Source organism: Caloenas nicobarica, chromosome 23, assembly GCF_036013445.1.
Source record: "Caloenas nicobarica isolate bCalNic1 chromosome 23, bCalNic1.hap1, whole genome shotgun sequence".
Lineage (NCBI taxonomy): Eukaryota > Metazoa > Chordata > Aves > Columbiformes > Columbidae > Caloenas > Caloenas nicobarica.
Genome location: NC_088267.1, coordinates 2,345,233 through 2,487,177, shown reverse-complemented (window position 1 = coordinate 2,487,177; position 141,945 = coordinate 2,345,233). Strand labels below are relative to the sequence as shown.

The following is a 141,945-nucleotide window of genomic DNA, read 5'->3' as shown; positions in this document are numbered from 1 at the left end:
ATTCACTGACACTGTATAATTTTTCAAGCAGAAAACGAACTGTTTGCTTTGAGTTGCAACTTTTTAAATTGTCACTGCCTCTGCTACTTAAAGCAAAGTAATTTGTTTAATTAAACTGAGACCAACAAGGCTCTATTGTGTGACACTTGCAAAGAAGCCTGTGAAACAGAAAATGTCAAAGATCAAACAAACCTCTTTTTAAGCCAGCTAAGGGGAGAAGTGCCACTGTTTATAAAATCAGAGCCGGGAAAAATATAATAATTAGAAAAAAAACAGGTCATATGGAAAAACAATATCCAACTTGACAATCTTTCATGCAGATATGATTTGAAGTTCATTACTCATTGTATTCCTGCACAGAAGGCTTTTTGTTATTCTTTGTGCTAAGTCATTTCTTAATTTAAATGGAGATGGAGATGTGTTCAAAGGATTTTTTTAAACAAATGAACACAGATGCATTTCATGTAGTTTTGATATAAAGGTTGAATGAAGCTGCAGGGAAGGAAAACTGCTTTTTTTTTTTTTTTTTTTTCACAAATAGATCTGTTTCTGACCACTTGCTTTAATATTCATGTGTGGCTGGTGGGCAGAGACTACATGAGGTTATTTCCTTATTTTGAAGCCTAGTTTAATTACATTTGGAAGAACGTAACAGTTAAATTTGAGCTCTAAAACGTAAATATGTATATTAATATAGAAAGCGATGATGGGAGATTATTCACTGGCTGGATTTCATCACATGGACCCAAATGATACTGTAATCCGAGATGCTCATTCAGACATAGGACACATATCATTAAAATGCGCTTTAATTCTCCTCTTTGGCGCTTAGAGCTATTTTCCACCCCAAAAGGTTACGGTGTAAAATATACGAACAGACAGTTTCCCCCTCCCTCCCGTTCCTGAACAAGAGACAACAGCCCAGCACAGAGTTAATGTTTGAATTGCTCTGCTCTGAGAGCCGAGGGCACTCTGAGCTCTGCCCACAGGTGTGAGGCGGCGAGGAAGGGGACGGACGGACAGAGCCGGACTGACGCCCACACTGAGCAATGAGAGGAAGGGGACGGACGGACAGAGCTGGACCGACACCTAGACTGAGCAATGAGAGCGTTCCAGCCCATGAGCCTCATGCTTCAAATTTAAGGAGAGTCGGGATCTTCCTGTCTCGCTCGCGCGTTCTTCTTCGTTCTTTTATTCGGAGCCGGGACAGTTCCGTTCAGGATGTTTAATCAGGCTTTTTGCCATTTTGCAGCAACATCTTGGAAACGAGCTCAGGCCCAAGTCTTATCAACATCTTCCCCCCAATTTGTCCTCTGCTTCCCAATTTGAAAGGTGTCTTCAGAGCCATCCAAATGGGTTAGGATGGAAAGAATACAGTCAAAAAACCCAATGTGTTCCTCACCACGACAGGCTGGTGGTTTGAGATACTCCAGTGGGTCTCCTACCTCTCTGAGGCTGCTCCAAGAACGCAGCGGGGATTGAAAAGGCTCCTCTATCCTTGCCAGGGGCTGTTCTCTTTGCTGCCTCTTAAACCAAAGGCATTCAGTCGTGCCAGCACTTTTGCTCTGTGAGGCTTTACCCTGCTGGAGAGACAGCTGAACATTTTCCGTCAAAATTATTCTCATCCAAAATTGATCTTCATCAACACAGAAAACAGTGTGTATCTCAGGGGAGGGTTGAAATTTCACAATCTCATTAAGAAAATGAGCTTGGGGAAAAAAAAAAAAAAATCTCTTTTTTAGTGTTGATAAAAACCCTGAGAAATTTTGCAGAAAATCTTCAGCAAAAATGTTGGTTGTGAGCCTGTATAAATTGCTCCTGTGAATGCACAGTTGCCCTGAATCCAGCCAGCTCCCCGGCAGGCTGGCCCAGGTGCGCTGCAAGCCCTAATAAACATGTTTCCTTCATTTGTTTGCTTGAAGCGCCCCGGGGCTGTCCTAGAGGCAGATGATACATTGAGATAACATACAGATTCATTAGTGCCCCTGCTCATTAACTGAGACCTCTGTGTCAGTGATGTGGCTCCTCTAATTTGCGTCAGTGGTGCGGGGGGGTGCGGAGCCTGCTCAGCGCCCCCAGACAAAGCCGCACCCCGGGGTGACCCCTGCCCACCTCTGCCCCCCTCACCTGCCCCTCCCAGGGGCTCCGTGTCCCTCTCCGGTCCCCGGCACGACGTGCGCTGGGGCTGCGCTTAATGATGGAGAGATACAGGGGCTCGTGCTCCAGGTCGGATGCTAACGAAGGGGGTTTGGTGCTGGGTTGAGGAAGAAAAGCAAGAGGGCTGAGAATTACATTTGGGACAGTAGTCAGGAGTTCTCTGGGTTTAGGAAACACAGCACCAGCTGTCACTACTCCGGTCCTGCCAGGCAAAGCCCTCAATCTGCACCCCCCTGTCAGAAGAAACAAATCCTCCTAATCAGAGGTGTCTGTTTGCAGGGATTAAGTAGAGATCAGGCCGTCTGAGGACTTTACTCTCTTTCCTGAAGAGGTCCTGGTTATTTAAAGAAGCCTAATTTGCTACCCTCATTACCAGGGGCTGGGTGACACTGCGCAGAGCCCGTGCTGCGCTCCGTGGGCTGGACCTGCTCTGTGTACCTGTCCCCTCCTCCCTCAGCCCAGGGTGACGCATCCAGAGCTGGGACCAACGCTCCCTGTGCCTGCAGCCGTGGGAGGGAAGGGGTTCTTCTGGGCTGGCCGTTGAATTGCTTCCAAAATTTCAGAAAGATCATTCGCCCACAGCAGCCTGCATGCAACCCTGCTGGGCTGCAGGTCAGGTAGCCCTGGACACCTTTTCCCATCACCCTGTTCTGTCCCTGAGCTGGAAAAAAAAAGGAAGAGAAAGGGGCTGTGCTGCTGCCTGTGCTGCAGAGCAACCCCGAACCACTCCACCACGAGTCGCCACCGGCTCCAAAACTCCCTTCTGGGATCTGGGTACACATGGCTGAACAATGATGGTCCTGAGATGCTCCTGGGAAGTCGAGGCTTTCCTGAAATGGCAGCGTGCTGCTGCCTTTTCCCTGGTACCTCTGCGCCAGCTCACGGCAGCCTTGTGTGTCCACAAGGAGAGCGGATGAAGATGTCCCTGCTCGTGGCAGGAGTTGGGCTGGATGAGCTGGGAAGGTCCCTTCAACCCAAACCATCCTGTGATTCTATGATTCTTTGATCCCGTGATTCTATGAGTGCATGCAGAGCTGGTCCCACTCACCAGTGAGACACAAGCAGAAATAGCTCCTGTGGTTTCATTCTTCCAAGACTTCTTTTTTTTCCTGGGTGTAAATGATTAATGAAGGATATTGTGGAAAGCAGATGTACTGTTGCCACAGTAACTGAGACGAGGGGCAGGCAAGGTTTGTGCACATGGTGAATACTGAAGCAATGATCTTTGTGCGTGTTGTAGTTATTTTAGCCTTCATAAGATTCTGGTTAATTATTAACACCATAAGGTCCTAACCTGGGGGAATATTTATAAGTCAGGATAAGTTCATAATGAATCCCTTTCAATTTTCTCCCCCAATCCCCTTCTCTCCCTGGATACTGTTATAATTTTGTCTCCCTAAAATCTCTCATTATCTCACTTTCAACTACAGTAACCTACTACCGTCTTTAATTTTTAAAAAGGATAATAATGCAGAACAAAATGTGAGTGCGGGGATGATTCGCGGTCACTCACCTGCGGTGGCATTTCCTTGCTCCGTTACCTGCAGTTTTCCTCCACTTTCTGGGTTCAGCCCGTGCCTGGCAGCGAGCGAGGGCTCCCAGCCCAGCCAGTCTGTGTCACCAGTCTGTGCCAGCGTCCAGCCTCCTCCGCAGAGCAGCACTGTCACTTTGGGAGACCTGTCACTTCTCAGGGATGGCTGTCACCACCTGAATCCCAGCAAAGGCTCTGGACTTTCAAAGAGACTGTCCCAGGAGAGGGAATCTGGATTTTGCTTTCTGCTCCCTGAAATGACTGAGCTGAGGGAAGGCACAGAAGGGACGGATCTGGCTGACACGGAACTCAAAACAGTGTTATTAAGTATTTGCCAAGACAATCCTTCCGCTGGCTTAAGGGTTTTGCTCCTGATTTATACCATTAGGAGAGGGGAGTTGGGAAGTTATCACAGCAATGGGGAAATGGTATTATGTTGGCTATGCCACATTTTTGCAAAAGCTCCTGGACTTCAGAGCAATCTTCTGTACACACGTTCTTGCTGGACTAACAGCACTGATTCAGCAAGAGAGCTCTTTACAGCTGCTGCCCTTAGTAAAGCAGGGCAAAGCAGTGCCCTTCTCTCTCAGAAGAATACTGCAGAATTAAAGTGCTGAAGGATAACATAGCAACTCTGGGAATTAGAAGAAAGGAAGAAAAGGGATGAAGGAAGGAGTCAGGGAGTTATCAGTATCCCCAGCCTGGCTGGGGAAAGGGCACGAAAGGCTCCAAGACTCCCACGAATGTGCCCTTGGCCCCTTTTCCTGGTGCGTCAGGGCTGGAATTCGAGGCATGCGGTATGTTAGCACTGCAGATACTGGAATGAAAACAGGAAATGTGGAGAGGCTGCAGGCACCCAGCACGCTGGAGATAGCCCCTGCAGAGCTGGGAGAGAAGGAAAAGAGTTGTTTGCGTTGCAAAATGTGCTCTTTTGAAGGGTTTTCTGTCTGCAGTGTGTGTCAGTGCAATGGTCCCCATCTCTGCCAGCTCCCGGAGATGTCTCTCCCCTCCGTGTGAAGGGAGATGCAGGGCTGGGTTTCCTCCAGGCTGGCTGGATCAGGGATACAGCCACAGCCATGGCTCCTTCAGTTCACGGGAAGGTGAGAAAAGGGCAGAAAGCTCCTCCGTGTCATCCAAACCAGGAGCTAGGAGATGTTCTTGGTTTGGGGAGCAGAGAAGCAATGCTGGATCAACGTCCAACACCTCCAGCCTTCTCCAAGGGCAGAGCCTGCTCCAGGTTGGGCTCTCCCGTTCCCTCTGTGGATGGTGCTTCAACCACCACTGGTGCCAGCCATGGTCATTGTCTGGTCACGGGCAGCCAGATGTGCTCATCTGGAAAAGCAGCATGGGAGGAAAGATGTACAGGTCTCAGGGTAACAGCTCAGCTATGAGGACAGGCTGAGAGAGTTGGGGTGTTCAGCCTGGAGAAGAGGAGGCTCAGGGGAGACCTTATTGCGGCCTTTCCGTAATTAAAAGGAACATGTAAGAAAGATGGGGACAAACTTTTTAGCAAGGCCACTGTCCCAAGTGGCATTATAGCACCAGACACTTCCCCTCTTGTGTCTCCAGCAGGGACAAGTCCCCTTTTCACAGCACCAAAGACAGAGTTGTGATGGACCCGGTACAACACAGAGCATGTCCCATCCTGCCCATAAACGGAGCTGGCGGGAGATGGTTTGAGCCAGTATCGTGCAGCCCTCCACCTATCTATGGTCTGATGCTGAATCCGTGGTCTGGAAATACAGAAATACATATGAAGAATCCCAAAGTTTCAGATTAGGCTTTGACATGTGGATTTCAAAATGTAACTGTTGGGAGACATCAGAAGGTTGTATCTCATCCCTTGTCCGTTTCCCGTTGAAAGGTGTGTCGGTGTGACTACCGCAGGGCTAGCACAGCAGCCCGGCAGGGTGGCAATGACATGAATCACTGCAAACCACTGTCTCCCCCTTAATTCCATCTGCAGGTGTGGTCTCTGCATGTGGGGGTTTCTGGGCTGAGATACCTGCAGCATCCAGAGCCACGCACGTGGCCCTGCTGGAGATCCAGCTCCCCATGGCAGGCTGGAGGAGGGAGCTGCTCAACTACCTAAAATTATGTTTTCCACAGAGATCATGGTTTCCAATGATGAGACACCACCTAGTTACTGTCAGGGCATGCAGCCACCAGAGCCCTGGGTGAGCTGAGATGTTCACAAGTGAAACACAGTAATGAGACAACTGTGTACATGGCTCCAAGCGCTCAGCATAAATGGAAAGCGAGCTGTGCAGATAAAAGGTTTGAATGATGTGAATGCTGACCCGAGAGGCTGTGTCATACACAGGATGTTCTGTTTGTCCTGACAGCTTCGTGTCATGGCTAGTCACCTCCCTGCCTTTCTCCTGCTGTAGCAAGAGCTGGTGATGTGTTCATGTGTTCTCCCATGCTTGTTCCTCTGCTCCCATCCTGTGCACTCTGCTCCACAAACACAGCGCTGGGCTTCTGGCAAGGGGAGGAGGATCCTGCCAAAAAGCTGAGGACAAGTGGCAGGAATTGAGAAACTGAGACATTTACCCAAGAGAACACAGAAAAAAGGCAAAACATGAGGCTCCAGAGCCAAAACTCAAGTGGGCGTTTCAAGCATTCCTTGGATTGCACAACCTGTACCACAGCTTCCTATTGCACAGAGCAGCGGGCGCTGAAGCTCTTTGTTGCTTTCTCAACAGGGAAATTGTACGGAGATAAACTCACCAGCATGCAGAGATCTCCAAGAATGTCAAGCAGTTATTAGCATCTGATTCAGGGTTCATTCATCTGGGTGAAAAGAGATGATAGAGGGGTATGTGTCTGCATCACTTTGTGGCACTGAAGCTGTTCTGAATCACTCATGGCCAGGTGGGACAGGGGGACCTGTCACCGTGCGAGCACGATGCCATCCATTGAATGAAACTACAGACAAACGGGTGAGGAAGCACTCATTATGGTTAATGAAATCAAGGCTTTCAATAATTACATCTGTGGAGCTGCAATCAAAATCTGCCAGGCTAAAAGCTATTTCTTGGGTTTCTCTTTAAAAACAAGCCTATCTTTCCAGGTGTGATCCCATGAATGCTGCAGTGGAGGGCTGTGATTACACACTTGTTTACAAGCCAGGATAACTGATTGCCAATGCTGACGCACCATGCTGGCTGACGCTAAGGAGGTGAGATCACGTCATTCCACCTGCAGGTGAAGTTTTTGTAGGATAACTTATCCCTAACTTGCCTGTCTTCATTGACCAAGTTGTGAAAATGACTGTCCTGGTGTGTGCTTCAACTGAAAGCAGTAGGGCTGACCCCTGGAGAAACTGCCTGGATGGTTCACATCATTTTGACTCATAAACACCAGTGCTCTGTTCATAAAGGCTGCTTGAAAAGGAAGCTCTATTATTACTCCTGATAAAAGTTCCTTGGTCCGTCCTTATGACACATCTAGGAACTGTGTGTATTAAGTCATTCCTGATAGCTTTAAACCAAACCACAACAGGGAGACGTGAAGAAGCTCATCACCTGCCTGAAATGTGCCCTGTGTTTTCATGGGAAGTGTTTTGAAGCCACATCCACAATCCGTATTGCTGAGTCCTCCATGGAAAGAGCTTCTCAGTTGCGGCAGATATTTACTCAAAATGGTCTGTGGTGACCTTGGCCTCATTGCCAACAGGTATTACAAAAATCTTCATCACCTTTTTGAGACTCCTGGACTACTGGCTGCTGAAGTAGCTGAGAAGTGACCAAGCAGTACTTACCTCTGAGGAGTACCTGGACACAGGCAAAATCTCCATTTAATTCCTCCACTATTTTCTTTCTTTGTTTAGGACATTGTTACAGTGAACGATTCACCTGCAATCTGCATCGTCACTTTCTGTGACTTCACGCGCCTTGATAACTTTGCATATATTTGCATAATGCTCCTTTCTGCGGAAGTTGTTGCAGAATTCCCTGTTTGCAGGACACTTATTTCAGGGACATTTAGCTTCACATTTATTATAATGCAGCTCTGGCTTGACTTTTTTTTGTGAAACTGTTGCCAGTTTTGCTTGCCTAGTTCTGTGATCTGCTCTGAAGTGCATCCCCAACCACCGCTGCTCTTGGCGCAATCCCTGTCAGATGGGTCGTCGTTTCCTTCTTGGTTTATCTGCCTTTGTTTTGCTATTTAATGGCTCCTGCATTTCCACACAGATCTGCAGCTGAACGTGATGTTCAGACTCAGTCTCCTTTAACTTCTGGAGGACATCATTACCTCGAAGCTGAACATTTCATCCCAAATCTACTTTTTTTCCTCTGATCTATTTTTTGCCATTTTTAAGCTCAGCTCCTCTCACCTGCTTGTCCCAGCTGGGTTTAGTCCTCCTGCCCATCGCCTCCCAGAGCTCATTGGTGCCATCACTGGTGTCAGCAGAGCAGGGATATCACTGAAGGGCTTGTGCTGTTCATCAGCAGCAGCTCCTGGGATTTCCACCCACCCAAGGTCACAGCTCTCCTCCTCTGACACTACGTGGAAGGCCAGCCATGCAAAACCCGTCTGCATTTGAAGCACGTGTGACCTTACCAAGCAGCACAGCCACCACAAGAGGGAAGCAATTTACTAAACCACTGCTGCGCACCGGTCCCTGCAGAAACCTGCCTGGCACCGCGGTATGGTTTTTCAGCATCGGGGTGACAGCTGCGTCCTGATGCTCCACCCGGGACTGCGCCACAGATCATCAGCGCCAGGGGCTGACACAAAGCACTCAGTGAGGGGGGAAAGAGGCTCATCTCGGTTAACACTTACTCATCAAGACATCAGGGTACCACTGCCTGCTGCCGGCAGAGGGGAAAGCAAGAGGACAAGGGCTGGGGCAAGATGGGCAGCGCTGCCGGTGCTGTCCTGCAGCCACGCTGCATCTTGTATCTCCTGGCGCAGCTGCTGGGACTTGGTTTTGTTCAGTAAAAGGTCAGAACTGTAAGTCTCCTGCTCACCACAGGGAGTTAATCACGACCATTTCCAGCAGATGCTGAAAGGTATTTTATGTTGCTGTGCCAGGCTCTAAAAATTAAAGGACACTTATCTGAAATTTTGGGGGTTTTTTGCCCTGAAGACAAGGACACTCGTTAAAATAAGCAGCCTTACCTCCTCCAGTCTCTGGTTTTGCTGCTTGAATGGACACTATATGCAGTGAACACAGCGGTGCAGCTCATCGTGGGGGAACAGGCAGCTCTGCCCATCACGGCTGCCACCCCGCGAGCTGACAGAGCCCCCTGCCCTCGATTTTGGGGCAAAACAGGTCAGAATTGGTTCGGTTTGGGGCGGGAATTTGACGTCACAGACAGGATCTATGGGGTGGGATCTGTGGGGTGGGATCTATGGGGCTGGCTGAGCCCCGATGTGCTGGGCTGGGGGAGCTGCTGGGACCATCTGTTTTTCTCTGATACCTGACAAATAGCTGAAGAAATTATTTCAGCCATCTAATTACCATCTGACTAAAAAATCCAACAGTTTGACTTTCACTGCCCTCAGTTCAGCACCGAACATCCCTGCTCCGTGAGCTGGCCATGCAGCCCCCGGCATAGGTACAGCCCATGTAACATGGGAAAAAACCACCATTTCCTCAGGTCTTCTCTATTTTCTAATGATTGTACTCCCCACAACCTTCCTCCAAACCATGAAAGATGGCTGCTTGATTGCTGGTCTCTTCGAAAAGCTGAAGGGTGTTGGACCTGGCTGGTGTTTGCTCCCCAGCCTGTGTCTGCAGGGATGCTCGCTTTGCTGAGCTGGGTGATGCTGGTGAACACCTGGCCAAGGCCTCCACCAGCTAATCATGTCCACCTGATTAAGGGAAGAGAGACAATTACCCTTATTTGTCTTGTCAGCACTTGGATGTGATGTGCGGCTGATAGTAACTGGCAGCCGCTTTGCCTCAGGGCTGCCCCGGGTAATAATTTACATAGTGCAGCTAAATCTGAAAATCCCACTAACATCCTCTTCTAATGATGCTCCAGGTACCTTCCTCAAAGCCCCGGCAAGGCTGTATCCAGGCAACAAAGACAGCTGTCCCTCCAGGAGGAAGCACTTAGATGAACACCTCCAAAGGCAAAGGATGCTGCTAATTAACCCTTGGGGCAACGCTGAACTCTCTGCTCCATAACAAGGTCTTTGCACCTCTCTCAGCCCACTAGAAGGCTCTTCGGGCTTTGTCTCATACCTGCACTCCAGATGCCCCTCGCAGCCCTGGAGCAGGGCTGGCAAGCAGGGCAGCTTTGCTCTTTGAATGGTTATTTGCTAACATGTGACAGGAGTTCACCTGAGCCCTCGCTGCTCCTCGTTGTACTTGCAGCTCCCGAACAGTTCCAGAGTTTGCAGAAATTTCATGTCAAGTTGTCAGTGCAAGTGGCAATGGGAGCAGAATAGAATCATGGATTCACAGAATAGTTTGGGTTGGAAGGGACCTTCAAAAGTCACCCAGTGCCCCCCCTGCCATGAGCAGGGACATCTGCACCAGCTCAGGTTGCTCAGAGCCCCGTCCAGCCTGGCCTGGGATGTCTCCAGGGATGGTTCATCCACCACCTCTCTGGGAACCTGCGCCAGGCTCTCACCACCCTCAAATTCATAACTGCTACTTATAAAATGGACAGAGAGGTGATCCTCTACTCAATCCCCTCACCTCAGTCAATCTGTAGGAGATGTCAGTTTAACGTCTTTCCTGCTTACTTTAGGATGGGGATTTGGAGTTACGACAGCTGTCTCTGGAGGACATGGTTACAGACGCATATTTTGACCTAAGATATTAAAAGTTCTTCCCTGAAATCAGATAACGCCCAGATGAAGCACAGATGGAGGAAGAGTTGATGTTGAGAGTGGTGATGGTGCAATTAGGCTGTACAAGTCTAACTGTAGAAGAAAAAGGGGCAAATGAAGCTTGAACAACTTTTAAGTCAGCATATCTGCATTTTTACCTGCTTGACTTTGCAGCCTTGCTATTCTCATCACAAAGCATTTTTTTATTTCACTCTGAAGTGTAAACATAAGGCACGTAGGTCCCAAGGAAAAATTCAGCGTGTGAAGGCGAGAAATCGTGAAGGTGCCCACAGATCCCAGGAATGATCCTGCCATGGGAGATGTTCCAGTTACTGTGTCCTCAGATTTCTCTTGGCAAGTGCTCCTTGGAAATCCTACCGTTGAAGTTACTTCTGACCTGCAAGGTGACTTATTAAGGGCATCAGCAAACTCCTTACGCAGCCTCGGGGAAAAGCACAAGCAGCAATTCACTTCCTTGCACCTGGAAATCCCTCCAGTGTTCAGCAAACCTGCAGTTCAGCAGGACTGGGTTTGAGGTTGGTTTTGGGAGGGGCAGCCTGGGGGCACCTCTACGTGATGGAAGCTTGTAGCTCGCTCTTTAATTGGAGGTGAATTTAATTTCGGTAATGAGCCTGGCACATTCCAATTCCTGATTAGATTTGCACAGTGATTAACCCAGCAGATATTCACTTGGCAAACTGCCCAGTCCATTCCAGTTGCAGTGGACTGAAACCACTTCTGCTGCCACCCTCACACTGGGAAACAAGGTCACCCGAAGGTCACTGCAGCAAGGGAGATGTACCAGGGCTCAAATGTATGCTGATTTTCTAAAATTCTGCTTGAGAAGGACCTGTCCAGCTCCTCCTGTTGGACCCCGCCTGGACTGAGGAGACTCTGTGGTTCAGTTCACACTGTGCAATTTCTGGTGCTCCATGCGACAGAAGCAGCTTCTAGGAGGAGAAGTTTCCCCCAAATTAGCAGGGTTTGTCCCAGCCCCTGGGGATGCTGAGCATGTCTCAGAAAGTGCTGCCAAGCTCTTCCATCTCCATGTCCCTAAGATATGCAAGAAGCCTCCCGTTGCTGCAGTTGTATTCTTCGCTCAGCTAAGATGTAAAATTCACCGCTGAGTTGGTCTGAGCTACCCAGTGGTTTCCACGTGGCTCCCACATGCTGCCCCAGAGCAGGACAAGCCGATGATCGGTTCCTCTCTGCCATCACCAACCCCTGTGCCTCTCAGCCAGCAGGTCCAGCTCAGTCCCACCTCAGCTGGGGAGGTGGGACCATGTCATAGTGCAAACTGAGAAGCACAAAAAACGTCAAAGGATTTCCTCTGTTGTAATTCCATTTACCAGTTACTGGATGTCTCCATTATGATTATTACTGGGGCAGAGAGTGAAAATGGCCATAAACATGCTCTCAAATCAATTGTGAAAATCCATATTTGGCTCGGGAGAGACACGAGGTGATGCATGCTCACTCCACCCTCCCCTACACATGGCTTATAATTTTCTTATGCTCACAAAAGACATTTTTTTCCTTCCTTCAAGGACTGTCCAAAAGGGAAATAAGACAGGAACAAGAGATTATCATGTGTGGTTCACGTTTGTAATTTGGCACTGCTGGGATATTATAATATGGCCCAGATGCCTGGGAAGGTGTTTAATGTAAGCCAGAATGATTGACATCTCTCCATACAGGATCCGAAGGCTGTCAGATCTCAGGTTATTGAGTGTCCCACTTACTGACAAATATATACGCCAGCTAAGTAGGGCACAGATCTCCAGTTCACCCTGCCTGAGCTCAGATCGTTCTCCTGGAGCTGCTTTCGGATGAGCTCTGAGCTGCTGCTGACACCGGCAGAGGATATTGGAAATTCCTCAAACCAGTAATGGTCCAAAAGCTATAATTTCTTGTTGAGCAAACGAGGTTTGCTGCGGAAAAAGGCACCAGGTCAAGCAAACTTCAGTAACTCCCATTAATCCATGACCTTGGGCTGCAGGAACAGCATGAGGACTTTGCCTCTTATGCGGAGCTTTAGGTACACCGGCCGAGCTCCTTGGGAAGGGACAGCAGGGGTGACAGCAGGCACAGGTCACGCCAGGCTGCCTCCATCTCCCCTGGCCATCAGGCGTGTTGTGCTGGCCGAGGTTTGCTTTCGTCTGAGGTTGCCATTGGAGTTGATCGTCTGTGATTTCTACCATGATGAGCTGCTCCAGGTGGCTCAGGAAAGTGGTGTCACGTGGAGGTGGCACAGCGGGACGGAGGCTGTGGCTCTCACTGACCCGTGAAGTGTGGATGAGAGCATGATGTGCCATCACCACCCTGGGACCAGCCTCACCACCTCGAGCACCCAGCTCCATCAGCATAGTGTAGAACCATAGAGACCAAGCCACGCTCCTACATGAAGTGGCAGCAGCACATCAGGAAGCTCTGGAATCAAAGGCATGCTCTTAAGTGGAAGAGAAGACTTAAGCAGTGTCTTTGCAATAAATCTCTTGGGTTTATAAGAAACATAATAGCGCCCTGTCCTTTGGATTCAATTTAATGGGCTCAGGCAGCATTAACTGGGAATGGCATCTCGAGGATAAAGAACAGGTGTCAGCCCAGACTCAGGGTCTCGTGCCAGGCAAGGATTATATTCTTATTGCTTATTATTGTTAATTACTGGCTGAGGCTCGGTGCTTTAGGGAACCTGTAGTAATGCCTCCATCAGTGCTCCAGATGATCCTGCATACTTGAAAAGGCCTTGTCAGAGCTCATCAGGTCCTGCAGATGACTGGCAACATAGAAGCCAGAGGTGAGTGGAAATATCACAGACACACAGGGAAATCTTCTTGCCGACTAATCCCCATGAATTGTTTTGTTTGCATTCGTGACCTCCTTTATTCATGAGTATTTGGTAGAAAAAACCTTTCCTTTCCAAATAAACACTTGTGAAAAACAAACACGTCCTAATTACTTGTGCAAATATTCTCATCTGAATATTTATGCAAACATATTTACCCACAGGGGCTCATATATCAAACTACTATGAATATGTATTTTCATGAGAAAACACATTAGGTGAAAAAAAACTGCTGAGTGTTTTCTGTTGACTCAATAAGGGAGCACAAAGGGAGCTGTGCATCTCCTTTGACTGTGGCTAAAGCTGGGTTCACAAGCACCGGGTTGAAAACATTCAACCTGCTTGAAAGGGAATTACAAACACATTGGAGCTGAACTCTTCTCAATAGCATTAGGTGAAGTAACTGAGGCAGGAGCCACAGATTCAGGCTTAGGATGGTCATTAGGAAAACTTTCCTCCCCAGGAGGATGGTACAGCCCTGGGTTAACTCATGGGAAGGGCAAGAGGTCTCCATTCTTGGAGGGTTTTTAGGTTTGGCTTGGCAAAGCCATAGCAAACCTGATTTAGTGTTAGGATTGTCCTGCTCCAAGTGGTAGTTTGGACTGGATATCTCCATAGGTCTTCGTCATCAGTGCTGCCCCACTTCGATCCTAGGACCTGGGTAGCTCAGCTCCTGCAAAGGTTTTCCCCACAGCTTCCACAAAATCCCATCCCAATGGGATGGGACACAAAGGCCTGATGGGTGTTGTACTGCTGGTCTGCATGGAATCCTGCTCCTCCACCTGCACTGCTGAGAGCAGAGGAAGAGTTTGATGGAGAACAGCTCTCCTTCCAGCCCCACAGAGAAGGTCAACAGCTAAAGACTTTTCCCTCTGCATGCCAGGCTACCTAACGTATGTTAAAAAGTGGTAGTGGAATTTTCTGTGTGAACGTAACCACTTTTTGTGAGGAGAAAACAAAGGCACACTGAAAAGAAACCCAAACGGAAGATACTGTCCTGCTTTCCTGTGCTTGCCTTCAGTTTTGCTCAAGTGTCCTTTGAAAACCTATTTGAGTTTATTTCATTTTTCATTTGGAGATTATGGGTGTGTTTGTCTAAACATCTGTGGTAGCTGGTTAACAGGATCAGGCCAGCATTAAACTAGTCCAGACGCAGAGAAGATAATCTTTTCCAGCCAAACAATAGCAATAACATTAATGCATAAATGCATAAATCCCGTTCCACTCCATTTATCACCCAGACATGCTACCCTCCCCAAAGTCAGGCGGTTGCACTGTCAATATTGGCTTTCCCTCTGCTGAAAACACGTCCCCACAGCGTGAGCTGCAGAAAGCTTACGATCTCATGTAAAAGAACTATTAAAGTTACTTTCTGTGCCACCGAGGAAATACAAGAGTTCAACACATTGGATGATCTCCTCTTCCAGGCACCGACAAGAATTTCATACATTTTGGACCTTAATTTCTCCATCTAATCTGGTCAATGTTAGGCAAAAGCTTCCAGTGTTACTAAAGGAAAAAAAAGGCAAGAGGCAAAGATACAACTGCACCTCTCAAAGTCATCTCCTTGGGACATCATGGTTATAATTGTTTAACTATGAACATGAACTTGGCAAAATCAAGACAAACCCAGAATACAATTTTTGCTGCCAAGCCTGCGTTTTCTTTGCAAAAGTTTCAGCCCGACGTTTTGCCCAGCTCGGGAATGAGGAGGTGTTGACCTCGCAGCCGGGACCGCGTGTGCAGCATCACACAGATAATTGTGTGTGAGCTCCCGGGGGTCTTTGAGGTGCCAGCCCCAGACCGCAGCCTGCTCAGACCTTCCTGCCCAGCTGAAGTTGCTGATTTTGGCTTTAAAAGGAGGAAACAGGCTGGAATGCTTCAATTTTTCTCCTCTAGACTACAAATCACATTATGCACCAAGTCATTTTTACAATACATCAGACTGGGGGGTATTTTCCAAATCCTATGATGAGAATGGCTTTAAAAAGCAAGCAAATGAAGTCCCCAAAGATTGACTGAAGATAAAGCATGCACAAGAATTCATTCACCACCCCCCAATGATAACACAGCGGCGATCAGAGCTCCCAACAAGGCAGCTGTGGGCAAACAGTGACTCTTTAATGACGAGCATAAATTTAATTTGATTGCTGGGAATAATTGAGTGTTATGGCCCTCTGCTCATTGCAGTGGATTTGAGCAAACATAATTGGAAGGGACATGTGTTTTCTCCTCAGCGCTCCCTCTGCAGTTGCTGATTAACCTCCCAGCTGCAGCATTTGAACCTGGAGCTGCCTCTCGGGGAGGACAGACACACTGACAGACACACTGACCCAGCGATGACGGAGCTCAGCCCAATGGGTTGCCGTGCACAGAGCTCTGGACAGACGTGAGGACGACAGCGACATCCCCTGTGTTTCAGAGAGAGGAAAGGCTATGAATCCGTGCTGAGCCTCACGCACCTGGAGAGAAGGTGTGGATTATTCCTGCCAGCCCGACGCGTTATTTCATTTTGAAGATTTTTATCAGAGGTGTCACTGGCTGCTCTAGCTTCGTTTCCTCCTCTGACAGGTTCTTGCCGATAGACCACGGGGAATTTCCGAGCGCTGCTCCCAACCTGCAGTAACTGCGGCATCGCCATGGTTATATGTCCCCACGCAACCCGATGGATACATGCAGCCTGTAGTAGGTTCTGTAGAAAACCTATGGCCTGCTAGATGAGAGCCACGAGGACAAGAGATGGGGCTGCACGCTGCAGATGGCAGCCTTGAATCCCATTAGTTTCTCTGCTGCTTTTCCCCGATACCCTGAGATCCTTTTCCCTATCGAGACACTTCCTCCTCCTCCTGACATTTGTACCCCAAAGCTATTTCTGTTCAGCTGATGGGTGGAATTCAGGGCTTCCACAGGACAGTGCATGTTGTGGTCTGCACAAACTTTGGGAGAAACATTTCGAAAACCAGCTGGGGGACTGATGCTTGCCTTGCAGCTTCAAAGGTGATGCAGGAGTCTTGGAGCTTACAACTGGGGAGCAACCGTGTCTGGCCGTAAAGGGCCACGGAGCCATGGCAAAGATGGTGTCTTTAAATCACACGTGTATAGAGGAGGAGGAATGTCACTCAAGGCCAGAGAAATCAGACCAGGGAGACTGGGAATAAGTGAGGGAGGACCAAGATCCTCTGGAAGAGCTGGAAGTGTTGAATGAGTCATTGAGCATGATGAGCTCTTCAGCACGACCTCCTCTTGGGGTACCCGCTCCTGCCATTTCTTCCATCGCTTCTGAGCCCAAGAGAAAGATTTTGGCCTATTAACAAAGCATCCTTTGACACCGAGAAAGATCATTAAGGGATGGGATCAGTTTTGTCAGCTGCATGTTGCTGCTTCATCAGAAGTTCCTACAGGTGTTGTGCAGCAGAGACCCCCTCTGCCAGTCACAGAAGTGATGTGGAAATAAACCAGAGTGTTTTCTTGGATAAACCCTGGTGCCAAGCAGGGGCAGAATAGAGCAACTGCAAGGCAGGAACGCCTGGATGTTTCTGTGACGCTGCAGAGGATGGATGGACAAGCAACTCCCCTTGCTGCAGCAGCCCCAGCGTCTTCTCCATGCCTGGAACAGAACCAGCATTCACAAATAATCTTGAGCTCTTTAGAGGTCATATTTTCTCTTCTGGGTCAGGAATGTGTCAGAAGTAAAATATTTGCTCAAAAAAAAAATCATCAATGTATCTTTCAGTATCCCTTGGAAATAAGCACCAATCACAAAGAGGGCAAGTGTGATCTCTTCTCTCTACAAGATATTGCGAAGGAGAAAAAAATCCCTAATGCAGCACGTAGTTTTCCCTCAACTATAAAATGCCCCTGGACTAAAATACAATTAAATTATAACAGGTTTTGATGTATTTCTTTAAATACATCTTATCGTCAGTTTTGTTACATTTCACGACATCTTTATTTTTCAGCTAATTCATAAACCTCCACACTACACGTGGGTTCATGTCTGATTTGTATCTTGGTGTTAGTTGAAGCACCTCCAAGCCGGTCTGCATTCCTGAGGAGGGAGTGTCATTCCCACCACTCATTGAGATAAGGACATGAGAAGTTCCCTATGTAAAAAGAAATGGGAAGACCAAGAGTTTGAAGTGGAACTTACACAAGGAAAACTACGCTGCTCCCTGAAAATGGAACTCCATCATTCTCATCTTTGTTGTCCTTTAAAAAGCAAAATGATGACTGAGCAAGCATCAGTGGATATAATGCAATGCTGTCTAATAATGAGAAACCAATCTAAGAGCCTTTCAACATCAGAGTCTAGAAAAAGCTATCTTCTGCACGCATTTCCCTGTGTTAAAGTTTGAAAAAACATTCCCCACCCTGGAAGCACATGAGAGTGTTTTTAATGATGCAAATAGGCTTTTCGTGACAATGACCTGCCACCAGAGAGATGTGATGCGCAATTCAGCCTCCCACACTACTCCAGTAGTACAACCTGTAGTATTTTCTTGGTTGCCTTTGTGTACTGACATTGCTAAGAATGGGCATAAAATACCACAATGAAGAGAGTCGATGTCCTCACCATTGGATGTGGCCCACAATTCAGAAGTTACAGAAGCAAATATAAAATGAACAGAAATAGAACATGATCTGAAATAAATAAGGTTGGAAGTGGATGTGAGTACATGCAAGCAGATAGAGCGACCTTTGCTTTTCACATCACATGTGATGAGAAGAAATTCTAAGAAGGGTAGAGGCTGGTAGGGGGACCCATTGTTAAGTAATCAAAATAAAAGAAAAAAAGGAAGGGAGAGAACAATGGAAAGTTTTGAAAGACAAGGATACTTCAGTAACAGCAGAAAGGGCACCTTCTTCAAACACTACTACAAGGTAGTTCACTTCTGAAGGGCAAACACAGGTCCCCAGGTCTGATGAGTCTCTGCACCAAAATGCACCATCAGATGAATTCAGAGAGGAACTGCAGGGGTGGCTGGATTAATCTAAGAGCTTCTGCAGTCAAAACACGACAAGAGCATTAAACCCGAGGAGCACCAAGGAGCCTGGAGCAAGCTCAAACATCAGCATTGCTTAAGCCAAGCTCCCTGCTCACCCAATTTGCTCCATCCCCCACGACGCTCTGGCAGCATCTCTCCATTCCTCTCCCCTCACCCCGCTCAGAGGAGCGTGTTCCTGCAGATTGCTTTGTAGTAATTAGCACATTGGTGGGGCTGGGAGTGCAGAGCGGGAAAGCGGAACAGGAGGAGAAGCTAACAAGGTCAGAAGACAGCATGTGGCATCCCCGCGAGGAGAAGGAAGAGGATTCAAAACCTGCTGCAATCAAAGCAGCACCTGCCCGGGATGAATCCCTGGGGCCAGGAGAGCGAAAGGAGAGGGAGAGGGTTTCTTGCTGTAACATAAGGCAGCAAGTCTTTCTCTCCCATTTGTTTCAGAGACTAATTAGGTCAATGTCGCCCTTGTAGATTCAGCCTGGAAACCTGAGGTCTGCCTGAGCTCCAGCTCGCGGGGTCCTGGTGGATGGGGACGGGCTGGACCGCGGGGCTGGGACAGCCGGTGTCCGCGCTCGTACAGGGTGCTCGGTGCTCTCTGCTCTTTGGTGTTTGCCTGACTTAAATGGCTTTCCACCCCCAGCCTCGTGGCAGAACAACGCCAACTGTTCCTCAGCCCCTCACTGGCAAATTGACTGGATGGCAAAACAGACATCACTTTAAGAAAACCCCACATTGCAGCCATTTACATGGAACGTAACCGGGACTGCTTTTCCCACCCCACTGCCAGCGGTGCCCAGAGCTCACAAGGCTGTTTTAAGCCACAGCGTCTTTCACCTGTGATTTTTTCATTGATCGGTGTTTCTTTCATAGCATAGGTATTCTGGGAAAGGTCTTTGGGTTCATTTCCAAAAACTCGAGCTTTTGGGGCATTTTGCTTCTGTGTTTCCTCTCTTCCCATTTCAGCAGATGCTGGCGAAGTGGGTCACCTTGTGGCACCAGAAAGGTTCTCCTGTGTGACAGCTACTCCTGCAGAAACACGTCAGCCCTTCAGCATCTCCCATGCTATGTTTGGGTTGTGCTGTCATTATCTCCTGCTTTATCAGGTCCTCCTCTGTGCTATCTAACCTGGGGACTGATGGAGGTTGATTCCTGCAAGAGGCTCATTCCTTTACCAGGCTTGACGAGTGCTGTCACAGCTTCTCCATGCAAATGACATCCTGGGAAGCTGGCAGCTTCCCTTTGACTTTGCCAGATCAAAGGTGCTTGCTTTGGAAATCAGAAACTGGTTTTCTTCCCAGCCAGCTTGGTTTTGTTGGCTGTTGGTGAGAAACACAGCACAGGTGCTGTCAAAGCTTGTGGGGTCACGGCAGGAACCCTTTGGCTCCCACCCGGCCACGCTGGCTCAGCCCGTGGGCAGGTTGACTGCTGTTTGGGCAGCAGCACATGTCCTTTTGTCATCTCTGCCACCCTGAAGTGGTGGCAGGTGGCACCATAATGCAATGCCTTCTCTGCCACCCTTCTCCTCCAGGACAATTTCACGCACGGTTCTGCTTCTTGCTTTCTGCCACGCTGCACATGGCCCCAGGGCTAAACAGCATCTTACTCCTTCCATAAAAAGGGAGAGGTGAGAGTGGGAAGGCAGGACTTACCCTTCACTGGAGAGCCCTTCACTTCATTTTTTCTCCCTTCCTCTCTGGACTTTCGAATTCTGAATTTCTTCCTCTCCGGGCTGAGAGCGGGGAGCGGTGATGGGGAGGCAGATTCCTCCCTCACCGCCCCGCTGCTCTGCCCCTGCCACAGACAACCTGCGGGAGAGCCCACAGGACTCAGCTCCTGGGCGAGGAGAGTGTGCTGGAGCTTTGCTGCCCTGTCTTGTCCCCATCGCTGGAGGACAGGTCTGGTTCCCTCCTGGTCGGAGCGGGGTGTCCGTGGGAAAGGCTGGCACCTTGGGTGCTCACACTGATGCTCGGTCCCCTCCATGCTCCAGGCAGGACCCACAGATCTCTCTTCCAGCAACACACAGTGAGTCACACCTGCACCCCCTTCCCCTTCTACCTCCCCACTGCAAGAAATCCTCTCCCTACCTTCTCTCCATCCATCCCTCCTCTTTGCTCGTGCCCTGGCATGGTAGGAGCAGGGAAAAGCCAGAAATCCTACAAGAGCCTAACAAGACAGTTGCTGGTCCCTACAGCACTGACCTATCTGGCCTTGGTGTTAACAGCAAGCAGCCCCACTGCATCCCACCAGCCCCGCTTGACCGTGCTGGAAGTGAATCCGCACCTGCCACATCAACGCAGATGAACCTGCACGAGACGGAGAGAGCAACGGCTGCAGCTGCCACCAGCCTCTGCCTTGGGCTACAGGTTGTGACCTGGGTGAGCATCTTTGTTTTGAAAAACAGGCAGACTTAATTTGATGGCAAAGCATCTGCAAAATTGAGGAAAAAAATCATGCCACTGCTTTTGGAGGCTGGATTATGAAAAATAAATCCTACTCTGAAATATATATGCTGTTGCTCTAGTCCGTAGTGCAAAAATGATTTTTATTGTGCCATCGAGATTTCAGTATTCCTAAATCTCCTTGGAAAATTGCATGCCAGCTGCATGGAGAAAACAGATCATAATTATGCTGTTATACAGCTCTTGCTGTGGACAGTTTGGGGCCAAGCCTCCCTACTTTGGTCTGTGAATACTTCTCCCCAGGAATCCCATGGGAAGAAACACAGGCGCGTGTGTCTGCCTCCGAGCAGAGCAGCTGCTGGATGTGCTGACGGAGCGAGGGAACATTGCTAATGGAGCCAGAGCTCCTTATTCTGCTGATTAGTAAGTGTGAGAGCAGTTTAAAACTTCGATTTCATGAAAGTCTTGCTCACATGATACTAGAATGAACAACACAAACTGCGCTGGTGTCTCACCTTTCCAGATATTTTAGCAACAAATCTCACAGAGTCCTGGCCCCAGGCTGTGCCCTCTGTCTTGCTTTCCCTGTGCTCATTCACAGGACGGCACGATGAGTCCATAGGGTCGCCCCGTCTCAACAGTTGTCATGCTTTCTGCGTGGCTCTGTGCCAGATTAACTCCCGTATTGAGCTGTGCCATGGCTGAGGACATGGATGGAAGGAAGCGATTGACCAAGAACCGCAAACATCACCACCTGCAGCTTCCAGCCAAGTCAGATCCGCTCTGTGCTGCTCCCGTGTGTGCTTCACACCTGTACAACGGCTGCCAGGTGGGATTTGTGGGGAGGGTTCCTCTCTCCAGCTAAACACACGCGACAGGGGAAAACCAGACCAGTTATGATGAAGCTATCACAGCTCTCCCTCGAGCACTGCAAGATACAACGACGCAGAGGGAAGAGGAGGTTTTTCCCCATTCCCAGCACATTCAAGCTCCCGTGCCAGCACCGAATCCATCCCATATACACTCTCCCGTCTGTGCCAGGACCAAGGCTGAGCTCCAAGCCTCCCAGCCACCTCCCTCTCCGTTTCAAAAGTCCTAAAACCCCTCCGGGCACAGACTCAGGACTCAAATACAGTTGTTTCAAATCTCATCCACTCACCCATACTGCTTTTCATCTGGTGATGGTTTGTTTAGCCTGTCCCTAGCAAGTGACCCATGAGGATCCTGGCAGTGTTTATGCTACCGCTGATTATCAAACAGCCGTGTGACCCGCTGGGAAAATCTAAGTCAAGTCCTTGTCTAGCTGCTGACCCATGTAAATACTAAGAATTACTCCTCGGGCTGTAGTGATACAGGTCTCAGGTCAGAGGATTAAACTCCAGGGAGTGAGGGTTGCTTTACTTTTCAGTGACAGCATCTGCACAGAGGTTTGATGACTTCCACTCCCAGGCGGTACCCACCCTGCTCTGCCTAGCGCAGCTTTCCCAGCCCGCAGGAGACAAGCCCAGAGCATCCATCCGTTTGATCTGCTCACCTCTTGGGCCTGGGAAACCAGCATAAGGTGCAAAGAAAACAAAAAGAGGTCAGAGAAGAAGCAGAGTGCGAAAATGAATGGAAAGGAATGAGAGGGTCTCTCTGTTCCTGAGTTGGAGCATCACTGCTTTCCATAAACACCACTTTGGAAGTGACCTGAAAGAAGAGGGAAGAGGCATCTCCCACCCCAGCGCTTGTCCTGTAGCAGCTCTGGCCACTGGATCAGGAGTGAGCACGGTGGGATGACTGTGGGCAGAGACGCAGTGAAAAAGCATCACGAGCTGATATGATGAACTTGGTGTGACAATTCCACTTTCCCCGTACAGCCAGGGCCACAAGTGCTAATTCCACTCAGGGTTTCTGCTCAGGTCTCTGGAATTCTCACCTCCACCAAGTTTTCAGCTGTGCCTCTGGCCATATGTCCATCCTTTGCATTATTCTTGGAAGCAATTATTCCAGCAAACTGGCATTTACGGTTATCTGCAGTTGCCTGGGACAACATCAGAGCTGCACAGGTGAACTGATGTCTCTCAAAGGTGACGTGTCTGGGACACAAAAAGAAACCGTTTCTGCTCTTCCTACTTCTGCTCCAGTTATTACACTCAAGAAGCACAGAAGAAAGGAGGGCATCTCCTCTGACGATTGCCAGCAAAGGGGCCAGGGTGACCCAAACTTCATGGATACAGAGCAGGAGGGGAAGGACAGCAGGTAAAGCCCTGGGCCGTGTCCGGACTGATGGCAGAGGTGCGCTCTTCAGGGTCCAAGTGATAGGGTGAGAGGAAACGGCCTCAAGTTGCGCCAGGGGAGGTTGGGGTTGGATCTGGGGAACAATTTCTTCCCCAAAGGGCTGTGGGGCATTGGAACAGGCTGCCCAGGGCAGTGCTGGAGTCACCACCCCTGGAGGGTTGAACTGACGGACATGAGGTTCTCAGGACATGGGGCAGTGCCAGGGGTGGGGGAATGGTTGGACTTGATCTTGAGGGTCTCTTCCAGCCAAAATGATTTTGTGATTTTATGATTCATTGGATCCAGTGAGGCTGTGGGGTTCCAGCTGGTTTCCATCTCTTTGTCCAGAGAGTGATGGTTTCTGGTACCTCTTCCCAGGGACAGTTTTGGTAATGCTGGGCTTTGACACAGAGTGTCGCACAGGAGAAGCGTCAGCTTGGTTTGTACTAATCAGTACCTATGGAGTTACATGAAATGGGAAAGAAGGAAACAAAACATAGGCTTATCAACTGCAATTAATGTTTTCTGAAGAAGTCTCCTCGCTTCCCCATGGCTGCATCTGGAATTGCAGGGCAGCAGGCTGCTGTGGCACAGCTGCTCCTGGCACAGCGCCTCAGACAAAGACAAGGATAGATTTACTGGGACTTGGGTGACATTAATAATAGATAGTTGTCTTGAAATAGCAGTTTTGTCTCTATTTCCAAGCTCCATACAAAGACAGGTCTCATTTCGCAGGGCTGCATGTGTCTGGAATGGCATCCACCGTCCTGCGCACCAGCTCTGGGTCCTGTTCATGGTGGCCCTGCCACACACATGTTGTGCTCCCGGGGGCCTCTCACCTTGTCACTCAAACCTCCAACCCCTTCCCATATCCAGCAGACAATGATACAACCTGTTTTTTTCCTTCATCCCACTCTCATTTGCACTGTAAGCTGATAACCCACAACAAGTGCCTCTTACATAGTGGAAACTCATCCTTCGCCTGCTCCATTGGCCTTATCTGATACCTGCCGCCTTACCTCGGCTCCACGGCAGCAGTAAAGAACGGACCTCTTCATGAAGATGGTTTTCTAGTCTTTGCTGATCTGGGTCACTCATAAATTTAAACATGAGTTAAAAGCTGTCAGCTGTTTTGCCCGGTAATTGCATGCACATGGGACTCGTTTCAGTTCAAGAGAAAGTAGCAATTTCTTTCACTAAAAGTTGTTTGGAAAAACTGTGACTTATAGAAATTAGTCTTGCAACACTCCCAGCTCTGACGGCTCTGAGACCTGCTTTCTGCCTTAGTATCGCATCCCTTTGTTATTCACCTAAGCACTCCATAGTTAATTGCAGAGCTCACACTTTTTCTTGGTTAGCGAGCTTCCTGCTGTTTCATGATTCATTACTTGCAAATGAGTCCCTGCGGTTCCCCGGCAAAGCTGATTCCCAGCTACACAAAAATCCTCAGATCCGTCCTTTGGCTGAGCTTTTGCTGGTAACGTGTATGTCTTTCTACTGGGGAAACCATCGCTGAGTTACAGGTAGAATCCCCTCCCTCCGCCTGCTGCCCACCCTGGGGATGCAGCCCAGGATACGATCGGATACAAGCACACGTCGCCGGGTCATGGCCAATCTTTCACCCACCAGTGCCTGCCAAAAAAATGGGTATCCACAGCTCTGATGGTGAATACCGTGGGAATGGACCATTTAAGCCATCACTTCTCCAGGGCTGAAGGTGGGTGACTCAGCCCTCTGTGCTCACAGCCGTGCCCCATTCCTGGATAGATGTGGACAAACTGCAGTGGGTCCCAGGCAGCAGGCTGGCATGGCAGGAGTCTTCATCTCTGGAACAGCATCCTTCCCCTTTGTAGTCAGATAATGACGATGATTTCATTTATGTTTCACTTTCTTCCTTGTCACCAACATTCCTTTGTCCCTTTCTCCCTTTACAAATGTTAATTTCCGTCTTTGTCTCAGCTGTAGCTGTTTCAGTGTTTTGTCTTTTGCCAACTGAAATGAAATCCCCTTCAATAGGCAGATCTTAGAAAATTAACATCACACTGCAATATGGAACAAGCACAGCTGAAGTAGCTGCTCAGTTGAAGAGAGAGACAAGAACAACAGGACTGTTAGTTTGAAGAGCACCTTCAACCCAGAAGAGCTTTGCAAACTTGGGGTCATCCTCTGCCTATATCCACCAGAGTGGCATTACTTTATCATTCGAGTGGATGTCTTTCAATCCCAACTGACCTGTCAAGAAATTTCTATAGATTTTGTCAAAGATCTCGAGGTCTCAAAGATCCTAACTTCATGTAAATACAAATACCAACAACTGGCTAGAACACAAGCATCCCATCTTGAAGACTTTGCATTCTGCTGGGCAACAGTCAGCAGGTCAACCAACACACGTCTGGTCCATTATCGCACATGTAGCCTTGGGACAGTCCCACTGACGCACTCAGCAGGTCGGTTATGGGAGATGAGGAGTGCTCGTGTGGCCCACACAGCCATGGAGGAAATAGGGTGTTATTTCCATAAAATGTAGTCAGGGTCATAGCAGATGAACCTAGAAGAACTGGGCTTTTCCGTTCCCAGAACCCTGAAAATTCTGATTTGTCTTGAGATGGGGAGACAGAAAAAGCAGAATTGTGATTAGGCTCCAGTGCTCCTTAGGGGTCTCGTGCAATCACAAATTCCCATCACCCAGGGACTGTGCCAGCAGAGCTCGAAGATGCAGAGCTCCAGCTTTGAGACTTGGCGAGAAGTTTGGTCTCGCTCTCAGCAGCTAAAAGCCAAGACCTGTGTCACTCCATTAGAAATCATCAAGGCCAAAACCTGAGCTGAAGCTCACAGTAAGGGCCCACAAATATTCTTTTGAGGTTTTAATTTATCACTTTCTGGGACACAAAATGGTTTTGGATCATTCAAATTCGTATCGCTGGGGATGGTATCTGAACCCATGGCAAGGGCAGCAAGACCTTTGTGCTGCTAGGATGACTACGTAGCTTTAGGTACGAAAATCCTGTTAGCAACTTGAATAATGTGCTATCTACAAGGACATTTTTGTTTTTTTCTTGTTAATTCTAACAAAACACCCATGGTGTCAGCTTGTAGAAATCTTCATCTTAAACAGGCAAGTTACCGTGGCAGAGACCATGCTCCAAGTGCCTCCTCCTTGTTTCAGGTTCCTTAGAGTACACTCTCTATAATTTAGGGATGCAGAAAGAAAAGGAAAGCAAAGATTTAAAAAATGCTTTGAACAAAATTCTGTAGTTGGCTACAAAAGTCTAATAAAGGGAAGAAAGTGCAAACCTGCTTCTGCTCCCTTGTCTCATGATTATCCCGTTACCTTATTCCCATTCACACCAATTTGAGTAAGACCAGAACGAGCCCCTAAAGTTTAGAGATAATCTCTTCAAGTTTTTGGTTTTATATGTTGTAGTTCAGGAACTCAAATTTAATTGAAGTGCAGTTATTACCTTGCAGCTGCATTACATATTACAGCCACAATTTACACAAATGCACTGAATGAAGATAGAAATCTCTCTGGGTATTGTATCATTTTGAGAACAAAAGCTAAACATCTTCCTGGGATGCTAAGACAAACGCCAGAATCAGATCTAATAAACAGCACAATCAGCTGCAGCTGCAGAACTAGTACTCGAATAGAAAAAAGACTTTTCAGCAGTTCTGCTTCCAAAGTGAACTCTCTCCCTGGAGCTGCAGGCAACACAACAGCTCAGCCGTTAGGAAAACGCTGGGGGAGGAACAGAGCACTCAAAGACCTGCAAAAAGGATCCTGATCTCTGAAGTTTCCAGCACCTACCGCTCCAGGGATTTCAGAGGAGATCGATGGCATTTAGTTGTTTACAGAGCTGAGTCCAAACAGACTGGAAAGCTCTGACTCTGGGAAGCTGACTGATTATGCTGTGGTAACCAGCAGAGTGCCTCAATTAATTCCTCAATTAAATCCTCAATTAATTTATCAGATGCAGGACAGGCTGAGCTGGACAAGGCAGCTGATGCCTCAGCAGAATCCTTTGCCAGGCTGGAAGGAATGTGGAAATCATTCAGGATTAAAATTCCTCTGGCCCATCCAGATTGCCCCTCTGCAAACCCAGCGGGGCTGCAGCCCTGCGGCCGGGCAGGACAAAAGCTGCTCTGATCCGCTGCTGCGGCACATCTCCTTCCCGCTGCTGGACCCCAGACCGCGCTCGGCCTTATGCTAGAGAGATCAAGAGAGAGAGATCAAATAAAAACGCCAACCGTTTCACCGTGGGGTGAATACTGCTGAGTTTACACTCCCGGTGCTCCCACCACCTGGGCTGCTCGCTGTTCCCTTTCTCCTGAAACAAAAGTGATGAACGCTCTCGTTTGTGTCTGAAAACAACGCAGGTGTGCTTGCGCAGAGTTTTCCTCTGTTCCTGACTCTATTTCTACTCCTGAACAAAACAAACAAATCTTGTTACCCCCGCATGAGCACATTGCAGGCTGTGCAGCTCGCGGCTGCTCTCGCGGTGTCCGTGCCGCGGTGTGGGCAGCTCAGCTCGCGGGTGTTGCCCATCATTTCACGCCTTCGTTCCCTTTGAGCTCTTTATTCTTTCACGTCTTTCATAACGTTGGTCTCTCCTCAGCAAGGATCCCAGTTTGTAACCCGCTCCTGTTGAACAGCCTGTCTTATTTGCAGGCGCGGAGCGGAGTTTGCAGGAATGTTTAACCAAACGAGCTGGAAGCATTAGCTTGACTGCAGCTCAGCAGGAAAGCGCACCAAACCCCTCTGACTGCACTTGAGGGTTTCTTCAATAATGACTCACTTTGTGCAGGGAAATGTCATAAATATAGGCAGAAATTAGTAGCACAAGTGCGTGAATATTTCTTCGTTGGCAGTTAAGAAAAAACGGTATAAAAATTAGCGGTGAAGTGGCGTTTAAATGAAAAACCCATTACAGCTACACCAGCCTGGTAGAAATAGAGTGCAAATGGGTTTGTTTCAAGAACGCAAATGGTCTTATTTCAGGAGTTTTGATTGAATTAAATAAAAGTCAAAATTATCCTGCAATTAAATTAACTGAAAGTCACTGTATTTCTCACACATTTCATAAAGATGAATAATCCAACCACATAAGGTGTTAAAGAGTATTTACGGCATGTTGCCTGGGGGTAGTAAGTCTCTTTTCCCTATACCATTCTTCTTCTTGAACAGCTCACTACAAAGCCCTTGCACCAGCTTTCCCTGGTCACTACTAGAGGCAACTTACTGGGCCAGGGGACCAGCAGTCCTGTCGCAACACTGCGGATTGTTAGGAAACCGAAATCGCATAGTTCGTGTACAAGGACCAGCCAGCTCTCCTGGGAGCAGACGTAATTAAATTTTGCTCAGTCATGCAGGTAGAGAAGAAACTCTCGATAATCTTGCCTCTTGTCCTTGCACGCCTCCGTAACAGACTGCGCGGCAGCTGGCCTTGGCTCTCCAGAATGCATGAACTGGAAACCCAGAACGCTGGAGGAGCTGAGTACAGCCCTTAGGCTTCAGATGGTCTGTCTGGTTTCTCTCCTCAGAAAGGTGTCCAGCAAAGCTCGCACCAGCACAGCCGCCCTCAGAGAAGGAAACTTCATTTTTTCAAAGGAAAAAGTCTCATTCCGGGTCTGCAACTTCTCCATGCATGAAACCTGCATGAGTCTTGCAGCAAACGCGAGAGCCTGCAGGCTGGCCACAGAGTGACCAGCATCTCCATCAGCATCCGTCACGCCTTGGACAGCAGCTGGGTTTGGCAGATCTCCGTTTGCTTTACGCAGGAGATGCAACTCTAATGGAAATGAGGGAAACGAGACAGCGCAGGCTCAGTCTCTCCTCATCACAAAGATGCTCCAGACCCCTCAGCATCTTCGTGTCCCTCCGCTGGACTCTCTCCAGTAATTCCTTGTCCTTCTTAAACTGGGGAGCCCAGAACTGGACCCAGAACTGCAGATGTGGCCTCCTAGCAGGGGCAAGCTCTGCGGCACCTCAGCGTGTTCACCCCTTGCTTCCTAGGAAGACAACTCTTCATGGAGAAAAAGGAGTAGATAGGAAGAGGCCGGAAGGTGAAGAAGCCCTGCCTGGAAGAATCGAGACCTACCAGGAAGGATCAGAACTCCCCAGTCCCAGCAGGACAAACTACACCTGGTGCGAGGTGGCACCGCAGAGCGTGACCCCAAGTGCCACCGAACCCGCAGCTCTGAGGTCCCCAGGGTGTCACCACCGTCTGGCCGCGTCCCTTTGTTGCTTCAGAAGCTCTTTTGCTGTTCAATTCCACCATCTAGCGGATATTTCTGGAGAAGACCCAGCCCACAAGACTGAGACGACAAGAGCCATCGCAGAACCCGCCGTACACCAGGCACCTTCCTCATGTATAAAAAGCCCTAATTCCTACATTATTTTGCATCGTTTTTTGAGATCTGCCAAAATCCCTTGGTTACTCAGGGTAGCAGGTCTGTTTACTTCTCGTTTTGGTGAAAATCTGATCAAGTTCAGAGCAAAAGTGTAGACTCACTGAAGGATCTGAACACTTTACACAAGCCCCGTATTAATCCAACTTTTCTGTGGAATTTTAAGGCAATCAAAGAAAAAAAATGTAAACCCAACGATGAACAAAGTGAACTTGTTAAGAAAAGCCCTCACTTGAAAAAGAAAAAAAAACTGGAAGTGTCTTTCAGAGAAAATACAAATCCCAATACCTATAATCAAGATTATAGTGCAATAATAAACAGCATATTAATATATCAATATAGCGGTACATTATGCAGTAATTTATTACTATTCTCATAGTCATTAAAATTTTATACATATGGTATCATAATAAGCATTTCCTTGCATCAATAGGCACCTAAACAATAAGGAAGTTCAAGTGAGTTTTTGAGGATTCCAGTGTATTCTTTCCTCACATAATCCCAGTGACACATTAACATTCACCAGAACAATGCCAGCCTGAGCAATGCTTTCCAGTTAATTTGTTCTGCTGTGAATCAAATCCTGTTAAATAAACAGAGTGGATCCATTTCGTCTCATTTCACATCTCTCAAAGGAAAATGTTCACGATGTGTATTTTACCAAGAGCTGAGGACAAGACATTGTAAGGGCGAAGCTTACTAAGGGCGAAACAACACGGTCACTCTTCCCCCGCTTCTCCAAAAAGCTGATGTAATTTTGCATAACTTGAGATACTTGTGATTTGACTTTTCTGGGTCACTGTTATTCCACACCATTTAGTGCCCACAATAGCTCCCACTGAGCGCAGTTATCTCTTAAGCACCACTGGATATCCAGCCCCTGAGGCCTTAATTATGCACTGAGACAATGATGTATGTGTCTAAAAGGAGATGCCCACGTTTAGGTTACATACACCTCTGAAATAAGGACTTGCCAAAGTCGCCACAGGCAGGTATCTTATGGCCCGCTCGTGAAATCGTAGAATCACAGAATCATTTTGGTTGGATGGGACCCTCAATATGACCGAGTCCAACCATAACGTAAATCTCGCACTAGACCGCGTCCCCTCAGCCTCCCCTTCTCCAGGCTGAACAACCCAGGGACTTCAGCCGCTCCTCGCACGGCTTCGTCTCCAAACCCTTCGCCAACTTGGCGTCCTCCTCTGGACACCCTTACACCCTTTTTATACCGCGCTATACATCCTGTGCTTATGCACGGTGCGGACCGCCCGGTGGCTGGGGCGGGCCGGGATGTCGCCCCGCAGAGCGCGGGACACCCGCAGCGGCCCCGGGCGGCCCGCAGCGGCTCCAGGCGGCCCGCAGCGCCTCCAGGCGGCCCGCAGCGCCTCCAAGCGGCCCGCAGCGGCTCCGGGCGGCCCGCAGCGGCTCCGGGCGGCCCGCAGCGCCTCCAAGCGGCCCGCAGCGCCGAGCGCGGTGCCGCCCCGGGTGCGCTGGGGGGCGCTGGCAGCAGCGCCGGTGGGCGGGGCCGGGGCGGCCGCAGCCAGGACCCCGCCCCGCGGCCCCGCCCCTCGTTACCGCGCATGCGCCGGGGCAGAGCTGCGCCTGCGCGCAGCCGCGCGCCGGCCTCATGCGCTCCCGCGCCGAGCCGGCCGGCAGCAGCGCGCGCCGCGTCCCGCACCCTCCGCGCGCCGCCCCGGCGGGAACAGGTGAGGGGCGGGACGGACCATGCGGGTGGGCGGGCGCGGGGGGCGCGGGCGGGACCACGCGGGTCCTCGCCGGGGGGTGCGCTGATGGCTGGCGGGGCCGCGCCCGTGGCGGGGGTTTGTGCGGGGGGCGGGAGCGGCCCTCAGTGACGGGCGGGAATGGCGGGGGGGGCGCTGACAGGGGGAGAGGGGAGGGAGTCGCCGCTGACAGGCGGGAATGGCGGGGGGGTCCCTGACAAGGAGGGGAGCGGTGCGGGGCGTCGCTGACAGGAATGGCGCGGGGCTCCCGAGGCGGCGCCGCCCGGGCAGAGCCCCCGCTGAGGCGGTGCCGGTGTCCGGCAGCGGGGCAGATGAAGTACATCCTGGTGACGGGCGGGGTGATCTCGGGCATCGGCAAAGGGATCATCGCCAGCAGCATCGGCACCATCCTCAAGTCCTGCGGGCTGCACGTCACCTCCATCAAGATCGACCCCTACATCAACATCGACGCCGGCACCTTCTCCCCGTACGAGCACGGTGAGTGTCCCCGCGGGCCGGGCCGGCACGTCCGGCCGCCCCGGAGCCAGCACCGGGCTGTCCGGGGCTGCTGTGCCGGGGAAGATCCGTGTCCTTTGCATGGGCGAAGAGTTTGTGCCGGGTGCCGTGTGTGGGACCCGCGGGCTGAGCCTGTCGGCTCTGAGCTGAGGGACGGGCCGATGGTGCCAGCACAGATGTGCTCGCTGCTCTTTCATCGTTGCTGAGGGATTCAGTCCTCGGCGTAGTCGTCCTCTTGCCTACATGAGGCTTTTAGTTTTATTAGCCACTCCTAAACTTCTGTAGTGGTCAAAGAAGGTGTTGTCTTGCATTGGATTCTTCTAGCTGTCAACAAATGCACAAAATTGCTGGGGCGGACTGTTTCCCCTTGACATCTGTGCCGTTTTCCGTGTGCCGCAGGAGAGGTGTTTGTGCTGGATGATGGAGGGGAGGTGGATCTGGACCTTGGTAACTATGAGCGCTTCCTCGATATCCGACTCACCAAAGACAACAACCTGACCACTGGGAAGATCTACCAGTACGTCATCAACAAGGAGAGGAAGGGAGACTATCTTGGTAAAACTGTCCAAGGTGACGTGAAGCTTTATTTCTGATGCTTAGAAATATATTCTGTATTTCTGTCCGGGTTGGATGCTTTTGCATTTCATCCTAACTTGAGGTCTTTGTTATGTGATGTCCTTGTGATGCTTTTTGTGAAGTGGAAGATGCACCAGTGCAGATATACCAGTGTGTGCCATACAGAATCAGGTTATGCCCCTCGGAACCTTCCAGTGCTCAGCAATACGCTGCCTATTGTTCAGACTATATGCTGGACTTGGGTTCAGCTGTCTAATACAGCAAATGCTAAATGTGAACAGGCTTCAGACTAATACACCTGTGGATTATTAGCTGGGTAAAATGATGATTGCTTTTGATAATGTGTCATTAGAAAACCCAAAGGATCTTTGAGGATCAGATCCGTCCCTTTTTAATCATTCTCCACAGCTGGTTTGAATAAGGATTTTTACAGACAGTTTAACACAGAGTAACTCTCGCTGCTTAGAGCAAAGAACTGTTTGTACTTGAATCTTGCAGTTTAAACGTTTCTTGCATATGTTTAAATTGAGGCAGGATTACATTTGCTGCCAACGCACTTCTCTTGAAAATCACAGCCAAGAATAATCACTTCAAAAATGCATACTTCTTTAAAGACACAAATCAGTGCTGAACTAGTGCTGGCAAGTTATTTTCAATAATTTGCGCTGTAAGGCGTTAAAAGGAGAAGTGTGCAGGGGTTGTGGTTTTAACCCTTGCCCGGGTTTCTTTTTCAGTTGTACCCCACATCACAGATGCTATACAAGAATGGGTGATGAGGCAGGCACGGATTCCTGTAGATGAAGATGGCATTGAACCCCAAGTTTGTGTGATTGAGGTTTGTAGCTCTTTAAAAAAAAACCCCAACAGTTTCTTGTATGGAGTAAACTGAACTATATGCGTATTTTGCCTAATAATTTTTTTACAGTAGCGTTCAACTTCGCATATTGTTGAGTTTCTTAAAGCTCCTCCCTTGCTAGCCTCACGTATTCAGTCTAATCTTTTGAATGCTCTGTGTTTGAGTCCACATGTAGAAAGATGTACATCTTGGACAGTTGTATTTTTGAGATGCTTTGCTCTCTGGTGTAGTGTGAATTAGTTTATAGATGAATTTTAGCTCTTGTAAGTGTATATTGAAGTCTGAATCGCGCTGTGCCCTCTTCTTGCTGGGTTTGCTGGCGGGATGTGCTGATACAGGAGAGCCAGAGAGCCCGGGTCACGGTGACTTTAGGACTCTCCCTGCAGCTCACGTGCCAGTTTCTGTTCCAGGAATTACAAGTCTGGACCCTGAAGTACCTGGGAGGCACCATCTGACAAGAAACGGGAGCTGTCAGGGCTCCAGAGAATGCCTTGTGTCTCTTCCTGCACATAACACAAATCCACTCTATAGAGTTACTAAAATGTAACAGAAATTTTGCTTCTCAGTGCCACCTAATGTTCACAAATGATATTTTAACACCTGAATCTGTTCCTTGAAGACTGAATAGAGGCAAAGCTTATGTCCCTGGAGAGGTGCTGCCCATATGAGAAGCCGTTTTTCTTGTGGCTTTTTGATTTTGAGAAAATCATGGGAGTCAAATTAATAGTTGAGGTAGATTGGAGGCTGTGGAAATAGAACGTACAACTGGCAAATCCTGCTTTTCATCGTGGTGTTGACGCTCCTTTAGGAAATTGGAAGGAGGTACTGGGGAGATGTTTCATTGTACTTTTACGTAGTTTTAGTATGTTTTAGCATACAAATTCAGTAGATGATGTTTTAGTACTCATTTTACTTCTAAATGTCTTTTTTTTTTTAGCTCGGTGGGACGGTGGGCGATATTGAAAGCATGCCTTTCATTGAAGCTTTCCGTCAGTTCCAGTTCAAAGCCAAAAGAGAGAATTTTTGTAACATTCACGTCAGTCTAGTTCCTCAGGTAAGGACCTAAAATGTCATCAGGGGCTTCCCCAGTCCAAAACTCGCTTTCTAAGTATGTGTTTCTGAAATGCTATATCTATAGGCACCGTTATATTTGTATCTCTCTATATATAAACTTCTGGAAGGAATGCAGAGCATGTATGGTTATGTACTTTAAAAGTTTTGCAAGAAGGGAACAAGAACTTTTCAAAATGTGTAAATGTGTAATAAATAGTTGAGAGTTGCAGCCAATGCAGTTTTGCACCTTTAACTGCTGTTTTTCTCTATGGAATTGTCTCCTAGCTTTTGTAGGTAAACTGGCTTTGTAGGGCTGAAAACTTTCAGTTTCCCTTAGTTTGTATAGCCTTTCATTTCTGCAAAGCTAATATAAAATTCAGTGATATAGCCAGACTTCACAGCCATTTGGACTTATTAATAAGAATGTATTCCAAACTCTTCCTGGAGTTCTTTAATATTTCTGTTGCTGTGTGCGCTGTTTTCTTTTACCCCTCAAGGTTTACATTAGCTATAGTTCATGAAATAGGTTGGGTTACTTTTGTCGTTTGAAAATGAATGCTATGTTTTGAAACATAATCTGTTTTGGTTTTTACCTTAGACAATATTTTTAATGTGTGATTTGAACTGTAGCAGTAATTTCCTAGACTCACATCTGACTGCTATGTGAGCCATCACAATCTGAGCAGCACTTGCTCTTGGTTCAGAGATTCAACTAAGAAAAAATGTTACAAAGCAGTGCTATGATAAGAATCAGTTAGTTAAGAATAACAAAGAAAAATTACACATCCTTGTATGCCAAGTAGATGGAGTGAACTCCAGTTAATATCAAAAGCATATGAAGGTGTTTATGCCATATAATGCCTGATACAACCTCCTCTGTATTATCTGTTCTGTTTTGGAGACAATTTACAGTCTTAACCAAACAAAACATCTCTACTGCAGGAGTCACTGCTGAAAAAAATCCTTCTATGGTTATGTTAACAGTTCTGGAGAGCATGAGTATTCCTTGTCTGGAAACTGGGTTCGACAGAGAAACTTGGTAGTTACTGGAGTGCAGATCAGTCTTCGTTCTCCTTTCTCCTCCTTTCCCTTTCTGTCCAGGCCAGCTGATTTATGGAGAAAAAATTAGAAAAATAAGATATTAGGTATTTGGAAAGAGCAGTGGCTAAAAGCCTTAGGATCTCTGCTCTCTCCTTCTCTCACTACAGTGCTTAATTACATACTGCACAGACTGGAACTCCGGTTTCTGCCAGTTGCTTTGAGGTTAAAATGAGTGTACAGGGGTATTTAAAATTCGTGTGACTTGTCTAAGAACTGGGGCAAAGTTTTTACAAGATGAATGGGGCGGAGAGTCCCGATTGGCCTTATGAATACGTATCATAATTTGATATACCAACTTCTGCTCTTCTCTGACCAGCCGAGCTCTACAGGAGAGCAGAAGACTAAACCCACCCAAAACAGTGTTCGTGAACTCCGAGGTCTTGGTCTCTCACCAGATCTGGTAAGGTTTGCTACATGGCTTTGACTTTGCAAATGCAGCGCTGGCATGTTGAAGCAACATCCTAGTCTAAATAATGCTTAGGTCAAAAGCTCTTGTATATTGGTAATAAACAAGTAAAAGTAACGGAATTGAGTTTTTTCCCCAAGTCGCGGAGACTGGAGAAAGCTTTTTTTTTTTTTTTTAAGAGGCTTGTTATATGCATGTCTGAGCGCTTCTGTTTTGCTTCACAACCTTGATGTTGCTGTTTTGTTAGATTGTTTGCAGGTGCTCCACTCCATTGGATACCTCAGTAAAAGAAAAGATTTCCATGTTCTGTCACGTTGAACCAGAACAGGTAAAGATTGCTGTCTGTACTTCCTTGCAATAAATATTCTAGCTGTTTGTCAAATGCTGAATGGAGTTTTATCTGAGCGTGGCGGTTTTGTGTTCTAGCTGTGTCTTTTGTTAGCTGCATAATTCATTTGCTGCTTTGTCTTGCCTACATTCCTTACACATGTAACTGTTGCAAAAATAATCCTTTTTATGCCAGCACACGGGTTTTCTTACAAGGTAGTTAGTGTAGGCTTAGAGAATTATATGGAATCCAAGGTATTTTCTGAATAGCTGGTTTTGACCTTAGTTAACTTTCCTCATTCCTTCTGTGAATGCAGAAGAATTAAGATTTTTTTAGTATTAGAGGCCAAAGAGTACTTTCCCAAAGTCAGTTTTAAAGGATACATTAATATAATTTGTACACCGCTGTTTTCACAATATTATTATTCTGCCCAAGATTGCATGAGAAGAGATTGCACAGAAAAGTTGAAATAGTATTTGAGAGAAGCGTTGCTCGACTTGAATGTTGTGATGTGCAAAAATTCCATGTTAGCATGATTCTTTTTACACTGAGACTACTCTGCATAGCACAGTCTGAGATAGACCTTGGAAAATAATCAAAGAGTTTGCAGCCTTAATTTTACCACTTTCCAATCCAGCTGGAGCTTGACAAAATTTATCTTTTTGTGAAAGACTGAGTATCACTTCACAGTTCCAGGCTCTGTCAAGTAATTTTTATTAATGTCCTATACAATGAGATCAAACTGAGCACTTTCAAGTATTACATTCAGAATTAGCTGGCAAAAATATTAGTGTGTCAGCAGTACAATATCTACCTCTTGTTGGCCAGGAATTGAAAAGAAGTTGGCTCTTAGTGGTCACTTTCCGGGAAGTTTAATGCAATTTTATGTAGTTGTTCCTCTGGCTGCAGTTGCACTTGAATTGAGAGGTAAATGCTATTCACTATAAAGGAGGAAAATTTGCAGCCTAGGGAGTTTCAGTGGTGTGGTGTTGAACTCTGCTTTTATTTGAGTCAGGAGAAATGAGGATTTAAAAATAGTTGTGCTGGTATATTTTTGATCCTTAAAGTACAGTCTGACTCTTGATGGACAGGCGGCAGTTGTCCAGAGCCGTCTTTCCTTTTCTGTGGAGGCCCATTTCAGTGAACTGGAACCATTGTTGTAGATACTCCTCAGTGACCTAAGGACTCTTTGCTCACAGTTGTTTAATCCAGTTTGTGATCAAGGACTCTTTGTAAAATTTATCACGATATTGAGATCGCAGGTTTCCCTGGGCTTTAATCAAACTGGGAGCCCTGGTTCCAAACACCGATGGTGGGAAGCTGGGCTGGTGGGCAGCTCAGCCGTGGTTTCAGTTGGGATCACCCGGAAGGTTTATCACAGCACAAGTCTCTGAGATGTTCTTTGAACTTGCACAGCAGCTTTTTCATTGCTACGTTATAGTGTTGTAGCCCTTCCCAAGGAGCTTCAGTGAGCAGGAACACCTGGGAGGTGTTGAAGGATGACCTCAAGTATGTGGAAACTAGTACTGAGCTATTCCTATCTTGTTAAGTTATTAGACAGTTGCTATTTCCTAGAAGTTGGGGTGGTCATATGGTTGTTTGCTAGAGATAGAAACTCTCCGAATATCTATCTAAAAATACTTGCACAGGAACTCAGATCTGGTACTTCAGCCTGGAGAAGAGAAGCTGAGAGGGATCTGATCAATGTGATCAGTATCTCAGGATGGGTGTCAAGAGGATGGACCAGACTCTGTTCAGTGGTGCCCAACACCAGGGTGAGGGGCAACAGGCACAGACTGGAACACAGGAGGGTCCATCTGAACATGAGGAGAAACTTCTTTGCTGGGAGGTGCCAGAGCCTGGACCAGGCTGCCCAGAGCGGGTGTGGAGTCTCCTTCTCTGAGACATTCAAACCCGCCTGGACCGACCTGTGCGATCTGCTCTGGTGACCCTGCGTTAGCAGATGATATCCAGAGGTCACTTCAACCCCAACCAGTCTGCAACTGTGTGACCTGTTTTAATGACATCCGTATTTTATGGACAGGTCATCTGCATTCATGATGTCTCCTCTATCTACCGGGTTCCTCTGTTGTTGGAGGAGCAGGGAGTTGTCGACTACTTCAGGCACAGGCTTGACCTCCCCATCGAGCGGCAGCCCCGGAGGATGCTCATGAAGTGGAAGGAAATGGCCGACAGGTGAGCAGCACTGCTGGACGAGGTTTGAATTAAGACTCAAATTAGTTTCTCTTCTTAGTCCTTGGTTATTGGGTGACAAGTGTTAATTCATGTTCCTCAAGAATTCCCATGTGGTCAAATTTTTTCTTTGTTTTACTACAAAAATGCATTTTCTTTCTAGGTGTTTAACTGTTTGGAAAAAAAAAATCTTCAACATAAGAATCCTGTAAGATAATGTTACTGAGTTCCTTATTTTGTGTTGGTGTTGTACTGTCTGTGTCAGAACCAGTTTGAAGTAATTAAAAGGTGGACAGCTCTGCCCTCCCTTTCTATAAAAAACAAAACAAAAACCCAGTGACATTACAAAGTGTTGAAATCCCTTCGGCATATGCAGGAGTCATCAGGAGCATCAATAAAAGTGTATCTTGAGTATACTTTCAAGCAAGTGAAACAACTGTTCTGTAACTGTTCTATCTGAGACTTCTAGGACACTTATTTTTTTATTTTCTTGACGGGAATTGGCTCCATATTTGCAGGGAAATAGTGAATTGAATCTTTTCAGTTGGCCTTCAGTCCCTTTCTGAAGCCTCAAATATGTTTGTCTTTATAAGAAATCAATTACCAAGAGCTGGATGTTTCCCTTTATGGGCACGACACAAGCCACCACTTTTAAGAACATTTTCTTTTGACAGAAAAAGCCCTCAGTAACCAGCTTGGTTGAAGTTACTTAGCAATTTTGAAATAAACGTTAATCAGTCTCTCAGCTGCAGCCAAGAATGCCGCGTCAGTCCCATGCTGCCAGATGCTGGGAGCCGAACGTGTGGGCAGTGCAGCCTCAGGACTCCAGAAATCCTTTCTGTATTTCTTGCTGCTGAAGTGAACTCGGACAGAAGCAGCGTGGGAAGATGCTCCGCAGGATAAACATGTGCAGAGTTGTGCTTTGATCCTCTCTCCTCATAGTTCGCTGCAGACTTTTAATCTAATACAGTGTCCTGAAAAGACGGTTTGGATCTACTCAAAATGGCTTTGCAACTTAAGGAGGGATGAGTTAATTCATATGTGAATTTCTACAACTCTTTCTGTCGTTGTTTTTGGTTTGCTTTTTTTTTCTCTTTTTCCTTTCTTTTAGTCTTGCTTTGTTTTTAAGTCATAATTGTTACAAAAGGTCATCTCTTCCAAAGTCGTCATCTCTCTAGTTGGACAGGCTTTCAAGAGCCAGGCTGTTTATATTACTTGAAAAGCTAAATAGAATGTGATTCTTGCCCCTATTTCCTGTGAATGATGAAATAACCCTTCTGTTTTCATTTTGTTTAGGTATGACCGCCTCCTTGAAACATGTTCCATTGCGCTTGTTGGCAAATACACCAAGTTTTCAGATTCCTACGCATCTGTCATTAAAGCACTGGAGCATTCCGCACTGGCGATCAACCACAAACTCGACATTAAGGTAGGGGTGGTAAAAATTCCTCCCCCCGTACTCTTTCCACAGTGCTACCCGTCTTAATTCAGTTTTTCACAACCCTGTAGACAGTAAGGGAGAGTTGATTCAGCCAGTGAACTTTAAATTCATCCTATATTAAGGTTTTAATGGTGGTTTGGCTGCATAGGTGCTTTTCAGGGTCTTGGTTGTAGCGAGATGCTCTGAAGAGGTGAAATATGTATCTTGTCAGAAAAACCACGGCTTCTGTTTGTGCATCTGTAGTATGATGGTGCAGGGAAGCAGTTTTCTTGACTAGGAGGCAGGAAATCAGCCCAGAAAAAACATAAGTATCTAGTAGGGAACAAATCCAGAGCTATCCAGGAGGAATGATGATATCTTAATTTAATCAGAATTAAGGAGACCCTGTATTTACACTCTTGTGCAGCATCTCATTATCCTTCTTTGGATTTCTTCCCAGTATATTGACTCTGCTGACTTGGAGCCAGATACTCTGCAGGAAGAACCTGTCCGATACCACGAAGCGTGGCAGAAGCTGTGTGGTGCTGAGTAAGACTCTTGTACTCTGCCCGTTTCTTCAGAGCACGTCTCATAAACTTGCTGCTATTGACAGTTTTGGAATTAAGAGCCTCACTGGAGGCTGTTTTCTTAGGCACTGTACCAGCACACTCTGACATTGCCCCAAATACCTCTCAGTAAAACTGAGGATAGGATGTAGAATGGAGAATTGTTGAATAAGCGAGTTGGTGAAAGGCAGTGGTAGGGGAGGTGATGCTGCAGCTGAGGGTGTGCACGGGCTGAGTGGGGAAACAGGGTGACAGGAGATAAGGGGAGAGGATGGTACTGCCAAAGGCTGTTAAAGCCAAAGAGAGAGGACGGAAGGTGTAAATATGGTATAACGTTCTTCAGGAAGAAAGCATAAGAAGGGAAGAAGCGTTAGGATGCAGAGGAGCGCCAAGAGTTAGCCCAGAAAACAAGAACAAGTGAGGCTTGTTATCCCTCAGGGAAAGAGGCTTCGGGTGGTACCAGGACAACGAAGAACTTCCTGCAGAATTCAGTGTCCTTGTGCCTGTGGTTGGGACAAGGTGACGCTGCAGCCAGCGGCGTCCTCAGCAGGGGCCTGGCTGGGGGAGACATTTGCAAATGTGCTTGATGGAGAGCATGTGGGTCATGCAACCTGGGGAAGGTAAAATGTGCGTTTATTTTATACTAAACATTTATATATAACGTTTCCCTGAAAATTCTGTCGCGTTTCATGTGATGGCTAATGTGAAGTCATCTGGAAACGGTGCTGCAGATGGGCCTTGCCACACCAGGGCACTTTAAAGCCCTGAGCGAGGTCTCTCGCAAGTCCCAGAGTTCCCAGGAGGGAGGTGGTGAGTGGTTGGGTGCAGCCGCGCGGGTGAGCCCTGTGTGAATGGAATCTTTTCATCCTCGTGCAGTGGAGTTCTGGTTCCTGGTGGATTTGGTGTTCGAGGGACAGAAGGCAAAATTCAAGCTATTTCCTGGGCAAGGAAACAGAAAAAACCCTTCTTAGGTGAGAAACATGTTTCATCAATAAGAAGAAATAAAGGAGGCTGAATAACAGCCTAGCTGGTCTGCAGCAAGAGCTTCACTGATTTTCGTTAGTATCTAGAATGTACAGTTTTGACAATAATTGGCTGAGGAAGGCAGTGATCGATGCTCAGCCGGGTAACACAGCCAGCACCTGCAGTTAGCGCTGAAGCGGTCGGAGCTGGCTGGGATGTGATGACGTGGAATCTCTACAATGAGGGGGTAGGAATCTCTGAGGAAGTTTTGGAGGAGGCTGTGGCGATGTTGACAGGAAGAAATACGTGACCACAGTTAAACGGAGCGGATGCAGAAACCGGGAATTGTGTGAGCAGAGCGGGTGGGAAAGGGAGGTCAGAGTCAAACTTGTCAGAACTACTTGGTCCGGAGTGAGCAGACCCCAGTTCCACGGCACAGGTCTGTCCCTGGCTGCTCCATGAAGGTGTTAGTGCTGTGCAGCTCGGGTCAGCGGTCCCTGTCCCAACGTGCCACGTGTTCTGCTTTACCTTCCGCAGGAGTTTGTTTGGGAATGCAGCTGGCGGTTGTGGAGTTTGCGCGCAGTGTTCTTGGTTGGCAAGGTAACTGCACAAAACCCCTCCTGGGTTTTGGTCATTTCTTTGATTGCTTGAAGTAACACCTGTAATTTTTTAAATACCTTTAATTTTTCACTGGTAGGTAGATTTTTTTTTTTTTCCCCTAGGCCTGTAAAATTCCCCATTTCCTTTGCTAATTAAAAAGAACAATTTCTTTATCCTATTCAAATAAAAATTAATGGAGTAAGGCATGCTTATAAGGACAGAAAACATTCTGTTGCTTAGAGTGAGGTTCAGCTCCTGAATAAAAACACCCGTGGAGTTGTGCCTGTGTGTGTTGGACATCCTAAATTCCCTTTACAGCCAGTGGGAAAGAAAACCAAAAAGCAATTCACCTGAGGAGGCAGTTGCACTTTGTTCAGTGAGTTAAATTGCTTTCTGGGCTCTAGTCCTTGAGTTGTCTAGGTCCCTGTTGTCAAAACTCAATTTACAGAGTGCTAAATTTAGTTTCTTAGCTGGATTTTGAGTCTCACTCCTAGTGAAGGTAGGGGAAAATGTGTTTTTCTGAGTACTTCTGCCCCTTTTCTGTTGCTGGTTCTATCTAAAATATTCTAAGCTGTTGAGTGTGCGTTTTTCCTGCGTGGAAGGGGAGGTCCTGTAAATGCTGGTCACGGTATGAGCAACTTCGTGTTTCTAACCGATGAACATAACATTGCAGATGCCAACTCGACAGAATTCGACCCCAAAACTGCTCATCCAGTGGTGAGTTTACGGTGACTTGCCTGTAATAAAGGTGTTTTCTAAGAGGTAAAAGGTTCTTAAAGGGCAGTTTGAAAGCTAACTGATTTTACAGAGTAAATGGTAAAGATTTGGTAATATCCACGTTCCACTGCATAACTGTTGAATTATGATCCCAGAAATTAACAGACAGACATGAATTCCTTGGAACATTTGTGGACAGATTTCTGAACCTGCGCTTCTTAGACTGCAGGCTCCGTGTGCCTCATCCAGGGGCCACCATTGTGGTTGGCTTCTGCTAGAACTTAAAATGCTCCTCGAAAAAGTTCTCAAAAAAACAGCTTATGGAGCTATCTATCAAAGGATAAGTGATTCTGATTTGGAGATTTTGTTTCTGTAAACGTGCTTGTTTGTTTGTTAACATTTAGCTCAGTAAACAGCGCAGTGTTAGTGTGTGGGATCTGTGTGGGCTTCGATTGAGACCATTTCTCCTGCTAACGCTCCTGAATAACCTGCAAACCTTCCGTATGTTCTGTGCAGCCGTTACTAGAATAACTCTGCTAACTAATGTAGTTCTGTTGGTCTGCCTGGTCCAGACAGTGTTCCTTGGGGTGGTTTGCTTGTGTTCTGTATGGTTGTTAGGGTTTTTTTCCCCTGTAGTGTTTCACAGTCTGCCTGGGACTGTTATTCCTCCCTCGTTCTCACCTCCCGCTCTGACTGCGTTTCGCAGGTCATAGACATGCCGGAACATAATCCTGGGCAAATGGGTGGAACCATGAGGCTTGGCAAGAGAAGAACACTCTTCCAAACCAAGAATTCCATCATGAGTAAGGCATTTCTTACCCCTTTCGGAAGCGTTTCCTGGGAATGTGTGTGTGGTGAGCGTGGGGAAGAGAGACCTGGGGATGCTGAAGCATCCTTGAGAGGTCGGTGTTTGCAGAATGTGGTAGTGAAACGGAGATGAGTGAATTTGGCCGCCTCTAGAAGTGGCAGATTCTGATGGATGCTATTCACGTGAACTTGTTAAAACTCGGCATCGTGCGAACTGTTTGGCATTTGCTCTGAGAAGTGTCTTTCTTTTGGTGTAGGGAAGCTGTACGGAGATCATGATTTCTTGGAAGAGAGACATAGACACAGATTTGAGGTAAAAATGCTCTTGTAGGTGTTGAGCTTTTCCGTGTAATCCAAACACAAGAGATCATGGGGTTTATTGCTTCTGGTCTTCTAGGTCAATCCAGAATTGAAAAAGTGTTTTGAAGAGCAAGGTTTGAAGTTTGTAGGCCAGGATGAGGAGGGAGAGCGAATGGAAGTGGTTGAGTTGGAAGGTGAGTACTTACGCAATTCATTTGTGGGTGTAGGGAGAGTGTTCAGAGGGTTATCAAGCAGGTTTTTGTGTGGGAGCAGTCCAGGATCTCTAAGAATGATTCCATCTGTAAACTTACACTAAAAAAAGAATGCCATGTGCCTGTCCATTTAGGGACAAAAGGCAGGACAGAAATTCTGCTGCTTCTCCATCATCAGGGCCTTAGCGAGATCAGCTCTTTCGGCTGCAGTTCAGCCATGGGCTTAGGAGACTTGACATTTTCTCCATTTCTTTCTCTTAGATCATCCTTTCTTCGTTGGTGTTCAGTATCACCCTGAATTCCTCTCCAGACCAATTAAGCCATCTCCCCCCTACTTTGGCCTCCTCCTGGCGTCTGCGGGAAGGCTCACGCATTATCTCCAGAAGGGCTGCAGGCTCTCACCCAGGTAGGTTGAAGGAAGACGCCGCTCAGACCTCTTGCAGGGCAGCGAGTCCTCTTGGCACAGAGTTATGCGAGGTAACCAGGGGGTATTTGCAGCAGCACTTCTTTCTGCTCTTTCTTTGAAACCTCGTCTTGCATTTCAAGAGCAGCTGCAGTGCCGTAGAGCTGTCCTGCGGTGAGGTCCCAGCTTCAGGTAACTGCATTCTCATGCTGGCAGTCAGGGCTGGTTGGGGAAGCTGCAGCTGCGCCTCATTTCTCGATGATTTGAGACCCGATTGGGCTTTCCCCACATTCCTTGTACAAGTCTTAGGGACCTGTTAGTCCTTAAGAAACTTGTTCCTGTTGCTGGTTTAAACAGTGGGCTCTGATTGTTGCAGCTTCTTTTTTTCCTGCTGACTTAAGCTTTCTTTTGTCTCACTTTGCAAAGCAACTGATGTTTTGGGTAGACTTAATGGTGCGTTTACTTCGTTCAGCTGCTCCCTAGTGTCCTGCAGTTCTGCTCAGCAGTCGTGGCAATATGCAACAAATAGACATCACTTTGGTAGTGACTCATTTTCCTCCTTACAGAGGAGAGCACAGAGGGTTTGCTTGTGTGGCTGGAGTTTTAACATGGCACTAAACAAAAAACCCAAACTAAATGCGAAAGAGAAAAAGCACTGAATGTATTACACTGAAGCAACGCAAAAAGGAGACTCTTGGCCTTTCTGGGCTGAGCTGCAGTGCAGCTGCACCACAGGAATTAGCTGTGTAGCTGTCTGGAGAACGGCTGTTGTGCTCTGACTGATCTGCTCTGTATGTATAATCATTTTAATTCACAAACCTTAAAACTGATGATGACTCAGCCCTGTTTCCAAAGGGACAGCCACACTAGGAATTTTGTGTGCTTTGCTTTTCAACCTCAGCTAGCAGCGCTTGCTACCAAACCCTGCTAATTCCTGATGCAAAAGTAGGTCTATAACGCACTTGTGCTCCATAAAACAAAATCTTTCTGAATTCTGCAGGGACACCTACAGCGACAGGAGCGGCAGCAGCTCCCCTGACTTGGAGATAACAGAGCTGAAGTTTCCATCAGTAAATCATGACTGAATCCTGGTAACTTCTTCTGACCTCAACCTCTTTCCTTATGGAAACAATTCCTTGTCCAGTGTTTCCTCCTGGCATCTGAATGTTTCATATTGGTTGGTAGAAAACTGGCACCCCATGAACAGTGCTGGTGCTCACACGTGTTCCAGCTGTGCTGAAGGACACATAATACCTCATGTCTGTGTAACAGATGTGGGTGGGTATTTCCTTAGCAAATTGACACATAATAAAGTATTAAAATGCACGTGGGAGTTTGAGATCAAATTCCAATTCAGAAACAAAGCACAAATATAGCAAATGTTCCTGAAAATGGAGGCAAAGCTGAGCAAGGGGTTACTGGATTTAGAAGGTTTAGTATTTTGGGAGCAATCTCCCACCTTTGCCAAAGAACATTTGTGAAATAGCTGTTCTCCCCCATCTCTTGAATTTCTCTGTCAAACCAGCATCTTTGAGCTCTGAAATGGAGCAGCTGCTGCAGATGTTACATGCATGTAAAAACTGGATGTACGTAATCCAGTCTGGGAGGGGACACACACTAACCCCACCAATCAAACTTCAGCTCGACTTAATTTTGAAACGAATTCTCCCTTTGCGTGGTAGGTTTTTGTGGACATAATGCTTTTTCCCTCTGCTCTGACTGGTTTCGTGTGGTGTTTTTGGAGAGGTTCAGCAGCATTAGTGCATACAGGGTGGAGTGAGAGCGGGGCTTTATTGCTGAATGCCAGGGGACCAAGGGTGTCCAACTCAGACTTGCTGCGCTGTGCAATTCCAGCCTGTTGGGCTTCACTGTCAATAACTCCTGCTCCTTTTCTTTCTCTTTCTCCAGATGCGTCTTCACTGAGGAGTCACTAGATTTTCCAGGCGTTCCTACAGCAATAGCTTGAACACTGTCAGCTCTGGGCTTTCTTAAGTTATGAGTTTATCATTTTTGTTACGAAATCCTGTCCCTTTATTTCCTCAACTCTTCTGTCTTTCATTTCTTTTCTGTGTAGATTCTGTTTATTTCTGGAGGAGAGCTCGTCACAGCACGTGCGCCTCTAGGCTGTTTTAGTTAGCACCATCTTGGAGATGAAAAGCAAATTCGGGCGTACGATTCGATGTGCTGGGGACGATCCTGTTGCACGTTTCCTTCCTAACACACATTAACGCTCTGGCCTTTCTCTTGGCAATCTGCATCGCTTAGCGCTGAAATCCCGTGGGTGACACTAGATGTGGGGGGCTTGCTCGGTTCTTGAGCGTGCTGTGCTGCAGTGGATGGATCTGTTCAACTTTATGCAGCCTTTTTTTTTTTTTTTGAGGTGTGGGGGGACGTTTTGTTCTGGTTTTGTGGGATTTTTTTTTTTTTTTTTCCCTTTCCCCCCCTTTTTCCTCCAGTGCTATTTAAAAACATTTGGCACTGGTGATCTCGGTGCATTCATTGCCGGCAATGAACTTTTAACTGGGGAAAATCTTCCTGGAATGGAATAGTTAATCTGGAACGTGCTCAGCTCTAACTGTGATACCCCACTCGGCAGGGATGCAATTAACTTGGATCATGTGGAAAAATAAATTAAAAAGATGTAAGCAAAACTGTCAGGAAAGGCCACAGGCGCCTGAAGCGATGCGTGTCCTGCGCCCGCGTTGGCTGGTGCTGCTTCTTGGGCTGGGAAACTTCACCCCCTTGCATCAAGGGGGAGGCACAGGACAGAGAGTGAACCACTTTCTGTGCTGCCTTTAAAAGCTCCCGCTGTGATTTGCCTTGGACTGAACAGTCCATGGTGCTTTTTTTGGTGGATTGGAGCCTTCCGTTGCCTTTCTGTACCGGCAGAGCCACGTCCCGCGCTGGACACAGCACAGACGCGTTGTTCCTTTGCTTTGGTTGCAGATCTGTGCTGTCCCGCGGGGATGAGCTCGGCTTTGCCGTCCTGGGCTGGGAAATGCGCTCGCTTTTTGCTTTTCCTGCCTCTTGCTGCAGTGTAAGCGACACGGTTTTTGGCCTTGGGTAACTTAAAAGAAAGGAAGACAGTGTCTCAGTTGTCTGGTGGATGTTCAGAATGCTTGAGTTTGTTAAAGCTTGGAGAAAGCTGGAACTGGCTGAATACTAATTCCCGTGTTGTCTGACGCCAATCTTAATTAAACACTGTCCCATCTCATCTTAAATGATCTTTTCCACAGCCCTTCTTGCTTTATTCCTCAAATATTTCAAACATAAGCCGTAAAGCTGCTTTTAGCCGGGAAAGCTCTGAGCACTCGTGTGTGCCAATTACAAGAGTTTTGCAAAAATGATCGATGGCACCAGGATGTGCTCTGTGCTGAACAAACACCGGCCATGGAGGGGTTGCGATCGTTCCTTACCTGTAGCACAACTTTTGTTTCCTTTCACCTGAAATATTTTCGTTTTGGCCAAAACTGCAACTGAGTTGGTCATTAAATGCTTATTTGTAATAAAATGAATAACTAGCCAAGAGCTTCCTATGTTACTTCCATAGCTCAGAGGGAGAAAAAGGACTAAAGTGGGGCAGAGATGAGGGTCTCAGGGCCATGGGTTAGTGCCGGGGTGGGTTATGGCTGGACTTGATGATCTTGAGAGTCATTTCCAACCAAAATGATTCTGTGATTTGATGATTGCTCAGCTCCCCCAGGACAAACCCCCAGCCCTCCCTGCAGCAGGATCTGCTGCCCCCACAGCCCCTCTCGTTGCTCATTCTGCAGTGACACCCTGTCCCTGTCCCCACAGCGGCTGCCCAGGGGGGAGACGCTGCCGGGGGCCCATCAGCACACACTCAGCCACACAACTTAGTAATTCTTTTATTTATAAACAAATCAACGTAAATAAGTGCAGAGGAAAGCACTGGCTGACCCCGCACGGGGACCTGTCTGTAGCGGGCCAGCGGCGGGTAAAAACGAGGGGCGTCCCGGGGCTGATGCGGTGAGCGAGGGGGCCGCAGCCCCACCCGCCCCCGACCGCACTGGCGCAGCAGCACAGCCTGTGCTGGACAACGAAAGGCCTTTTTATTACTTTGGGGGTTGGGGTAGTATTGGTTTTTTTTTTGTTTGTTTGTGGTTTTTTTTGCAACTTTTCCCCTTAGGGGTAAACCTGACCCAGTGCACGAGACTGGAGAGTCTGTGGGGCCCGTTCTGCTGCTGCCAGCGGGTGAGACGCTGCTCTGGCTGTGCAGGGGGAGCTGAGGACAGCAGAGGGAACAAGTGCTCGCAGTGGAGATCCCGTCCCAGCCCTTCAGGCAGCACCGAGGGCTGTGGGCGCTGCCTGGGGCAGCTCTCGCCATCAGCCCTTCGCTAGCTGGTCCCAGGGCAGGCGATGCTGCAGGGGATGAACAGCCCCTGTCCCAACAGGGGACATGGTGGCACGGCTGGGTGGCCCCCGCTCCGATACTCCTCTTGCAGCTGCAGTAACGTGTCTGGGACGGTGAGTTACCGCTCAAGTGCCATCAAAAATAAATACATTAGACTGTCTGAAAGGAACAGGTGCTGCCGGGCAGGGCAGAGCCCTGGCAGTAGGAGCAGCGCAGGGACAGGTCACCACACTGGGATCCTTGGGCTTGCCCAACCCAACACCCTTTTGCACCCGCTGAGCTGGGACGGACCGAGACACCAGAGGACCAGGAGGCCCCTGGGAAGACGAACCTGTGCATTTCTGGCTAAAAATCTCCAAGAGCTGCGAGTTCAACAACAGGTAGAAAAATCATTTCATCTTTTTAAACAGAGAACTCCCTATAAAAAAAAAAATAAACTCCAAAAAAAAAGCGAGAAGGATCAGTCGAGTCCTCAGCATCCAGCCAGCCTCCGACACCGACCCAGGCCTGTCCTTGCCAGGGGAAACCAGACCCAGCTTGTTCCACACTCCTGGGCAGCGGCGTGTGCCGCCCCACGGCCTCCCCGGTCAGAAATAAATACGGAGCCTCCATCCCTGGCCGAAGGGAGGCTGGGAGCTGGGGGCAGCGGAGCTCGGGAGGTGGGGGGGCCCCAGTTCGGGCTCCCCCAGGCGTGGAAGACGGGGACGGTGCGGTTGTTGCTCTGAACTCGCTGCGGGGCTCGGTTGCCATCCCCCCTTGCAGCCACGCTGCCCAGCAAAGCGCAAAGCGTCCAGCCCCCGGCCCGCTGCCCTACACAGGGAGCTGAGGGCCGCCCGGAGCAGGTGAGGCCGGGACCACACGAGCCGCGGCGAGAGGGAGAGGAGCTGGTGCTCTGCCTGGGGCTGCGGCCCCATCCCAGGGCAGCGGAGAAGCACGGGCTGGGCCACAGGGAGGGACCCTCCGCTTCTAACAGCACGGCCGCGACTCTAGTCCGGTGTGAAATCCCAGGGCAGCCGTGCACCAGCCTCCTCCCGAGCGGCGCCGGGGCCTGGCCGCTGGCACGGGGGGCAGCTGGACCCCCGCAGCGGGGCCGGGGTGTCGGCGAGGTGTCCGTCTGCGGCGTAAATGGGGGTGTGTGCATGCGTACCTGTCGGCAGGCGAGCGCGGGTATGGGTGGCCAGGAGCGGAGCTTCCAGGATCCGTCCTGCCAAGCGTCCTTTCAGAACTTGCCTTGCTTTAGCTTGTCGATGTGGTAAGTGAGCTTCAGGGCCGGCCCCAGCTTCAGCCCCATGTACTTCATCATCATGTCGCTCCGCAGCAAGAGCAGGGCTTTCCCGTCGATCTCCTGCACGGAGGGGAAACAACAGCGCTTGTCACCGCACCTGTGAGCCCCAGCCCTGCCCGCTGAGCCCGGTTGTGCTCAGAATGACGGCGGCTGAAGCGGCACGGCCAGGCGGGAGAGCAGCGCACGGAACCGCAGTGTCCCCACATCCCACCCTGCTGTGGGAAACGGGAGGATTAGCAGCAACGCGCTCAATGAATTCCACTTGGAACATGTTCCTTGCCAGGAGAAATTTGGTATGAGGTGAATATCAAGATTCCAGGATAAACAAGGTTTTGTGTTTTGGGTGCGAGGGTTCAAATCCAGCTCGAAGGCAGCGGTGCCTGGAGCCCAGCTGGGCTGCGATGTCTGGGCTTCCCCTTGACACTTTCTGAGGAAAAGCCTGAACATGGCACAAGCAGGATTTCTCCAGCCAGTACAAAGTTCTGCCATTCTGCTCGCTTTCCTAGATTTTCCTTCTGCTATGATCTGCCCCTTCACATATATAACACACACATAATATATCCACATACACACTTACATGTTTTCGGAAGAGGTCGGCGTGGGGTCCCAGCTGCGGATCAGCCTCTCGGATGAACTGCATCACCTCCTCTACCGTCCAGGACGAGGGGTCGCGGCTGCTGAGCCGGGAGACGTCCCGAGCCCCGAGGTACCGCTCCGAGCCTGGGGGAACCGCCAGACAGCAAATGTCACTCCGGGCGTCCCCGCAGCATCGCCCCAGCACTTATTCACCCTCATCTACCGTTCCATCTCATCCCTCAAAGCAACGGCAGAGAGCGCGAAGCGCGGGTCCCAGCCACGCCGCAGAGATTGCTGCGGCACAGGTCTAGCACCAAAGCCTTATTCTCTCTCCTTAGGCCAGACTTTTCAAGGCAGCCTTCTGTACCGAGCCCTTTTCCTCACTCTGAACCCCACTTTCCGATCGCCCCCTCCAGCTGAGCTTGCTCCCCCTGTTCCCACCCTTCCTTGCCCATCTCCTGACAGTTCCCACCTTTGCAGAAAACTCTCCCCCATCCCCACTTCTCTCCCCACTCGCCATTTCTCCCCTCACTCCAAACACCACCTTGAGCAATTTTAACCCAGAAAAGCTGTTCTATGTTTTCGTCAGCTGCATTTTCTGATGGACTGAGCGCATATGTGAAATTCTGTTGTCCTGAAGCACCACTCAAGCTCACACAAGTCCCGCTCCCAACATGCCGGCTGCTCCAGCTCTGCTGCACACACCAATGTGGGGGGAGGCAGCAGCCTGAGCTTTTTAGAGGCTTTTATTGACGCCTGCACCTAAAATTAGGATTGTTTTTGCAAACGCCTGCATTTGACATGCGCGGATTCACCACAATGAACAGCTCTCCTGTCCCTCCGCGCAGCCACGAGCCGCTGGTGCGTCTGCCCGCGCTCCCGGGCACCCACCCCGGCTCCCAGCTCACCGGGCGGTTCTGGACTCCCTGGTCACTCCTGATCCATCCTCACAGACTCAGATGCCCGTTTATCGCTTTGACAGCCCCCGCCCGTGCTCGCAAATTCAGCTCCTGCTCCTCCTTCGTCTCCACTGACCTCCGGGTCCCACCTCGTCGCTCCGACGAGCGACCCCGCAAGCGTCACCTCTCCGAATTTCCACCCGCCCGTCCGCCACGTCTCTAGAGCTGCCGTCAAACCTAACAGACCACCCGTGTGACGGTGCGGAGCTCAGTCTCTGCTACTTGCTGAAGTCAGAAAGGCGTAACTGGAGTTAGAAAAGCCCTTTATCGCCAAATCTACAATCGGAGGGCTGGCTTCTTAACTCTCTTACCCTCAGAGCTAAGCCTACGCAAGGCAGAGGAGCTGCCCTGGCTGAGGCTAGAGGGTTGGTGCAGGTGCCTGTATCCTTGCAGGCGATAGTCTCTGGAGCTCCTGCTGTGGCTGGATGAATTGACAGAGTTCAAGGCAGAGTCCATGGGGTCCAGGCGAGGCTCCAGGGGCCCTGGGGGGCCATCTCCCAGAACAAAGGTTTCACCTGGAACGCACCAAGCTGCAGTCAGTGCACCCGAACGCCCGGCAGCCCGACGGGCCCGCTGCGGAAAGCGGAACCGGGGAGCGGGGCCGAGCCACCGCGCCGGCGCTCTCCTCGAAAGCACGGAAATTAAACCAGCCTGGGGTTTGCCTGGGAAACGCCCGTCTAACCAGTCAGCAGTGGTAACGGTCGGTACCCAAACTGGGGCAACAGCTGCTCTGTTAATGCCAGCAGCAGCTCCGGCCCGCGGTCCCATGTCCTCGCTGTTTCCAGGGGCCGTTCCAGGGCTGCCGGCTCTGGGTGCCAACACGGGGTCACAACAGCCCCGAGCGGGGAGCGGCGGCTCCTCGACACTGGGGGTCAAGCGCCGCACGTCCCCGGCGTCAGCGCGCGAGGCCGCGGAGCAGGCGGCTGGGATGGGGGGATATTAATTCTGTGGCTCAATAAGCAGCTTCGGAGAGAGTAGGAGGTGGTTAATTCTTGGGCAGATCTTATACAAACTGCTGGTTTTAAATACAGGCTTGCATTGTAGGAAAACAGGCCACGATTAGTGGCGGAGAGGCAGGGAGCAGATAATTAAAGTTTAATTAAACAAATAGTGCTATAGATTCAAGAGTGTCTTTTTACTGCTAAAACATGGAGTTTGGCCACGAGCATAAGTCTGGTTTGCACAACTACTGAACACCCACTGTTTCCAACAAATGACAATCTTTAAAAAGAAGGTCCCCACTGTGCTGGAACTGCAGCTTTCTAGCGAAAAGCTACATAAATGCCACCGGGTGCAAGAGGAAAAACACTAAGAAGTGAGATCCCCTCCTCATCTTTCTGGCTTTTTCCCAAAGGCACAATGAGTGAAGACTCCCCACTGCCTTTGGTTTGGCAAACTGGAAACTGCTCAGGCACCGTTGTCTGTCACACCGTGAAACCAGAATACGCTCTGCTGGGGGAGCTCATCACCAGGAGAAGATGTGTCTCCTTGCTCAAGAAATAGTCAATATCTGAGGATTTCAGGCTCAGATTTTAAAATACATCCTCTGAAATGCAAATATTCCTGCTTGTACTTAAATTTCATGGTGGGGTGAGGATGAATAGGCTTTTAGCTGTGGGATAAAAATGACTTTCTAGATGGAATATGGAAATGCACTTCATCCCTCCCTGCTCTGAACACCCCCTGGTTGGACCACAAACAGACCAAGCCCAAGTTGCTGTAGGAAGTTCACACCCCAGCAGGATCAGCCCCCAAACGTGAAGGGAAATTTCTGCCCACTTGTCTTTACATCTACAGAAAAGGCTGGAGGACTCTGGGCATCCAGATGGCCCGAGAAGTAACTGAATAGACTCTGAAGGAGACTAAGAGTCAGCCTTGTAGACAACCTGACGTAGCTTCCTCCTGCCCAGGGCAGTGGTGGAGTCACCATCCCTGGAGGGGTTTAAAAGGCATTTAGACGAGGTTCTCGGGGACAAGGTTTAGTGCTGGAGTTGGGTTATGGTTGGACTTGATGAACCCAAGGGTCTCTTCCAACCGAAATGATTCTGTGATTGGAGTTGCTTTGTCTCTTCACTGACAATATAGAGTGTGCAATGTTCACCACCTAACCAAGGCACTTTGATCTTTAGAGCAACCACCGCGCTTCAAGAACGGGCTGAACGCCGCGTGTTCCACCTGCCGCTGGAGGAGGAGCGGACGGGCTTTGCTGATGGTTACCTGAGGGCAGCGGTTGATGTGTTAGAGGAGAACGTCAAGGAGACCAGCGAGGACGTGTATCTAGAGGTAACAAACAGACCGGGCCTCAGGGAACAATTTCTGACCTGTTGTTATGCTGGAATAGATGAGATGGTCCCACTCATCACCTTGTTCTTCACATCAGCTATGTGACAAACCTACAATTTTAATCAGTGTAGATACTGAGGCCACTAGAAACTGTCCAGCATAGGGAGCAGGAATCCTGAAGAGAACGGGGCACAGTGGTGGATGGAGATTAAACCTACAGCGCGGTGCATGGGAGGCCGTGGGATCAATAACCCAAGCCCAGCAAACTCAGCAGGAACCAGGGAAACGGGGATTCTAAAGGGAGAGCAGCAGAGCACGAAGCCACTGAACTATGAGCCCAGCAATTTTTCAGGGACATACTACAAAGAACTGAGACTAACACCTTGATCGATGATTTCGCCATCAATTAATTAAAAGGTTTCAGTAAGGTCAAATCTCCAGTGTGCATTATGGAGTGTTTGCAGTTCAAAACAGAAGGGAAGGTGGAAGTGTATTTATTGAAGAATCCCGCTCAGGCTCTGTTAGTCTTTCAGCTACCCGGACCCCTGGCCATCTCCCACCTGTACCTGCAAGGGACACCTGTGGACCATGTACCACAAAGGACATTTCGGCAACTGCTTCTGAGACCGTGGCACAGCAGGTCCGTGTCTGCGTTACCCGACGGACGCTGCGGGCTGGGATTTCATTTGGTTTCACTGGTGGGGCACACGCTGGTGAGACCCTCCCTGCGATTTAGGGAGGATTGTGAGGAACAAGACGGGATCCTGGGAAAGGGCAGCAGGTTCCTGGCTGTACAGCTGCGCATCAGCATCTGCACAACATGCTGCAGCAAACCAGCCGGGAAAAATCCGGGGGGAGAGTGACTGAAGCAACTGGGTAGTTTTATGACCATTAATACCATGCATAGCAATGGAAGCTAAAACATGAGTAATTAAATCCCAGATTATATGGTATTAGATGATGACTATCAGGGCAGAAGGAATTCACCCTGCGTTCCACATGCCTTACACAACGGCTCGGGAAACATGTCTTGGCACAGAGCAGCTTTTTCACTTCTCTCTGAAACACCAAGCGCTGACCCACGCCAGAGACAAAGCAAAGCAAACGTCCTAAACCCAGGGCTCGATTCGGCATGGCAAACCTAATCCTGCTATATCTGTTACAAGTCGCTATAAACAGCCAGCTTTGGGAAGAGACGCTGTGCTCACCTTCCAAAGGGTGACGGTCATTCTTTGGTAACTTGGGGGAGAGAGGAGCACTGTATGGAGGGGAATCTTGGGAATATCGCTTTGTACCCCGGCCTGGTCCCTGCAGAGTGCCGTCTAACGAACTGCTTCTGTCTAGGAAAAGAGAACAAGCCCTATTTAGGAGTGCGGACTTTCGGGGAAATTCGGTCCTGCCAGAGTCACTTGAGACTCGCACACACCGCCAGCCCGTAACAGCCTGTTAAAACTGCAACCCAGCACATCTGTCAGCGCTTAACATTTCACTTTTTGCTTATCAAGTTTAATCGGAGGAAAAGGGTGGTAAGAAACCTAACGAATAATCTTAGCCACGTTTTGCCATATTCCACCCCAAACATCACCTCTGATTGACAATTCCACTTCTCCTTGTTTTACCCCATGGCTCATCCCGCACGATTCCCACTTCTCCCCACTTTCAGACGCTCGTAACCCTTGGACGATTTGCAAACGCGCTTTGCCACACACGGTGCTTGATTAAACCGTACTCGAGTTTTCAATCTTTCCCCAGACAGATGCCCCAAGCGCCCCAGCACTTCCCCAAACGCCTCCCCGCGCTGGGTTCTCCGTACCGCAGGCGGCAGAGCAGACGTCAGGCTTTGCAGATGACTAAAGGATGCAGACACGTGTCAGCGGGTGGACGGACACAGAGGATGGGAGCGCGAACAGGGATGGGGACAGCAGCCAGGCAAGCGATATGGGGGTGGCAGCCCATGTCCCCGCTGGACACAACACGGTCAGTTAAGGAGCGATGAAGACGTCACGTCACCCATGTGGCCACCAGCCCTCCCCCTGGTCCCCTCCAGGGGGACACGTGTGAGCCGGGGTGTGCGGGGAGACGGGGGAAACGCTCGTAGACAAATACCGGGAGCTGGACACAGGCATGGAGCAGCCCCGGGTGCGAGTGCGGCAGGGACGGAGGCAGGACGGGTGACAGAAATACGGCGGGGAGCGAATGGGACCGGACACCAAGGGAGATGCATCACGGCAAACAAGAAGACAAAGGTACAGGTGGGTGGGAAGGATTGGATGGTCACAATTTAGTCGACTAAAGTGAAATACAAAGGTAGAGAAAAGTTGGAGCCGGGCAGGGGGTCAGACTCTGCTCCCAAAGAACAAGTGACAGGACAAGAGGAAATGGCCTCAAGTTGCACCAGGTGGGGTTGAGGTTGGATCTTGGGAACAATTTCTTCCCCAAAGGGCTGTTGGGCATTGGAACAGGCTGCCCAGGGCAGTGCTGGAGTCACCATCCCTCAAGGTGTCCGAAAGATGCATGGATGAAGTTCTTAGGGGCATGGTGTAGTGCCAGGGTTGGTTAAAGGTTGGACTCGATGAACTTAGAGGTCTTTTCCAACCAAATGATTCTATGTTTTTAAGAGGAGCACATCTGCCCGTGCCAGGGTTTGTGCTGTTGGCCCTGACAGTGACAGTCTGCTCACCTCCTCAAGCCCAAGTCAAGGCTCCTCCTTTAGGACGCCGTACCTCGCACTGGTACCACTCCCCGACGGCAGAACGCTCCTACCCAACCAGCTCTGGTGTCGATGCCTCTGCGACATCCACCTGCGCTCAGTCCAACAGATCCCACCCTCGGCTTCCAGCCGCAGCCATGCTGAACCGTGGCAAGGCTCAAAGGATAAGAGAAACGGGCCAGGAACGAAAATACGCACCATTGACTAAGAAGTGGAAGTCAAATAATTGAACATTCTCAGAATGGGGACATGAGGGCGTAGAGGAAGCCAACATGTAACTTAGGAAAGAAGATGCACATGATCTATTAGAAAAAGGAAGAGCGGTCAGCCTCGTTTACCTGGAATTCAGTGAGGCATTTGATGTGGAGAACATGAGGTTTACCAGAAGCTTTCTTAGACGCACAAACATCTGATTTGAGGGGAAAAGCAGTCGGCAGAGCACTGAGCAAGAATATGAGGTTGGAGACCAATTGCTAACTAATTTTCTTGAGCTCAGTGTCATTTAATATTTTTATTAATAACTTTGGCACAAATTTTAGAGATTGACTGATGAAATGTACTGATGTCTTCCCAGGTCAGGCCAGATAAAAATATATATAGAACAGAGTACCAGAAAGGAGGTAAATCCAGCATTAAAATACAAACATGCATTTGAGGCATCGTCTCGTGAGCTGGGAACTTGCAGTTGACAATAACGGCTGAGAAGAACAGGGTGTGCGACCGGGACGGGTTGATCATCACCTGCTACAAGGATACAGTGACGAAAAGCAGCTTCCAGAGACATTTCTTGTGAACACGGTGGTGCCACCAAGGCCCCCTGAGCTCTTCCCCAGAGTTCTGGGTGGCACTCTGGTCACCTCATGGAGTTTAATTCAAACCAACACTAGATGAGGAGAGCAGAGAGCTCTTCCCAACAGAGCAGCCAAAGGGCCAGCTCCCCTGAAGGATACAACTGCTCTCTACCTACTTCCAGAAGAAGGAGAACTACGTTAAGCTAAAAGACTATGTTAAGACAAGGAGACACGAATACCAGGTTGCCCAAGAATAAATTTGGGCTAGAAACTACAACAAAGTTTCTAAAAATTCAGCAAAAAAACCCTTGGAGCAGCCTCCACTGGAAAAGCAAAATCCCCAACTCCAGAGTGAATCAAAGCAACACTGGATGCTGTGGTGTCTCTAATAACAGGACCCAAGGATCAATGGTCCAGTTCTGTGTGTTCAGATGGCTCCAGATCGGACCTACCTGTTCACAACACTTCACAGCCCATCCCTGTTCCTATTAACAGCAATCAGCTTCCCGTTTTCTTGCAAATCTACAGTTTCCCGACGTACAACTGGATCTATTTCCCCTTATTTCCATGATGATGCCTCACTTAGCGAGACAGAACACCAGATACAGCTGACCTAAGGACCTTCATTCTTCTGCCACAAGCACACGCACCAATTCTCCACAGTATCCACAGCGGTGCTCCTGTTAAGCGAGCTTGTTCTGGGAATTGAGACCAGCTCCCAGTCCTAACTGGTGATGGTTTTCTGGAAGAACCAGCCCCATTCAGGCACATGAGCACTCGTGCTGTAGAGGAAACAAGGCAGGACGCACCGAGCTGAAGGTGAGACCACGGCAGCCTTGACACTTGGTGTGATTTAGGCTGATGTACAACTGCATCCTCGTTCTTCCATCTCCCCTCAAAATCGCCAATACTGTTTCTTTTCCCTCACCAGAAGCCACTGTAATGTGTAGATAACAAGGTTTATCATAATCTTTCAGGTGCTTCAGAAAAATGTTAGATGACCAGGTGCACAATAGTCCCCGAGACATCAGTATGAATGACAGGATGAGGTGTTGTCACTTCTCTGGACTGCGGTTAACCTTTCTTTAATCCCTGCAAACACTCAAACGAAGAGTTCAGGATGGGCAGGTCTCAGCATCATGTCACATCTGGTGCTCTGCCTGAGTCTCCCTGAATTCTGACTTTGTTCTTTATGCCTTTCCCCTCTGCCAAGCAGCCCAGCTCTCAGCACAGACACCACTGACACCTCACGGTGGCTGGAAACCATGTGCTCCAGGACCTTCTCCACCAGAGCCCATGACCATGCCCAGACCCTGACTCCTCTTCCTCCCATTCTGCTTTTGTTCTCTCTCATGACAACAGGACAACAGCCGCAATTATCCAAAGGATTAACTTTGGAAAGACTTCAAACAGCACAAAAGCTACTTGCTGACTCGAGGGGCAGAAAGGTAGCGGAGAAAGCAAGACAGGAGAGCAAGATCAGCACAAGACACTTGTCAGATACCTAAAGAGGTTGCAGATAGCTTTTTTCGTCTCCACGACTGGCATTTCTACAGCAGTAGCTCCCCCAGGAGCTCCAGGGCCAGGCCAGGGAGGCAGCAATCACCCGAGGGCTGCTGCCACTGCGCAGCACCGCGGGGAAAACTATTGGACTTCTTGTTTTCCACCGCTTTCACTTCAGAGCAATTTTGCAGCCTGATGATTTGAATCACGGCATGAACTATCTTGCCAGGAGTGTGTCGCTTCAACGCAGTGGAGTGTTGGCCATGCCAAGAAAAACGAAAGCCACCTACGCCTGAGATCGCTGCAACGTGCACCAGCCCGCAGCGGGCTGCGCTCGCACCAAGGGCTGGCAGCAGATCCACAGCCACCGTGGAAGCCGCTCTGCTAGGTTTTCATTCCATTTCTAATTACAGTTTACCTGCCGCACATTATCACTCTTCCATTTCTCATGCAGAATGTTTCAGCGGAATTCCTAACTGGGTGAAGTCACTCTAAGCAGATTAAAGGAAGTGGGAAGGGCTGGGGGACAAGGAGAGGAGGGAAGACAAGGAGACAGCACGGATGAGTGGAAACCTACAGGCGGAGATGGAAATCAGACTGACAGGCAACTGAAAACAGGCCGCTTGGATCCTGTGCAAATAGAGTCCAGCGGGCTTGTGCATGACACTAGGTGTGATGCAATGAACCCTGCAGAGAGGGCTCTGAAACCCACGCCTGCCTCCTGAGATAAAGGTAAAATCTGGGTTAAGAGCACCTGGGGTCCCTACAATGCCGCCCCCGCCCCAGCTCCTACCTGGTAGATACCTGTCGCGGTCGTACTCGTGTGCCCGCTGCATGTGGCTGTTCTGAGTGAAAGGCTGGTTCCCAAAGAGGTTGTCACTGCGAAGATTGTGGCAGAGCTTCTCCAGGAAGCGGAGGACGTAGGTGATACTGTTTACTGCTGGCAGGTTCAGAGTGTGCTGTTCCCGATCAAACACAGCTGGAGACAGAAACAAACAGAGCCCAACACGTAAACCCCCAGCAAAAGCAGGAGGCTACGCCCAGGGCTGCACAGCCAGCTTCTGTATCTCAGCATCGCTGGTCTAGACCAGAGCAAACAAAAGCCGCTGCCTTCCCTGGGACAGGCTACAACCAGTCTGCTGCAGCCAGCGCCAGGTACAGGGCTGCGGGGCCGGAGATGCCGCGTTCGAGGGAATGCAAAGGCATTCAAGGAGGGGCTTGCGCTCCCAGCATCCAGGTAAACATGGTCTTAAAAGCCAAATTTAAAAACCGGGTTATTTCTTGTCTTTCCGTCGGGAGTTCTGAAAATCCCCCCCGTTCTGCCTCCTCCTGGGGGCTCGGGCAGCGCTGGGGACGAGAGGTGAAGCGTTAATGCTGCCCAGGCTGAGCCCGGGGCTGCTGCCGCCTTCTCCAGCAGCCGTGCCCAGAGGCTGCACCAGCTGCTCTGCTTTGAGTCAGCCGCGAGCTGTTGCTTCACCGACACAGATGTTTGGCAAGAAAGAGAAGACAGAAATCTTCTGTCTGCCCCTGGCCCGTAACTGCACTGAGCTTCAGGAGAGACATCTTCCAATGAGCGAATTCTTGCAATGACACCTCTGAAGGCAAAGTGCTGCAGGCCGGTTCTCACCTGAGATGACCTCTCCCCCGTGGCCTTGTTTTAAGAAGGAGAAGACTGTTTTCTGATGATAAGCACAATCAATGCAGGCCTGTACTGCTTGTTGCAGGACAACAGAAGCTCGAGCTGGTCCAAAATGGTCCGGCAGCTGCTGAACTTTCTTCTTGTCTAGGTGGGGTCCAGTGCTGCCGTTCTTGTTCAAGTAAATGCAAACTGCCAAGATGAGAAATGTGTTTGCCATTAACCCACTCAAGAAAGCAAGAAACAGATGCCTAAAATCCAACCTGAGAGATGCTGAGGTTTTAAGACTGTCAAATCACTCACAAAGGGGAATCCACCACGACTGCCTGTCTGCATCCTAACAGCGGAGTCACTTATGGAGGGGAATCACCTCTGAAATCTCCCTGCCTCGCACCCACCTTCCAAGCTGCTGCTGTTTCTCCTACACCTTTCCCAGCACTCAGGCTCCCACAGGCAGCTGCAAAGCAGTTCCCATGCCAGCCAAGGTGGCTGCGATGTTCAAAGGAGATGAAGGAACGCAGCTCCCGCTTTTTAGGGGAGCTACGTTCTTTAGGTTCCTCTGAAAACTGGCCAGTTATGTTCTCAGGAAACAAAGGGCTCAGCCCATATCCAGTGCTTGACCTTTCCTGCCCAGATTCATCTTCAGCTACATCTCACAGCTGTAGCAGAGCACATACTCAGCACCGCCGCTCCTACCCCTGCTCTCTCGTCCCCGTTTGCCTCCATACCCTGGCTGAAGCTGAACAGATCACTGCCGCTGCCGTTCAGCGGTTGTTCTGCGCCTTGCTGTGGCTCCAGCTCACGAGAGGTGCTGCACACCGAGCTGCCTCCGGGCACCACGGGCCACAAGAACTGCCCTTTGAGAGCTGCAGAAGCACAAGCATGCAGGTGTAACTCAGGGAAAGGGGTCCCTGCACTGACCAGGTGGACTCGCGATCTTCCTACGGCTTCATTATTTCCAAAACAGACAGAGAGATAAACGAACGGCTGATCTGAACACGTGTGCCTCTCCTTTCCTCCCGACACACCTTCTGGAATTGTAACATTTGCTGGTGTACGGGCTTTGGAAGAAATGGGGGTATTTTGGTGTGTCGCTTTCTGACTGATGCAGCAACTCAAGTGTGCGATCCTGCCCAGAATGCGATTCGAGACCCTTACCTGTGGGAGCCTGCATGGCAGAGCTGGGGATTGTAGCAGCGTCCTGAGGCACAGTGCTTGTGTCTGGTTCTGGGGTACTGGTTGTTGGAGAGGTGGGTGCTGGGTTCAGCAATGTCCTAGGTTTCCTCTGCAGAAAAAGAGGAGATATTTCTCCTTTTACCCCTGCTCTCCTTTACCACCCGTGATCACTACACTCTCTCCTCTGCATCCAACAGACAAGGCACTGTGGAGCACGACACACTTCTGATGGTGATGACGGGGAGTCTCAAGAACCTAGTGATCAATACGTGTGTATTCTATAAATCACAATCCTGCAAAAAATAACAAGCCTGAGATCTGCCGCCTCTGCTTGACTTAGACTAGCTACACAAGATGGACGGAAGAGCTTATTCCACCGTTTGGCCATCCTGTCGTGATCACAGCATCTGCCATGCTACTTCACAGCTAATGCAGCTCCAAAGACACAGTTTTTTGATGGAAATGATCTTTAGGACACAGACATTCTCTACAGCTCTGGGGCTGGACTCTGAGGGATGTTCCCAGCCCACACACCCCTTTGGTCTCCTACTTGCTGCAGTCACACAGCCAGAGGCTGAGACAAACGTGCACAAACACACGCATGCACCATCCCATGGCAGAACTTGCAGCACCTGCTTTTCACCCGCCTGCATCAGCATCAGCTTTTACCTTACTGCCAGGCTTGGGGCCTCTCTTTCTGGGGAATTTCAAAGGCTCCACTGACTTGGAGGGTGTAGGCATGGGGTGATGGATTAGCGCTTTGGTCGTTCGACCACGCTTCTTCCCTGTTTTGCGACGCCTTTGCCCTTGTTGATGCCCCAAAACAGTCTTTGTGCTACTGTGCATGCTAGGTTTCTCCGAGTTTACTTCGGAGGCAGGTAAAGGGCTCTTTGGAATCACAACTGAAATAAAAAGAGAAAAAGCAAATATAATTAAATCAGGCGAGAATCAAAACAAGAGCAGCCTCCATCTTTAAACAGTGTCATATGGAAAAACCTGGAGTATTCACAGCCCCCTGAACAGAGGCTACTGCCCTCCAAGCCAGAATAAAAACCAAACGCACTGATCCTTGGTTCAGCCCTCGAGCTGTGGGACACTGTGGCTTAGCCTAGATGGGCTGAACTCCAGAAGGATCATGTTTTCAGCCATGCTTTCCTTCCTGGAAATAACTGGCATCTACACCTCTTCCTTCTGCGAGCGGTGACCTGCCAGCGATCACGAGAAACGCGCTGAGAGCGTTCCCGGGGGGAGGACCAGCCAAGACCTGCCCGAGCGCCACCGAGCCAGCGCTGCGCTGGAAATCCCCTCTCTCAAGGCAGAACTCAAACCTGTTCCGTCCCTAAATTACCAGTGACCTGCAGTGGAAGGTACCAGCTCCATCCTTGACGCCTGCAAGGACTATTGCTCCTGGCCCCGAGTAACAGCTCATCTCGGATCAGCCCACCTGCTCCTCTCACGTACTGCCTGAGGTAAGCGAAGTGCCAGCACATGGTCTGTTCCTTCTTCTCATGCTTTCCATGAGAAAACCAGGTTTCTGGTGCCTTTGCCCATAAATTCCCTGAATTGGGTCACTCATCTTTCCCAAGTCCTGCTAAAGGCTAGAGATGAACTGGTCCAGCTCAGCAGAACAATGTTTCCTTTAGATTTAAACTTCTGCTAAAAAGAAACAAAGCAAAACCCTCCTAGACTTTGAAAAACGCACGGTGACCTGTAGGATGTCTTGTTTCTCAGGCCTGGAAACCCTGCTGTGTATTTGACACAGGGGCTTGGAATTAGAAAAAGAAAACCCAACAAACCTCTTTTGAAGTGAGGAGCTTTACAGTTACGAAGACCTTGGCTGAGGAAACAGAGTGCAATAAAAGATTGATACCAGGATGGCACGCAGCCCTAATAGTGGCACAACTGGGGGTATATAAAGAGATTTTCATGGTTTTTCTAATGAGGGTTTTTATAAGCAGTTACTCTGAGCAAATTCTCATTCCCTTGGCACAAAGACAGTGTTTCCTGCTGACAGCTCTGGAGCAGCAAACTGAGCTGGGTCCAGCTTTCCAGGGCTCTGGAGAAGATCATGGGCTACGAGGTGACAGCAGGAGGTGACAGCAGCCAGCCCAGGTCAGGAGATGCTCCAGGCACCGGCTCTGTTAACCCCTTCACTGCCACCCCAGGCACGGCCGGGACGGGGAGGTGGAACGAGGTCCCGTCAGTGGCAGCTTATTTTGGCCTTACGTGAACGAGCCGCTGGAGGTGGAGGATCCTGCTTTCTCTTTGGTTTTATTCCACTCAGCAGCTTCAACTCCAGGGTACCCTGTGCTGTCTGTGGGGTCACTGGGCATGAACCTGCCGGGTCCAAGAAAACACCAACGAATGGATCATTCAGGCAGCTCGAAACCAGGACCAGCGTTATCGCACGGCAGGACTAGGGGACTTCACATAGGGGGACACGCTGGCAAGGATCTCACAGAATCCCAGAATCCCAGCCTGTTTATAATTTATAATAAAAAATCACCTCATCTTTTTGTACGATGAACGCTAGAAAGATCTGCTGTCTACTTCAGCCATGAAGATATTACAGGTAACGTTTAATTTGCCAGGCTTAAAGAATCAGTTTTCAGCGACACAGGCTGTGTGACATCTCAATGTGCAGCCAGCTCAGGCCATAAATACACAGAAAATGACTTAGATTGTCGCTTTGTGCCAGTATTGCTGAATACAATGGGGAATACATTGCTGAATAAGCACTAATATTTTCTTTCCCGTGGCTGCTTCTATGAGACCAATAGAACGCACAGACATTTTTCTGACCTGGAGTGATTTAATGAAACGAAGTCTTATCAACCCATGACCCAGGGCCACTCAGCAGACTTGCTTGATTTTAACCAGAACCTGAGAAAACACCAACCCGTGCCAATTCACTTCTCTTGCCCCTACCAGACGTACCGAGCTGCACGGAATCAGCGTGACGAGGAGACACTGACCGAAGAGCAGAGTCGTCCCAGCAGCTGCTCCAGCGCAGCCCCAAAAACACAGATTACGGCTGCAGACGCTGCTGTCTCGTCACCGAGGTGTTTATAACCCCTTCCAGTGACTGGATGCTTCCTAAAGGAGACTTAGTTTTTTGCCAGGTGCCTGTTACTTCCCTTTTGCCTAGCATACAATGTAAAATACCTTCTAATGTTTTTAACCGGTTTCCAGCATCACTTCAGAGACGGTAACTCATTATTACTTAGCAGTTGCTGATGCTTTCTAGAGTATAAACATATGTATAGATTCTACTCAATGCAGGGGGAAAGTGCTTTGAGACCTGGCACAACAAGTGTTATGGATGCGAAACACAATAGACTTATTCATCGAAATGCCCTGGGGGTGGGCGCAGGCCCCATTCTGATGATGGCAAAAGAAACAGTGATAAGTGACTGGCTCATGGTTAGAGACAGACAATGACAGTGCTGTGAAGAGCAACGATGTCCAAATCGTTGTCCTCAGCAAAAGTCATTTTCAGTTTAGTGCTGAGCACACAGATTTACTTAGTTCCAAACCCCAGGTCATAATTTCTCCCTTCTGTGGGAGAGAAATTAACTGGAAAACCACCGTACTGCAGCTCTTCATAGAATCACAGAACCAAAGAATCGTTTTGGTTGGAAGAGATGCTCAGGATCATCGAGTCCAACCATAACCCAACTCCAGCACTGACCCACGTCCCTGAGAACCTCATCTAAACGCCTTTTAAACCCCTCCAGGGATGGTGACTCCACCACTGCCCTGGGCAGCCTGTTCCAATGCCCAACAGCCCTTTCCATGTTTATCACTTCAGGAGAGGCCATCGGCAGAGCATGTACCCACAGAGGCTGTCAAAAGCACCAGGGATGACTGACACACGTCTGCTCCATGCAGGAGTCCTCAAAAAACCCCCAGAGCCATGGTCTTAGCAAGTAATGAACCTGCAGACTGGGTAGGACTTGAACTTGTGCAGGAACACCCAAGTCAAGTGGAGCTACACATGCAGCAGGACACAAGTCACCGGTTTCTCCACAGATTTACAGCCTGCGGGAAGTTTGCAACGGCACAGCTACACTGCTATTTATACCCAGCCAGCTCAAGGACATACATTCAGGTAAAATGTGTGGCATGAGTGGCCACCACAGTCAATCCACCCACTGATCCCATCTTCTGCCCCTGGGAGTTAATTATCAGCAGGTTTCCAAAGCCCCATGTTGAGAATCAAAATGTTTCTGTACTCTTGCCATATTCAGGCTATTCAGGAGTGTTCCTGGGGCTTCTGCTTGTTCTGATCCTCAATAAAGTTCTTTTTTTAGCTCTGGTTTCCGGGTTAAATATTAGCAGAACACCTTCAACATACCAGTGCACAAAGAACAAGGAGACTGGTAGGTGGGTACGGTTTATTCTGCCTTTTGTTCTTTTTTAAAGCTGTTCGGAAGTTACAAAAATACTGAAGATCAAGAGGAGAACTGTGAGAAGCCACAAAAGGTCCGATCCTTATAACAAGTGGGGCTATATATTCAGTACGAAGATCCTAGATTCAATTAAAACTCCTGCCCGAGCCCCCAGACTCCCAAAGCCAACGCAAACCCCAGGACACACATCTGAGCCCCCGCAGGGTTAGTGCTGAGCACCTCGGCTCTGTGCTCCAAACAGTCAAGAGATTTTTCTTGGGCTGTTCTGATCGCAGTCCCAAAGGCAGTGACATCCAGGTACCACGGCTGCATGTGTGTTAGACTCACGGATAAAAGAGAAAATGCTGAACTTCTTTGCCGAACTTCTCCTGCCATCGGTGCATAAGTTCTACCTGTGTGGTCCCAAATCCAGCCAGCCCGACACAAAGAGACGTCACCCAGTTTGATGTATGAGCTCCAAACCCCAGCTCAGTCCTGAAGTGACAGTAATTAGTATTTGTCCATCTCCTGTAAAGCTCAGGAAATCACCTGTTACCCTGCCAGCTACTCCTGATGAGGCTCCTCTACCCACCGCCGTGTTCTCGCCCCGAAGGAGGAAGAGAAACCAAGCAATATCAAAAATAAAGTCATAAAATACACATTACCTTCACCCACGGGCAGAAAATCTAGCATCTGATCATTGTCTTCACTTGAAGACACCAAGCAGTTAACGAATAAATCACATGGCAGCAACGGTGGCAAGAGATGAAGAACTTCAGGAACTTTCTATCCAGCATTTTGTGCCTCTGTCACCTCCTGGAGTTCCGGCTCCGCTCTCCGGGCAGCACGGGCGGGGAGACAGCGAGGCCAGCAGTGGGTGCGAGCTCCACTTCAACATATCCCCATGGTAATTATCTAAAACTATTACGTTTTGCTTGCTTTGCAAGCAGAGGGAGACGCTCTCCAGGCAGCCAAGCCCAGGGAGCGGGCAGCTCGCCAGCAGCCCCGGTGCAGGCAGGGAAGGCGAGCGCCGGGTTTAACCGCACGGAGCACCGGGCTCTGCAGCTCCCGGCTGGCTCGGCTGGAGCAGGATGTGTGCTCCGCATCAGCATTGGCGCTGCCTGACCCGGCTGGGCGAGGGGCCCCTGGCCAGCTGGGCTGGTGCCAAGGCAGCGACTCCACTCCTCCCAATTCCAGGGCTGGAGCCGCTTCCAAGATCTGCCCGCCCGGCCTTAACGCTTTCACTGCTGCCCTTCTCCCACCCCCAGCGTGGCGTCACCGCTCACTCTGCTCTGGAGCGTCCAGGAGGGTGGAAAAAGGTGTAATGAACACGCTACCAGAGGAACCCAGCATCACCTGAACGCTGCAAAGACCTTCTGATTTAGACTGCGACAGCTACACTTGTGGCTGTGGGCAGGTTGCTGCGGGCTGCGCGTGTCCCTGCATCCTTGTTTTCAAGGTTATAGTATTTCCATCCAGCAGCGATGTACTAGACGTGGTGGAGCACACTGAAGGGACATTGTTAATGCGCGTATGTGTGTGGGGAAGGTCCGTGTGTGGGTATGGATTAAATCTGGATTTCTCAGGATGTGGAAATGCAGCTGCTTTTCAAGAGGCCGGGGAAGACCGTCTCCATCCCAGCATCTTCCAGGTGCAGCACTGCTGGGATAATGCACGGAGCCACCACTGCTCAGCTGTAAGAAGGGCTCCCAGGGGGTCCTGTAAACACCTCACACTTTTTGAGACAAATCACAGCTAAAGTTCCTGATGCCGTAGCATAAACCCTAGAAAAACGCCTGCATTTCTTTGAGATTTAACCCTGAGGTTTAAATAAAAGAGTTATGTGTTTTCTTGTGTAAAGACCCAGATCTTGCAGAAAATCTCAGATTCCTGCGCCCACAATCAGCACATATAGGCAGAAAGCCCTGATCCCACCTGCTCAGCCCCTCTGTCCCACCTGTGTCCCTTTGCCTGGCATGGACTCTGCAGCGCGTCACCTCCTTGGGTGAAGAGCCCTGAGCTGGAAGCTGCTTTACACAGGTACCTGACAAGACCCCACTTTGGTTTCTCTTCCCCCAGGGGCTCACAGCTTTCCCTCCCACAAACCACTTCAGAAAGGAAAATACCTTCTCATGGATCCTCTTCCAACGTGTGTTTCCCTGACTACAAAGAACTGAACTTTCCTCTAGTCTGCAATTGGTTGTGGAAACCCAAATTTCCCAGGGATAACAGAAGCAGACGCACTCTCTACAAGCCCATGACTTGGCTGATGGGGTGATTTCCCTCATCCCACCTCCCTGCTGACGGCAGGTGGTCCTGGAAACTACAATCATTAACCAGCCTCTTACCTCTTTCTTCTCAGTGATTCTTCTCATGCACTCGTATTTCCCTCTTCAATCTGTTTTGCCCCAAACCTCGCAGCAGCACCTCCATTTGTGCGTGCAGCTCTCGCTCTCTTTCTTCCCAGACATAATTTAAAGTAACTAAGCAACAATCCTCATTCTTTAGGTCAATCCTAAATATTGATTTTCTGTACTGCTTGTAATGGAGAGGGACTCTCCAAAGCAGCTTTCCAGATCTGCGCTCCACTTACATCAGTGACTTGAGAGCACGATTGTTTCTGTCCTGTTTAAGAGCCATGAATGTTTGAGTCGCCCGCAAACTTTCCAAGGAGCAGGAAATTTTGAAAAACGCATGCAAAAAGTTTTTCAAAAGTACTGCATTAGTCTTAGCTGGGCTAGAGTAAACTTTCTTTAGTAACAGTTCATACGGTGCTGTTTTGGATTTGTGAGCAAAACAGCATTGATAACACACCCATGTTTTATCAGTTGCTGAGCCAGCCTTGCACAGTGTCAAGGTTGCCCCTGTTTCTCGGCCCACCAGCAACAGGCTGGGGGGACAAGGAGCTGCACAAAGGGACACCACACACCACAGGATGTCATGCTCAGTGACAGTGAAAAAGAACCAATTTCTAACGCTCTGAAATGAGCCTCCGAGTCAGGAGCACCTCCTGTCCAGAAACCATCATTAACCCAGAGCCCAGGGCTGCCATCCAGCACTTCATTTAATAGGAAATCCACCTCGCTTGATATTTCTAAAGGCCCAGGATATGTGTTTAAGGGTAAAAGAGCAATGTGTGTAAGAGGCATGAAAAGCTACAAGATGCAGTATGATACGTGTGAAGAGGAGTGGGGATTGCTGCCCAAGAGACAACCCCGTTGGTGCCGTGCTGGCTGGGTGGGCAGCCGGAGGAAGCCGCTGCGCCCCTGCGGAACCCTCCGCGGTGGGACGGTCACGGGGACCTGCCTTCCCCATGGCGGGTGGAGAAGCTGCCAATGCACAGGACGAGCTCAGGACAAGCTCATCCGCGTCTCGCCTGGCCCTGTGAGCACAGCAGAGCTCATGGGCTGACACGAGCAGAGCACCAGGACCAACCACATGCGCAGGCACCCCCACGAGCTATGTTTCCCCTGCGACGCGTATTTATTTGAACCCCCCAGCTCCGAGCTGTGCTGCATGGAGAGAGAAGCTCCAGGAGACACCCGGGAGCCCGCAGCCATCTGGCCGCGGGAGCCCTTCCAGCAGCCGCGGCACAGACAGCGCATCCTGACGGTGACAGAATTACCAACCTGGCGCGCAGAGAGCTGCTCCTCCTCGCTGCTTGACCTCCCTTTCCTCCCTTCACACACACGTGCCCTCCCGAAAGCTCCCCGCAGTGCGCCTGGCCGGGCCCCAGCTCCACCAGCACCCTGCCCAGCCGCCCCCGCTAAGCAAACACTGGTGGGAGTGGGAGGCCCCGGAGCAGGGATGTGATGGGGAGAAGCCCCGCGCTCTTCCACCTCTGCTGGAAACCAGCAGAAGGGCCAGATTAGAGCTGAATTAAGTTACCAGCATTAAATAAACATGCCTGGCCTCTTTGAAGTTCTGCTTCCCTTGAACATGAGCTCATTTTGCAAGGCCTCTTTTTGCTCAGCCCCAGGAAGCCATCAGTCTCGATGGAGTTAACCCTTCGCAGGACTTCTCAGCTCACTGAGCATCTCACCCATCGGTTCGGGGTAGGATGGTCAGTCCAGAATGTGAGCAGAGACGAGTATAACCATGGTTAGCATGGACCTCCCTGGGTCTCCCTGATTTAAGGGGAATTCCCACCTCCCCAACTCTACGGCGAGGTCCTGCAGGCTCCAGGCTGGCACACAGGGAAGGTTTTGGAGCTGAAGGAAAGGGGGATCTCTCTGTGGTGAATCCTCCTCCTACCCTGCCAAGAGCAGCACTCCCAGGTCCTGGGAGACCTGCTCAACCCTCCTCCGAAGCAGGGCTGAGGAGTAAAGGAACGAGAGAGCAATTTAATTACGGAGGATGAAAGTTCCCAGCACTCCCTTCTTTTGGTTTAATCCCACAAAGTGGAAATTGGAAAGTCTGGGGCAGGAAAGGGAGGGGGTAGCCACAGAGAGGAAAGTAAAATACCACAAAGACAAGGCTGATCCTGACTCCGTGGCATTTTTGCATGGCTCTGCCAATCCCTGCTCTTGCCCCAGAACTTGAAAAACAAGGCAAAGAGCAGAAATCTGCCTGAGAGCAAGGGCTGCCCCTGCCTGGGAGTGAGGAGATGTGACTTTACAGGTTCACTATTTTTGTGCACGAGCAGGAACTGCAGGATCACCGCAGATGGAGCTGATGCGGGAGGGAGAGCCTGTCACTGCTGCCTGCCAAGGTGCGAAGCAAAGGCTTCAAGATGGCTCCAAGTTATCACAGTGTCACCCTCATGATGGGGCTTTATTTCTGGATGGTTTGCTCACTCACAACTCCAGGCCACCGCCAGAGATGTCACTCCCCGGCCCGGAGGTCCCTGGCAGCTCGGCGGAGCCTGCAAGGCGCAAACAAACAGCAAGAAGCGAGGGAGAGGCTGGAACATCAAGGCTAAATGCAGGAATCCAAGATAAACAGCGAGAGTGCTTGTCTGTTCCCAACCATAACAGAAATCATCTCCACCCGAGGGGAGCCCCCAGCCTGGCTTGCGCGCAGGCCGTGCCGGACTGATACCTAAAATCCTGATACCTACAAAACTAACGGTATCAAGATGGCCTCATCCCAACAGCAGCGCGGGCGACAGAGCTGGCTCGCAGGAAAGCTCCAGCCTGACGCGTTAGCACAAGCTGACCCTGGGTCTTCAAGAGGAACAATCTCAGAGAAATGTCTCTCTGCAGTAATCCTGCAGCTCTGGTACAGAGGTCACTCTCCTGTTTCCCATTTCATCGACAGCCAATGCCAAAGGGACCTGCACGGGGACAACGGCAACTCCCACAGTCTTAAACATGACTGCAACGCCAGCAAGCTAGAGACACACCTGAAACTCCCAACAGCAAGTTCCCAATACCGTTCCTAAACAACAATCATGGCTTTAGGAAGAAGGCAGGTATGACCTGATTCAGACCCGCTTTTTCCATGTTCACAGCAGAGATCACAGCGTTAAGACACAGCAAGATAACTGTCAGAATCACAAACAGGCGCAGTCCTGCAAATCAGTAGTTCTTGTTACTCCCTTATACCCACAAATAGCCCAGTACCCCTGTGAAAACGTCCCTAAGAATGTGTGTTCCACAGATGCAGGAAAGACTTCAAGGAAATTCCTGAAGAGGAGCAGAGCTCAGCGATGTCGTGCAGCACCACCATCCCCCAGAGAGCCGTCAGCTGGCCCGTCTTTATGGGCAGCTGTTCCTTAGCACCTCGGCACCAGGCTGTCACACTGCTACTGGGTATGGTCATCTGCACCTCTACCACGCAGGAAGCAGCGTAAGAAAGCCAGACAGGGCACCCCGATGTCCTTGCTGCTCACCTCTGCCTGTTTTGCTGCTCTTTGAGAGCTGAGTGGAAGAGGAAGATGGCTAAGCAACAACGCAGGCCTTACCTTTTGTTCCAGGGGGCTGCAGATTATCTCCAGTCAGCGAGCACCAGCCTACGGGAAAGATGTCCCGGGAATCATATCGGCACCAGTAATCGAAGGCACCTCTCCAGCCATCAAATGTTATGAGGACCTCAGAACCTCTCACCTCCCCAATGGTGGCCGGGCAGATGAAGTGAGGGTTCTTCCTGTCCACTGCCTCCAGCTTCATACCTGTCTTGAAGAAGTTTTGGGATGGAGATGGTGGTTCCTACAAGAAGAAGTTGAAAATGTGCTCAAAAAGGATAAGCCAGGGCTGCCTCCTCCACCAGCAAACTCACCTCCACGAGCGGATGAAGAAGGGAGTTAGTGGGCTGGATGTGAATCCCAACTAGGTGTGCACACGCTGGCCTAGCTACACAACCATGTGCCCTTGAAGTCAAGAGGCAACGACATCCGCTACTGACTTCTCTGTCATCACCCAGCTGCTGGATGAACCCCAGACAGTGCTATGGCATCACTGCACCTGTCACAGCTCCATCATGCCACACAGGCAGGAAATAAAGCTCCAAAGAAAAGAGCCTCTGTAGGATTCCCTCACTTCGTTATCTCTGAGCAGGGAAACCTGACATATGACAGTCTCTCTCCATCATTCTTCCCCCACCTTCAGCTTTGCTAAACACGTGGGAGATCCGCCACGTGTCCTTATCTGGGGCGTGCTCTTCCCAGGCTGTCACACCTGAGACACACTAAAGTCACACCAGCCATCCCACACCAGACGCCTCTAGACTGGCTTCTGTCTCTCTCTGACTTCACTAAGGGTGTGAGAATACAAACTACAAAACCATACCTGCAGCGTTGCCCGACAGCAATATTTGCACTCCCTACAAGCTCTAGTACATTAAAAGGTTTCAGAGATCTGCTGACTTCCACATATTGCATTCCTGACTTTGAGTAGCGCCTGCAGCCCCAGTGAAAAACAAGCACATCTGTCCTAGAGAACAGCACTGTGGCAAAGCTGGCCAACACTCGTCTCTTCTGCCACCGGCAGATCTCACGTGAGACGTCAGCTGTGATTTTGGTGCTCTGTAGCAAAGGGGACACGCCAGAAGAATGTCTTCACAAACAGTACAGGAAAATACCTTGTGAAAAATCCGGACAGGAGCCATCTCTGCTCCATTCAGAGTCTTCAGAAGGAACATGGGCCAAGAGGAGGCATTCAGCCGAAAGCCTGCAGAGAAAGCAAAAGAGATGGAGATTTAAGGCCACGGGATCCAGTAGCACATGCCTGTACTGACGGGAACTCTGCAATGGGCACATATTGTCATCCCACAGCACCTTCCTCCTCACGCTGGAGCGTCAGGTTTGACCTTTTCCAGACACTCTGAATGCAAAACATTATGCTGTTGGAAAGAAACATCTGGAAAGGGATGTTTGACTGCAATATTTGCCTATCGTAACAGAAGTCTGTACAGTGACCATACAGGCAGAGCACTTTGTGCTGGCAGCTTCAGCGACCCTATGGGAGGGGAGACGTGAATCAGCAAGTGCACATTCAGGCTTTGCGATTCCTTCCTCAACAGGGAGTCGCAGCTCCTGGGTGGCCTCCCCCACCTTCCAGAGCAAGCTGCAGGCAAGCTAAACTGAAGAAATTAAGACTTGGCTGGGAAACAGATTTAACCATTACAGGAAAGGATGGCAGTTTTTGGCTTGACATCTGTGAAAAAACAGTAGAGAAATAACAGGAAGGGGCTTACAGGACAAAAAAAGCAAATTCACATCCTGAGTCTATGGCACTGAGTATGACTGCACAACTGACAAAAGTCTCCAGATATCACAAAACACCATCTTTGCTAAATGTGCATCTTCCTGTACAGCCTATTTCTGCCGCTCAGCTGAACACTGCATCGCGTTTTCTGTACCTGTGGTATTTTGAAGGTAACCCTGGGACCAGACCTAGAGAGAGCATCCCCCGATGATTAACACGGCAAAGTTTTGCCAGGGTTGAAATGCCAGAACACCAGCTCAGTGCAGGGCACCCTGCCAGCCCTGCAACTCCATCAAAGCCACCTGGAAACCCAACAAACCAGCCACAAACCTCAGCAGATGGGAGCGCTGAGCTCGCAGAGTGGCGAAGATCACGGTTTGTGGGAATTATCTGTGTAAACAGGGGGAGCAGCAGATGTGTACAGATGGAAAACACTAAAAGGAACACAGAAAATCCTTCCTGTGTTTTCTGGGCCCTTGCACTCTGCAGGCAGAAAGACAAGTGCAGAACTAGTTATTTGTTACCTGCCTTTGTGCTGGGTGCAAGAGAACCGCTCCTGCCTGGCCCAAGGTTGAGCAGGTGGCGCAGCTCAGAGCTGGGCACACAGACTTTTCTTCCAGAGCGTGAACCCCCTCCCCTGGCAGGGTCAGAAATGAGTTTTGCCCTGCAACTCTATGACATTTATTGCCATCTGCTGGCAAACCCCAGGCGAGGCACAGGAGGAACTGTCACCCAGGACAGGCACCCACAACCTCCTCCAGAGCCCTGAGCTGCACCAGAGACCAGGCTGTCCAAGAGATGCCTGCAATGGGACAGCAGCACGCATGGAAGTAACATCAAAAACGGCAGCTCCACCGTTAATAGCTGCGGCAGGTTTGTCTGCAGCAATTATGAAGGGAAGGAGTATAATGAGACGTGGATACGCACAGCTTCGTGTGGTGTGATGTACAGAAACACAAACCTGCTGGTGTTTCTTCCTTCTTCAGAATGGTCAGTCCCAAGTGTCCCATTGCAATTTAGACCGGACTTCCACCCAAGCTCACAAACGGTGCTCCAGGAATAAAAATATTCCTAACTCAAGGTATCCTATTGAAGGTTTCTTGCATCACTACAGATCGGCTTGATATTACTTGGGGATGTGCTAATTGAGAGATTTATGAAGACACTTCAAAAATAAAGGGCAACAGAATGCAAAAGCACGTTAATCTTGCTGCTTGATCAGGAAAAACCACCAAATTAGCTCATCGTTTGGCCAGTGTCAAAAAAAAAAAAAAAAGATGCGTGTTTAACTGCAGACAAGAGTGGAAGGAGTGTTCAGCTGTGCAGGTTATTTATAAAGCTGCAGCCAAGCAAAATTAAATAAATAAACAGATGAAATATCGCAAACATCCCTTCATGTGAGACAGGACCTAAATCACTGGGAGCCTTATCAGACATTATGTTTCCCCATCGGATGGTCTCCAGATAACCTGCTATTGCCCCAAAGACACTTGGGCACAAATACACTTAGACAGCATGAATGAAAATATAACTGCTTTTGAAATGACAGTGTCAGGATCCGCAGCGATACAGTGGATGCCTCAGCTGTAATTGCTCTCTTGGTTATTCTCTACATTGAGATTTACAGATCCCTAGCAAAGCAACTCTACCCAGACTCCAGAACCGTGCTGGGACGCAAGGAGGAGCGCAGGGGAACGCGCCGACGGCGGCAGCAGTTCCGTGTCACACACACCTTGGAGGGGACAGCGCTCGCAACCAGGGTCAGAAGCAACAGGCAGTGGCCACAGATCGAGGCGCTGCCAGAGCTATGTGCCTGTGTGACTGTGTGGTAGCTCCCGGAGAAAAAGAACCTGGAGTCATTCTGTCCTTATACAGAAAGTCACCCAGGAAAGGCCACCACCCACACCCTGAGGTCGCCAGGACTTCGGGGTGCAGCTCGATCGCTTGTATGTCCTTTGGGAAATGGAGCGGCTCTGACATTCTTTCACACAAATGTGTGGAAAATGTGTTTTTCCTTTGAGGTACACAGAGAAGGCACAAGAGCATGGTCAGTATGTGCTAATCCTGAGCTTGAGCTGCAAAGAGCAGCGAGCAGCTCACCAAGGTGCAAATTGCTCTTTCATCCACCCTCTAATACATCTCCCTATGTGTGCCACGATGTCCACGTGGAAATACAGACCCAGTGTGGGATACATCTGTTTAACAGCCCAAATTAACAGAGCTGGTCTACGTTATTACAGCAGTAGGCAGGGGCAGTCCCTGGGTCTCTGTCCCAAGCACACAAATATAAAAAAGCCCAGGTTTTACCCCACAGATAACGTAGGAGCTCGCTGGACAGTTGAACTTCAGCTCACCCAGGGGAGGCTGCAGCATCCCTCCGTTCTTCTCACAGTTGCCTATGGGCTGGATTTCAGCAGAGTCCACCAGCCGCCAGAAGTCGTTCTTGTTATCGCTGCCATCGAGGCGCAGGCGGAGCCGCGCGCCTGTCAGCCCCACCACAGTGGCAATGCAGGTGGAGGTGGTGTTCCTGGGGTCCTGGGCTTCTAGTTTCATGCTGATCTTGAATTCGTTTGCAGGTGGAGTGTATGACTGCAAAGAGAAGAACAGGGGATCCAGTCAGAGCTGGGATTTTCAATATAAGCACCACCTCTGTCATAAAGCTTAAGCCCTAACAGCACCAAAATTGATTCTACTGAAGACTGACAGCGTCCTCCAAGTGCAGCACAGAAGCAGATACCACAGAGCAGCAAAGACAGATGAGCAAGCCCCGGCAGATCTGCGACCCAGACCGCTGTCTTTTGGTGCTGCATCATCTAGACAACTAGACCTACCCTTTTCTCAGGAGAATCACCCACCCGACCCAAGACGCAAACAGATCCTCCTCTGTGCTGCTGCCCCTCTGTCCAGAACCAGGGGTGCCACATCAATTCACTCCTGTACTCAACATTATCACCTCCATGCTCAAGTACGCAGCACTTGGCTGGGTGCTATTCATTTCACAAAGATCTGGTGAGTTCTGAAGAAAATCTCTTTGCTGGGCAGGATCCACCAAAACCTGGATCTCAGCCGGCTTAGAACATTTTCTCCAAGACCCTGTGCTCAGCAGAGAGAAAAAACATTCTCGTGTTCCCATTCATGCACATCCAAAGTCTTCTGCACTACTCTAACATTTGCAGCACCTGAATGTATCTTTTTAATCTTTGCTTCAGCAAACTTAGCTTTCTATGAAGTCTCCAGTACCCTTAAGCATCTCCCTTGCTCAGAAAGGGGCCCCTTCCAGGCACAGAACTCTTGGGTCACCAATGGACCAACACCCTTGGCCTTTCTTGGTTTAATTCACTCTCTTACCTGCTTGAAGCAATGGGCAGGAGCTGGAATGGCACATGTCTCTTTCAGGTATTTCTCCCAGGTGAAGTGACCTGAGAAGAGAAAAGGATTCAAATAGGAACTGACGAGCAAAAATCTCACAAAAAGAGACGGCCAGACTCCTAACGCCAGCAGTTCTCCCGTTCTCACAGAGGAGGTGCTCACAGGCAACGCATTTTCACCAAGATCCTGTGATGTTTGTGACCACGGAAGATTTACAACTGCAGCTGACAGGCAGAACAAAGCCCGGGGTTGCCTACGGCACCGTCCTGCCTCCGCATCTGCAAAACACCAGGGTAACAACCCACACCTTAATGTCAAACACCCAGCACAGATGGGAATCCGTGGAGTCTTCCAGACAACCGCCCCTTAAAAATCATTTGTCAAACACACTGCACAGTCTGGGGATCACAGACAGTTCCTGCGGGCTAAAAGAGCCCAAATCACCAAGAAACTTTGTGCTGTGTTGATGCTGCAGTTCCCCTGGTCCAGGAGCCAGCAGCTGGGGCAGGTATCAGCCCATCCCCAGCAATTAGCGGACAGGTCAGCAATTAATTTCCTGAAGTGGACACAGCTCAGGCAGGATGGACATGGGGATGCTCCAAACCGGGATTTACTGAGCAGGGCAGCTCACCCCCCGCACCAAAGCCCCTTCCACCCAGCGCGTTTTACCCCTGCCCGCCCCGCATACGGCACGAAGGACAAAAGCAATATGCCATCCAGGGAAACCTGTTATTAAATGAGGAATTAAAAGCTCCTGTAATCCGAGCAAATCATGACTTTTGCCATTTAAACGGAGCAGCTGGGAGCACATCCTTCCAGCATGACATTAGCTCGTATTCATCCGAACGGCTCCCGGGAGACGCCTGTTTTCAAGGCGCTTCAAGAGCATCAGTGGCAGCACAATTAAAGAGTCAGCTACCGCTTCCCCTATTCACGTCAAGTTTTTAATCAGTCTATTTTCGAAACAAAAGCTCCATTAAGAACCATCTTAGGTACCGCAGAGTACACCACACCTCTGAAAATCCAGGCATTAAGGTCAGCACACGTTACTTTCGTTCTGCCTCACGTGCACAAGGGCTCAATAAGCTACTAGCTTCAAATAAATAAAAATAAATGCTGCTTTCTTGCCACCTCCCATGCAGATGACTGGCACATTGTTAAATACAGTGAACATGAAGAGAAAAAAAGTGTTTCTCTCCCACACTGGCTGAATATATTTCTGTTTACAGACTCTTACAGCCGCCTTCAACTCCACAGAGTTTAGGTTTCCAACCCTTCGCCTGTATCTTCTTTTCAGCAACGGTGAATGAAGAAAATCCGTGATTCACAGCAGCGATCCTTTCACAAAAACAAAATTCTTTTGATTCCATTTAAGATATGATTTTTACACTCAGTTACACCGATGGAAGTCTTTGTATCGATAACGTGTAATAAATACCCAGCCAAAGCAAACCCAGGCATGGAAATGCGTCACTGCGTCCCAGCACTGAGCTCTGGTTGCTGATCTGGGCTCAGCTCAGCCCGGGGTGGCCCTTGAGAGGCCCTTGGAGCACCGAGGCCACCGCGGTGACAGCCCCGGGGTCAGCAGTGCAAGGCTCAGCGAGCGCCTTGCGGAGCATCAGCTACGCTCGACAATTTTATTTAAAAAAAAAAAAAATAAAAAAAAAATAAAAAAAAAATCCTGCCCTCTCCTCAGCTGGTTCCAATCCCTCACTATTAAAAGCCATCATGGTTTTAATCCTTCCCCTTTTCCCTCCACACCGAGCGAGGCCGTTCTGCTCACTGCAGCAGCTCGCGCCACGGTTGAGGCCGACACTGCACAATCCCAGCAGGAGCCATAAATTTCGGAGACAGCTGCGCGCCTCTAAAAATAGCGTTTGGACATGGAACTTATTTGAGAGTAATTCTAGAGCCTGTTGGGACCCAACCACCAGATGAAGACACACACAAAACACTAGAACTGCAGCTACTTACGACTCAGGGTTCTGGTGACTTATTTTGCAAAGAAAAGCAGGAGCAGCAGAAAGACTCCTTTAAACTCTGAGAACGGTTTTAAATTAATTCAGTGATAGTAGTTAGCTCATGATAAAATGCTTGTAAAGCAAGAATTTCAAAGTATGCCTAACCACATACAATCAGCTTCAACCTGAAAACTGCAGGAAGAATCAGAAGAAAATGGCATGACATGAAATTTGGGGTTTGTTTGTCTTGTTGGGGGTTTTTGGGGTTGTTTTTTGTTTTGTTTTGGCTTTTTTTGTGGTGTTTTGTTTCTTTGTTTTTTACAACAAAGGGAGAGCTGCTAATACAAAAGAAAAAAGCAGGAGGTACTTAAGGCATCTTTAATTGGGGAGCTACCTTTTATTTTATATTCTCTCAATATTCTTATTTATATTAATAAATTGGAAGCCTCACTGTAGGGGAACAGGACATTTTAGTCTACAAGATGCTTGTTTCTGATCTGGCCTGGGCAGGTAACACTGGAGAATGTTTTCTCAGTGTTGGTCAAAAAAACCCCAGTGGCTTTTCTCCAGTTCCTGGTGAATCCGTGAGCTAAACAAAAGCCAAGAATTGTTAATCTGTACAGCTCCCTGTAACTTGGCTGTGAAAATGCCCATGAAGGGTGACTGTCTGTCACTTTTGCTTGCTTAGGAAAGCTCCTTACCGGGCGCTTGTGCCAAAGGGAGGCATTACTTGCAGGCAGAGTGTCAGATGTGGCCTCTGATGTCTTAACCTTCAAAAATATTTACTACAAACAAAACACTCCGCACTCCAAGGGGTCAAACTACAGTAGTTGTGAACAATGCAACTCTGCACCCTCGTGTTTGGATTCTCGTCATGTTGCATTTCGTGTTGATCTTTTGCCCAGAATTTAAATGAAGATGGAGTTTCTGTTTATATCTTTAACCAAAGTCTGGTTTGGTCTCCATTAGCATTTCAGCTCCCGAGGGGTCATCAGTCCAACTGAAACGATACACGTGCGTTTCAGGTCACATCTGTGAAGGAGAACGTGCCCTACCCAGATCAAGGCATCCCATTAAAGTCTGCAGCCCATATGTGTCTGCTAACGAGCATCAAGGCAGCACATGAAAGCAACAGCTCGGTATGAAAATGAGCAGAGCATCGTCTCTGCTCACGGCTCAAAAGGCGACGGTGGCTTCCCCAACGTCTGGGCGCAGCCTCCCAAGGGGTTGGCTCTCCCACCGCGACGGCAGAGCTCCTGCACATCCCACCCGTTATAATTTCATTTTGCTCAGCCATCAATCCGCCTGCACATTCTCTATTGCTAACAGCTACGACCAATAACATGATCCTGCTCACTCACTGTCTTGCTCAGAAGAAACACAAGAACGCGTGAGCCAAAACTAATAGGTTTCCAACACCGCGGCGCTGTCTGCTTTGCTTCTTCTCAGGTGTCCCAAGTCAGTAAGAGCTCTGAGCAGAAATCCTTCCAGCCTGGACTCGAGGGCACTCCGTGCCCGACAGCGACTGCAGTTTCAGCCTCTTGCTGTGCACCCGAGCGTCAGGCAGGGATGAGCTACTCGGAGTTTCTTGCAGGGGGGTGGTCCCTGATCCCCACTGCTCCACCACGCACTTGCCGAGCAGACACGTGCACATCAGAAAGCTTTTAGGTAAAAAAAAAAAAAAAAAAATGAATGGGAGAAGGGAGTTCTCTTACCTTGGTACTGGGAGGGAGACTCTGACGGGCGGCTGTACTTGTGCTTTTTACCATCTTTCCAGTCTATGGCTGAGACAAGAAATAAAGCACCTGTGTCAGTGAAGGAAGCCAGCAAATGAACTCTTCCACATTATCTGCTCACGTCACCTGCTTTGCAGACACCTCAGGACAGCAGTGACCCCCCTTTCATGACCCCAGGTAACAGGTATGATTTGTCTAAAGCTCAGGAGACCTCACATGAGGAATCAGCATTTGCATCTTAGGCTCTGCCTAGTTCTCACCGACTAGTGTTCTCCCACACTAACGCACTAATGTAAAAAGCAGCAAAGTGCCAGACCTTCATCACTTGAGCTGTTTGAAGAGGGGGAAGGCTTGAGAGGGACAAATGCAAAAGGCACTAAAAACGGCTCATGTAGACCTTGTACAGTGAAAAGTGGAGCTGGAATCGCTCCTTATTTATCAGCCCCGGGTTACTGCAGCCAGCCTTACTCACACAAACCACCCTGATCCTCTCTGGTGAGGATCCCAAAGGTTCCACATGCAACACCAGGTTACCACCAGCTGGTAGGAGAGCACAGCAAAGCAGCATCAGCTCTGAAGAGCCTCTCTTCTGAGTTGTCTATGCTCACAACTGCCTTTGGGCCTCAGAGTTGCAAAAATATAAAGTTCCCAAGAAAGCCCTGGAAAGTGATAAAAGCGAGAAGCAGGGGATGCCCAGCCCTGGAGGGACGAGGGACACAAGAGCATCGTCCCACGGCACAGCCCGCTCCAGGCGAGCTCCTGCACCCGCTGCTGCTGTCTGATGCACTCGGGACCTGCAGCAGTCCAGCTCATCCATTTTACAAAGCATTTTCAGGGCTAAAAACCAGTTTGGTAATGCTCTATGAAACATGCCTTGCCCCCACAAAAAGCAGTTCCTTGTGAAAGGAAGAAAAAAAGAACACAGGAGAAGTTTTGAAAGCTCCTGACAAGGAGCTGAAAGAGGCAGGACATGAGCTGGAGTGGACTGGTGGTCTCAAGATGTCTGAAATTGCTTTTGGACCACTAGTTTTGCAACCTGCTCTTCCTGACGTGCTCTTTTCAATACAATGGACAGGAGGATGGCATGTAGATTTTATCCCTTAAAAGAACGCGAGGGACGTATGGAGTGTGGCCACAGCATCACTAGGCATGGACCTGATAAAGAACCTCCTGGGAGAGAGGTGAATGGAAAAGCTGGAAGGGCACCCCTCCTGTAAATGTATTCCCATGAAGGACAGTGTTCTGCCATCTCCTTAAGAATGTAAAAATAAAGGACGCAAAGTATTGAAGTCAGAAACAAAGAAGCCCCCCCGGATGGGTAATGCTGCTCCCAGTGTCGCAGGGCACCTCCCAACACAGCCTCTCGCCACACTCTGCAGGTGAAGCTACTTCTCATTCTTAACCTTTAACGTGCAAAAATCCTCATTAAGCAGGCTGCAAAAGCAGCCGAGAGGGAAAGGAATCCAAGAATTTCTGCAGGCAAATAAAGAAAAAGGAGAAGTTCAATGCATTATTAAAAAAGCAAGGTAAGTAGGACAGAAACCCACGTGTGCACAATACAGGTGTTGCTTCTGCAGGCACAGGCCTGGCGACCAGGCGGGCTGGAGATGTCCGGCTCCACGAGGCAGGGAGGACGAGCTGTGTGCGAGGACGAGCTGTGTGTGAGGATACAGCCAGCCCGGCCACGCTGCTGACTAATCAACCTGCCTCTTTATTACCAAGCCCTCCAGCTGCCTCGCAGCAGGCTCTCCCCATTCCCTGCTTGCCTTCATTTATTTTCACTTCATTAAAGGACAAGTGGTGTTAGGAAGAGAATAAGGCTTCTGTAAGATGAACCACCAGAGAAGCAAAGGAGACATTTAAAAAAAAATAAAGAGAGGAGAGAAATCGAGCATAGAAATCTCCTGCAATAAACCTTGTAAGCGTGTAGCATATGTGAACAAAGAACTGCAGAGGATGCTCCATCTCTACGCTTCTGCCTTCCCCCATCCTCCCAATGTGATGAGATCACCCCAGTCAAACGCACATGAACGGCACACGACTAAAGGAAATCGATATTTTTGTTAAGCAGAAGAAGTCCGAGCAGCTCGGCTGCAGGAAGCTTGCTCGACTTCACCCTTTTTGTTGGGGCTGACAGGACAGGGCAGGGTGCATGCCGCTGTCACTGTGCGTAACGGGAGGAGAGACTTGGGCCGCAAGAGGTAAGCGCCCGCAACAGATTTAATCTCCACGAGGTGGGCTGGTCTTTGGTTTCACGCCTCATTAGAGGGGGGAGGCTTGTGCCAGCGGAGAAGCAGTTTGCCCCATGCTGGGATCGCTGGCAGATGCCACGGGCTGTGCAGAGCAGCCTCGCTGCCTGACGCTGCACCCCATGAGCTGCTGGGATGCGCCTTCCCCTGCTCGTTTTGGGGGTTTGCTGATGAATCCACCTCTGCACGCTGAGGGGGAGGTACTAGAGAGTGCAGAGGAGGTGATGAAGCTGGGGAACGGGCTGGAGCACAAGTGTGATGGGAGTGGCTGAGGGAGCTGGGGGGTTCAGCTGGAGCACAGGAGCTGAGGGGAGACCTTCTGATCTCTGACCTGCCTGAAAGGAGCTTGGAGCCAGGGGGGGTCGGGCTCTGCTCCCCAGGAACAAGCGCCAGGACCAGAGGAAAGGGCCTCAAGTTGCGCCAGGGGAGGTTGAGGTTGGATCTGGAGAACAATTTCTTCCCCAAAGGGCTGTCAGGCATTGGAACAGGCTGCCCAGGGCAGTGCTGGAGTCACCATCCCTGGAGGGTTGGACAGACGGAGATGAGGTTCTCAGGGACATGAGTTAGTGCCAGGGCTGGGGGAATGGTTGGACTTGATGATCTTGAGGGTCTCTTCCAACTGAAATGATTCTATAATTCTATGACTCCATTCCGAGCATGGAACCAGCGTGTCCCCGCACTCCCACCCCGTCGCCGGCCTCCCCGTGCACTGCACTCGGTCCTTTGCTCCGCAACAGCCAGGCTGTGCCAAGCATCACCGCTCACCTTTTTGAGGGCCTGGTTTCCGCATTATATCACCTGCTGCCGTCCTTATCCTCGGACTGGCTGGTTTTTAGATAACTGAAGATGTCTAGGACAAAAGAAATAAACATGAGAAAATTCCCCCATTCTGGAGCACACAGTCATCTGCAACATTAACTAATCACACAGCAGGGAGAAAATAGATGCTCTTTCACCCTGGGTTGCACAAAACATCTCCTACTGAACACAATTCATTTTGGCCCCCCCGAAAGTATAAGTCTTTCTGCAAAATGTGGACAACTTCAAATTTACGGCCACGGGAGTGGCATAAATAAGCGAGAGGAGCATATGCCAGTGTCCGTGCCAGCCCCGCAGTGGGTCCCACGTGTGTGCGTGGAAGGGGGGGCTGCTCTTCCTAACAAAGGGAGGCAGAGCTGAAATTTATGAAAGAAAACACATGGACACATAACATTAACTCTGGCAAAGCAGCACCGCAATCCCCAGCTCGCCACTTGCAATTCAAATAGCTCGCAGCAGTTCTGGGTAATAAGGATGAGAAATTGGACAACAACCCAGGAAATGTTTTTGCTATTAGTACCACAAGGAATGTCCAAGTTGTGCTGCATTTTTTTTTCCTGGTTAGAGAAAAAACTTTGCTGGACTGCCCTTAGAAAGAAAAAGCATTTGCATTCTTGCTATAAGCAAATGTTACTGAAAATCAGAGCTCTTGGGAGATGCGTCCACATGTGCAGGGCTCCCGCACGGTCGGTCTTGCATGTGCCTCCCATGTGCTTGAGGCCTGACAGAAAATCTCCAAACAAACGGCTGAGCCGCAAACAAGCCCTTAGGAAAGCCAGTAAAAGCATGTTTTGACACTACACTAACTACTGAAAGATTGGGTCAATATAACTCCATTTTGTTCACAGTGGGGCAGTCAGGCCAGAGGACGTAAGAGGCAGCCATCCCAGGACACGATGCTGAGTTTCTGCTTCAAGGGTTATTTGCAGATCCAACTTGGCGAGAAGTTTTGATTTTGTAAACCAGCCTTTTTCCAAATCTAAAAGAAATTAAGACTTCAATTTTCTATAAAAGCGCTATTAACTACAGCCTTTATATGCAGTGTTTGCAACATGGAGCAATACTCTGAGAAGGAAAATATTAAAAGAATATTAAATACTAAAGGGAAAAAAATGCTAGTTATTTTTTAATCCAAATCAAAAGGTACACAGTAGTCTCTTACTGCCTCTCTCATAAATAATGTGTGTTTGTGCATACTTGTGCAAGGAGTAAAGTTTCTTTTCCTTTCAATAGCAGAAGGTAATCTACACGCAAAAGCTTATTTACAACTTTTAATGCTTCTTTTCATACTTTTCTTCAGTCGTTTTTATTCAAAGCTCGCGGTCATGGTAGGAAAAGTCCCCCAGCCATAAAACCCAGGGTGAAAGGTGTTATATAAAGGCACCAGACAAGCATTCACCCTCTCTTGCTCTGCACCTCTGCTGTCTGCTCCGCTCCCCAGACACAGGACTTACTGAAGTACCTAAAAACTAATCATAAATCTCCTGCGTTTGGACCAAGCTGCCCAGAGTGGGTGTGGAGTCTCCTCTGGAGACATTCAAACCTGCCTGGACCGACCTGTGCGATCTGCTTTGGTGACCCTGCGTGAGCAGGGCTGGGCTGGATGATCTCCAGAGGTCCCTTCAACCCCAGCCAGCCTGGGGTTCTGTGGTCTAGAGAGAAGAAAGCGAACAGCAGAACAGAGAAGCTGACCGGCTCTGCAGACAGGGAGCAACGCGCTACGGGTGTGTGTGGTCCCTACATTGTTCAGGGGCTGAAGGCTGAAAAAAATCTTAAAGTAATAAATAGCAGAAGCTACAGTTCGGTATCCAAGGGAGAAAAATGGGCTATCCACACAGATAGATCGTCCTGAACAACCTTAGGCACAAGTGTGCCCCTGATGAGAACTTGTCAGTTGGGTCAATGACACAAAGGGGACAATCTCACTTTTACATCAAATAAAGCATCCGAGTTGTACACAGCCCAGCACATGCTGCAATGTTCCATCTCCAGAAGCTGACTCTTGTACAAAGCTGCACACCCAAGTTAAAACTCCCCTCCTTTTCAAAAGTTGTATTTCTCATGCTTGTGGGCAGCAAGACAATCTTGCAAGCACAGACCACAGTTTTATGTGGTGCTGGTTTCCAGAATTTATATCCTGAAAGGACAGATCAACATGCAAATTTATTTTGGCAGGACACTACCTTAAAATGTAAAAAGGCCAACTGATTTGCTGCCTTTTGTAGCAAAAAAGTGCCTTTCCCACCGTTTCAAACAAGTTCCACTCACCGAGATATCAAAAGTGCCAACGGCTCCACTGAACTGTCATGGGCTCTAGTTCCCCATCATTCCTACAAGACAGCAAAGTCAGTACAAATACTGCGGCATATCAAAACCTGAAAGCATAGAGACAAAATGAAAAAGTTTGCATTTAATTGCAGAAAGGCTAAGTTACCAGTTGCATTATTCATGTTCATATTTAATTCATTTAAAACATCCAAATTTAAATTTAAAGACAGCTGCAACAAACATTCCAACTTGCCATAGCAAAGCAGTGCAAAACTTGACACAGTTTAAGTTCGGCTTGCAGAGAGTACACGGGACCACAGCTGTTAAACACCTTTGATATGAGTAAGATCACATCAACTGAGCTGATAGAAACTAGTTCAGCTTTTGTAAAATGAAACTATCACACATAGAAGGATTTAAAAGACTAGACCTGATTAGTAATGAAAAGGAGAGAGACCACAGGAGAGGCATATAAAATAATGAATAGCACCAAGGGAGTGAAGTGAGGACTCAAAATTATCCCTTCTATCGTGCAGCAGGGCAAATCTATAACACTGAAAAAAACCAAAGAATATATCAGGGAGAAGCAAATTTTGTTTATTGGAAACTATCAGACATGCAGCTTCCTCACGGAGGATGTTATCAACACAAGGAAACAATTAACATTAAAAAGGACAAATATATTAAAAAGCAGAACAGTACTGATAACTACATCAAACTATGAAATGCACAGGTCATTGGTACTCAAGCAAAAGTTGCCCGAGAGATGGGGGGACCAGCCGAACCCCGCGCACCGCATCACTGCCCTGGCTGCTGCGTTTTGGCACGGAAATGCCGAGTGCTCGCCGCCGGCACCGGCCCGCGGCCATGGGCAGGACACCGGTGCCAACACAGTCTTGTTAGCACCCCATTGACCCCCCGAATTGGTTTTGACCAAGATTTACACCTTGGATGCAAGTTCCTTTTGCTTGATCAAAAAGAAAGGCTGGGACGAGCATCCCAGGGCAGCCCCAGCTCCGAAAACCCTCAGCACGAACATCCCCCAACTGCATTTTAATCGAATTATGTTCTCCCCTCCACCACTCTTAGCAACAGGCTCTTCTAAAACCTCATCCTTATCATCCCTAAGGGGAGAGTGATTCAGTTTACCTGTGCCAGATGGGAAGGGACTGTCAGGGTTATGGGGTATCCCATTCTGCAATATTCTGCCGTTAAATGTTGCAAAACAAAAAGTGAGAAAATGTGGATGGAAGATACCGTCACAGCTATACGGACCTCATAAGATGCATGTAATCTCTTTACCTACAAAGTCTCCGCTCCTTCGGAGTGTATAATTATGAAAAGAGTTAAAGCTGAGGTTCTTAATGTCTCTTCTATGCACTTCTTTATTCCACTAAAGGCATCACTTACATCTGAATTATTTCCTGGGGTTGTTTGGACTTCCTATTATCCGAGGAAGATTCTGGCGAACCTTGGGATGGAGGCCAAGTCAGCTCACAGCGCTACCACGTCTAATTGAAAGGGGAACCAAAGTTTTGCTGACAGCGCGCCAAGCGTCAAACCTCTTTGGACAATGCAGTTGCCAGCAGGCAAGATGTTTTCAGAAAGAGGAGGAAGAAAACTACCAACAGTGAAGCTGAAAAATGGTTTTATTAGGTCAGATGCACACCCCACAGATTAGGATCAAGAGGAAAAAAAACAAACCTCTGAATACTGCCAGAGGACTGTGAGAATGACGCTTCTTGGAAATCCCATGGGACAGCGACAAGAGAATCCTGATGGTTTCTCATAATGCACCAGTCATTGATTTTTTTCCCCCACAAAAGCATTAGTGTTGTGCACCACAACCAGTCCAGATGGTAAAAATCCCTTCGATGTAATGTCTGCTTCAACCGCATGTTTCTTCACGGGTATTCTTCGCTGGTCACAGAGAGAAGAGCTCAGCCCTGCCCCTCCTGCTCCCCTGCTGAAGCTGCAGCCCCATGAGCTCTGCCCTCAGCCTCCCCTTCTCCAGGCTGAACAAACCCAGGGACTTCAGCCGCTCCTCATACAGCTTCATCTCCAAACCCTTCACCAACTTGGTGGCCTCTTCTGGACACTCTCCAGTAGCTTGATATCCTTTTTACCCTGCGTCCCCAGCCCTGCACACAGTGAATGCGCCAGGTGAGGCCGCCCCAGCGCAGAGCAGAGCGGGACAATCCCCTCCCTGCCCGGCTGCGCTTAAGCTCCATTTATGAGTTGAAGCTGGCCCGGGGTTTCCTTCCAGAGCAACCCCAGGAGAGGTGCAGAAAGCCAGTGCACCCCAACCCTGCGCCGGGTCACACACCCCAGATGGGGATGAGCTGGAGGACACGCTGAGCGGGAGCAGCGCCGAGCCCCCTCCTGCCCGGCACCACGGGAAGGACAAACCGACGCAGCCAGGAAAGAAAGTTTCGCAGCAATGTGGTTATTTTAATCTGCGCTGAGCCGCACGCCACATCCAAAAGCTATTAATGAAAGCAGATGGCTTACAGAAGACCTTGAAATGGGATTCTGCCCGTGACGGTTACAAAGTCACCCCATACAAAAACCACACAATAAGATGCTTCAAAGTCTTTAAATAAGAATTTAAACAGGACTACATAAAAAAAACCCAGTGCATGGTTTCCATATCATCATCAGGCTGTAACAGGCACAACCTTCTCGCCCAGCTCCATGGCAGGCTAACACAGTAAATCACGACTGCTTTTCCTTATAGCGATTATACACACACTGTATGTGGCCCCAAAAATGCGCCCCAATGTGTAAATTCTTCATAGGTCTCTGTTCAACACCCAATATATATATTCTACAAAAAAACATTTAATCAAGCCTATTCTCTGCTGGACTATATATATGATTTGTATATGTATATACATGGCTATGTGTATATATATATATACATGTAATCATGTATATATATATACACACACACACGTGATTTGTAATACTAATTAGTGAATGTACCTTAACTCCAGGAAGACAATATATACTCAATATATATTCAATATAGACTCATTTCCCTAGCAAGGGGTGTCACCTGCACCACCCAGCTTGGTGTCACCCACAAACGTGCTGAGGGTGCACTCACTTAGAGCCCTTTGCTCCAACACTCCCAGCAGCTGCTCTTTCTTGTGCAAGCAGATGACAGACAAGAAAAAGTTCCTACTGATCTCTCTCAATCTGCAAAAGAAATTTAAATATATATATACATCTCCAAACCTTCATGCTATGGAGCAGAGCCACAGAAACCTGGATTTACCCCTGCTAGAGCTGAAGAGGAGTCGGTCTCTGCTGCTTGGAGCACGGAGATAATCCAGTCTCTGATGGAGGGAAAGAGCGATGATAGAAGGAAGGAGTAATGATGGAGGGCAGAGTGACGTCAGGAGGGCGAAGGGAGACCCAAGGGGAACAGTGTGCCAGGGCAGGAAGCAAGCATCTTCGATTTATTTTCTCACTTATGTAGACAGATATTAATTCATCTATTTCTTAGGAACAGGAAAGGAAATTGCAGCAGCGCAACACGTCAAGAGAGACTACAAGAGCCAGGCTCACCGAGGATGGGTATTAATTACTGCTTTCTATTTTTACCCTGTGTATAACTCTGGTCTCGTCTGTGACTTAAGGTGCTAAAATCCCAGGAGTCAAAACTGTAAATATACTGAAATAGGTGAAACTTCCTCTGCAGGCTGCAAAGCCTGGATACAAAGAAATTTTAACAAATGTCCGTCAAAACTTCTGTAAACTTTAATAAGAAAAGAAAGAGCAATCCAGCAGTATACAGAATTATTCTCTCAAGAGAATTACTCCCAGAAAGGAAAAATCACTAGCCAGTTCCTGCAAGAACCTGAAACAGATTGCTTTTAATTATATAAAGAAAAAGTTGTTAGGCTGCTTTACATTCGTGAAGGGCCACGAGCTCAGAAAACTAAAAAAAAATATTGTGAGGCCCTCCACTGTTGTCTGTACAAGACAGGATGAAATCTCTTATTTTGGCAACAACATGTACATACAGTAGACGCCAATATAAAAAAAAACACAAACCCTGACCACAAGCAACCAAAAGTCCATCCTGCAGCTACAAAAGTATGTTTGGTGTCTGCCAAAGAGCTAATGAAAAAAAACCACGCTGTATCTGCTAGACATTAAACTACCTGCTGGACATTTTGTACAGCTTATAAAGCCATAAAATATCACAGAGTATTTACAGATTTTCCAGCTGACAACAATATGAAATAACTGAACAGACCCAGAACAGAGCGAGCCCTCTGGTCAGGCACGGTGGATAATGCTGGATATATTCTGCCACATACAAACTATAAATGGTGCCAGGGAGGCACAAGATGAGAGCAAGGCTCATGGTGATGGAAAATGAGCCAAGATAATGAAGCCACCCCTCAGCCTCACCACAGTGCTGGAACAACAGCAGGACTGCCCGGATTTACAGCGCAGGGGCCTGGATAACACCGGAGTGGAATCAGCTCCTCCTGCCCCATCTGGGGCAAAAGCCAATTCACTGTTGCACAAGCCGCTACCTCCTGCCACGCTGGGGGACGTGCAGCACAGTAAAACCACCCAAATCCCTCGATTTTGGGAAATGTCAACGTGGATTTCACCTCTGGAGACATGTGACAAGCCAGAGGATCGGCCGTCCGTCAGCGTTCATCTCCCTTGTGGTGAGCAGCAAGGTGGTGGCCTCGCTGGTTAGAGCCGATACCTGTTGCCAATCGTCACCAATATCTTCTGGATAATGACAGGTCAACTGTACATAACATGAGGCACAGCAGATATTCTGCTACAGAAAAATGAAAAGCATTTTGCTGAGTAATCTGGACACAAGGACAGAACCACTAACAGCACCAAAACCTCAAAGGTGTAAACTTCCACAACCTACAGACACACTCTTACTGAACTAGTAAGAACTACTAATGCAGATGTAAACTAATAACAATCCTAACATTCGGTGGCTGATAGCACATCACTACATTAGCAGAGTTTCCAGCCTTCCATCTGCATCATAACAATTTTATCGGTGATTGAAATGAAGAAATGTTATGATAACGCCTTGAAGTTATTAGGAAGACCCACTGTGGCATGGAAAGGGATGGGAAATTAGCCGCAGATTGTGAAGTTCACAGCAAACACACATTTCATAAAATGGTCAACCACAGGCTAAGGAGACAAAACCCCACCCCGTGATGGAGAACAATATTCTGCTCCTTCCCACTCAGCTTTATCAGCAGCATCTCTATATGATGCTTTGAAATAATGTAACTTCTAAAGTTACCTTGTTGATTTTTATAGAATGTATTACTAACCAAAAACTCTGTAAGATGTTCGAGATGTGCATTTTGCTACAGAAGTATGAGAGAACTGGGGAATTTGTGATATACAATTTTAATAAAACACACGTCACTTCAAGTACCATGTTCTCACTGTCATCTGCACAGATCAAGGACTTAGTTACGGCCAACACAACTCAAGGAGTCAGGAGCGGGTAATTAAAAACACATAGCGCACCAGAGCCAGCAGATGCTCTCTGAACACTGAAGGGAAAGGTAGGAAGGAAGATCAAACTCTACATAAATAATAGTTTTTACATCTATATAATTCTTCTTCTCTTTGGTAGCCTGCCAGAGAGAAGGTGACGTAAAAATGATGGGGTTAAAACCCAGCAATACGAGGCTGAAATGAAGCAAAGCTCCTCGATGATCTGAACAGTCAGGCACTGGAGTAGATTGCCGAGGAAAGTCTGAATCACCACCATCAGAAATCTTTAAGAACAGCTCAGACAAACCTCTAGGAAACACCACATGCAGGTAATCCTTCAAGGTCACTTCTAGAAACACTGAAACAATCAAGACTTTCTTCATAAGCACATGTCTGATCACACAACCACTGCAGTATTTTAATGGACTGTAGCATCTTTTTTTTTAAATTTGCTGGAACAAGACCAAAAAAGAAAAAAAAAAAGCAAACACACTCAGCGTACAGAGAACAGCAGCTTCCAGGCTGAGGGATCATTCGCTTAGCTTATTTTTAGAAAGTGGAATTGGTGCAACTTCCTCCTTGGTCCACTTCAGACTTCATCAGCTCCTCTACCTGCTCACTGCGCGTTCACTTAAATAATGTTCCATGCACGCAGAGCAGAAATTTCTCCTACCTTCCTTGTGCCCTCGGGCAGGAAAGGCCACACTCTGGCGGACGAGGAGACTGGGGAGGCGAGGGGCTCATCGCAGCAGCGCCGCAGGGAGGGGAGCGCTGCTCGAAGACGCCCGAACACGCCGCGGAGCCCACGCAGCGCGTCCAGTGCCAGCTTGGGGGCCAACCTCACCTCTGCAGACCGGCTGGTTTCGGGGACATGAAGCAGCACAGCGTGGATGGCGTTTCGTGCTGCCGGGGGCCAGAGCCAAGGTTCTTGCCTTGGAGGAGCGCTGCTCGTCCCCGTCGCCCCCGCGCACACGTGCAGCGCAGCCCGCGCTGCTCGCTGGGGACACGGGGAGGGCAGGCAGCCCTGGCAGGCGGCCCGGGGAGGCTTCCCGACCGCCAACAGCCAGGAGGCAGCGAGAGGGAACACGAGCCGCCCCCCACAGCCCCGATGGCTGGAGACGGAGCTGGACACGTGTCCAGGCGCTTCAAACACAGGCGGAGAGGGCTCAGCGTGGGGGGATACAGTGGAGCACTGGGAACGGGGAGGGCCGGGGACAGGGCCCAGGGTGAGGTGCGGCCATCACACAGGGGGATGTCAGGGCGGACAAAAGCCAGCGCTGGGCTCGGGAGCCGCTGAAGCGCTGGCCTCTGCCAGGCGGGTGCTGGGCAAGGCCATTGCCAAAGCCATTGCCAAGGGGACCCAAAGAGGCTGCGGCCGAAGCAGCTCTGGGCTTTCAGCCTGCACAGTGCTCTGCCAGCACTCAACTGAAAGAAACAGCACAAGCGTCCTTCAGCTCCTGCCCGAGACGCAAATTCCTTCCTGGAAAGCAACCGCTTTTCCCAGCAGGACATCAGCAGTGCCCGGGGGGTGCTCAGAAGGGTGCGCCCACCCCACAAAGTTTGCCCAAGCAAGCCGCAGCAATCTGGGAACCAAATTTGTTCCCTCGTCACAATATCCAGGAGAAAGGACCTGACACGGAGTCTGGTGCAATGCTGCAAGGGCCAGGAGAGGGGAGGAATCACGTGTTTCTCAATGGGCAAAGACAGAGCTTCATGAATTTCCACTGGCATCTACTCCTACGGTTTCCGTTGTTAAAAACAAAACCGAGCCACGAGGAGGTTTCTGGACTGTTCGCACTGTGTCAGACTGGAAAACATAAGAACTAACTGGAGTTGGGTAACTCTGAGCACAGCGGCTGGGAGGAGGTACCTCCCAAAGGAGGCAGGCTGCTGACTGGTGCTAATACCATTCAATTTACAACACATACATAAAAACCTTCTGAGCAAGAAATAGAGAGGAATGTGTGTATTTCAGAAGCACAAGCTTGTACTGGGGAAAAAAAAGAGTCCTGCGTCAAACCCTCACATCAGCTCCCTCATGTTGGTAATGGCCGTATCGACTCATCTCTGCTCTCGTTTCCTTATCTCCGGTGCCCAGTTACCCAGCAGACAGTGGAGCTGCAAGGGTGACTTACGGCTGCTGGTAAAGTCACATCTGAGCAAGACAAGTGCTGGTGGACCCCCCTCCAGCAGCTGAAGACATCACCCGGTCCCACTGGCCTGGCGGATGAGGCTGCCATGAACAGCACACACAGCAAAACGGACGTTCATCTTTTCCTTCGGTTCACAGCCAAATTCTTGAACTTTTGCTCAGGATGAGTCTGCATAAACCAGCAAGACTATGCACGGTGAGAACAGAGGCACAGACACAAACTCTGCTTAAATCCCTGCTACAGCGGCAGAAATATCCAGTGGGTGTCTGAGCGAACCCTGCAGATTGCAATAACGTACATCACAGCAGCTAAATCTGCTAGAGGTTGTCTGTCAGAAACCTTGTAAAGGAGCTAAGTATTATACTGTTTTGTCAAGGAAATTTAATGCAGATGGAGATCTCTGGGAATTAAATAAGTTTCCAGCATCAGCCGGGCTGCAGCGATGCCCCTGTACCGAACTCTCCTGCTCACAATTGAAGCTACCGCTGAAATTCCCTATGAACAGGACAATCACCAAAGAGCTTCGCAAACAAGAGGTGGTATGACCTGCGGTGCCCAGTACCCCCACCAGACATTGGACATGGACAAGACTTGTTTGCTCCAAGCCCGTGCCCAGTAAGACCTGGTGATATAGATGGGAGGTTCCATGTGCTCCCAGCTACTTTCAGACTTGCATTATCGCTTTAAACATTGAGCAAGCATTTTATAAAAGTCTCCACTGTTAGATATTTAAGCTTGGTAAGAAAGGAGTTCTTCACAAATGTATTGAAAAAAAAAGGCATTTTCCTTTGGATTAGACCCTGTCATCCTGCAAATAAAGTGGAATGAAACATTGTTCACATCAGGTAGCTTGGAGTGCATGTGCTATACCAGGGGGTCAGAGTTCTGTTACACCGAGAGTTTAATTGTGGGGATGACTTTTACGTGGGCATGTTTCTGAATTATATAAAATACACACACGTGCAGGAGATTAACCACCTTGCAAAAGAAGCTGGCAGCCGGGGCTGCTGCTCTGTCCTCAACGCACCTTGCTTCATTTCTCATGGCCATGTTGTCAGGAAACTTTTCAAACATAAATGGATGAGTAAATGACTCAAAATCTGCTTGTCTCATCACAAACTGCATTTGAGTTGCAGCCAAGAAAAAGAAAAGGAAAAAAGACAGGGGGCTAGATGCAAACATTACGGCTTTAAAAGACCCAAACGTGCCAAACTTCAACTCAGTAGTGCGCTGCTCCAGGTTTTGCAATAGGAGCTCGCCGAGCACGCCAAGTCCTTTGCCACAAACGCACAGTTCAACGTGCAAATATGCAAACGTCTGATCTGCATTCTTTTTCACATAACCATACTCAGACATACCCAAAATGCGGTCTTTTGGTCCCACATATTACAACTGCTCCACAGAAGCTCAACTAACGCAGTCCTGCCAAGCCCAGCCTGACCAGGAGAGTGTGGATCTACAGCAGCAATCAGCTGTGTGGACAAAAGCATGTGAAAAGCACAAAGAAACAGCTTGTTCAGCTGAGGAAAAGGAAAAAAGTCTTCAAATAGTTCAAACTTAGCTGCAGAGATGTAGAGAGTAGAGTGTTCTTCACGTGCCCTGGAGACCAGAGAAGAAGGAACAGGCTCCAAGCGCAAGACCAAGATTTAGATCAAATACCATAAAAATCTCTCTAATGGTGAGGAGGTGCGAGCGCCCGCATCCGTCATCGGCACAGGGTGTGAAATTACCAGCAGGAAGAGCCTTAAAAGAAAAAACACTGCTCGGGAAGGGTTTGGATGTGACCTTACCCCAGGGGTGGGAAACACCGAGGACATCTCTGGAGGTCCCCTCTAGACACACTGTGTCTGAAGGTATGAAACAAAGTTTCAGAGATTCCTTTAAATCACATACACAGCAAGGACACAATCCCCAGAGCACTCACACCCGAATCTGGAACACAGCTGCTTGATGAACAACATCCCTGTTTTATCCCCCAAGAGCATCTTTCATTTAAAGACACTAAACTGTGCTGCAAAACTCATCAAGTTTCCAGAGGACTGTCTCAGGAGTTAAACATTAATAAAATTTTAGACACAGAAAAAGCAGGAGACACAGGCCCACAACTCGCAAGGGACACCACTCGCACTCCTGCTTTCTTTTAATTAGCTAATAATCTGATTTATTTAATACTAAATATTCGACTAAGAAGCAGATTGTCAAGATGTAGATTTATCATTTCCTAAGACACAAATACCAAAACAGGAGGACTGAAGGTCAGCATATCTCTCTCAAATAAAACACACTTTAATAAAATAAAGACTTTAAGTAGCACAGAAATACAAGTATTTTCCTTTTCCCCATTTTAAAGGGCTCCCCTATTTCCGTCTGCATTTTCATACCATCTACTGGGCAGATCCTGAACTACCCAACAGCACAGGCCCTGCAAGGCTGCAGCCAGTTAGTCCTGAACTGAGCCCACCACGAGCTGAGTTTTGTTCCCCAAATTAGCACCAAGCCACAAACCGGTGCTTGCTACAAAGAACAAGGGAGGCATGAAACCACCAAGCCATATTCCAAATATTTCCAGCAAAAGCGGGAGGGTAAGAGGAAGGCGGAGAGGAGGAGGAGAAGAGGCAGCCGTCCCTCCGCCAGCATCCCCGGTACAACCTGCGCAACGCCATCGCCAGGCAATAGAACCGAGGTGAGAGAATATTTTTTCCCCAATATTACTGGCTGCCGAAGAGGAGCTACCACATGGCTGTGCTCAGCCACTCAGTACACAGTGTTTGCTATAAACAACAACAGTAAACAGAAACAGAGACAAAAATCCAAGCTGGGTACCCCGGAGCTGGGTCTCCGTGTCCTGACTTTACCCATGGAAATAATTAGTTTAGTATTCAGCTGCTGAACCTAAAACATCTGAGGCCAAACGGAGCCAAGTGGCTCAGTGCATCCAAAACTCAGGCTGCCTGTTTAGATTCGCTATTTCTACCTTTAGTCGCCAAGGCTCCAAACTGCTGCCCTGGTTTTACATGGGAGCTTCAAAGAGCCTGCGGATTAAACCTGAACGACGTGCGGCAGGAGCCTGCCTGACACCGTATTTATTTTTAAACGTCTTACTGTGCACAAAAAGCTCAAATCTTGTCTCGCTCGCAGCTCCGCGCAATCGCTCGGCCCGGGGGGCTGCACAGCGGGTGTGGACGTTTCCCAGGGATGCTGTTATGTGGTTTCTCCGTCCGGCTCCGGGGGTCGCCCCTGACACCTCCAGAGACACGGACCTGGTGGCAGGTCCTGCTCAGAGCATCACTGTCCACCTCCAAAGCACACCGTGGTTACAGGAGGGTCTCGCTGAGGTCCTAAGGGGTTCGTGGGGAGGAAAGGGCACAAACCTTCCCCGGGCACGGCCCGCAGGCAGGGCCACCTCCTGCTAACCCTCGGGCAGCTCGGTCTTGCTTCCCTTTTCATGCCAGGAGCGTCCTGGCAGCACTGCCGGGGATGGGGGCAGGCGAAAGCCGCCCCGAGGCCTTTGCTGAACGCGACAACCGTGGCCCGGGGCCGCTGGACGAGCCGCTGCGCCCCGGCCCCCCGCGCTGGCAGGGCCGTCCCGGCCGAGCCCTGCCCGGGAGCACCTGGAACAACAACAAAGCCTCTCGAAGGTGCTTCACCGGCAGCTCCAACCCGGCCGGGAAGCGTCCCCGGGCAGGGGCGGGAGGCCGGAGCGGACCCCCCGGGCCTCTGCCCCGCTGCCGGCGGGAGTCGCGGCCCCACCGGCGGGGCCCCGGGAGGAGCCGGGCCGGGCCCTGACGGGCACCAACAGGTGCGGCTGCTGACACGCCGCCTCCGGCCCGCTGCCACCGCGGCCCCGCGGGTGAGGCGGCGGCCGGGCCGCGCTGACAGGCGGGATCCGCGCCGGGCCGGGCCTGCCGCGCTGCCGGGGCCTGCGCGCCCGATCTCCGCCCGGCCTCCGGCAGCGCCTCGCCGGGCCGGGCCCGAGCGCACCGTGCCTCCCCCGCCGCCCCCCTCACCTGCGCGGCCGCTGAGCGCTGGGGCTGCTCAGTCCCTCGCCGCCGCCATGTTTCCGACGCGCAGGGAAGGCGGGGAAGGGAGCGCGGACAGACCCGGCCCGGTCCGGCCCCGCGCCGCCCCCTGCTGCCCGGGACGGCGCCGCCGCGCCGCGCTCGGGGGAGTTCGTGACGGCCGAGCCCAGCCGAGCAGAGCCGATTATTATCGGCTGGGCTCGGCTGGACTCGGCTGGGCTCGGCCCGACTCGGCTGGGCTCGGCCCGACTCGGCTGGGCTCGGCCCGACTCGGCTGGGCTCGGGTGGGCTCGGCCGGGCTCGGCTGGGCTCGGCCCGACTCGGCTGGGCTCGGCTGGGCTCGGCCCTCACGAACTCCCCCGAGCGTTTCCGAGCAGCGCCCGCGGCCCCACGCCGTGTCCACCCGCGGCCGCGCTTCACGCCGGGACAGACCCCGGCCTCACCCCGCACTCTGGGCGCAGCGCAGAGCCTCGGCGTGAGCCCCAGCGTGGGGACGGACCCCCCTGTGCCCACGCAGGACCTTCTGGGCGTGGGGCAGACCCCCAGTGCGAGCCCCAGCCTGGGGACAGACCTCCCCGTGCCCACCCAGGACACAGTGGGTACGGGCAGACCCACGCCATGAGCCCCAGCCTGGGGACAGTCCTCTGTGCCCACTCAGGACCCTCTAGGACAGGGCAGCCTCCTCCCAAGCTCTCCAGTCTTGGGATAAACCCCAGTGCTCCCCAGAGACCCTGTGGGTACCAGAGAGTGATGTCCATCCATGTCTGGGTCCCCACGCCCCACTGGAGACGCCCAGGACCAGGGTGGACCCCATGCAGCACGACCAGGCCCTGGGGACAGACAGCCAACCCCCAGATATTCCCTTTGCTCCCACCTGGAGCAGGACCTCGCCCTGCACACAGCCCTGTAGCCCCTTCCAGCCAGCTTTGACCCCCTTCTCGGGAAACAAAAGATACGGTACTCTCGGAGCAAAATACAACCTGTATTTGCCCATTCGTCCCTACAAAAAATGATAAATAAAGACGTACTTTATCAAACGGAGTGGGTTTTCTAAGGTCTGGGGGGAAACTCTTTGAGAGGGAGTTGTTCAAGAACTGCTGTTCGTAGTTTTCTCTTCTGAATGGTGGTACCCGCCACTGCTGAGGAGCACTGGCCTGGAAACCCTCTTGTTCCTAAAATATTTGCATTGAGGGGATGGACAGTTGGAAATGCTGCTGAGGGATTTTGTTTTAATATGTGCAGTACCTGGTGTGATGGCAGGACACAGAGGTACGTCCGATGCCATATCAGGGCTTCGTGGTTCTGCCTATCAGCACAGCATCTGGGCACCTTCCCTGTAAGTTCAGAAGTATTGTCAATGCTCCTCGTGGGTTTCATCAACTCTGGTATTTCCTCATTTCCAAAATAATCAGGATTTCATGAATGGAATAAATGCGCAAGAGCTGAAGATGGAGAAAGGAGAGAAATTTCCCCATTGACTTTAATTTAGAGTTAGCAGCAGCCGAGTTCAGAAGGATTTACATATGACATCCATATGAGCACCGCAGGAATTCAGTTTGATTAATATTACAATGGAAACGGGCCGCAGAAACGGTTTGCTGTTTATTATGAAGTGTTGCCAAAAAAGCTCAAGCACATTTGCAGTCTGGTTTGGGGCAGCTCTTGCAGAGTGCCAGCACGATGAGCGACCGGGAGCTAACTACGACAAAAGGGCACTGAGACCCTGATGTATGTGGTGTCAGACACTCGGGAGCAGGAACCTTCAGAAGGAAAGAATGTGGGTGAATATAAGTTAAGGTGACTGGGAAGAAATCCTCCTGCTGCCTGTTCTTCTCCCCTCCCTCCATCTCCCTGGTTAGTCCCTCTCCACAATCCAGGACCAAACTTCCTCCTAGGCTGGTTCCCACTATTTGCAATGTTCCCATTATATCATCGACTTTGTTTTCTGCTAGAAATTGATCCTGAATCTGGCATGGATTATATAAATACAGACCATATTCTGCTAGAAGAAAAGCCTTAACATCTCATGGGCCATGACCTTCTTATCCCAAATCTGATATTTAATGAAAAGTTGATGATAGGGCACAGGGACGGATGCAGAGCAGGGTGATCTGAAGGAACACAGAGTAACCCTGACTTGCTGTTTGACCTGACATCTCCCTTGCAGATGGGAGGTGGGAATCTCTTCCCCATGTCTTGAAGAGGCAGGAGAAAAGGTAATTTAGACTTGAAAGCCCTGATGGGCAGCAGATCACCTTGCAGGACCTCCCGTATGTTCCTTTTCCCAAGGCAGTCTCATATTGAGACCAGCTGCTGAATTTACCTGGGGTATGTCTTCCCCAAAGGGTCTGGTTTTGTTCCGAAGACTTCATGGGCTGGAAAATCAACTTTGTGAACACAAGTAAGCTCTTTTGCTTGTGGGAAGTTTCCTGGCTTCGTCTCCTAATTGTTTGCAGGCAGCTCTGCCTTTCCCTGCCAGCTCGCAGGGCAGCAGGCTGCACGCTGCAAACCCCTGCAAGCCCCCTCCCCTTGCAATCTCCTTGTGAGGCAAAAGAACAGACTTTCTCACTGTAACTTACTTCTCTTCCTCCCATTTCTGATGGCTCTTTTCAACTGTTTCTGTCTTTTCCACATCCACCGCGACACCAAGCCTGGGTGCAAAGCGCCAAGGTGTCACGTTCAGGGCCCACACTCCATGTTCGTACCCGCTCCTCTCCAGTATATGCACCCAAATTTAAGCAAAAAAATCTCTGTTAAAAAGTCACTCCTGCAGCTCAGGTCTGCTTTGCTCATCTCTTACTTCTTACCAGAGTTGCTGCTCTCCTGAGTACAATTGTCCATCCCATCCGCCACATCTTTGCTCCTTAGCACCCACCAAGCTTGGCTACATGTATATATATATATATATATAAAAATATATATATATAAAAAATATATATATAATCTTTCTGTTATTCTAATATCAAACTAGCCAGCCCATAATTATGTGAGTTCATGTTTTCATGATAGCTCAATACCAGCACCTCCCATCTCAGCAGCCGTCTGGTATTTCAAGAGCCTGCTATATATCTCAATCAGCTCTGTAAGGATGCTTCTGTTCGGGGTCTCCAGGCCTAAAAAATAAGTTTATTTTGAGTGCATATTGTTTAAATTTCTTGGCTAATAGCAAACTTGCAAGTACCTCATCAGCTTTACGCATTACAAGAAAAATGATCCAGTTTCTCTGCAAAAGCAGAACTTAGAAAGTTATTGAACACCTGATTTGTTACGGCTGTTAATAAATTCCCCGTGTCTATTAATAGACTCACATGGGTTTGAATTTCCTTTCTTCCTAGCTTATTTTAAACCTTTCCTACTGTTGCTCTTTAATCCCGCCAGCCACAAATACTTTCCCTAATAGCTTGTTTCTTCTGTTCGTACCCTTCACAAATTACTGCACGTCTTAATCCAAGCCGACCTCTCACCCTCCCGCCGGGATTCACGACTCGAGAGTCCTCTTTGATCCAGAGCTCGGAAGGAAAAGCCATTCCCCGGGACATGACAAGCTGCTGCCGATGGGTCATTAGCGCCGCAGGTTCCCAGCGTGGGCAAGTCAATCACTGGGTCTGCGGGGAAGCGTTGGGCTGAGCTGCCTTGTGCTGGGGAGGGAGCAGCAGATGTGAAGGGGCTGGGACACGGTCACTTGGAGTCATAGAATCATTTTGGTTGGAAGAGACCCTCAAGATAATCGAGTCCAACCATTACCCACCCTGGCACTAACCTCTCCATGGGCTGCTGGCTGGGATCACCCTCCCATTGAGTGTGGCACCTTTCTAGTCCCTTCAGAATAGAATATCCCTTTAGCATACCAAAAAACACCACCCTATTTTCTGCTAATTTGAAGAATACATAATCGACAAAACAGAATGTAGAGTTCACAAGTGACCGAAGGTTGTATGCATCTTTTTGGGAGACTTTCTTTGTGAATCTGGTATGAGTTCATCTAAGTACTGCTCCAGTTTGGCTGGTTGTCCTTGGAAAACCCGTCATTTTGCACCAAGGAGGGTGCTAGCTGAATAATGACATGGAATATTTTCAAGTTGACACTGTGGAAAACCTAAAACCGGGACTCACAGGGGATTTAGCTGGAAAGCTGAGTTGTGAATAGTGAGATTTAGCAAGTCTTGAAAGCTTGGAAACTCCCAGGGGACTCGGGGATTACAAAATGGCCATGACGGTTGGAGAAAGGAAGCCACGAACCCAGATCAAATGGTGGGAAGGATAATTGAGTTTCTACAACTAAGCATTGGCTGAACAATGTAATTAATGGCTTTTGGCATGGGAAGTGGGTCTTGCTGGATAAACTCATGGTCTTTGTTGTGAGAGATCAAGGCTGGTGAAACCATCCACGCTGGACCGGGCCAAGTCCGAGTTTTAAACGGGCACCTTGGCAGTGCTGTGCAGTTCGGCAAACTCAATACAAGCCAGTGTGGAAATGCTGCCACCAAGGAAATAATTAAATGCTCTAAACTGGCTATGTAGATGAGGGTTAACAGGCCTCATCAGCTGTCTCTGGCTTCATGACAGACCTCCCTACCAACACCAGCACCGTGAGATGAATCATAGAATCACAGAATCATTTTAGTTAGAAGAAACCCTCAAGATCATCGAGTCCAACCATTAACCCAGCCGTGGCACTGCCCCATGTCCTGAGAACCTCATGTCTGTCTGTCCAACCCTCCAGGGATGGTGACTCCAGCACTGCCCTGGGCAGCCTGTTCCAATGCCCCACAGCCCTTTGGGGAAGAAATTGTTCCCCAGATCCAACCTCAACCTCCCCTGGCGCAACTTGAGGCCGTTTCCTCTGGTCCTGGCGCTTGTTCCTGGGGAGCAGAGCCCGACCCCCCTGGCTCCAAGCTCCTTTCAGGCAGGTCAGAGATCAGAAGGTCTCCCCTCAGCTCCTGTGCTCCAGCTGAACCCCCAGCTCCCTCAGCCGCTCCCATCACATTTGTGCTCCAGCCCCTCACCAGCTCCGTTGCCCTTCTAAGGAAGAAGAGATGCTGTTCCTACTGGGACTAGAAATTATAAAGACAGAGTGATTTTATTAAAGATGTAGATGAAAATCATAAAATATACAGTAACGTTTGCAGATGACAAAAGGAATGTGCAGGACAGGTCACCACGGCAAACCCATTGGGATCATTAATTAGTCCCAGTCCAGCCGCTGTGTTTGAAGAGCCATCCACAAAACCGCACCTGGGAGCCAGGAAAACACATTCCCCAGAACAAGAGCCTTTGTCTCACAAAGCATCATTCAGGGCATCTTCAGAATCATTCTGTGCATCCGCCTGATGTTGGGTATATAAAAGGGGAATAGCAAGAAGTCAGGAGTGACCTAGATCCTTCACACGGAATTGGAAAAGCTATTACAGGAACACGGCAGCAGCTCTGCTGTCAGTCTCCAACGAAGCCTGTAGGAGCACAAAAGAGGGTTGGAAGAAAAGCTGCAAGTCTTCTGAAGGCTGGAAAATATCCTTCTGACTTGGGGTCAAGGAGCTCTTCATGCACGGCACAGAAAAATGAAAGGTCTTCTTCATGGTGTGCTGCTTTCACAGGCAGCGGCTGGACGGGGCATGAGATGGAGATGGAAACGGGGGTGATGGGAGCAGGAGGAGCTGCCAGTGCCTGGGGTGGCCTGAGCAGGGCCAGGTCAACCAAGCATCTCCCTACGGGCAATACTTGGAGTCACATTTTTTGTTATATTTAAATACCATGCTCTGAGCTTCGCTTTTTATCTGCAGTAAGACTTGTTGTGCCTTTCCGCATTTTCTCCAAATGACTGCAGGCCAGCCCCACCTGGAGATGGAGCATGGTGGACCCTACTGTCACCTGCCATGGGCTGTCTCCGCTGGCCCTGACCAATCCTTTTTAATCAAGCACAAATCCCGGGAGGAATCTGAAATATTTAGCCTCACTACAGTCTCTGGGCTCAACAGAGAAGATTTGGGTGACACTATGACCCACGACAGATAAAAGTTGCAATAAGTGGTCTCTAATGGTTATTTATGGTTTTAATTTTTGCAGCCCCTCTGTGGATAGAAGTAGCTGCTCAGCTCATTCATCTCTTCTTGCACGGAATTAAATAAAATAATTTGCAGTTTGCATGTGAAGAGCCTCTCCCAGGTCGACAGATCCCAACCACTTTTTCTCGCGCCATGCGTGGCTGCCGTGGTTCCATGGCCCGGTGGTGGTAAATCCTGTAACTAGTGATGGTGGGAAAGCCGGGGCTGGTTCTCAGTCCTTCCTGGGGGGCTGACAGTGCCCAGAATTCCCCTGCTTTGGGGAAACCCTCTCTGCAAGCTCCTTGCTCCCACAGCATCAATCCCGGTGCTGCACAGCTGCCCACCGCACTACTGCAGGCGATGCTCGGTGCTCACCGGATCAATAGTTGGCAACCATTTCTAGCCCGCATTTGCCTTTTTCTCGCCACCATGTGCAGCAGATCCTTGAATGCATGCTCTGCTCCAAGCCAGTTGGAAAAATCATTTTGGCGAATTAATTTGTGTGAGTTGTTCATTCTGATTATTGACGGGCGGTTGGGCTCTGCGGGATGCAGCTCCCAGCACCGGGGTGTAGGCAGCTCCTTGGCTTGGGTCTGGTGTTTGCCAGAGTCACTTTGTTTTCCTAGAGATAGGTCACTCGCTTATTTATCTCCCATTTATACATACAAGAATACAGAAACTGCATTAAAGAAAGGGGGGGGTGTTCCTGTGCAATCCTGCTGGTAAATGGCTACAGGGATATTTCAGGACAGAAGTTGGAAATCAGGCTGCTCAACAAGGAAATGGAGCTGGTTTTGCTTTCGAAAGTACTTTTCCTATATAATTTCTTAGCTCTCCTCGGGACACTGCTCTCAACCCCTGCCAGCATGCTTAGGTGACTTGCATGAGATTTTTAAAATTCTTATTATTTTCCAGGGTTTATGCAGGATTCGCACCTCCCCAAACCGCGCACCCAGCGAACCCAGCAGCTGGTTCTTTCCTTTCCCCTACACTCAGGCTTCAGGTTTTCAGTCTCCTGTGCTTACCCGCAGCTCGGGGATCTCCAGGGGCTGCGCCCGGGGCTTGGGGCAAAGCGCTGCGGCTGCACCGGCTGGAAATGGGGCGGAACCCCGGGCTGGGGGCAGTGCGGGGAGGGAGAGGCCGGGCCGGCTCCTGCACCCCGAAACCGGCCCCGAAACCGAGCGGCGGGAGCGGGCCCGACTCCCCGGCTGCAGCGCCGGGTGAGGACGGCAGGGGGCGCTGCTGCGCCGGGCGCTGCCTGCACCCCCTGTCTGCATCCCCCTGTCTGCACCCCCTATCTGCACCCCCTGTCTGCACCCCCTGTCTGCACCCCCTACCTGCACCCCCTGCCTGCACCTCCTGTCTGCACCCCCTGTCTGCACCCCCCTGTCTGCACCCCTGTCTGCACCCCCCTGTCTGCACCCCTGTCTGCACCCCCTGTCTGCACCCCCTGTCTGCACCCCCTACCTGCACCCCCTGCCTGCACCTCCTGTCTGCACCCCCTGTCTGCACCCCCCTGTCTGCACCCCCTGTCTGCACCCCCTGTCTGCACCCCCTATCTGCACCCCCTGTCTGCACCCCCTGTCTGCACCCCCTACCTGCACCCCCTGCCTGCACCTCCTGTCTGCACCCCCTGTCTGCATCCCCCTGTCTGCACCCCCTATCTGCACCCCCTGTCTGCACCCCCTGTCTGCACCCCCTACCTGCACCCCCTGTCTGCACCCCCCTGTCTGCACCCCCTGTCTGCATCCCCCTGTCTGCACCCCCTATCTGCACCCCCTGCCTGCACCCCCTGTCTGCACCCCCTGTCTGCACCCCCTACCTGCACAACTATCTGCACCCCCTGTCTGCACCCCCTGCCTGCACCCCCTGTCTGCACCCCCTGTCTGCACCCCCTACCTGCACAACTATCTGCACCCCCTGTCTGCACCCCCTGCCTGCACCCCCTGCCTGCACCCCCCTGCCTGCACCCCCCTGTCTGCACCTCCTGCCTGCACCCCCCTGTCTGCACCCCCTGCCTGCATCCCCCTGCCTGCACCCCCTGTCTGCACCGCCTGTCTGCATCCCCCTGTCTGCACCCCCTGTCTGCACCCCCTACCTGCACAACTATCTGCACCCCCTGTCTGCATCCCCTGCCTGCACCCCCTGCCTGCACCTGCCCTGCCTGCATCACTGAGCACTGCCTGCACCTGTAATGGCCAAAGATGTGGTGTGGATGGTGTAATTTCTAATATGGACGGTTTATTTATTTTAATTCCCTATCTGAAAATCACAGGAGTGGTCCAGAACTGGGCTGTGCTCTTGTGGCTCTGCCTGTGTCTGAATGCCTCCAAGGAGATGGGCAGGCTGGCAGCAGGAGGAGGAGGACACACATGTCCCAGAGAGGATTCGGTCCTGTGGCCACCTGGTCCCCTCGCCCCACCGGGCCGCAGCTCCGCGGTGCTGTGGACTCATGGCTGAGACCTTATCGCTGTCTACAACTACCTGAAAGGAGGTTGTACCATGGAGGGTGTTGGTTTCTTCTCCCAAGTAGCAAGTGACAGGACAAGAGGAAATGGCCTCAAGTTGCGCCAGGGAGGTTTAGGTTGGATATTAGGAAAAAATTCTTCATGGAGAGGGTTGTGAAGCAGTGGAACAGGCTGCCCAGGGCAGTGGTGGAGTCACCATCCCTGGAGGGGTTTAAAAGACATTTAGATGAGGTTCTTAGGGACATGGGTTAGTGCTAGAGTTGGGTTATGGTTGGACTTGATGATCCTGAGGGTCTCTTCCAACCTAAATGATTCTATGGTTCTATGGCATGGCAGGTCCCAGTGCCCAGTGGAGAGGCTGAATTGGAGCTGTGGGAGCCCAAGCTCAGCTTAGTGCCCCATTAGGCTTAGCCCAGGGATGGGAGCAGCAACCTGCTGGAGGGGGAAGAAGCTGCAGTTCGCTGCAGAAGAGAAATACAGCCCATAATAATAGCGAGCATCCACCTACTGCCCTCTTATAGGAGGCAATAAATCCTGCCAGACCTTTTCCAGGCAGCTCCTGCTTGGAGCAAGGGGAGGGGTGAGCTCCTGCCATCCGGCCGTGGGAGCCCCCGATCCCTGGGGCAGCGCACTCGCAAGGTGAAATATCTCCAAATTACACACACTTGATCGTGGCATGAGCTATTAGCAACTGTTGTTGGAAAGTGTGGTTCATGCGAGAGGACCGAATGGTTTTTCTTCTCCCTAGTACAACATTTTTGCAGCCAGCTGAAACCACAAGAAATGCGGGCAGGAATTCAGGCTGTTGGAGGTAGAAAGAGACACAGTTTCCAAGAGCTGATAAAAAAAAATAAAATAGCTTGCAATGTGTGTTCTTTTGAAACCAAGCAAAGGAAGGACTCACCGCCATGCCAGCTTTGTCCTTTGTTGCGCATTGTGCAGCGTTACCTCTGTGGTAGATTATGGGAGGAGGTCAGTGATGACACCAGCCGTGTGGGACCCGTGGGCTCAGGCTCCATCTCTGTTTGCAAATATTGCTCAGGGATAACACCCCATCCTGCACCCCGGGACCGCCAGCACCTCTGCTCCCAAGGGAGCAAACTCCTACGTCAGGATAACTGTGTGGGGAAAGTTTACAGCATTTGGGCAATAGCTGTTAACATCCTGACGCTTATTAGTAAACCATCAGCAGTTTAAGGAAAGGCTGCAGCCTATGCCAGACACCGCTTACATCCATTTTTTCAGATGTTCGTAATTCTCTGAAACATCCAGCTGAGATTCCCACGTGCTGTCTGAGCCAGAGGATGAGCTGTTTTGGAAAAAACCAAAGGAAAATTAGTATGATACTTCTGAGGATATGAGGATGTGATGGGCCCTGTAGGGCTCTGTCAGGCTCTGTCGGGCTCTGTAAGGCTCTGTCGTGCCCTGTCGAGCTCTGTCAGGCTCTGTTGGGCCCTGCCAGGCTTTATTGTTTATAAACAAGTTTTTGTGCCTTCAAAAAGTTCAGCTTTACAGCTGGAAGAACCCACAGGGAGATGCTGGAGTTCTGCAGAGATGTGGTGCCCAGCGAGGCTGCACTGACGAGGAGCTCAGTGCACCCAGCAGCTCCGGCACCGAGCCCTGATGCCTGAGCTCACAGTTCGGATGGGTCACTAAGCTCTGAAATGGGAATTTGTGGGGAGCCATGGACTTGTGCACCGTGGCCAGGCAAGTGTCACGGGTGACCTGTGCCCAGGGAGGGTGCGAGAAGGTGTGGGCAGTGCAGTTGGGGCAGCAGCTCTTCAGAGACAATGCCAAAAGCTCTGTGCTTGGGGAGATGAGCCTCAGGAGACGGTGCATGGCCATGAGCCTGCAGGGTGCATCAACCAGTAGAGTGCAGAGCTGCAATGTCCTTGCTGGAGATGTGGTTCAAGGATATCTTCGTAATTGCAGCCTGGAGAATCGTGGTTTCCTGATGGGCAAGGGACCCTCCTCCCTAGGTTGATTTCCTGAAATATGAGAGTGGCTCAGGCAGCATCTGAGGCTCTCCAGCCCCTGCCAGGCTTGCTGGAACTCCTGACAGTGACCTGTGGGATGCTCTGCCTGCCTCCCAGCTCCACCCCGACGGTGCTGGGAGCTGGGGCTCCTCTGCTGCCCAGAGCTTGCCAGGCTGGCAGATGGGCACCCATGGCTTCCAGGCTTGCTGCGCCCTCAGCAGCTTGCCACACGCATTGCTGCAGAGCGGGGATTGCCAAACCGCTCCACGGTTTGCCAGATGGACTGCCGGGCTGGCAGGAATCGTCTGCTCCGTGCTGCCCGCTGGCAGGCTGGCAGCATCCCTGGGCTGGCCCACTCCCCGGGGCGCCTTGGCCCAAAGCTGCGGCAACCTGGAAGGATGCTCAGCGGCTGGGACCGTCAGGACTTCCAGGTGCCTGCCTGGCCAGCCGCCCTGGACCGGGACAGCAGTGAGTCTGGGGAGCCGCAGAAACTAAACCCCATCTCTGGCACTGCAGCACTTTGGGGGTCTTGCTCTGCTGCTGCACCCAGCAGGGTGCCACTGAGGCAGGGACATGACTCATTGGCATCCCTCGTCCACTGCCAGAACACAGCCCTCACCTGCTGCTGGGGGTCCTGGGGCTGCAGCTGCTGGTCCCTGCACAGGGCCAGGACAGGGCAGGAGGTGCTGGGGTGGTGCTGGGCGGCTGGGACGCTGCTGCTCTTCCTCCTCACGTCCCCACACCTTTGGGGTGGGTGCTGGCTGTTGGCCGGTGTCCCCACAGCGCAGGGTGTGCGGCACATGTCTCCAGCAGCTCCCTGACACAAGCCAGGCCCTTCCCAGGCTGCCTAATCCTCTCAAATGCCGTCAGCCCCTGGTACAATCGCAGCCTTTCAAACCCCGGTGCCCAGGAGAGCGGGGAAGATCACACGTGTCACAGGAAAAGGCTGGGGTTGTGCAGAAGGACATTTGCCTCCCTGAGCTAGGCTTTGGTTGCTCATGAGCTGCCTGCCTTTCATGTGCTTTCAAAGACAGCTCTGATGTCTGCAGAAGCAGCCCTTTCAAATCAGGGAACTTCTCTGCCTGCCTGCGTTGTGCTGAGAGCTGTAATCCCAGGCAGAGGGCTGCAGGGGGAGAGATGCTCACACGGACACGCACCATGGCCAGACAAGTGTGCACAGGCGTGCACTTGGTGACACACACACGTAGGAATGCCCTGAGCAGAGCTTGGAGCAGACCATCTCCTGAGGTCCCTTCCAGCCTCAGCCCTTCTGTCACTCTGTGAATGGTTTTATCCTTTGCAGGAAATCATAGAATCACTTTGGCTGGAAGAGATCCTCAAGATCATCAAGTCCAACCACAACCTAAAGCTAGCACTACCCCATGTCCTGAGAACCTCATCTCCGTCTGTCCAACCCCTCCAGGGATGGTGACTCCACCACTGCCCTGGGCAGCCTGTTCCAATGCCCCACAGCCCTTTGGGGAAGAAATTGTTCCCCAGATCCAACCTCCCCTGGCGCAACTTGAGGCCATTTCCTCTGGTCCTGGCGCTTGTTCCTTGGGAGCAGAGACCAACATCCTCCATGCTGCAACCTCCTTTCAGGCAGTTGTAGAGAGCGAGAAGGTCAGCAAAACTGGCAACTGCACACACAGCCCAACTTGGGCTCTCGTTGCGGCGTCAGGCTGGACGGAGACGTGGTGGGATGATGCCCCCAAGGGCTGTACGTGCATGGGTGTTCCTGAAAGGAGCAGAACAGCCAAGAAGGACTGAAGTCCTGAAGATCAGGGCCTTTCTCCCAAACTGAAGAAGTGAGCATCTGACATCTCTCTGTGCAATGCCAGCCCAGGGGACCACTGGGGAGGAACTGGGACACCCAGGAGCAGGGGTGTGTGTGGGAAAAGGCCCAGGCTGGGCTGTCAGAGAGGGGGCTCGCGCTGGGATAAGCGACAAGTGACCGTGGCCTCACCCAGCTCCGTGCTTTCACCGCACCTCAGGCACCAGCCCCTCCTGTTTGCTCGGGACATGAGGACCCGGGTGCGACCTTTGCCCCGTCCCCCCCCCATCCCCATCCCTCGGTCCGTCCGCCCCGGGCTGGGGGAGCCGAAGGCATCGCCGGAGTCGCGCCGAGGAGCGGAACATCCCGTTGCCACGGCAACCGAGCGTCTCTCGGCAGCGGAGCGTCCCCGCCAGGGGGCACTGGGCACCCGGGGATGCTGCCCCGGGCGGGGCCGGGATGCCGGGGGGACAGGGGGGACAGCCCGTCCTGCCGCCAGCCCGGGTCCCGGCGTGGGGTCCCAACCCTCACCCCCCCACGCCAGAGGCTTTTGCAGCCCGTGGTGGGGACGGAGCTGCAGGGATCGGGTGGCAGCACCCACGGGTGATGGGGCGCGCACCCTGCGCAGCCCTGGGGCACCCAGTGCCGCTCTCTGCTGGGACCTCGGGGAGCCCTGGGGTCACCCCGGGGACATGGAGCTGCTGGGGTGGTGACCATCCTCTCTCCACTCCTTGCAGGTCCTCTGGCTCAGCTGACAGGAGACACTGATGTTGGCAGCTCCAGGGCTGAGCCGTCACCTTCTCCCAGTCTGCTGCAGCATTCACTCATTTAATCGCCCTTTTATCCCACCTCAAGTGAGCCCCAGACCAGTCTGAGCCACGCTGCCTCTCACAGGCCTCCCTTAAAGCCTCTCTCTGAGCTGCTCCAACAGTTATTTCAAGTAAGACCAATGCAGATCTGAGTCTGGATGGTCCCTCCAGTGGCTCCCAGGAGAAGAGCTCAGGTCATCCCAAGGGAGCCACACCATGCTGAACGGGGCTGGTTCCTCTCTGGGTTGGGCAAGACCTCTTCTCAGCTGCCTTAACGCATCTCCAGCTCCATCCTTCCTTGGCACTGAAGCCACCTGAACTGGTGCCAAAAACACATCAGCACCATCAGTAACATTGCTAAGACAAGCCTTCTATTTACATATTTTATAGCATTAAACATGCACTGCAGCCCACACAACACACCACAGGGGCTTTGTGTCCCCTCATCAGCAACTCCTCTGCTTGGTGGGGACACCAGCTGGCTCTTCTTCTGAGTGACCCATTCTTTCTGAAGGAAAACACCAGCAGGATCCCCCATCCTGGGTGCTACAAGGGAGGATGCTGATTAGTAAATCCTTCTGCTCTCATACAAAAGGCTGTTTTGCTCTAGCAACAGGATGGCCAGGAGCTTTCCCTGCCTTCAGTTGGGTGGTTTTATATGATGATGTGCTCAAAATTTCTGCCCCTGCCTGCTTTGCCAGACCTGGTTGTGCTGTCTCCAGTCCCATCATCTCCCAGTGCCTTGGCCCTACTGGGATGGTTGCATGTCTGGGGGTGTGGGAGGTAGCTGGGGGATCCCATGGCCAGAGGATGCTTATATGGATGTCACCTACCTGCATGGGTGAAATGAGGAGATGGGCATTTTAGCCACATCCTGTGCCAATTTGCAAGAGTCAGAGGGAAATTTGGATTTCAGTCCTCATTCGAATGCAGCTCAGCGCCACAGCACTCCCAGGCTGAGAAGGAGTTTTCCCTGGTCCCTTGCATGGCTCTGTAGCCTCAGGCACACAAGCACAACAAGAAACATCTGTCCTTCTTTCATGCAATCAGTTTCAATCACTAATAATTATCTCTCCCCTTCCTTTTTCCTCCTCTGCTGGCTGCTGGCCTAGAGCAGCTTGGCACTCCTGGAGACCAGGTACCCACCTGCTCGGTGCCAGGGCTCACGCGGCATGGGGAGACCGAGCCCTGCTCCTTCCTCTGCCCAGCCTTGGCCAGGGCTTAGCCTCGCTTGTCAGACCCTGCAATCCTGGGGATTTTGTGGAAAACCCCAGCTCTTGGAAGCAGGTGATGGGAGGCTCTCAGCTCTCCTTGCTGGATAAAGGTACTTTCCTTCTTGATGGGGGAGAAAGCTGTGAGTGCGAACTGACAAAGCAAAGGCACCAGTTTCTTATCGTTACAAGATTTTCCAGGCAGTCTCCTGGTTTTTGGGGGCCTGACTATGGTAATGCATCCCTTGGAGCCATCATTCATCTCCCTCTGGAGCAGGCAGGTAAATGAAGATGGTTTCTTAACACTGCAACAAAGCACAACCCCCGAAACACATTGTTCTTGTGACAGGAGGCTTAGAGTGAGCTGGAGGGGGTTACCTTCCTGCTTGTGGGCAAATTTTGGCGTCAGCTGTCCTGAGAAGCTCTGCAACCTCAGCCTGGGCAGTAGAACAGGAGCAGGCTGTGGGGAGCGAGCAGGAATGGGGATGGGGCCGAGGATGGGACGGCGATGGGGACAAGGGTGGGACGGGGCTGGGGATGGGGCTGAGGATGGGACGGGGCTGGGCTCCAGCCACACCGGGCTGCTTGTGCCAATGGCAGAGCAACGGGGTGATGTTTGTGTGGCTGGCAAGGAGAGGTGTCAGGTTAGATCTGGGTTTATGCTCAGCTTATCAGGTTAGATCTGGGCTTGTTTTAAACACTGGCAAGTGGTGAGCTCCTGGCACTGAATACCTGTGAAGATGAGACGTATATATATATATTTACACATCTGTTATTAACCTAAAAATATAACCAAGTGGCAGATTACCTGTCTTGGATTTTCATGGAAATTCAGGGCTCCGAGTCTTTGCAGAGAATACAAAAAGATGAATCAGCCCTGCAGGTCTCCAAAGCTGGTCCATGCCCAGCTTGTTGATGCCGATGCAGCACAGGATGGCCCTGTGGAACCACAGAATGGTCTGAGTTGGAAGGGACCTTAAAGATCATCCAGTTCCAAACCCCCTGCCCTGGGCAGGGACACCTCCCACCAGACCAGGTGGTAGGCAGCAAAGGCAGGCAGGTAGCAAAGGACCATCCCTGAAGCTGGTGGCTTGTTTTACCTTAGACACTGTCCTGGCCCTCTCAGAGAGCCTGCCTTGCCCTGGAGATGATGATGTCCCTTTGCTGGGCTGAAATAACTCTGACTAGCCATGACTTTAGGGACCACGATAGGTGAGATGAATCCTGTATGTGCCAGGAGCATCCAGACGGAGAATCGGTGTAGAATATCAGATGCTCCTCACATCTTTCCAGAGAAACCTTTGAGTCATTTGCTCCGAGGCTGTGTGGGTGTTTGTGCTTACGCACGTGGGCTCACACCTGGCTGCTTGTGCAGACAGATTTACCCGGTGCCCGCGTGTGCACCCCGCGGGCACGCTCGGTCCCTGTGCTGTGCCCCCGCACACTTGGGCACCTGGTGCGGGTCTGCAGGGAGGGGGTTGCTGAAGAACACGGGCAGACCCCCCTGCAGCCGCCAGGTTTCCTTGCAGGCAGCAGCAGACAGGGTGAGGGTCCCCGCGTGGCCGCCACGGCTCTGCACACCGATGCTCTCACAGCGGCGCGCTGAGCAGAGCAAGCTGGCAGAGACAAGATAACATGCCATGGGGAGCAAAGCCGCTTGGATCACCTCTAAAATGCCTTATGCGATCAGACACTTATCACCTTAAATCCCCAGCTTGTCCTAGGTCACGTACCGCAACCAGTCTATTACTAATATCATTAAGATCCCTTTGCTGGCTTCTAAATAATAAGCATAGGCGGGGACGCTGTGATTAATGGAGGGCTGATGGATGAAACCCCCTGTCACCATTTAATACCTGTAACAATAGATTCATTAACTAGGATTAGTTTCAGACATAAGCTTTCTATACCCATGGCTATTACTCACTCAGTTCATTAACAGGACAGCATTAGTTCTGGTACCTTTGAGCCAGAATACATCCTGCATACAAATGATGCCCGGCACTGTAACTTTCAGGAAACCTGAAGACTGTTTATAAAAAGCTGGAATCTCTTAATTCAAACCTGTCAGCAAAGGCATTTCTGCTCTCATTTTCTGCACGCTTCATTTCTGAAGGTGAAGGATGGAGGTGATGTGCCAAAATACAGCTTCCCGCTGCCCCAGCGCTTGCCCTTGGGGCGATCCGTGGGGTGAGCTCTCTGTGTTCCCGGGCGCTCACCACGGCGTGGCACTCGCGTTTCCCAGGAATCAACTCCAGAGAGTTTCACGCAGTGGTTATTTCCCTGTGCCACCAAATGTGCTTAAAGGGACTGGCTGACAAGCTGGCTGCGGGTTGCTGCATCCCGAGGATTTATCCCCACACAGCATCCTCCCAGGTTTGCCGGTCTGTGGGAAGAAGGAAAACACTTTTTTACTGTACCTGGTGTGTTTTTAAGCGTATTTCTGCTCATGGTCCCGGGAGATAGGTGGTAGGACATTGCTTGGTGGGAATGTGATGGATGAGAATCTCTGGTGTCCAGAGAAACGTGCAGCCAAGTGTCTGCAAAAGGTGACAGGGAGAGGTCCAGGTGGTGCTGGGCAAGTGCATCAAGGAGGTGCAGACGTTTTGGGATGTAGCTGGTCGGTGCGGGATACAAGGGGATATGTTTGCTGTCCTCATTGATTGTTACACAGGGAGATACTCCAGCAGTAATTTCCAGATGTTTGCTTAGCTTGGGATTTTGCAGTGGTGGCTTAGCTGCGGTGGGGCATCAGGCGAGTGAAATTTCTTGTTTCATCTTGCTTAGCGAGAGAGCAAAGCTACAGGGGTATCAAAGCTACAGGGTATCTGCCTTAGTTTTCCAGAGGCTCTAACGTGCCTCCTGCTAATTAGGAACTTGAGGGATGGTGTTCAAGTGGGGAATTATTTCTGCAGTGTAGTTCAGTGGGTGGTTGCACGGGCTGAGTGGGATGTTCTGGCAGATGGGTGGCTGAAAAGCCTCTGTGCTTTGGGTGGTCACAGGGCTGGGAATGGCCTTATCCTAGAGTGGAAAAAGAAACATTTTCCAGCACTTCTAGATGAGTCCTGTGCAGGGTAACTGCTGCCCTGGCACTGCCCAGGACGTGGCATCAGCTGCTCACTCCCAGCGCACGGAGGAGCAGCGAGAGGTCCCATCGTTTGGGGATTAACTGTTGTGCTCATACAAAGACCGGCTGCAGACAGGATACTCCGCTTGTCAGAAAAGCCATGGAAAAACGTACGTGTATCCAAAAATATTTGAGAGTTGAAGTCAATCTGTGGGATTTTAGTCTACTGTGGAAAGTGCTTTCTCAGTTTATCATAATAAGTGTGATAAGTTCATTGTTACAGAAAATGCACAATATGTTTGGCCCAAAAAGCAAAATAAGGCTTCTGAGGATGCAAAACCAAAGCTGAATTCTTGCATTTTGATACATTTCCATCTCAGCCTCCTCCCTATTAGTATGCAGTGCTGAGCCAGGGGGGTAGGAGCTGCGATTTTGCGCATATGGAAAGATAGGAGAGATAACCCATTTCCTCCAAGAACATTAACACGGGCTGGAAGAAATCACTTTGGGATTGAGAGAGAGGAACCAGGGCGGGAAGGAGAAAGAGGAGAGGTAATTACATTTCATAGAAAACAATTTAGATCTCATGAACTAAGAGCACAAACCCTGGCCCCGTGGCCAGGAGGCAGGAGGGTTGCACGGGCAGCAGTGGGGCTGCAGGACAGCCCTTCGAGCAGCATGTGCTCCTGGTCCTCCCGTGAATGACGGAAATTATGAAGGTCTTTGAAGATGCCATGTTTATAGTGCCATGAGTGTGTTTGCAACACATAGAGGTTAATTTGAGGGACAGCTTCAGGTCGAGTCCGGAAAGAAGTCACCTGCGAGCTGCTGGTGCACACCAGCTGCTGGTGAAAAGTGGTTCAACTGGAGCTGCTTGATTTCTCTTGGGGGCAGTGAGGAGTAGTGAAGGGCTGAAGGGTTTGCTCACACCCCATCGCCAGCTGCTGTCCCACCTGCTGCCCGCAGCATCCCTACCAGAAACACACCAGGCGTTTCCTTGCACACGCGTGTTCTCGGTGCACACGCATCCGTGCACACACACACATGTTTATGTACTAAAGGAGTGCAGCTCAGCTGGTTCCACCACTCAATACCAAAGCCAGTGGGAGGAAGGTGATCATCTCCTTGGAGAATGGACATGGAGGTGGCGCAGGAAGCTCTTGCGTCCTACCCCCGCGGCGCTGCAACATGCACGCTTCAAAAAATGAGCTCGACCGTTATTTCTGAGTCTCTGCATGAAAAAGGATCAGACCCCAGCCGTGCCTGTCTCAAAAGCAGGTTCGCTTGGGAGCGATGGAGGAAGCGAAGCTCACATCTGACCCTGGTCCTAATCCAAGAAGAGCTGAGGCAAGTCAGAAAGCAGGTCCCACCCGCGGTAAGTGGTAGGTACCCTGTGTTTATGGTAATAACAATAATTTACCCTTCACTATCACCTTCCAGCTGAAGAGCATAAAGCCCTTTGCAGGCATTAATTATCATTAGCCTAATGACACGGTTGATGAAACGGAGGCTGCGAAAGCTGGAGTGATTCACCCCAGGTCTCCAGGCCCCTGCGGTGGCAGAGGCAGGAGTTACAGGCAGCGTGTGCAGGGCCAGCTCTGGGCTGGGGGGCACCGAGAGTTTCGCCTTCGTCTTGAAGAATCCAAGATTCATAGAATCATTTTGGTTGAAAGAGAACCTCAAGATCATCGAGTCCAACTGTTAACCCACCCCTGACACTGCCCCATGTCCCTGAGAACCTCATCTCTGCATCTGTCCAACCCCTCCAGGGATGGTGACTCCAGCACTGCCCTGGGCAGCCTGTTCCAATGCCCGACAACCCTCTCTGGGAAGCAAAGTTTGCTAATATCGGATCTAAACCTCCCCCGGTGCAACTTGCAGCTGCTTCCTCTTGTCCTTTCGCTTGTTGCTTGGGACAAGCGGGGCGTCAGCTGGCGGCTGTGGGGTGCGGGTGTGCGCATTCCCACCCCCTCCCCGGGACATCCCTCTGCCTGGGGGGTGCTCCACGGACCTGGAGTGTGTGGCAGCGAGTGAGTGGGCAGCACAGGCTGCCCCATGAGCCGAGATGAGGTTCTCGGGGACATGGGTTAGTGCCAGGGGTGGATTAACGGTTGGACTCGATGATCGTGAGGGTCCCTTCCAACCAAAATGATGACTCTGTGAGCCTGACGGTGGCTGGAGGAGCCCCGTGGTGCTGGGGATCGGAGTGCTGGGGACCCCCTGGTGTTTGCAGGGCTGGAGGCGGTGGCAGCACGAGCAGCTGGGGAGCTCTGCCCGGGCAGGGCAGGGAGGGCTGGGCAGAGCTGCCGCAGTCCCCGGCTGTGGCGGGGAGCAGGGTCGGGGCAGAGCATCCCCCTGGGGTGCAGAGCCCCCCGGTGCAGGGCTGGCAGCGAGGGCTGCGGCACAGGAGGCTGTTAACGCCACACAGAAATTGTCTTTTAAGGCACGGAATGATTTATGGGTTATTAGTGGCTGTGACAGGGTCGGCTGCCAGGCCTGGGTGATTTGAGGTTGGGGGGTGCGGGAGGATAATGGGGACAAATTGGGGCCCGAAGGAATGTGCACAGCGTGGAGCGGGGGAGGCGGCGGGGCAGAGGAGGTGCCGCCTTCTCCTCCGTTCCCAGACACAACCTGCTCTCATTATCCTGAGCCACCACAGGCGCTAACGCACACAAATATATTCTAATTTATTAGAGCTGGCAAAGATCTCTTTGCAGAGAGCGAACGTTTTATTTTTGAGGCTCAGTGGTTCAAGTGTTTGAAAGGGCAGCATTCTCTGTGCCTCCAATGTGGGGCTAATGATAATCTAAATTAGTTATTGGAAATAATTACCAAGGCTTTATTGTGCCAAGCATAGCAGAGCCCTGGAGAGCAGTCGCGCTCAGACACGGCCATGCAGCTAAAAGCTTTGATGCTTCATTAATATTCAAGGAGAGTCTTTGGCTGTTTTCCCTCCTCCCCTCGCGAGCTGCCGCAGCTCTCTGAATGAACCCGAGGCCTCCGGTGACACCGGCGAGGGGCCTGCCCATTGAAATTAGCGGTGGTACAATATCAAAGTTCACTGCACTCCTAATCTCAAATGGAAAAGGTGGGTTTCGGAAGATGCTATCGCTCCGCGTGGTAGCGAGGATTCAGTGCCGAGACGGCTGCTTCTGGCTCCCGGCGCCTGGTTCCGGGCTGAGATAATGCTGGAGAGGTAGCATCTCCAAGGTTGTCCTACACAGCTGGGTTTTATGATATAATGGACCAAACCGGCTGCATAATTAATCAGCCTATATTTTTCCCCTAGTAAATCTTCCTGTGATGGGCAAACAGAAGCCCTGGAGCTGTGTTTGCCTGCCAGATCCATGGTGGTGCATGTGTGTCTTTTTTCTTTTTCTTCTCCCCATCTCTCTTTTGGAATAAATGCTGTGATTTGAAAGTGACTCCAGCACTGTTCACGAGGATGCGGGGATCTCAGGGCTGCTATTATTTTTTGCATGCAAAGCAGCTGCAGCCTCCTTTCCAAAAACCTTTGGGCTCCGAGCAGGATGGCAGGATGTATTTTTGGATGCGGACTTGGCCTGGCAGGGCTCCAGGGAGAATTTCCTCTCCTTGCTCAGGATTCTGCACTAATCAACGATTCAGTGGCGGTGCCTGCGGGCAGGGCTCAGAGCAGCGGTACCGTCCATCTCGGAGGTGATAACCATGCTCAGCACATCTCCGCAGAGCCCTGCGGGCTCGACCTGCCCCCGTCAGAAGCGATGGCAGGATTCCTCCCGTTCAGCGAGGGCTGGGTGTAAAGAGGAATCCTTCTGGCTTGCAAAGTGGGGGACGGATGTTTTCCAGGCGAGCAGCATAGGGATGCTCAGTAAATCGGGACAAGCCAGGAATTTCAGCCCCCCCTTATAACCTGGACTCTGCAACGGCTAAAAACACCTCAAGCCCCATCAATCTTGGAGCAAAACATGGCTTTTGTGCCAGCCTGGAGGTCTGGGATGGGGACGGACCCCCCGTCCGTGCCGGGGGCTGCGGGGGTGGTGGGTGTGCGGGAGCCCCGGGGCTGCGGGGAGTCGGTCCCGCTGCCGGGTCGCGCCTCCATCCCACGCCGTCTCGGCGGGTGAGTTATGGGACTTCTCCTCTGCTGAGCAGGCACAAATCATCGGGGCCTGTCAGGGCTCAGGATGAAGTGGGCTGGCTGGAGAGTCCACACTAGTCCTTTAACAAGATTGATGCTTTGCCGCTTCCCAGGTCTGAGTTCAAGAATCTATATTTTATTCCTTCCCTTCTTTCCCTTCTCCCTGCCCCGTTGGACGCTGCAGAAACCTGCTCTTATAATTCCTGGTCAGGTTTCCGTGTGTGAGGTGGTAATGTGTCTCCCTGGGAAGAAAAAAAAATGTTTCTAGGAAAGATTTATGAGGAATGAATTATTTAACCTCACATTCCTGGCTACTCCCCTGCTCGCACAGACTCCAGGACTGGAGAACTTTGTCTAAGGAAGCGCGGGGCCAATGTTTGACCAGTGCTGTTGGCACATGGTGTGGGGCGCACTGGGGACCCAGACTGGGAGAGGCCAAAACTGACGCTGGGTCTGCAAGCGGCAGATGCCCCGACTCCTCCCGGCTGCAGACATCTCTGCCCGTCCTCGAGAGCACTGCGGAGGCAGCGGTGCCACTGCGAGCAGGGAGAAAACCAGAGGCGAACAGCTGGTAAAACATCTGGAGTGGCCTTCTGCCATGGCAAGGCATCTCTGCCCCAGGATGCTGCGTTTGATGACCCACCTCTTGGCCAAACCCCCCAAAAAATCCATCACCCTTGGAGCTTCCCTCTGTGTCTCTGACTTCATGGGAGCCGGGCAAGCCCAGCCTGAGCTCCCCAGAGCGATGGGGCGGCAGGGGAGGGGGTGTGGTGGGCAGGAGGCACAGGCAGGGCACAGGCAGGGCTGGTGGGGCGGCTCGGTGTGCTCACTGCTGGTGGCTGGGACATGGCAGGGCCGGCAACAGCAATCAGCCCAGCCCAGGGTTTTTGCAGACCCGGGGCAAACTGAAAGGGACAAGATACGGTTGCAAGATAGTTTTGCTTTGAAAATGATGATTTCTGCAGGAAGTGTCTGCCTGTAGCGAATTTCCAGAAAGAGAAAAAGCCACACACAACAAAATCGGTTTGTGAGAATTGAAAACAAAAACCTGCCAGACGTTCCCTGCTCCTCGCTCGCCCGCCCCCTCGAAGAAATATTGGCAGAAGACGGGGAAGGGAAGGAAAGCCAGAAAACTTTTGAAGAAAAATATTAATGAAAACCAAACCCTTTCTGCTTCTTCTTTAATTTTCAAAGGGGAGATAAAGGGCTTCCTGCACCGCCCTTCAGACTTGTTGCTGACCCTGGAGGGAGGTCCTGAGTGATGCTGGTCCAGCCCTGCCACTGCTTGTCGAAGAGCCAGCACAGAGCCCCTGGACCTGGGCACATCTTGCTCTGCCGACCCCTCTCCATGGGCCTGGGGTCCTGGAGCAGCTTCTGATCCCCAGGAAGCATTTGGGAACGGGTCCTGTCAGGGGAACTGGGTGACGTCCCAGGCAGGAGAGGAGCCCCAGCAGGATGGGGAGCTGGGCAGGGATGCTTGTTTGGAGAGGAGTGGATGGAGAGCGGATGTCCAGGCTGGAGATGTGGAGCAAAGGAGAGTGCGGGTTACTCAGGGGTCTGGAGAGCCTTAGCCAGCATGAGAGTGGCCTGCGGGAGCAAAAATCCTGGAAAACCCCAAGACACCAGCCACAAGCAGCGTCAGGCACAGTCCCTGCCTGGTGACCTGCTGATGGGAAGATGCCATCCCAGGACAGACAGCTGGGTGAGAGGTGTGGGCAGGGGAGGGAATTGCAGAGGCAAGAAGAGAACTCTGCTGGCACTGCTGCATATGATGGTATAGTGGGATCCCGTGTGGTGCAGCGTGGAGCTTCGGGCATCCTGAGATCCCACCGTGTCACTGGTGGGGCAGACTGGGATATTGGAGTGAATAGGGGGTTGTACACCGGATTTCACTGGTGCCTCCTGGGAGGATGAGGCGCAGTGTGGGAGCCCCGGCTTGGGGTGGAGAGCACTGGGCAGTGAGACAGCAGGACTCTGCAGGCAGGTGGGATATACTGGGGTCACTGGGATGTGGCAGTTTTCCAAGAGACAGCAGGATGAGCAGGCAGCGCTGTGCGGCAGCTCCCTGGCGACAGCAGGACTGTCACGAAATGGCATCTCCTCTTGAGGAAAGGGCAAGGCAGGCAGCTGCAGCCTGACCCTTCTCAGTTCACGAAGGTTGGATCAGGGAGATGGTGCCCTCCCGGCTGGCTGTGCAAGGGCAGGGTCAGGCCCTCTCGCCTGAAGATGTAGGGTTGCATCATGCAGCTCTGCCCCGAGGATACCACCCTCCATCCTCTCACAGATATTTTCCGCCCCCCTGGAGAAGCCCAAATGCTGAATGGAGCCTTAACCCAGCAAGCAAAACGCCTGAGAAAACCAGGAGCAGGAGGGGCAGCTAACCACGTCTGGGACAGGAGGAACGCAGAGTAATTCCATCCCGCATGCAGTCAGGTCTGCTGGAAGGGCAGCTGTGCTGCGGGGAAGCAGCACAGACCCGTGTTGCCTCGGCCAGGGTGGGCAGAACCCATTTGCCTTTATATGCCACGAGCTCATTACACCTCCCTCGCCCTTGCTGCTCTTCAAACGCCACCATCCCGGCTGGGAGCAAATCTGCGGGCACTGACGCTGCCCCGGGACAGGGACCTGCCCCTGTCACCTGCTGGCCACACACCGACCACCCCGGGACCATGGCACGGCAGGGATTTTCTAATGCCAGAAAACCTCTGCAAACACAGTTTTGCGGTAACCAGCCACACGGCTTCAGTCCGCAGAGATCTCTGAGCGTGCACAAAAAGCGTTACAAGGCACACAAGAAGAATTACGCTTCACAACGTGCATACATGCGCTATGTGCACACAGTCATGCTTACGCCTCGTGCATCCAAAACAATGCTCAAAGACACCCGCAATAATGCCTCCAGCTTTCAGTTAAAACTAATTTTAACCAGCAAACACCTGCCAAATTGATTTTACGGGTTTGACACCGGTAAATCACTTGAAATTTCAAGCCTCCACAAAATTTACATTCTGCTATTTTCACGTCTCTTGGAAATTCTCAACTTTGGCTGGTTCCACTGCGGAACTTTTTTAGAAAGCAGCCCAGGGGCCAGGAGGCAAAGAGCAGAAAAATGGCAACATGAACAACTGCAGGGAAACACTGAATGGTTTGCGCTGTATTGTGGGGTCTGATGTCTGCATCTGGCTTATCTTGAGTTTGATGGACTTTTCTATAGTGAACAAATCCTTCAGCCGATGGAATCTGGCTTGTGGATGGGGTTTCTTGTGGTTATCTCCCAAAACAAATTACACTGTTGTATGTCTGGGTGGCTCAGCAGAGCAGCTTTGCTGAACTCTTGTCTGTAACGAGCTTGGAGCCTGCACTTCATGTGTTCTGTTTTGCTCAAGAGAAGGATGAAATCAGGTGAAATTCACAAGCGATTGTGATGGTCCTGACTGATAAAATCATCTCACAATGGCCCCTTCTGTGGAAGTGGTTACAGAGGTGGTGTATTCCTTGGATTTTGGTGTATCTCTGCATAGCTGGATGAGCCGGGCCCAAAGAATAGACATAAAACCAGGTTTTATTCTTTCTGACCATGATGTGTTAAGTAGCTAATGGTGCTTCTGTGGAGAGCTGTTCTGTTGCTTTTGTATAACGAGGATATAAGACATGAAAAATCAAAGCATCTTGAAGATGTTCCTGGAAACAACAATGCAGCTAGACGAGGATTTTTATCTTCAAGCTTTTTAACAGGATGGATATCTTATACTTCAGTATCCCAGCTGTTGTGTGGCTGAATGTGTCCTGCAGTTTCTTTCTTTTCTAAGTGGGCTGCTTGTGGCAAAGGGTCAGAGTGATGTAGCCTTTGCTGTAGGTACTGCATGGCTTGATTCCCCTCTCACTTCCAGCCATGCAGAACAGGAAGAACAAAGGTGAGGTATATGGGATGAGGCTGATTTAAGCTAGAAAATAATATCCTTATTCTGATCCCAGAGCTGCCCAGCACCTCGTCTTCCCAGTGCTTGCAAGTAAAGTGGGGCTGCGTCCATAGAGCATCGTGGAAAAGAGACCCAAAAGTACAGAAACAGCTGGATACAGTGGTGGAGTGAAATGGGCAATTTAAAACAAAAGAAGGAAGGAGGAACCATAAGAAAACTGAAGAACTGCAGATACCTGCTGTGTGAAAAGATCTGAAGAGAAGTCTGAACAGGGATTGATGTCCTTAGAACCAGGGTTAGAAACCCAAGGCAGAAGGAGGAGGCAGGTAGAGCAGAAAATGGAGCAGAGACCTCGGTTTGGTGCACCAGAACTCAGGGAGGAGAAACAGAAGGTTGGCCATGAAAGAGAAAATAGCATCTAGTCCTAAAAGAAGACAGAAAAGAGATAATAGTGTCAACCAAGAAACAGAGGTTGAAATGACAGAGGACATGCAGAGAAGACAGAGCAGACGAAGAAGTGGGGACTCTCCAGCAGGGACAAGCGGTGGACGGGTTCCTGCTTTCATGTGTCTAGGCCAAGGTGGGGAAGATGAAATAAAATGCAACATGGGTTCTCTGAAGGTAGTTTGTCAGCAACTAAGCAGGCCATGGCTTTTCTGCACAAAGGCAGCGCGTTGCATTGCGTCTGCCTCGATTTAAACCACTATCGGATAAAGCACCCATGGGAAATTATTAGCTAACCTACAGAAGATGGGATCACAGAATGAAAGTGGATAAAGAACTTGCAAAGGATGAGTCTGCAGTGGATAATATTAAAAGCAGGTTATCAGGAGGAAGAAAGATAAGTAGCGATGCTCCCTGCGGATGGGACTGTCTCAGTGAGTGTTTCCTTTCTTGGCCTTGGTTGCACCCTGCCTGGAATACACATGAAGCAGGAGGGTGACCATGTCACTAGGAGCTGGGCAACCAAGAAAGGAAGAGCAGAGAGCAGCAAGGAGCGGGAGAGACCTCCCTTGCCAAACGCTGACGTCAGGCAGGCCCTCCAGCCAGCAAACGGACGGCACCTCCTCGGCTGAGAGCTCAGATAAGACCAGGCAGAAACAGTTCTAATATTTCTGTCTGGATGCCAGGAACACGAGCAATAAAATGGAAGAATTAGAAGGCTTCATCCAGGAGGAATGAGTAATCCTGGGAACTGTGGATATGGGAGAACTTATCTTCCAGGGCACAGAGAGGAGAACAAGTGCCTCAGATATCCTTGATCACAGTCAGATTGGTGTACCAGTCAGAAACAGGAGAGGTGAGTTTAGAATTTGTTTTGCTAACAAGTGAAAAAAAAGAATTTTGTCCTGACAATATCCTGAGATTGACCTGCCATGGCTTGGTTTGGTGTCTCTTAAACGGACTGGGGTGGACATGACACGAATTGGTTGTTACCCAAGGTCTGGATGTTGACGCGCAGACACTGAGAAATGAAGCAAATCAGATAACGAGGCTGCCTGGCCAGTGAAGGTGAGTACAGACAAATGGCCAGTGCTGCCTGGAGCCTACGTCCCTGCGAGGGGAGGGGGCTGGAGGGGACGGCTCCAGGTCCCCCCGTGGATGTGCCCTGAGCCCTGCACAGCCAGAGAGCAGGCAGAAAACGGCAAGGCTGGGAGTGGAGGGAAACTGAGGCCAGGAAAGGTGGAACACAAGTGGGAAGGGTCGATGTAAGGAAAACCTAGAGGCAGGAGACCTTTGGTTTCTGTAGGCAAGAGAGAAACACATGCGGGGGGCTGCCCGCGTGGATGCGGGGATGTTTGCTTCTGCTGCGTGATGAGGTTGCCAAGACTGGAGGTGAGAACTGGCCTGCTTGGTGCTGGTGCACTGGTGGCACTTGTCTGGTGACAGTAACTTGCAGGTTCAAGGTGAAGACGGAACAATCCCTGGGCTTCACTTTCCTCTTGGCCGTGAGAATTTCGCCCTTGCTGATGCTGGGACATCCCTGCTCTGGGGGATGCTGCAGCCACCAGACTTTCTGTAGGTATCAGAGGTGGGCTCAAGAAGATGTTGGAAGGGAGGAAAGGAGTATCTTGGCCCTAACCTCTATTCTCCAGTAGATTGCCAAGGTTGTGAACTGGACTCAGTGGCCCACCCCAGCTCCTTTGGGCAATGTAACAAGGCCGGTCTCCCTGTACCATGGAGACTGCACTGCTCTGTCGAGTCAATGGCTGCAGAAGCCCTGGCTTGCTGGCACGTTTCCTGGCACATTTCCCGGCATGTTTCGTGGCATGTTTCCTGGCAGCAATGCCCCAGCCCCTCTGCCCGGAGCCAGACCAGCTCAGCAGCACCTGCGGCAGCCCCGGAAGGGCTGGGGAGCAAAGCATCGCACAGGCTGCTTGTCCAAAGCCATTAGCGTTTGGCACCCTACCTCTCGGCAAATGAGCCAGTTAACCTGATCGACTGAACATGTGGGCACAACCACGGGCAGCCAGCGGAGCATTTACCCTCCTTGTCCGACACGTGAGGCTCCTGCTAATACAGCCCTCGTGTGACAGCATCACAGGGCTGACTCAGATGGAGTGTGTCACCGCGCCAGCCCCCGGCTCCCCGTGTGCGTGGAGATGCTCGTGCCCGGCTCCATGGCTTGCTCTGGGAACCGCTCTGCTTTGCCCTTCTAGCATGATTTGGGGTTGCTTCAGTCCCTTCTCCAGAGCGCCTGGGGGAAGGCTGGGCTCGTGCTGCGCCCACTGAAGCTTTGCATCCTTCGCTTCCTCCTCTTCACCTCCTCATCCCGCTGCTGCTGGGCAGCACCTCTGCATCTAGGTCAGGCGGAAGATTTTGCTTCACCTCCCCACTTCCACCACACCTTAGGTGCGTGGGCAATTACTCAGTAACTCTGCACACGCCCTGTCGGCTCTAATTACCCGGCAGAGGCAGCGCAAGAACAGAGCAGCAAACTGTGTCACCTTGCAGCTGCCCTTTGCCGCGGGAGGCTGGCGTGGGTGACGCAGTGGGCACTGCTGACTCAGCACCCGTCGCCTGGCTTCATCTGTGGCTGGGGACCGCAGCACCATCCCTCAGTCCTGCAGGATCACCACGCCACCAGCGGCAGATTTGATGGACCCAACGCGGACCAGTTCATCAGCAACAAAAAGTCCATGGCGCCAAATGTTCCCTTTAGCAATAGCGGAGCAGCTCCGGGACCTCCGTGTCTTTTACTGCATATGGTAAACGCGGATGCTCTGCAGGTCACTGGTTCCCTGTCCAGAGCTGGGCCAGTCCTGCCAGAGCTGCACCTCTCCCTGCTTTCCCTGGAGCATCTCCAGAGTTGAGGCCAGCAGCTGACGACATCGTGTGTGTCCCTGCACGAGGCAAAGCTGCACCACGAACAAAGATATACCTCCCCCAAACCGGCACAAACCTTCTCTTCAAACCAATCTTCTCTGCAGTCATTCCCAGAACATCACGAACCTCGAGGTTTGCTCAGCTCACTGCACCCCAGCATCTCCACGGGCTTTCTGGGGGCCAGGGTGGAGCTGACTCATCCACCGAGTGGGTCTTGTCTTAATGCCAGACCCTCATGTTGCTGTTCAGTGCCTGGGCTCTTGTGGATATTGGGAAAGGATCGGAGATTATAGCCTGAGAGAATCCCAGCCAAAATAGCGCAGTTTTTTTGTTGCTGATGGCTGGTAAATGAGCCCCAAATGCCATTTTGGTCGGACTGAAGCTGAGTGTGAGGGCTGCGTTCAGTGCAGAACTGCAGGAAAAAAAGGACAGCTAGAACATTTTCTTTCTGCATTTTATAAATGAAACTTTTTTTTATTGTAAAAGCCTCCCAAAAGAAGGAATAAAAGGGGGGAAAAAAGGGAGAAAAGGAAAGGCTTGTAAAACATTTCATTTCCTGTAGAACGAATGCTTTGGCATGACCCAAATTCACTCTTCTGATTTCCATTTCTTGCAAGTTAAAATGCTTCTCTTTCGATTTGCCTCAGCCTCTATCTCCCCACTTCAGGTTCTCTGTTGGCAACTGGACTGAGAAATCCCCCCATGTCCTCGCCCCAATAATGTCCCCATTGCTTCACCCAACAGCTCTCAGTGCCTGATTCCCCTGTGGCCGCCTGGAGCCCAGAAAATCCTTCTTGGGGGGGGTCCCAGGAAGTCTGATGGGGAATCTCTGTACCCAGACATGGGAAACGAAGGAAGGTGGTTTCTGTTTCAGCACTGCATATGCCAAGCCGCATCAGAGAGGGGTGGAGCGAGGTAAGGGTGGTGGGTGGTGGGTGATGTGGTCCAGTGGGCTCCGTTTCATGTGATTTGAGCATGACCGAGCCCAGATCCCTGGGTGGGAGCATTTCCATAAATGCGAATAAATAAAGGAAGTAAATGACAGTCATTTTGGACGTTTTCCTCTATGTAAATGCGTTTCCTTGGTAATCACATCTCTAGTATTTCTGTTTATTTTTATACATCTGTTTTCGGTTAGCCCACAGAGCTCTGTGCTGAAGTGCAGCGATATCCTTAGAAGTCCCTCACCTCGGCACGGCGGAGGGGACACGCCGTCTCACACGTGCACGTGTGCCAAGGCACAGACCCCCCCCGGCGTGTCCACTCGCACACACACGTGCACGCACACCCGCGGGGGGACCCCCGGCCAGCGCCACGGCCCCCACGCGCGCTCGGCAGGGAGATGCAGCGCCCCAGGCAGCGGGGATGCTGGAACCGGGTTTTTGTGGCCCTGCCCTGCGGTTTGTTCGCGGCGTGCTGCTGCTCTCAATGACACATTTTTAATTGTGCCTTTTAAGTTGCCCGGAGGCTTTGCAAACGCTGGGATTTGAAACTCTGCATCAGTATCTGAAGGCGACTGCTGGTCTGTGAGTGCCGGAGCAGGACCCTGGTGAGTGTGTCCTCTGCTGACCCCCTGGGCTGCCCTGGGCTGAGCAGGACAAGGGCAGCACATGATGCCCTGGCTCCCAGCCCAGCTGTGTCAGGGGTTTTAAGCACCCAGACCACAGCTCAGAGCTGGGACCTCACTGCTTCCCATCCCTGCTTCTAATGCTCCGTTTATCTCAGTCCCTCAGGGCTGCCCTGATGAGCTATGAAGGGAGGGTGAGAAGCGGGATGGGGAGTTGATGGCCCCATCCCCTCATTCCTGCCACGCTTCTGAGCTGTGCAAGTGGTTCTCCATCAACCAGGAACCTGGAAGCCACCTTGACTGGACCAACATGTGGTTTTGTGGAGAGCCCAGCGGGTCGGAAGTTCAGGGTTGCCTCCCACAGCCTGCGGCCGGTCCTGGAGCACAGAGACCCTTCTAAGACGCCATCTGTGAGATCTGGGGCAGCCAGTGAGACCAGCACGTCCATGCCTGTCTGGTGGGGCCAGGGGTTGAAGACGAGTCTGCAAGGTGGGCAGGGACCGTGCTGGGTCAGTCCCCAGAGCCCAAGTCCATCTCTCCTTGATACCCTCCTGGGGATACCCTTGTTGTTCAGACATTTGTGATGCCTCAAGATAAATCAAGAGCTGAAACGCAGCTTAGATGCTGGCTGGCATCTCACAGAAGGACTGGAGAATAAACCTTTCTGGTTTTGTTAAGGATTTTGTTAAGGATTTTCCCCTAATTTAAGCTAAAAAAGAACACACTTAATAACAGCAGTAGCTCACAAGCATCTCATCACTCCAGGCACTCCATCTCCTGACAGTCACAGCATCGCAGGAAAGAAAGTCGACATTTGCTTTGTGCCATACTCATCCCCCTCCCGCATCGTAACCTCGCACGAGATCCGTATCCAGCCAAATAAGGTTCCACCCCTGAGTGATAAATAAACGGGGGAGAACTCGCCAAGTTAAGCGGCTGTCTTCCTACCACGCAGCACCTGATAGAAGTTACTGTGGTGAGCACAATCTCAACCAGCACATGGCATTAACCCAAAGAAAAGCAGCGTTTTCTCATTCACCTAAAATTATCCACCCACTGAAATAGGTAATACTATATTCTAGTGATAAACAGGAACTGGCTGCTAGTTTAAGCACGTGTTCTCCTACAATGCAGCACAAAAAAAGCCTGCTGCTCAGGATCATCTGCATGGCTGTAATGTCTTCTGCGTCGCCATGCACCTAGTCAGCTGGAAATAGCTGGTGTTCGGAGTTCATTTCGGATGAAAGCTCTTCGATAACGCCTGTACGCATGCCGATACACGTATTCTCAATGCTTCCAGTTGCTGTTTTGCTTTTTCATTACCTCACAAGCCCAGTGTTTATTATTTGTGCATTTAACTGCATCCCAGCTAGAGGCTCGGACCCTGTTGTGTCAGGCACTGCACAAGCCCTCGAACTGAACGGCAGTTCCTACCCCTGAGAGCTGGCAGTCTCATCACCATTTTTGGATAGAAAAATATAACGCTGCGAGAAAAAAAAAAAAAACAAAACCTTGGATTGCATGTAAAGAAATAAAGCAAAATGCTATTCCCCCACTCCTGCTGTCTGTGCTCAAGCCTTCCAAGAAGTTCCTGTCCTCATCTGTTAGGGTATCATTTTACAGCTCGATGACAAACACAGAACTTGCCAGTTTAAACATACAGGTCTCGTCTTCGCTCTCTGGTACACACACGCTATTACCTTTCCGTTGCAGAGGTGGGTGGGAGAGCAGCTTTGGTCCCTGTCCCCTCACCGTCTGTGGACGGAGGCGCGGTGACATGTCGAGGTGCCAGGAGCGTTGCCCCGGGTCCTTTCCTGCCCCTGCCAGCCCCAGGGTGCTCTCTCGACACCTGGGCCACACGTGGTCACACTCAGCTCCTCTCCCCGTGGCTGCTTTCTGCTGTCCCATGGCACGACTTGCCCCCACCATCAGCAGCTGGGCATGTGCTCACACACGGGAGGAAGGAGCACGGGGGCCCTGCGCCCTGAAACAGGAGCCCAAAGCACCCCCGACCCCCCAGCACGGCGGGCTGAGCGCAGCAGAGAGCAGCTGCGGTGCAGGCAGCAAAGCACGGGGAACCGCAGCCATCCCTGCGGCATGACGGATGGTCCGAGGATGTACGAGCCATTATGGGCTGCAAGGCGTTGTTCTGAGATAAGGGGCCTTACACTAGTGACTGATTTATGCCTGCCTCGCTTTCTTGCCTTTTTTTTTTTTTTTTTTTTTTTTTTCCCAGGAGCTTTAAAAGGATAAACCAGCCAAGCCTAAATATTGAACCATCTGAACTCTCCGCCAGCGTGTCAGATGGGACTTGCAGGGAGGGCTGTGCAGGGCATGGGCCAAACAGCGTTTGCTGCAGGGTCACCCCCAGCGCAGCGACATTGGCCTCAGGGGCTGCAGGGTCCTGACAACCCCATGAGACGCAACACTCGGCCAGATGGGAGGAGATGCTGACCCCAGGGACATCCAGGGCTGGGCAACACGGACAGTCTAAATGTTCTGCTGAAAACCCAGCAAACTTACTTGTCCACATTAGTTTCAGGTGTCCGGTATAAACATGCTGTGTCACATTCACGCGGCAACACTCATAGATCTGAAAAATGTGTTATTTCAGTCTGCTTGGGCTTAAAAAAAGAAAAAAAAAATACATTATCTCGAGTGTAATGACAAGCCAGGGTGAGCTGTGGTGGAGGCAGGGGGTTAAGCCCTGCTTGTTTTAGCAGGGACTTAGGATTTCTCTGCCATGTCTGTACAATTGGCGTGGCTGTACCGGCAGATCCCCGTGCTCCTCACCCCGCTCCGCACCCCGGCACGACTGGTGTGCCTGTCCCTGTTTCCATCCCTCTCGCTGTGCAGCGCCAGAAGAAAGTCACACTTTCTCTGATCCTCTCGTGAATCACTTCATAGCAAAGGACTGAGCCAGCTCCCACAGGTCTCAGCGTGAGGATATTGCTCAGAACTGGGTGCTCAAAGAGCCAGCTGGTGGCTGGGGGTTGTTTTTGGGAGGCCTCTCGTTGGGGTGTTTAAAGTGGATCGACACAAAGACACTCCTAACACCCTCCCTTTCCTCTGCTGGACAAAAGCCAGCGGGATATTCTGCATATTCCTGGCGTTCTGCAGAGGGAAATGGCAGGGGTTATGGAGAGAGCACAGGCACTGTCTCCTCGCAGCACAACCGCTCCAAGTATGTGGTTGCTGCTCCACGGAGCACACGTCAGCACGACAGCCCTCCCCGGGACAGCGCGGGCAGGACGCAGGCAGGACGCAGGCAGGACACGGGCAGGACACGGGCAGGACGCAGGCAGGATGCAGGCAGGACACGGGCAGGACACGGGCAGGACGCAGGCAGGATGCAGGCAGGACGCAGGCAGGACGTGGACAGGACACAGGCAGGACACGGGCAGGACGCAGGCAGGACACGGGCAGGACACGGGCAGGACACAGGCAGGACGCAGGCAGGATGCAGGCAGGACGCAGGCAGGACACGGGCAGGACACGGGCAGGACGCAGGCAGGACGTGGACAGGACACAGGCAGGACACGGGCAGGACGCAGGCAGGACACGGGCAGGACGCAGGCAGGACGTGGACAGGACACAGGCAGGACACGGGCAGGACGCAGGCAGGATGCAGGCAGGACGCAGGCAGGACGTGGACAGGACACGGGCAGGACGCAGGCAGGACGCGGACAGGACACAGGCAGGACGCAGGCAGGACACGGGCAGGACGCAGGCAGGACGTGGACAGGACACGGGCAGGACATGGGCAGGACACGGGCAGGACGCGGGCAGGACACGGGCAGGACGCAGGCAGGACGCAGGCAGGACGCAGGCAGGACACGAGCAGGACGCAGGCAGGACACGGGCAGGACGCAGGCAGGACGCAGGCAGGACGCAGGCAGGACACGAGCAGGACGCAGGCAGGACACGGGCAGGACGCAGGCAGGACGCAGGCAGGACGCAGGCAGGACACGGGCAGGACACAGGCAGGACGCAGGCAGGATGCAGGCAACTGCCTGCTGCTCTGCGCAGCTGCTGCTGGGGATGGTCCCTGCGGCATGGGGCAGGGGATAGGGGCACAGCACCACGCTCCGTGCAGTATCTGCTGCATGCTCAGCAGGGCCAGCATCGCTTGCGGGGACCCACTCGCAGCGTCCCAGCAGGTTTTGCTGGAGAGCTGGAGGAATTCAGCCCCGCGACAGGCAGAACTCCAGGTTCCCAGGCTGCTACAGCAGCCAAGCACTTGGATAGCTGGCACTAGGCTCTCTCCTTGAATTACTCATCTTTTCCATTACGAGGCCTCCCATACTCCAGCAATCCATCTGTTTGGTGGTGCAATTTCAGGATCATGCCTTTTGTCAGTGATGTTAATTTCGGCAGTCAGCAGCAGACGCGGTGCTGAAGCTCCCGCTGAGGCCTCGCTGCCTTTTCCTGGGCATCTGGCAACACGCTCGGAGGTGCCAGTGCAGACAGCAGCCTCCTCCCCTGCGTGTCCAGGGTTTTGTGACGGGTGGCAAGTCCTGAGATGGCCGAAGGGCTCGGCAGCCTGAGCGCTTGTTGCTGGTAGCGCACACATCAGAAAGGCGAAGGCAGGGAGGTTTGATGCCCTGCACCCGTTTTGGAACAGGCTGTCAAACACTTTGCTTGTGTTTTGCTCTCTAGCTGCAGCCCTCTGATGAGCTGCCAGATCTCTGCCCATGTCCCGAGAATTTACCTGCCTTGCATCCACCTTGGTCATGGCTGATGCCGAGGCACTCATGGACCAGCCGACAGACACTGGGCTACCAAGGGACTGGAGAGGCAGTGCCAGCGCTGCTGCTCGGCACTGCGGGGGGACTTCACACTCCCAAACTGAGGTCAACAGGGAAACCAGTCCTGGAGCATTTTCCTCCAGAGCTGAGCCTCAGGCCTTAGGGATGTCTCCAAGATGTTGCTCTGTAGCCATCAGTGATAGTGATGCACAAGATCTGAGGGACTCTGTTTCACACAGGACATGTACTCACCATGTCCCTGCCCAGGTGACTCCCCAGGGAGGGTCTTCATGTGCTTTTGTGCAGCCACGCAGCAGTCACTCGTCCTGGGAACTGCAAAAGCTGACAAATGGGGAAAATCCTTTTGCATACCACCTGAAACCCCCCTAGCAGAGCAAGGAGGAGAACCCAGCTGTCCTGCCCCAGCGGTGCCCCACAGAGGGGTCAGCCCCAGCCCTTTCCCATCGCCACCGCCCTCCCTGGCAGCCCCACGCCGCGGCAGCTCTGCTCCCAGGGCAGGGCGTCCCGTGCTGCCTGCACAGGCTGTTTGCCAGCGGTAACCAGGCTCTCGGCCACCTGCCTCCCCCTCCAGCACAAAAAGCATGGGGCGGGCAGGAAGAGCTGGTGTGGAGATGTGACAGTGCCACGCAGAGCCCGGGCTGGTGGCCGTGTTTGTCTCCATTGCAGCACTCGTGCCCTGTCTCAGCTCAGAGACGATGCCAGCGCTGCGTGACTCACCCGGCTCTTGCTTGCTCTGTGCCTGATGCACTGGTCGTGTCGCTTTTATTTCTCACCTGGTTATGGCATTCCTCTGGGGCTTGTCATCAGGGCAGCTCTTCTCGGTTGCTTCCTCTCTCCTGCTTGTTGCACAGGTCTTGAAGAAGCCCAGCAGCAGCAGCCTGGGATGAGGTGGGGGCAGCAGGAGAAACGGTGGGTGCAGGATTCCGAACACAGCTCTGCTCTCACCATTTCTGTCGCCCTCAAGCCCCTCTCCCCCCTCGCCAGGGTGCTTGTGCCTCCCCAAAACTTTTCCCTGCTGCAGCCAGGGGCACTTTTGTCACCATCGCTATCCATCTGCTCTTCCTGGCTGCTGCTTCCAAGTCCCGAGGAAGAAATATCCCTGAGCAGGGGGGAGGGCTGGGCCAGCAGAGCTCAGGCCAGCAATGCATCCCTGTGCACGGCACAACGCAAGGAATGGGGAATTCTTGGGATGGACCAAGCTCTTGCAACATCAACCCTTTCCCCGTGCTGGCGGGGAAGTGTGAGAAGCCCGCAGTGGACAGGGCAGAACGATTTACCCTCACGTGTGTCTTTGGTAAATAGAAATGAGCCTAAGCTGATCGCAGGCACAATATCCCAACTGTTTATGGCTGTTAGCTACTAACAGGCTGCATATTCTTGCTATTCGTCTCAGTCTCCTGCTCTTGCTACAGCCTTGCCCTGGGTCCAAGCCAGGGGTTTGCTGTAGTTAATAACGTGCATCTGAGGATGCTCCTCTGTGTTGTGCTGTGCCTGGGGGAGCAGTAAGATGGAGGGCAGGTCTTATGAGTGCAGGACACTCCAGGAAGACCATCAGCATCACCAATTTCCAGACCCCCAGCTTGTTTGCCATGGAGGTGGAGTCTCACACAGATCAGGGTTTGCCCGCAGAGCTGCAGCCCGGCCAGAGCCTGGGCTGGCAGCAGCAGGGAGCCGCAGCGAGGCCGACCTGGGGCTCACACCTCGGCTCCTGCCTTTTTGTGCTCTGGAGCCCGTGGTGCTCATGGCAAAGGCTGGGCTGGCACTGCCAGGGTGGTTGTGAACTATACGAGCACCTTGTCCTCCCCATGGTAAGGGTTTATCCCCTTCCCACTGGTGATCCTGGAGCAGAACCTGACACTTAGCTGTGTGTCTTGGAATGACTCTCCCAAATGGCATCACCAGCTTCAGCAATGGCATCAAACTCTTGCTGGTGGATGCTGAAGCCATGGATCCAATCCAGGACACTGGAAAGCCCTTGCAGGCATTGCAGCAGGGCTTCTCCCTCCTCTGTGCATTCAGCACCTCATATCTCCAGCGTGGTCCCACCGTGGGGCTGCTTATCCCCTCCTGGAGATGCCAACACCTCCGTTCATGGCCGATGTCTCATCTCCCAGCAAGGTTCTCCTGCATCATGGCTGGTTGACCCTTATCTCCTGCAGCCCCAGCCTGTCTGGCTTCCCCAGCTCGCTGCACATCAGGACACATAAGCGTGTGGGGGCAGAGGGTCTCTGCAGCCCAGATCCCCATGGTGGCTCTGAGCAACCCAGGAGGCGCTGGGGTGGGAGTGCAGGACCCACGGTGGGGATGGGAGAGGCAGAGAACTGGGCGAGCAGGGACGCGTGTGCATCTCCCTGTGCTCACAGTGTGTGACGTGCATCGGGGTGCTGTTCGTGGCGGGGTGTACCGCGTACAGCAGAAAGTCTGAAGGTGCCCGTTTGTGTCTGGGAGCTGCATATATATGAGACGCTGTAGTTCCCATATGTCTGTGTCAGTGTGCATTTGTGTGTAAGAATATGCCTATGTAGCTCGTGTCCTTGAGTGCGGTGAGCGTGTGTCCTGTACGTGTCCGGTCTGTGTCCGTCGGTGCTGGCTCTGCTGTGTGCACACGGCGGGTGCGAGTCTGTGCGTGTGTGTAAGGTACTGGATAAAAGGGGAAATGGCTGGAAAAGCTATCCCCACTCCCATTTTAATCAGAGAAATGAAGCAGCTGTTGGAGTGAATAGAGCCTGCACTAAAGCAGACGTCTTAATATCTTTTGCAGAGGAGGTGCATTGTGATTCATTCTGTGCATCTCTATTACTCAGCTTTTGATAGGGGCTTACTTGTCTCAAGTGCTTTTCATTATTGCCCTAATGCTATCTATTAACATACTGGATGGAGGCTCTTTTCTCATCTGGAGCATGCATCACTGTGCTTTTAAAGATTATGGGGCTTGCAAATACATAACACTTTACTGCCTCCCTGACATAATTCACTGGGAAAAGAAATACATGTAAATAGATAGGTAAATAGATAACCTGGTTGGAGGGCTATGGGAGACAGAGAGGCAGACAGACAGACCGACCCCAGTGCAGATCACAGCACACAGTTAGTTCATTTGTAATAAATGAGAAAAGAGCTGCTCTCAGCATTTATTGAAAAATTCTTGGCCACTGTTTGGTCTCATTTGGAAAACCCTTGTTTTCTAGTTCCCAGCCTCTGACCTTCAGGCTGTGGGACGGGTCACCCATCAGAGGTGGGCTGGCTGCCACCAGGGAAAGGTTTCTGCGCCCAGGAATGGTGGAGTATCATGGGGAGATGGGGAAGGCGACGGGACTGTGACGGAGATGGGAAACAGCACGTTGTGGAACTGTGACCTGCAGATGGAGACGCCGGCAGAGCCCACAGGACGTGCAGGGGACCGGTGGCCGCAGTGCGGCCCAGAGTCATGACCACGCTCTGCTCCGGCAGAGCCCTCCCCAGCACCCTCAGGAGCACCATTTCATCTTAGCCGGGTCAATTAATGACTTTAAAGACTGGTGAGGCATTTAACCACTCTGATGCCACTTACGCGGGCAGTCGTCATCAGGGGAAGATTACGGGTGTGGTTTTCTGGGTCAGTGTCATTACACAGTTATCAATCATTGCTCTGTTGCACGTGGTTGACGGCTGGATCTCCTGACGGGCACGATACCGAGACAGGACCAGGACACGCTCCGAGCTGAGACCAGGCAGTGAGATTTTTCCATCCTCTTTTTTTCTCCATCAGATGACTCTGCCTCAAAACTAAAACTTTTCACAAGAAAGGAATAAATTGGAATTATAAATTAACAACAGCACAAGTGCTTCTTTCCTCAGCTCAGGATGACTTTTTTGTTTCAAATTTTGTGGAACGGTGGTAAGAAATGCAATGGCATGAAAGCAAAATTAGACAGACAGACATTGGCAGAACCGAATCGTTCAGCTGAGAGTGTGAATTTTCCTCCTTTCTTAATTTCTAATATTTTGGAAACTCATTTCCCTGCCCTGTGCCTGCATTACAGACACCTCTAGGCTGCAGAGAGCAAGGACCCCACACCCTCCGGGCTGTTCCCCAAAACCTGGGGGGATTGACTGGCAGGTGATGGCCATATCGACCCCCCCAGCAAAGCACTCAGGGCAGGGTACGTCTCCTGCTGCCAGCACAGCGACATTGGCATATTTAGGCAGGACACCTTGGGACACAGTTTTCATGTCATATGGACACGGCAGGTCTAAACAAAATGGGGGGACCCCAGCCTCTCCTGCAGGAGCCCCCGTTGGTAGGGCACACAGGTGGCTTGGCTTAGTCCTGGCACCGAGGTGTGAGGGGGATGAAGTTGGGTATCCTGACCTGACGTAGGTCCCAATTTGGGCGGCCAGGCTCCCGTTCCCCATGCTGGTGCAGGCAGGGGGGTAGACAGAGCCACCCTGTGCCGCTGCCTGAAGCATCATGACCTTTCCCTCCTCCAGCCCCTCGCAAGGCCTGGCCTGGGGGCTGCCAGCATCCCTCGGGACCACTTGACAGCAGCACCCAAAGGTGTGTTTCCCTGGGTGCTCCAACCTGTGAACGCAGCTTTATTCAATAAATAACCCACAGGATATATTACAACCTTTTATAAACGGAGGCTGATGCTGGCTCCTAGCTATGGTTAATCATATAAACTTGTCTAATTTTATTCTATCAGCCATCTTGTTGCTACATGCCAGATGCTTGCCTTAAATGAATAGTGTTGGAACAGCCAAGCATCAAGTTAACAGAATACCAGCAAACATTCCCGACAGCATGAGCAGTCTATAAAACCTGGCACTAAACTGTATTAGAGGGAGAGATAAGCTCTCAGAGAGGAGCTGGGAAGACAGTAGTCTTGTTTTTTCTCCAAATGGCTTCATGTAGCATGCGGTGCAGGTGTCGGAGGAGAAATCCATTCAGCTATGGAAGTATCTCTCTATCTAAGGCTGGCTATGCTATGAATCTTCTAATGGGATTAAGGCTTTATGTCCTAAATAGAATATGAAATAATGCTTCCTCTCGCAGATCTGCCAGCTGTCTTGCAAACAGGGCAGAGAAACTTCCACTTTTTGCAGATCGAATCAGTCACCCTCTGAATTGATGGCAAGAGCCTCATCAACAAGATATCATGTTTTAATGATGTTGTGACACGACCTGACACACAGTGTCATTTGATGGATTCTCTCGTGTCATGGCATATTTCTGACACAGAAAAATGTAACCTCTCTCCTCACTTCCAAAAAAAAAAAGGGGAGGAAAAAAATGTTCATTTCTTCAGTGCCTAAAATGCTTGGATCTCTTGAGGGTCGTGGTGCTCTGTGGTGCCCTGCTTCAGCTCCGCAACTGCCTTGTGCTGGAGAAGATGAATTTCCACCATGCTTTGCTGTGTCTGCTTTTCACCTCTGCACGGCACATTATCACTTGCTAATAACATGGAACAAATAGCATGGTATTAATAACCGGCAGAAATCATTTCACCCCTGTTTTCAGCTGTGAATCCTCTTCAAGTCTCTTCGGACATTCTGAACTGGTTTTTTCTCTGTTGTGATTCCCCACCAGCCTCCTTGCATGTTCCCAGGTCTGCAGTCGCTTCTCCCTGGGTTGGTGCAAGGGTGTTGGGGGCTCAGCTGAGGTCTGCTGGGCTGGTTGCAGATGCTTATGGCACATGCTTGCCTGGAAGATGCAGCTCTCCTTCTCCCAGCAGCACCACCAGCTATGGTCTTCTGGGGTAACAGTTTCTGTGTGTCTCAAAGGGAAGTGGAAAACCCACCTGAATTTATAAAAAGAGCAGAGGTCTTGTCTGTGAAAGGGTGCTCGGAGCTGACAGATTCATGCACACCCCTGGTGTTGGGGCTGGATGCACCGAAGCTGCTCCCTGGCAGAAGGTGGAGATGCTGCTGTCTCCTGTGGGCGAGGGACACCCAGGGATGCCCAAGCCTGGTGGTGCCTCAGCAGCACGACCAGTCCTGTGCTGTCCCAGCAGCTGATCCCCGTGACCCTCAGAATAACTCGCAATAGTCTTGTTAGTGTGCGAATCCCCTCTGTGTGGGGGTGTGTGGTGAGGGGGTGTTTGGGGGTGCCCCAACCTATCAGCCCAAGACTCTGCTGCATGTTTGGGAAGCCCTGACACCACAGAGGTGCTGTGGGACCCCACTGTCCCCTGTGGTGTGTGACAGTGGGGACACAGTGGGTTGCGCAGGCAGGGCTGTCACAGCCAGGATCTGGGGGGATGAATTTGGGGAAAGAGGGATGCACAGTCCTGTGTATCCCAGCCCACCCATCCCACGGCTCAGCCAGGTTTGTAAGGGACACCGAGGTGGTGGGGGACATGTGTCCCCCAGGGACATGCGGTTGGTGTCCTCCGCCCTCCCACGCTTCTGCAGCACCCGCTGGGATGCCCCCTGCTCTCCCCTCCCTGCTCCCCAGAGCCGGTGATTGCAGTTAGGGCAGTAAATCTGAACCATCCAATCCAGTTAAATTATTTTCCAAATGACATGATTTCCCTGGTGCACATAAATGATCAATTTCATGTTTTATTTCCAGCACTATTTTAGAAAAAAAAATCTCATTAAACTACCTTGATTAGAGAAAAGGGGCTGTCATCACCGGGTGGACAAATGGTGCGAGGGCACTCAGCTATTTCCCTGAACGCACAGACACCTGCAGAAGAGGCCTTCAAAGACCTGAAGGTTATTTGCCCATATTACAAATGAGGTGAAGGTTAAAAAAGGTGATTAAAAGCATCTGGAAACCAAAATGTGACAGAGTCTTGCAGTAACCTCCAAGCAGCTTGATTTATGACAGGCCGGTCCCACCCGTAACAAGATTATAGCTTCTCCACATCAGCCATTGTGATAAATACCAATTACCTACTTGAGTATTGCCATTCAAATTTGCCTAAGTAAGGAGCAGAATCATACATCTATGTTGATTACATATCAATGATGCGGTGGAAGCCTTTGCAACTTTTAGATCTGCTTAAGATATGCCGCCCTGATTTAGACAGCGATTTGCATACAATTTACCCATAAAGCTTTAGTTTGAAAAGTATAATTACTTTTTTAATATTCTTCCTTCTGATTTGAATGTTAGAGAGGCCATATAATGAATTACTGCACTAATGAAGACAAACACGCGCTTGGGGTGTACAATGGGAGCATTGTTAAATAAACTTCCTGCATGCGACACATTTGTTGTGGTTAATCTTTAAATGGAGGCTCCTATTAATACCGACACTTTTCTTCCCGTAATTATTTTCAGAGGGATGTAAATCCCTGCCGGTGCTGCTCCAATGGTTTCCCCCGCAGTCGCAGGCGCTGCAGGGAGGCAGGAGGGCTCCGTCGCTCGGGGTTGGCCACGCAGGGGTCTGGGCTCACCTTGACCTGGCAGCCAGGTCCAGCGGGTCCAGAGCCAAGCAGTGAAGCAGCAATTGCTCCAAGAGCCTGCTGGGCTTCCTCCAGGAGGCGGGGATGGCTTTCATCACACGGAGTGCGGACAGCACGAGTGGCATCTGCACAGGACCTAAGCGTCTGCTGCCCTGTCGCATTTAATGCAGAGCAGCAGGTCCTTGGAGCTCTGCCTCCTTTGCTCTTCTTGTTGTTTCCTTCCTCTCCCAAATCAGAGGATCTCCCCCCAAATCACTGTTTTATATCCAGCATGCCCAGGATTTCAGGTTGGTCTAGATGAGCTTTGAAGGTCCCTCCAACCCAAACCATTCCGTGATTCTATGATGCTATAACTAAAGTTCTTGGACATTCCTGTTGCTGCCGGGAAATGCAAACCAGTGCACTCCAGGAAAAGAGCCGGTTGGGAGCAGTGGGGGGTCTGGTGATGCGAAGGAAGGTCTCCTAGGCCCAAGGAAGGATTCCACTGGGACCAGCACCTTGGTCAAGGGGCACAGTTTGGGGTTTCTCCTCTAGAAGCAAACCCACATTTCCTTTGCTGTTTGCATGCATGCACGGGGTGGTGCTGAGCAAACCCGTGGTGCTGGCCCTGGGCTGGTGAGTGAGGGGTATGAGGGAGCCTGGGGACAGTGGGGAGAGAGGGTTTGAGCATGGGGGTTTGGAGCTGGGACCCTTGACATCCCAGTCATGGGCCTGACCCCGGTGTCCTCTGGGACCTTGGGCTGGTTGTTTAACCCCTCTGCATCAGTGCCCTCACTGCTGACCTCAACAAAGGGCTGAGCATTATGGCCTTCAGGTAGTTTAGAGAAGGGTTGTTCCTCCCCACGGCGTAGGATGGGAGCGGGATTTGGGATTCAGGTTAGCGGGTCTTGGTAACCCAGTTTCCACATGTGTTCCCATCAGCGTGACTCATCCTGTGGCCACACACATGCAAGAACACTCGGTGCACTCATACGGAGAGCTGGGTGCTGCCTCCATCACCCAGCATGGACGGGGCTGACGACCTTGTGTCTGCAAAATCCTGCTGGCACGACCTGCAAGAAGGAGAGAGCCCTAAGGGAGGAGCAGATGCAGGGAATAGGGGCTCTGTCTGGCAGGGGGACAAGCGGAGATCGTCTGTGCCACCCCGTGGGCATGGGACACGGCCACCAGCCAACCCTGCTAATACCCTCCCCTTCTCTTGCCAAATGTTAGTGCCGATACTTGACAGGATTACTTAAAGAGTCTTAGTCAATGCCTGGGAGATATTTCAAACCAAAAGGCTCTTTCCCAGATGAGTGATTTCCCAGCCGGCTGCCAGCAGCATCCTGCTTTTGGCTGGGGAGGACCTCCTGGTCCACCCATGGAGATGCACCCTCCCTGGAGGGGCTGACCCACTCTGCAGAACCTGGGGAGGCCACGGGAGGAAGGGTCAGGGTGCCAGACAGTGGCTGTTGGACTCAGTCTGGGGGACGTGAGACACTTAGATCAGGACCCCACTGCACCCTTGACTGGCCATTCTGACCCCGACCAGCCCACACGTCCTTCCTCCAGGTGCCTAAAGACTCGGAGAGATGCCACCTCTCTGGAAATGTGTGCAAGTGGCTTTCCACCCATGCTGCAGAGGCCAAGCGTGACCTCTCACTTGGCTCCGTCTTCCAGCCAGTGCGCCTTGGTTGATCTCTCTTGTCCAATATGAACCCCCTCGTACCTGAGATCCTGCTGGGACGGTGTCCACACACATATAAAGTCTTCCACTGCCTGATTGCTTCTGGTTCCTTACTCCCTCTCTTCTGACTCTCTGTACCTCAGTTTGATGGGTCCATCTGTCGCAGCACTTCTCCATCCAGGTTGTCACCCTGCTCTTGCTTGTCCTGGGAGCTGACGTGTGTCTTTACAGCCTCCAGACCCCCCCATGGCCCCAGCTGCCAGGACTGGCCCCAGGCTCCAGGCTCAGCCCACAGC

General features: G+C 50.7%; 3 protein-coding genes across 7 annotated transcripts; 1 reads left to right on the top strand and 2 right to left on the bottom strand.

The window, feature by feature from the left end:
• The first annotated feature begins 31,016 nt into the window (after positions 1–31,016).
• Positions 31,017–47,644, top strand: CTPS1 (CTP synthase 1). Its single transcript, XM_065650697.1, has 19 exons — positions 31,017–31,097; positions 31,437–31,610; positions 32,028–32,198; positions 32,939–33,039; positions 33,998–34,114; positions 35,531–35,614; positions 35,868–35,948; positions 37,993–38,144; positions 39,438–39,570; positions 40,022–40,110; positions 41,004–41,098; positions 41,628–41,690; positions 42,364–42,407; positions 43,114–43,210; positions 43,472–43,527; positions 43,612–43,708; positions 43,988–44,132; positions 45,130–45,220; positions 46,038–47,644. Exons 1-18 carry the CDS (start codon positions 31,019–31,021, stop codon positions 45,212–45,214), a joined length of 1,863 nt encoding a protein of 620 aa, XP_065506769.1. The 5' UTR covers positions 31,017–31,018; the 3' UTR covers positions 45,215–45,220; positions 46,038–47,644.
• Positions 47,645–47,983: 339 nt separating this feature from the next.
• On the bottom strand, positions 47,984–97,695 carry SCMH1 (Scm polycomb group protein homolog 1). 5 transcript variants are annotated; one of them, XM_065650354.1, is made up of 16 exons: positions 97,531–97,695; positions 85,863–85,969; positions 83,541–83,625; positions 80,506–80,574; positions 76,809–76,879; positions 75,815–76,049; positions 72,835–72,923; positions 71,720–71,963; positions 62,093–62,325; positions 61,406–61,532; positions 60,239–60,439; positions 59,405–59,590; positions 54,816–54,947; positions 51,636–51,839; positions 50,367–50,509; positions 47,984–49,849 (listed from the first exon to the last, which is right to left on the bottom strand). In XM_065650354.1, exons 3-16 carry the CDS (start codon positions 83,563–83,565, stop codon positions 49,724–49,726), a joined length of 2,085 nt encoding a protein of 694 aa, XP_065506426.1. In that variant the 5' UTR covers positions 83,566–83,625; positions 85,863–85,969; positions 97,531–97,695; the 3' UTR covers positions 47,984–49,723. The 5 variants fall into 5 exon arrangements, with proteins under 5 accessions (XP_065506426.1, XP_065506425.1, XP_065506427.1 ...); XM_065650353.1 differs by having other exon boundaries at positions 85,863–85,924; XM_065650355.1 differs by lacking the exon at positions 97,531–97,695 and adding an exon at positions 92,044–92,321 and having other exon boundaries at positions 85,863–85,924.
• Positions 97,696–131,033: 33,338 nt separating this feature from the next.
• Positions 131,034–131,876, bottom strand: LOC135997602 (keratin-associated protein 10-5-like). The gene has a single exon (XM_065650306.1). The coding sequence runs from the start codon at positions 131,874–131,876 to the stop codon at positions 131,034–131,036; it is 843 nt and encodes a 280-aa protein (XP_065506378.1).
• Positions 131,877–141,945: the final 10,069 nt, after the last annotated feature.

Bases quoted from the DNA above. Each gene is read 5' to 3' on its own strand.
- CTPS1 (XM_065650697.1), top strand. From the start codon at position 31,019: ATGCGCTCCCGCGCCGAGCCGGCCGGCAGCAGCGCGCGCCGCGTCCCG. The intron at 31,098-31,436 runs GTGAGGGGCGGG...GGTGTCCGGCAG, and splicing joins CGCCGCCCCGGCGGGAACAG to CGGGGCAGATGAAGTACATC. The intron at 39,571-40,021 runs GTAGGGGTGGTA...ATTTCTTCCCAG, and splicing joins ACCACAAACTCGACATTAAG to TATATTGACTCTGCTGACTT.
- SCMH1 (XM_065650354.1), bottom strand. From the start codon at position 83,565: ATGCGGAAACCAGGCCCTCAAAAAG. The intron at 60,440-61,405 runs GTAAGGGTCTCG...TCATCTTGGCAG, and splicing joins TGCCATGCAGGCTCCCACAG to TTTGCATTTACTTGAACAAG. The intron at 51,840-54,815 runs GTGAGCACAGCG...GGTGCGTTCCAG, and splicing joins TGACCGTCACCCTTTGGAAG to GTGAAACCTTTGTTCTGGGA.
- LOC135997602 (XM_065650306.1), bottom strand. From the start codon at position 131,876: ATGCCGCAGGGACCATCCCCAGCAGCAGCTGCGCAGAGCAGCAGGCAG.